The sequence below is a fragment of the Cricetulus griseus genome, chromosome 2 (assembly GCF_003668045.3).
Source record: "Cricetulus griseus strain 17A/GY chromosome 2, alternate assembly CriGri-PICRH-1.0, whole genome shotgun sequence".
In the NCBI taxonomy this organism is placed as follows: Eukaryota; Metazoa; Chordata; class Mammalia; order Rodentia; family Cricetidae; genus Cricetulus; species Cricetulus griseus.
In genome coordinates, this window is record NC_048595.1 from 194345148 (window position 1) to 194489326 (window position 144179).

Genomic DNA, 144179 nt, shown 5'->3' on the forward strand with positions numbered 1-144179 from the left:
TGAATCGATTTCGTGTAGCTCAGGGTGGTCTTGAACTCACAGAGATCTGTCTGCCTGTCTCCCAAGTGCTGACATTAAAGGTGTGTATCACCACTGCCTGACCTCTATGGCTAACAAGTGTGGCTAGCTCTGCACTCTGATCTTCAGTCAAGCTTTGTTAGATCATAAAATATCATCACACTGGAAATACCAACAGAGACCACAATCACATCAAGGTTGTGCAACTTCTAGAGAATCACCTTATTGTAACCATTCTCAACCATGCTCCTTCATATGAGATATTTACATCATGTTTTATAACAATAACAAAATTACAGTTATGAAGCAGCAATGAAATAGTTTTATGATTGGGGTGGGGGCTGGTCACCACAACATGAGGAACTCTATTTGAGGATGGCACCATTAGGAAGGTTGAGAACCTCTGCCTTATTGTGACTAAATGAAGCGCGATTTGTCCGCTATTTCATCTCTACCCAACTGGTAACGAATCAGGATTTTGTGTAAAGCATTCTTCCCACATTTTCATATTAAGTTTCCAATTATAAACTTTTCAGCACCAATTACCATTTGCATCTTATAGCAATACTGTGAAATAAACAAGGGTGAGTCTACTGACCCCCTGTAGGTGAGATAAGAGAACTGAAGCAACCTGCCTGAGCACACCACTAGCAACTGATCTGGGCCCACCAATACTCTTTTCTACTAGATCATAAGTCTCAGTGTTCTCTAGTTTTATGTCAGCTTGGCACAAGCTAGAGTTATCTGAGAAGAGGGAACCTCAGTTGAGAAAATGCCCCCACCAAATTGGCCTGTGGTGCATTTTCTTACTAAACTGTTTATATGGAAGGGCCCAGTTCAATGTGGTTGTTTCCATCCCTGTGCTGGTGGTCTTGGGTGCCATAAGAAAACAGACTCTGTAAACCATGGGGAACAAGCTAGTAAGTTCCACTCCTCCATGCTCCTTTGAGTTCTGCCTGGACTTCCTTTGATGGTGTGAAAGTATAAGCAAAATAAACCCTTTCCTCCCCAAGTTTCTTTTGGTCATTGTGTTTATTACACCAACTGAAACCCAAACTAAGAAGTATCCACCCACCAATTCAACTTAAAGGAAAAATAGGGTACCATACTAGATTCAATGCATAATTTATTACATGTTACTATGGAGGTGTTCCTATACATTGTTTTGTGCATTTGTGATTATACCCTAAGCATACTATGCAGCAAAATTTATCCACAAAATGTTATTTTGGAATCAGGAAGATGAATCAGTGAATAAAGCTATTTGCTGCCAAACCTCATGTTCAACCCTGGACCCACATGGTAGAAGGAGAGAGCTGCCTCTCCTGGGTTGTCCTGTGACCTCCACATATACATTGTGGCAAATGTGCATACATACACACACACACACACACACACACACACACACACACTAAATTCATTTAAAACACAAAAATTAAATATTAAAATCCTAAAGTGCTATTTTGGATCATACAGTCAAATCTATACCCGTGTGGTCATCCTCCAACCTCATAAGCAATAGATGATTGAAAACTTTCTGAATTATTTAGCACTAAGTGCAATGATTTTAGCAGGTTGTATAGACACATAAGACACAATCCACATACCTCAGCTTTCATCAACTTTCTCCATATAGTAGAGCATTACAAGGCTTCCTCGCCTATCAAAGTTGCTGGCATGTGTATAGGTAGCAAGGAGTTCAAGATAGCTTCTAAGAGTCCTGCTCATCTGGACACATACCTATCTAAATTATTCACTCAAATACTAATGCAGGTTTTACCCTGAGAGGATTTAGCAGTGTTAATTAAAGTTAGCTAACTGATACTAAGTTACAGAATTTTTCCAGGGTAGCAATTCAAAGCAATAGCAATTCTCCTTGAAACAAGAAAACAAACCATGGTGAACTGCCTACAAAGGGGCTCCCATGGCAAGAGTAGGGGTGGACCCTAGCAGCTAAATGTGTTCTGTGTTCAGAGCCAAGAAAAAAATGGCAGAACAGATTTGCAACAGGAATCTGTAAAGAGCTTGATTCTATCAACAACCAATGAGCCTAGAAGATGACCCCGAGGGAACAAAAAGAGTCAGTCTTTGAATTTAAATAGAAGAGGAAAAAGAGGAGGAGGAAAAATAATAAAATTTTTTACAAAACATGCATAACCAATGGTTTTCTTGATTCGATATTATCAGAGGTTTGTAAAATGAAAAGAAAAAAACAAATCAAGGAGACTTGATTTTTATAATATCAAGTATATCACAACCTGGGAATATCATTTTATCACAAAATTATACCTGCCTTCCCCACATGGAATTTTCATTTATGCCTTTTCCCAAGTTAAAGACATTTTAAGGCCCAGTTATAGATATTACTAGCAGGCCTGTGACATGGCTCAGTAATTAAGAGTACATAACTACACTTTGAGAGGACCTGAGTTCAGTTTCCATTTGGCATCTCACAAGAGCTTGTAACTCTGCCTCTAAGAGATCCAACACTCCTGGCATGCACATACACATACTCACACACAGACACACTTATTCACATAGTGAAATGACTCATTATTATGTTTTATGATGGGTTAATTGTCTATTATTGGAATAATGAGTAAATATGTACTTTCTACACAATGTCAAAAATTATAGTCATAAAAATGAATAACCAGCTATTAATATTACATTCATATTTTTATTTTATATGAGTACAATTGTTAAGGTCTGTATACAGCAATGTTACTGCACTATTTTATACATTCTGTGATACATATCTATGTCTTAATTCATTTAACATCTTAGTGTGAGATTTTATTTTGAATTAAAGCAAAAATTAAAATAAAGGACAATTATTACATTAAAATAAAACATTTTATCAGATAAATAATCTGTAATCAGTTTTTCATGGTACTTAAACTCATATTTTCTTTTAAAAGTCCTCTTATATGGAATGAGTGTATGGTTTTAAAAATTCTTAAATTTTCCCGTCTTTTGGATATGTCACAATTATTTCTATAACTTATCAAAGAGACTTGCAGTAGATAGCTAAAATATATACTTTTGTAGATTATTTATGCCTTTATACATTTTAATTTTGTAATCTATTATCTGGGTGGAAGATCATATTAAATATTTAGAAATAGTCTTAAAGTTTGATAATATCCTTTAAATGTGAAAACAATTCATAGAGACAAGCAATCATTAGGAAATATTAAGTAAATTGATAGACATTGCATAGTCAAAGCTGAGTAAATTTTCATATGAGACATTCTAAAAAGTCAATATTTAAAAACATTTGCCCGTACTCTAATATTGGCATAGTTTTACATACAAGATCTCACATTTGTATTTGAGTATATCTTTAAACTTAGATATCTCTAGGCAACAATTGTCTAAGAATATCATGGTGGAATGAAAGACAATCTGCTATGACTTTCAAAGCTATATTCTTCACTTTGGTCATGCCTAAGACCAATTAGTAACCAGTAGTAACATAAATTATATTACTATATTATTATAACTCTGTAAAGTGAAAATTTCTAATGACATTAACTCAATGTGTTTATTGTTCACCTATTAGAACACAGAAACTGGGGGTAGGAGCTGATGAGAATCAAAGCAATATTTGCAGAATACAATTACAACTTGGCACAGCATGCCTATTGTTTTCCCTCCATCATATTATAACTGTTCATTTCCATGTCACTGACAAGTAATAGAAATGGACTTTCTGTAATTCCCCCAAATTTATTCAGCCTCTTGTGGATCCAGAGTTGCAGTTCAGACTTTTCGACTTCATGACCTTGTTTTTCTAATAGCCCTGTTATGCATCACACAAATACTCTATTTCTTCAAAAGACATAAAAATTATGGGTACATTATTTAGCTAATTGTGTGCTTGTACTTTCCTTTGTATTTCCAATATAAATTATTTAGAAAGACTAGAAATATTTAAAGGTACCCATTTCTTACCCATTTATCTTAATAATAGTAGAACTCAGGGAATGAGGCATTCCAGGGTGCAGTCTAGACAAGGAGTTATTTATTAAAAGAAAAATGAAATCAGAAAAAATAGCACCTGGGCAAGAAGCCATAGCCAATACACTTATATTTTCTAAATTTTTATATAACTAAACAGTTTTCAGTGGAAAAATTATTTACCATTTCCCTGCTTGCCTCCCCCCCATTTTAATATCACTTATACCTTTGCCCAGTTTCCACATAAGAAGGACCCTGAATATGCACTAATTCATAGGTCCAGAAAGCATCTTTTGGGTTTTGGGTACCCTTTTCATGCTCATCTTATTTGTATACTTTTTCCTTGTATATTACTTAGTTTAAACTCAAGGGAATACTGAATGAAAATTGCTTCAGAAAATGTTTTGTGGAAGTTTCCTTTCCACTTCCAAAAGTATTTCCAGGAGAAGAAAAATAGTTTGCTCTTGAGGGTTCCTATAGCACACTGTCAGCTTAATGAAATTCCCAGTGTTCTGGAGACACAAATATTAGAACTGGAGTGGACAACTATTCGCCTGGATGCATGAATTATGATCTCCTTCACTTTAGGATGAGGATGTCTGGAGTTACTACTGCAAGTTTCAGCTTTCCAAAAGTTAGGGACTGTTCATATATCACCCCTGGCCAAAGACTGTGCTTGAAAGCAAATAATTACAAAATTCATTTATTTGGGTGCTGAGAAGATTGCTCAGTTGACACGGTGCTTGCTGCACGCTTACAAGATGTGAGTTCACACCCCCAGCACATACAATAAAAGCTGGGTGAAGAAATGAGCCTGTGATTCCAGTATTAGGGAAGCAGAGACTAGAGAATGCTATAGGTTTGCTGCTCAGCTAGTCCAGAAAAATGCAGGGTCTCCAGGTTCAATGAGAGAACTTGTAGTTAATCAAGACACTCCATGTTGACCTCTGGCCTTCACACACATGCACACAGAAAAGCATGTATGCAACAAATGCAACACACACATCAATAAATAAACAATCATTTGCTTAACAGGGAAAACAGGCTTCAAATCACAGTGAAATGATAATCTCTTCAACAGATGAATGGCTTTAGAACATAATAAGTAGCAAAGGAGGTAAATGATGCCTAGTGCATTTCAATGTGATGCTTTATTGCTCAAAAACAAATACAAATAGGTGAAAATTGGTAAACTCTACCTATTGAGTATGGATGTTTACTAAGTTACTGTCTGTCTTCCTATATTTTTAAAACTTTAGTTGAAATGGAAGAAAAGGAGAGATACATAATGGGTTCCTTATTGTTTTATCTTTGAAAAATAAAAAGTAGAGGGCTTGTTCTATCAAACGAATAAAATTAGGTTGTCATAGTAATAATATAAAGTTTATGTGATTAAGTGGACTGAAACCATGAATAGTAATCGGAAAAAATAATACAATGAGTTCACTTTGCAAAAACTTGGAAACATAGGAAACTGCTCCAATTGGCAGGTTGGATGGTAAGTTTTGTGTTTTGCTTTGTTTCTTTCCTGTTACATCCTGTAATTCAATTTATTGTCTGGCTCTCCTGTGGAGATCTTTATTTCAGAGTTTAAATTGTACCTGTGAGTCTGCACCATGGAGACAAGAACACAAGAGCCAGGGAGTGAATATCCTTTTTCTCATCATGGTCTGCAGCAGCCTGAATCATTTGTTTCCCTCCCACCGAAGGCAAAAGGCGATTCTGCATTTGCACTGTTTATATCATTTGAGGATGATTAAGTCAAGAAGACACTGGAAAGGAAATTCCAACTGTGCCCCACCTGGAGGGTGATGTGTCATGCCTTATTACCTAGTTGTCTGGTGGACAGGACTTACTTTAAGCCTTCCTTTCACATCCTCGTCACAGAAACCCTTCCCCCCACTCAGCTGTCCAGCTGCAGTGGTGTTGTAAATGAGGTTAGGTGCTGACAAGGAAACCGACTTTATCCTATTTTTACTTCATATTTTCAGTACTATGTCTTCCCAGTAGAGTAGGATATTCTAATTTAGATCAATAATTCTCTGTAAGCAATTTCCTACATGTTCAATACATGTATTTTTGGCTAAAATACCACCTTGGACACACAGTTGAGAATAATATTCTTTATGATTATAAAGGTAACTCACACTTGCTAATATATTTAACAATACAGAAATGCATTTAAAATGAAACAAAACCCACCTACAGTCTTATTGACTTTCTAATAATTAATAGTATTACTATATGTGTTCTCAGTCTTTTTGCCTATATGAATATGTTTAAAAACAGAAATGCATAAAAAACTTAAAAGTTACCTGTAATACTATTGATTTACTCTATAGTAACATGGTAGTTTATATGTAAGCTTAAAGTCTTCGCCTACATGAATATTATAAATATTTAACAGGAAAATTCATAAGGTGGATAAAGGTATATGGAAGAGAATGATGATTTTTATTATCTATCCCAAACATTAGTATAGTGTGTAATCATTTTCCTCCATAAAATTCTGCAAAGTTAAAGGTATACAGCATGGTTAATACAAACTTTGTGCACAGAGTTTACTATGTATGTGACATTGGGAAATCAGGAATTGGTCTTTAGTACTCACTGTACATCAGGAAGAGTGCCAAACATCTTATAAATACTGCCTCATTTATATCTGGTGTTTCTCGTTGAAAATAAAGTTTTCTCACTTTCTGTCCATGAAACATGAAAAAGATGATGTAGTTTCAAGTTTTTGTAACAGAAAATGATGGGTTATGTTTAGAAAGAATTAAATTCCTTGTCAAAATCTTGCAGCTGCTACTGTCACATGGAGCTGCCCACTGCCAGTCACAGTTCACTGGACCAATACTCTTCATCTCCACTGCCAGCCATGAACCCTGAGGCAGAATCTCTTTTGAGCTGTTTGTACACACAGCCTCAAAAACAGCAGAGGAAATTTATACTCTGAGGCCCAAAGAGAGAGGAATTGGTTTTAAGATGCCTTGTTTGCTTAGAAATATTGCAGAATACAAGTCTAGGCCTTCAGAAGGCTGAGGCACAGCTGCCACCAGTTCAAGGCCAGCCTGAGATAACATGATCTTGTGTCTCTGAAAACAAAATAAAAACAAGAATCCCCAAAGAAATATTCCAGGACCCTTATGTACCAAGATGGTGACTCTGATGCCAAACCAGGGGGAGGATGAGGAACTTGATGAGAGTTTCGACCCAAAGTCTACATGCTCTAGTACCTTGTCCAGAGGAAATGCTAAATGACCACAAGTGATACTCAGTTTCTCATCTGTGATGTCAAGACTGAATGTCTGCATGGCAGACACTCGGCATATTAGATGAAAAAGCTAAGAGTATGATGGAAACCATGGAGCATTTTGGGCTCAGGAATGGACAAGCCAGTGAGGATGTCACCCTTGTGACCATGGCCAACTTTAATACATCTGATTTATCTATCTCAGTTGCAAGACCAGCCCTTCTATAGCTCAGAGATATGCTCTTTCATCCCAGCTACTTTCCATAGCCTGTAACCCTTGTACTTTAGTTGTTCAAGTCCCTTAATCTTCTTAAGTTTAGTTGTATTATAGAGTTAAGTTTATGATTATTCAATAAAAACTCCAAAACATTATCGAATCAATAAGTTTACAAACTGTGTAACAGTCTGTTTTTCCCTTGATTTTTGAACATGCACCTACAGCCTTAGTGAGTGATGAATTTTATGTTCTTTTTTTTGTCTTATAAGAATGTGCTACAATTTGTGTTTAAGTAGAATGTATTCTGTGTTGCCTCATAGAGATTGCATGGCGCATGCCGTTGCTGACTGCTGAAGCTTCTTGCCTTCTGCTGATCTATGGGTAATAGAAGATGCCTCCTCCGGAAGACATTTCTCTAAAGTTATAATCGGATATGCTATGGACTTTTATCACAAGCCATCCTGATGCAAAGTGGCATGGGATTTACTGCAGTTACAGGGAATGCAAATTTGATCTGGTGTGACAAGTTGAAAGCCCTGTTCAGCTGCCCGGATTAGAGAAGTAGTTCACTATTTTGAACATTGTTTAGAGTCACTGCTTTCTTGGGCAGGGAAGGTTAAGTGCCTGCAGCCATACTGCTGTTCCTGTGTGTGATTGTCATGTTTATCTTCTTACTGAAAAGAGATATGACACAAATGCCATGTGTTCCTGAGGCTAGCACATCTAAGTGGCAGGATACTATTTCTTTGTGTGAGTCCTTGTCTTAAAGTTAACTTGCACTCAAGAACAAGGTAGGCACTTAGGGTTGAGTTGTTGTCTAACACTGGACCTTTTTCGTCGATTATGATGTCTCTGATCCTTTTGAGGGAGTTCTACCACAGAGTGATGTTTAAGAACAATCAGCAAGTAGAATATTTGTGCACCAGTTGGAAGTGCTGGAGTTGATATTTTGGATAAGAAACATAATATATCTAAGCCTCACTTTTCCTGCTGATTATGAAAAGGGAAATTATAATAACCTCATTAGATTAAGATTATTATGGCTGAAGTCAATGCATATGAAATTTTTAGCATGACATATTACTAAAAGGCTGGACCTTTGATAAACCTGTGGGGTGAGTTAGCCAGACATGTAGGAGAAATACACAAACCAGTGAAACATGACACATGCCTAAGACCACATACTTGCAGAATTGAAGTTAGAGCAATCATTTAGTTTTAGATAATAGACTGCTTTGCTTGCTTAATTAGGCACATGTGTGTACACACAGCAGTTGACTTTGAAATGTGATGTTTGGACAATAGATATAATTATTGGGCATGCACATTGCATCATGCATAGCAGCAAGAAAGTAGAACTATTGAAATAGGGTACACCTACATAACTACACAGACTGTTGTGCATGCCTAGCAGCAACACACGTGAGCTCTTGCAAGTGTGCACCTACATTAGAATACACACCCTCTTAAAAGAAACTTTATACTCTTCATACATAACTTGCTACAGTTAGGGCTTTGTCAAAACCAGAGTGTTTGCTCAGAAACTATTGTGTTCAAAAATACATAAATAAATGAAGATACCTGACCTGCAACATCTATTAAGGTTAGTGAACATGTTGCAAGAAATGCCCTTAGCACAGAGCCTGACTCTATGAATGTCTGACAGATTCTTTAGACCCTTAAGGTCATCTGCCCTGTCTCCATCTATTTCCCTTCACTAAGACTGAGTTCCACAGAAGAGCGGCCCTGCTTCAGTGCACAAAGCACAGTTCTAGAACCTTAAGGCACTAAGACTAATGGGAAAGTTACAAGGAAGCAAGCGCCTGAACAGTGATGGGAATGAGACATAGCACCAATTTCTCACATGAAACTCTAGGTCCTTCAGTAGCCAGCAGTTGTTTAAAAGGATCCAGTGTTCAGAGGATGTTTAAGAGATAATGCATCACTTTTATAGTGCACAGGGCATTTAGCAAGTGTCTTTTCTAGTCGCTGTGTATAGGAGTGCCTTACATTAACTAACTTTCATTCCCTCAATCCTTTGTGATTGGCATAGCCCTGCCATTGAGGTTCTTTAGTATCACAGTTCCTAGGGTTATGTTCCTAGGCTTAGTGTTTTGGTTCATCAAATCCAGTGCAGATAGATATCTTTGAAAATCACCTGTGTCCATAAAGAAGACTGCTACATAGTCACAGACACTGAGTCTATGGGAAACAGTTATAGGAACTCTATAAATGTCCCTTGATACTGTCATTATTAAAGATGACATGGAGCATCTTTTATGTGCCTGTAAGTGTATAATGCAGAAAATACACAAAGGTGAACTCAACAAAGCAAACTTATGCGTTTATGGAGCTTGGGAGGTGGGAAGGAAATAAATTCTGAGAATTAATTTGAGTCTGTAAAGTAAAGCAGCCAATGTTGGGCCTAGATGATGGCTTTCAGGCATGGTGAGGACAGGCCCTATCTGTGTAACTGTTGTTCTAGGGCTCTGTGAAGAGCACAGATTCATGTCAATTGAGTAAACAATGCACTTATGACAGGGGCCCAATTAAATCGGGGAACTGTTTACTCTAGGTTTAGGCAGTGTGTACAGGTGAGATGTGAATTGTATGGTTGGTAGATTCTATTTCGTGTGGCAACACCTGGGTCAGAGTCTATGTGGGAGGGTGTTCAGAAAGCATGTGTGAATGTTTAGGTGAAGTCTCTGGATGTAAGTAAATGGAAGGCAAAATCTTTGTCTGTCCAGGTTTTGTGGTATATCTAGGCTTGTGTGTGAACCTAAGTAGGAGATTCTGAGATGTTAATATTGGCTTAAGTCTTTATGTAAGGTATAAGCCTGGAGTTTGTTTGATGGACAAAATATTAATTACAAACATTTTGCAAGATAAAATGTGGAAATGCATGTTTGCCTTTGATTCAGTGTAATTGTGTATGAGACAAATTAAAGTTGGGTAAAAAGCGAGGACTGAGATGGCATACATGAGTTCAGGGTGGGTTTAGGTGAGATAATTACAGACATTTTGTGATTACTGGTGAAGTTAGAGGATTTTCCTCTTGCCCTAGCACGTGTTTGAATATGTATGCATATTTGTGCATGTGTGTGTGCTGAAGGTTTACGTGTAATCCAGTTCTGGAACTTGTTGCGTGAAGGTGAGTGAAGGCTTGCGAGGCAATTCTGGAACTGTGTGTAATTTTGAGATTGGATGAGGTACCCAGAGCCTACTTGGGCTCTGGGTAAGATCAGGAGTCAGTGGTAAGTTTGTGTAGTTAACTTCTAGATACAAACATCTTGGGCAATTTGCTTTGTGTCCACAAAAGGATCAAAAAGGTGTGTGTGTGTGTGTGTGTGTGTGTGTGTGTGTGTGTGTGTGTGTGTGTGTATGAAGGAGACACACAGGGTTTGTGTGCCCATGTAGCGGAGTTTTTCAGCCTGAATTATTTTTATGTGTGTCTAAGTGTGAATCAAGTCCCGAGAGCCAGCGTGACCCCGGAACGTGTGTCCGCGTCCATGTGTACGCGCGAGACAAGTTTGGATTTCGACCTGGGACCTGAGCTGAGGCCGTATTAGGGCGGCGGAGTCGGGGGGAGGGTGGCCGAGGAGGTGCGGCTGGAGCGGGCGGTTCCCGGGGCTATAGGAGCTGGGGTTTGGGCTAGCTAGCTTGGCTGGTTGGGGACAGGCAGGAACCGGAGCTGCACTGCCGCCTCTGGCGCGAAGGCTCTGGCGCCTCCTCCCGCCCCACCACTGTAGCTCTGTGCACGCTGCCGGCCGGTGCTCTCTCCAGCCTCTGAAGAAGAAAGCCGGTGAGCCGCTGTCGCTTGAACCATGGCTTCGGGCCGAAGGGGCTGGGACAGCTCCCACGAGGACGACCTGCCTGTGTACTTGGCCCGGCCGGGCACCACAGATCAGGTCCCACGGCAGAAGTACGGAGGCATGTTCTGCAACGTGGAGGGCGCCTTCGAGAGCAAGACATTGGATTTCGATGCCTTGAGCGTGGGACAGCGCGGCGCCAAGACTCCCCGGAGCAGTCAGGGCAGTGGCCGCGGCGCGGGGAGCCGGCCAGGGGTGGAAGGGGACGCCCACAGAGGCCAGGGTCGGGAGGAAACCAGGGAGCCCGCGCCTGAGTCGCCCAAGTCGGCTGGGGTGGAGATCCGGAGCGCCACCGGCAAGGAGGTCCTGCAAAATCTGGGTCCCAAAGACAAGGTAAGGGAGCATGGGCTCTTCTCCTCTAGCTCTCGTGCCCTTCCCCAGCCTCAGCTGGAACGGCCCCGGGCACAACTTTCTTGCTCACACTTTACAAGGAGATGGGCAACTAAGCAGAGAAAAAGGGCATGGGGGGGGGCGGTCAGGTTTCTCACGTGTCTCCAATTGTCTCATCTTCCTGTGTACACTGCAAGGGTCTCAGGAGGCCTGGGTCGTGGCCCCAGCCACCCAGCTGCATCCCTGACCGGTTAATATTGGGTGGGTGTGTCAACCTTGCCAGTTTGGGAAGACTTAGCGATTCCCAGACTCTCTCTCCCTCTGAGGAACCAACAGCACAATTGTCTTGGTCCCCCTTGGCCCCAAATTAAAACTCAACCCAGGTCACCAGGGCAGAGGCCAGACTGATGCTAAGAAAATGGGGTCATCTCTATAGAGTTTGAATTAAAGCACAGAATGAATGGTCTCCTCTCTGACTTCTAAAACTTTTGGGTGTGGAGCCACTAAACACCCGAATCTTCGTGCCTCATTTCTGTGGTAGCATGACGTTTCACATCTGTGTTTATGAAGAGTATATTTGTGTACATAACTTGGCACAAGCCTGGGTCTCAAGGGATGCAGCTGTCTCTGTAAAAAAAATTACATATTTGAAAATAGACGGGGGTATTACGAGTGCATATTAAACTAGCACGAGCTGCGGGCCCCCTGCCGCTCTTACATATGTCAAAGCTAATTTCTTCTCTGTGTGTTTTAGAGAAACTCATGCCGTCCTGAACTGTCTGAGATACTGTGATGACTTATGTGTTTATTTCATAGAAAGTTAGAGGTATGATTCAGAAAATCCAAAGCCGGCCCGGAGGTCTGGAGGAGTCGAAGTTCAAATCGTAGGGTTTGAAGTAGGGAACAGCAGTGAACAGATGCCCTCACCCCAGTCTAGGTAATAGCTGCCCGCCCCTGCCCCCATGTATTATTCCTCACTAATGCCATCATGAATAATATCCTGCAATGGAAATGTCTGCTTCACAGCGATTACCGTTAATACTCACCCTGCTTTGAGCTGTTTTTCCATTAAAATGCAATGAGGTAGAGAAAGGACAGCTTATCTTCTCTCACTGCTTCGATTTTTGGAAGGTTTTTTTGTTTGTTTGGTTGGTTTGGTTTGTTTTGAACAAACTTTTAAGTACTGTTACCAACCAGGGAAAGCAAGACTGGAAGCCAGTGCTGTGTAGAGGGGCCCTTTGTAAGGCAATGCCAGTATCCCTTATAATTACTCATCTACTCAATAATTTTCCCATCCTCCTTTGAATATGAGACTCTCGTAGGCCCAGCCCACTAGCCCATTTAGGGAAAGCTCCTGGTATTTTAGAAAGGTTTTGGCAGATTGCTCAACTGAAGAATAGCTCTTTATAGAAAGGTAATTGCTTCTCTACATGTCTAACTTCATCACTCTTAAAATGTCCTTTTCCTGGCATGAGAAGAGGGGGGCAGGAGGGTATGGAAAAGGTCAGAAACAATTGATGTGAGTCAGTATATTCCCCTTGCTGGAACACCCCTGATGTAAGCCAGATAATATGCTTGGTTTGCAAGACTGAAGCAGGGTGACTAGAGAAAGGGAAAATGTTCTTCCTTTAAACCCAGCAATTCTCTTGTTTTGTTCCCTTTCACAAACTCTATACTTTTGGCTTCTAATTGAAAAATAATAATACGACTTAGACATCTAGAGCTACATGGGTTTTTAAGTTCAGGCTTGCTGTCTGCTTCATACAGGCCATGTTATTATCTCTAATTTTCTTTAATCACACTGTTAAAAAAAAAACACAGAGGTTATCTAGCTCTGTACTTGAGGCTTATTCCCTTGAGGCTAGGGACTGTGTGTTTGAATTTATCTCTGTGCTTGTGATGCCTGGCATATTGGAGGTGTTTGAGATGTGTTTGATATTAAAACTCCTTATTTAAAACATCTGTTTTGCTAGCCTGATGCAAAGTGACATCTGCACTGGCCTAAACATTTCTGTCATCTCCGGGGAGCCCCCTACCTCATGAAGCAACTTCGGAACATCTCAGATTAGAAAGTTAACCAATTTGTCTATCTATATGGCTTCTGCAGGTTGTTCTTAGTTCTCATCTTAGAAGAGTAAGCATCTCCTTATTTAGCAACATTTAAAAGGTTTTAAGTATGTGTTTTTGGTTCTCCTGTCTGTCTGGAAAAAACAAACAAACAAACAAACAAAAAACCAAACAACAAAAAGGTAATGGCATAGTAACAAGCCCTAAACCTCAATGGCTCAACAAAAAAGAGCAACCAGCTTTCCTTCCTTCTTTCCTTCCTTCTTTCTTTCTTTTTTCTTTCTTTCTTTCTTTTTTTCTTTCTTTCATACCTGCCTGTTGTCTACAAGGGTCGCAAGGGGAGTTCTGTTCATGATTGTCCTTCAGAGATCATCTACACACATCAGCAGTGGGAAGACTTTGTGATTAGTTGCACACAGACATGGAAACTTTCTTGCAGAAGTAATGAATGTCATGGAAGCTCAGCTTTCATTGGGAAAGCAAATACATGGCTTTAGAGGAACTAGGGGAATACATACTTACCACAATCCTCTAAGACTAGAAATAATTTATAAATAGCTCTATCTGCCCAAGAACTAGGGATGGAGTATGGGGGTGGGTGAGATTGGGGGAGTTGGCTTCATCTTCTTGCCAATAATCTAGCTTAAGCCTATAACTAAGTTTCCTTGTGCTCTTGGATTCTCATCTGCAAAATGTTAACAGTGACTGCTTTGTTTATAATAAGAACTTAGCATATATTCAGCTTCATTTTGCTTTATATGCTTGAGAGAAATCTCCTGTCTTTCTGTGTCTCTGTGTGCGCACTCGCGCGTGCACGAGCGCACACACACACACATGCACACGCACAAACACAAATGCATGAATGTCTATCTAGCTGTCTGTCTGCCTCTGCCTCTGCCTCTGACTTTCCCTAAAGTCTTACTCTGTAGCCCAGGGTAGCTAGGAACTCATTTTGTAGTCAAGGTCCTTAAGCTTGTGATGCCCTTCCTGCCTCTGCCTACTGAGTGCTTGGACTTGAGCAGCTTGACTTTATTGTTTTTGTTATCCATAGCTTCCTTACCTTCCTCCTGTAAGGCCATTCCACTGTTGTGTTCTTTCTCAGGCTATGCTTTGCTGCATAAACTTTCTTCTGAAAAGACAGTGCCTTAGCTTATGAGCTGAACCTGGAGCTCCAGATGGGATGCAGCCATGGCAAAGTACATTAGGCTGCTTAACTTTCTGGATTTACATGCAGCATATGCTTGTGTTGTTGAGATTACAGCTAATGACTAAGTATTTGTGTCTTACTGTCTTTATAGTCAGCGCCTTGTTACTCCAGCTGCCGGAAACTCTTAGCTTCTGTCACAGGGTGATGACCTATTCCATGCTGGTTCCGATGAATTAAAAAAGTAAAACTTATAGAATTTTATTTTCTTCCTTGTAGATTCACCACTATCATAGCTCCCTACCATAATTGGTCAGTACTTTTGGAGCTGTAGTATATGAAACAGCCCTACCAGCTTTATACCGTCTACATCCTAAACTCAGACTTTTGTGGCCAGCACCTTTTGTAGACCATGAGTGGCATTATTATTCTAATTTCAGTAGTCTGAGCATTGTGCCAGATCCTGACATGTTAAGATAACAGCAAGCAAAAACAGATCTTCCACCAACACCACTGTTGCCCTGCTGCTTGCTCAGAGAAGCCGGAGTGTGAGTCGACCTACCCGTGAGAGCAGTTGATGCAAGATCCTTTTTGTCCAAGTCTATCTAAATCTACTAAGAAATTATTGAGAAGTGTGCTGATTAAAAAAAATCAAGACACATTTGTTTCTCTGACAAACTAATCACCACACCCTTCTTAAAGGAATGAGTGTATTTAGGAAATTATGAATAGGTTAATTAGCAGACGTGTGTGGCAGAATAAAAATGTAAAAAGCTTTCTGCATTATACAGGGAATACCCAGTTCTTGGTTTCAAACATCACATGAACTAATTTTGTGATTCTAGGCCTATATGTAAGTGGCTATCTTAACAATGTGCTTAAACTTTTCTCATGATACTCATACTGCCAAAGTCTTCCAAGGTTGGCTCACACTTATAATATGACACTAAGTGAACAGGAAGGCAATTATAAGTAAAACTTTGTGCATTTTAATAATTTGGTAAGAAGCTTTTCTGCCCAAGTGTAATTTTCAAAGCAACAAGAAAATTACCAAGAGGAGAAGAAATATGACACAGTGTCTACAAGAACAAATAATACCTCAAAGGCTTTGTCATCCAGGCAAACAAAGCCACGGCACTTTGATTACATGGGTTTGCTGCTGACTCCATTCCAGGGACCTTGGCTCCTTGCTAGTTCCCTGCTTCCCATATGAGGTTCTTCAGTACAAGATGTTTCCCCTATGAAGTCAGCCAAGGATCTGGGGGTAGAAGAGAGAATTTGAACAAAGTAAGATATGTGGACTCTTAACTTTTTTCGTCCTGAGTTTTAAGTGTTTAAATTTGGTTCGTATTTCTTCCCTTGCTCTGCCATTAGAAATAGAAGTTCAGATATATAAAGGCCCCTGGCTGCCAGAGCCCAAGCCCAGGAGTGTAAATGAATTACAGGAGAATACTCTAATGCAAGAGAGGATGTATGTCGCCTAGGGAAAACAGATCTTGCTTTCCCAACTCAGGATAGCCTTGAGTCCAGTGTTCCTGCACCCGAACTTGAAGTGTTTGAAAACTCTCAGCCCTCTTGGGAAGTTTGGCAGTGGGTTTTAAGGAACATACAAAACATGTCTTCTAAGTAATGCTGCGGTTGGCAGGGTTCCCTCAAACTAATGGTCCCTGGAAACTGGGTTTTGCTGACTCTTCTTATGTGTAAGATGGCTGGAGTGATGTCTGTTAGGGTTTCTGTCAGCAATTCCTGTAGCTCATACTGGTCATGATTTAATTTCTGCTGGGCATCACTCTGTAGAAATGCCCCATGAGATACATATAAAGCTTTTCAGAAGTAGAAAACTGACTGAAAGGAGTACAGGCTGAACCCCCACTCCTGCTTGTATGGATTAGAACTTTCCAAATTAAACTTTAGGAAAATAATGTTAAAATGTATCTCTGTTCTTTGTGTGACCTCATGGCATTTTGGAAGATAATTCAACTTCATCAGAAGAACAATAAAAAGAGAAAGGGAAAGCAAACCAAACCAGAAAAATTATTAGCAGTCTCAGCCTTTAGCCCCAAACAATTTACTGGCTGGATTTTTAGTTCCCTCCTTCATAAAATGAGCAGGCTGGTCCAGATAGTTACTATGGTAACGGTGCTTATAAACTTTTCTGATTCCAAAGGTCTTATCTAATTTTTTTTAGCATGTTTGATATTCTATCTACCTGCAGGCACATATATTTATATATACAAATACATGTATATGTATATGTGTGTATAAACACATTATATATAAAATATTGTGTTTATAGAGTACGAGAACTCTAAAATTTAAGCAACAATGGAAACTATAATGAGAGTGTCCTGGGCAGGACAGATGACAGACACAGTGGGTTAAGTGCTTGATGTGCACGTAAGAGAACCTGGGTTTCGAATGCAGTACTTACTTATGGAGGCATGTGTCTATAACCCCAGCACTGGGACGCAGAAACAGACACACTCTAGGGGGTCCCTCACTAGCCATCTATCCAAAACAGAAATCAACTCCCAGCCTCCACCCTTGCACATGTGGGCACATGCACACACACCAGGGGTAAAAGAGAGGAAGAGATGAAATATAAAAGATACAAATATAATTCTTGTTCTTTTTCTCTTTAACCTTGTGATTTTTTTTTCTCCAATCAAATGGGATAGTGTTTGGAAGCATGTGTTCTCTAAACTGAAGGCATAGACAGGATAGTAAAGTTTTAGCATTGTCAATAATGAGCTCATTGTTAGCCAGTTCTTTAGTGATGTATGCCACTCACTGAACAGTTTCTAGGAGAAAATTTCAAATTGATGGAGCTGAAACTTGTGAAAATTCCAAGTGTAAATGGATTTTGATTTGTGTCCATCACTCCCAATGTGTGGGATTGAACTACAGAGGTCTGCTCTAGCAGGGCAGTGGTGGTACACACACCTTTAATCCCAGCACTCAGGAGGCAGAGGCAGGCAGATCTCTGTGAGTTCAAGCCCAGCCTGGTCTACAGAGGGAGTGTCAGGGTTTTCTAGGCTACACAGAGAAACTGTCTCAAAAAAACAAAACAAAAAACAAACAAAAGAGGTCCAGCTTAAAGAGCACTGTAAGTAAAATGAGAGTTTCCAAATCACTTTTTTCCATTTGTCTGTTACTAATTTAGTCACAGAAAATTTACTGAATCCCAGCTATACAGGTACACATGGAAAAAATAAACAAAGATTAATTATGCCATATATTGGTGATTGTCTACAGTTCCTGTTATGCAGGAGGCCTAGGTAGTGGGATTGCTTGAGGCGTGTAGGACCCACTTAAGCATCACACTGAGAGCTATCTCAAAAGAAGAAAGGAAGAGAAAAAAAGATAAATCAGATAAACAATTAGAAAACATTAAAAAACAAAATCATAGCCTACATTTCTTCATAATCTTCCGGAGAAAAATCCATGAACACAATAGTGGATTTTTTTCTCTCTTCTTTGCAACACCCACCCACCCCCACACACTTCCAAACTAAATGGGAAGATGTAGTAATTCTGGGTTCAAGTTCCCTTTTCCTATATACCAGAGTTTGAATACAATTGTCCCCACCCCAACATGTATGTTAAAATCCACACCTTTAGTGTCATGGTTGTTAGGGAGTAGAGAGCAGAGCTCTTGTGAATGCACAGGATTCAGAGACTGTATGAAAAAGATTCCTAAAGATGCTTTTCATCATGTGACATACCCAGGATGTTCCTTCTGTAATTCAAAAGGCATGCCTTTGCCAGACAGGGAATCTGCTTTGATGCTCCACTTAAGTATAAGAAATAAAGTTCTGTTGTTCACATGCCACACAGTTTGTAGTGTTTTATTAGAGTAGGCTGAAATGACTAAGCTACTCAAAAACAGAGAAAATCAAAATCAAAACAAGTGGCAGCAACAACAAAACCCTAGCAAATGCTTACAACCACATTAGGTGGAAACACAGAATTTCAATACACTTCTGTCCCTATGTACACACTTCAGTCTTTACTATCACTGCTCTGCAAGAGAGTGTTTTATTTCCCACAATGGGTGAGGTTATCCTGACACATCATTAGTCCATAAAGTTCTATAGTTCACAGTATGATTTATTCTTGGTGTTGCACATTCTATGTTTCACACAAATGCACAAACATTTCTCTCTTTCTAACATGTTACAGAATAGTTTCACTGTGCCTAAAATTCTTTGTGCTGTACCTACCATGGAACCTTGTAACCACTAATGACTGTACTGTTTAGTCTTAACCTTTCTAGTATATCAGATACAAGTTAGCCTTGGAAAATTGGTTCTAGCACCACCCAGATACGGTCATCCTTGGATATTTGAGTTCCTTAAGTCTGCTGTCTCTGTCTATTGATGGGGGGCTAGTGGATTATAGGAAGTTGACTATAATTAGGATAATGCACTATTTTTCCTGTCTATATGGGCTTTTTTCCACTGAATTTTACAAATGTTAGTTTCCTCTGTGTCTCTCCATGCTTGATAACTCATTTCTTTTTAGTATTGAATAATATTGTATTGTTTTGCCATATCATAGATTATTTATTTTACCAATAAAAGAAATAGGGGTAACTCCAAATTTTGGAAATTATAAATAAAGATACTTTACATATGTTACCAGATTTTGTGAGAACAAATATTTTCATTTGGATAAATACCAAGGGGAATAACTGATTAATCATTTGGCAATTATATATTTGGGACTTTGTCAATTTGTATGCTATCTGGCAAGAGTCTTGTTACTCAGAAAGTTCAATAGCTTTTGCTGTTGTCAGCCTTTTATATCTAGTAAGTGTAATGGCATCTTGTTGTCTTAACTTGCAATTCTCCAATGGCATCAGGGTGATCTGAAGCATCCTTTTATCTGCAGCCTTGCATCTGTAGATCTTTTGTGTGAATCTGTTAAGATCTTTGGACCAAGTTTTAATCGCATTGTTTGTGTTCTTATTGTTGGGTTTTAAGAATGTTTTATATCTTGAATAACAATCTATCAGATGTGTCTTTTGTAATTATTTTCTCCCATTGGCTTTTCTTCTTGCTTTGATATTATCATTCAGAGAGCAAATTTCTGAATGCTTACCAAGTTAGTTAATTTGGGGATTGCAAAGTTGGTATTGTTTCTAAAGCGCCGTCTCATTCCCAAGGTTGTCTCTGATTTCTCTTGTGTTATCTTAGAGTTTTGTAGTATTCCATGTCTCTATGTCTGTTCTGTTTCAAATAAAGTAAAGTAAAGGTTGTACTTTTTTTCACATGGGTGTTCAGTTGTTTTAGCATCATTTATTGCAAAGACACTTACTTTCCTCCACTGTATTGTTTTTGCCTCTTGGAACAATCAATTGACTATGTGCCAATCTATTTCTAGGCTATTGTTTGAGATCCATTGATTGATATATTTGCTCTTTTGCCAATACCACACTGACTTGATAATTGTGGCTTTGTACTAAGTTTTAAAGCTAAGTAGTGTCGGTTTCTTTATCTTTATTCTTATCCTTCAACATTTGTCGGTTATCATGGGTCTTTTTCATTTTCATATCTACTTTACAGTAATTTGGGCAATAATTGCAAAATGATATCCTGAAATTTAGGCATGTATTGAATCTGCAGATCAAGTTGTAATATAGTGACTCTTTGACAATATTGAGTATTTATATCTATGAAGATGAATGATTCATTCATTCATTCATTCATTCATTCAGGTTTTACTTCAGATCTTTCATCAGCTTTCCTCATATACATCTTATACATATTTTGTTAGACTTACAGCATTTATTTGGTCAGTGAGTGCTATTGTACATAATAATATTTTATTTAAGTCTAGCTGTTTGATGCTGTTATATAAGAAAACAATTGACTTTTGCACATATATCTTGACTCCTGTATTCTTTCTATCTTCATTAGTCTCAGGAAGAATTTTTGAGCATCAATTATTTTTTTTCATTTTCTACATAGATGATTTTATGTCATTAATGGGAAATGATGGATTATTTCTGTGGGAATGACGTTTCTGAATAGTGCTGCCTATAGCTTGTCTTTCACAAGTCAAACTTTCACTCAACCTGTAACCAAATCAATTTTTTTAGGATCATTTATAACTGTACTTATTCTGCTTTTATACTGTATACTCAGCTATTTAAGATTAATTAACCTTTGAGGAAAACATTGTCATCAGTCTTACTTTGATGTAATGTAATTAACTTCTACAAACTCAGCTAAGTGCATACCTGTGTTTTTTTCCATGTTCCCCATTTCTCCCCCATGGCCTACTCATGCCTCTGACTCAGAATGGTGTAGGTGTGTGTATAATGTGGTGACTAGACCTAAGTAGCAAGACACTGAAAGTAATGTCCCTCAAATGTTGAAAGCCACATGTGTGGTGGGTATGGGTTGATAATATATGGTTATGTTTGCACTGTACCGAATCTATAGGTTTATAAAATTTCTCCCTTAATGAGACTCCTGTAAAATATTAATTAAGAAATAAGTTCCTTACCCTTGGGTAAATGACACCACGGGTTAGTTTCTTTTATTTATTGTGGCACCACTTCAATTTCTTTCCTCCCAATCAGTGTACCTTTATTTCCTTTTCTTGTGTAATTGCTCTGGCTAGTGCTTCCACTATACTATTTAATAGCACTGATAAGAGGGTATATTCTACTTTATTCCTGATCTTTGTAGAAAGGTTTTGTATTTCTTCTCATTAAGTATGATGTCAGCTGTAGGTTTTTGTACACAAGTCTTTATCAAGTTGAGGGTGTTCTTCCTCTTTTGTAATTTTCTCAGTTTTAATCATGAATGGTCTAGATTTTGTAAATTGCTTTTCTTGCATTTATTCATATAATTATGTAATTTCTTTTCTTGTTTACCCTGTTGAAATTATGTATTATATTAACTGACTTTCAAATGTCGAACAATCTTTGTACATTTGATACAAATAACACTTGGTTGTGGTATATAATTATTATTTATATTTACTATTGTATTTGATTTTCTAATTTTCATTGAGTATTTTTTAATTGTATCTAAAAGAAATATTAGTGTATAGTTTTCTTTTTGTAGTTTATACCTCTGGCTTTAGTATTATAATAATGTTGGTCTTAAGGAATGGTTAGGATATGTATATTTCTGTCTTTGACTGCAGAGAATTGGTATAATTTCTTTTCTAAATGTTTGGGAAATCCATCATTGCACCCATCTAGTCTTCATGCCTTGGGTTTGAAGTTATTAATTATTAACACAACTAATTTAGTAAATGTACATCTACCCTCCATAATTTTCTGTTTCTTCTGGTATGAATTTAATAAAGGGAATGGCTCCCTTTTGTCTAAACAATCAAAGTTATTGTTCATAATACTTGTTGATTAATGTTTCCGTAGCCATGAGATGTCTAACCATGTCTGTTGCTTTCTTTTTCACACTACACTCCTAAGTGTCACATTCCAATGGAAGCCAACCTGTGACACTGGCTTAACTAAGGTGAACATTGAAAGTGACACACTTTCAATGACATGAGTGAGAACTGAGATGAAAATGTGGAAACAGAGTTTGGTCAAATCTGCAAGGATGTCACAGTATCAGAGCAGAAAAAGAAAATATCAGCATATATGAGATCCAGAGAAAAGGCTAAGAGCTAGAGCAAAGGAAAAGAGGCATGGGAAAAGAGCACACAGTTGTCACTCTGCACCCCAACTGCCTAGTGGTCATTTTCATTGGCCTCTGTGTCTTTCTGGTACATTGATTGTAAAGCACTTACTAAGGGTAGATATTGTTCAAAGGATGGTGCCAGGGACAAGCCTTAATCCAACTGCACAGGACCCAGGGTCCCACACATTGTTATTGTTAAATGATATCTGTTGAAAGCCGATCCATTTGGTTTATTTCCAGCTAAAGTATTCTAATGAAAAAATATGCCTTGCTTGTGCTGGGTTATAAGTGGGCTAGGGAGGAGTTCTTTTCCTCTGGGTAATATTCCCACTTCCTGGCACTTAGATCATAATAAATAAAACCAGTGCAATGGAAAGTTGTATAACAAATGGATATTGCTTGAGAAGAAAAATATAGTTGATGAATGACAATATATCATAAGTTTGTTAGGGATATAGTTTTCTTCTACACACTACCCAAGAGGGAATTATGAAGTCAATCTGTGGTACACTATGAAGTATTTTCAGTGAGATTTCAGGGTGAGAAGAGGGAGTGGGGAGTTTGAATTGTGTTTAAAGGGTTTAAAATGAAGATAGTACATCCAATATACATGCTATCAACTAAGACTTTGTAAATGAGTGATGCCTTTCATTTGTGTAGAAAAAAAGTTTGTGAACTTTTCTCATAAACACCAGATAACAAGTATTTAAGTCTTTATAAAGAATAATATATGTGCTCAATTACTCAGTTGTGCTTTGCAAAAAAAATTCATAGAAAAGAAGTACACACACACATACACAAACTGTATGCCAATGATAGTTTATTTGCAAAGAGTGACCTATAGGTAATTTGTCTATCTCCTGTGTTTCTCTTGACTATAAGAAAAAAGTCACAGGGTTGTGTGTGCATGTGTGTTTGTATGTGTGTGTGTGTGTGTGTGAGAGAGAGAGAGAGAGAGAGAGAGAGAGAGAGAGAGAGAGAGAAAGAGAGAGAGAGAGAGAAGTGTGTATTCTACATCTGTTTTTATGTCTTTCTGAGTGTGTGTGTGTGTGTGTGTGTGTGCATGCGTGTGGGAGCACACACACACACACACACACACACACACACACACACACACACACACACTCATGCTGTAGTCAAGAGAAAAGCAAACCCTACCAAATTTTCAAAGAAAAGATTTAGAACTCTGAGGTAAACATCGGAACTGAGCAAGGAAATCTGAAAGGCATTTCAGATTGTTCCTCTTTCAGATGCCTAAGATTGCAAGAGGAAATTAAAAAATAAATACATACCTGGCATTGAGGAGGAGAAAAATGCAAGCTATTCAGAGAATGCAGATTTATGAAGTGAAACAAGGTTTGTTGAAAAACAAACACAGGAGAATAGGGGAGTTTGAGGAGGACTATCTATAAATTACAGAGGGAAAGAAACAAATAAAGGAAGTCAGAGTGATTAGGAAGGAGGGGCTGAAAACAAAGCTTTGCTGGGATGCTAGAAAGGGGGAGTTAGGAAGGCTATAAATATCTGCAGCTGCATGGAGAAGAGGTACACGGAAAGAAACACTCTTGGAGTTATGAACAGCACATGATATCACTAAGTGGATGGAGACAAGGTTAGACTCACTCACACCTAAGACATGTCAACTGAGTAAAGAAATAGAGTTTGGAAAGCTGAAATAAAAGCTTACTCAATACATGTGCTTCAAACATTGTAGGGGAAGGCTCTCCTTTAGGAAAGTGAGATGTTGACTCATTAGAAGATGTGTGTTCACTATTCAGTAAACTTGTCCTAGATCAGAATTCAGCCAGAGGTAGGACTGACTGGGGGCAACATTCAGTGAGAATCACTGGCTCTCTATTGGCTCTTCCACTTTCCCTTTGGCTCACCCTAGGCCCATCAGATTTTACTGAGCATCTGCCCTTTGCCCCTGAGTGGGTCACTCACCAATCTATGAGGTTCCTGAAGAAACTGAATACAAAAGCAAAGGCACCTTCAAATATGAAGGCTTAGAGGAGCACAGTGTGCTCTTGAAGTACAAGATGAGGAAGGCAGAAGACTGGTGACTTCAGAAAGTTAGGTAGCGTGAAGCAAATTCACCCAAGCAGACTGTGGGTTCCTGACTAAAAGCACTTTTAAATTTCAGTTTGATAGTATGGTCTTACTATCTCACTTTAAGTGTAAAAAATAAATAAAATCTTGAGAGGGGAATAAGGATGAAAATGAAACTAAGTGCATATTATATGAAAACACTGTATTTTAATTGTGGTAAAATATACATAGCATTCAATGACCCTTGAGTGATACAAAGTATGTTTTTAAGACTTTATAATCATGACAAATAACTAATTCTAGAAATTTCCAATTACCCCCCAAAGAAGATTGTATGCCTTTCAACATTTGCTCTCCATTTCTTTCTTCCTTCTAGCCTGCAACAACTACTAGTATGGTCTTTCTTGCTATGAATTTATTTATCCTGGATACTCCACATGAATAGGTTGTATGATATGTATGCTTTGTGTTTTCTTTCCTTCATTTAATGTAATATTTTCAGTTTGTGTTTTCTATTTTTCTGAACTCTATTTTTCTGGCAGGGTAATGTCCTACCACATGGGTATGGCAGAGTTTATTTTTCCACCATGAACACTGGATTCTTTCCACATTTTACTCACTGTAAATAGTGGTGTGTCATTTCTAATTTCTAATTGTAAAGTTCTATGTATTTATTAATTTAATTTTGTTGTACCCACACACAATCTCAGAGGGAACCATGATAGTTATACCCAGTTTATGTGTGAAGGAAGAGATCAGGTCCATGTCTCATTCATGAGGGAAAGTTTTAGGTGTGTATTAATTTACCCAATTAGTAGAAAATACCTATAATGGGTAGAACTTTCACCTAAATTTCCTTCTTCTAATGTGAGCACTCTTTCCAGTCTCTCCCAACTTTATGAGAGAACATGTCACGTGCTACAGCCTGCCTTCTTCAGGGTCCACTCCAGTCATATATATTTAGTCTCTCTGGAATATGTCAGTTTAGTCAAATCCTTCTGTTGAATAACACAAGGAAACAAAGAACTAGAGATTATGTTTGAAGAAGTCACCTTATGTATTTTAATAATAAATATGCAACATAACTGAAAATATTAAGTAAAAGAATTATAAATGAATTATGACACAGATGACCCAAAGTACACAGCCATACAGATGATGGCGCAGAATGGTGATGATGTGAGAAAGCACTCCACCTCATCCCCTCTCCCAGTCCTCAGAAAGAAGTTATCATCAGCTTGCTGGGTAGGAAAACTGAAACTTAGAGAGGAATCACAATTCTCATGGGGCCCAAAGCTGAAATTCAGTCTATACTTCCAAACCCAAACATAGCCACAGTTTCAAAGAGCTGAGTAGAGCTTAAAAAATTTTATCAGTGATACATTTCTGAGTAGAAAAATAGTGGGGGGCATATTTCATTCTGTTTCTTCCTTGTCCGTATTCTCTATAATGCCTTGAGTTATGTTTCTAATTGAATAACAGCAGTGCAAGACAGAGTAGCTGCCTTAGAGGGCAAAGCATTTGCATAAGGACCCGAGTTCAAATGCCCATCCCCAGATACCCACATACAAACTGCAAAGGACCACACATACCTATGACCCCAGGCCTGAGGTGGAAGGTGGAGGAAAGAGAGTCACAAAACTCCTGGTGCAGGGAGATACCCTGTCTCAAAGGAACAATATGGCACATGGCCCACACTCAAGTGCATTCAACACACACACACACACACACACACACACACACACACACACACACACACCTAAATAATATAAATAGTTTAGATAAAAAAGTAGTAAACTTCTTTTAGAAAGAAAAAGAACCACAGTGCCTGGAGAGACAGCTCTGTGATTAAGAGCACAGCCTGCTCTTCTGGAGGACCAGATTCAATTCCGAGCATGCACCCATGGGGGCTCTCAATTATCTGTGACCCCAGTCCCATGGGAATATAGCATCCTCTTCTGGCCTCTTAAGGCATTGAGAACATGTGCTGCCCAGACTCACATTTGGGCAAGCACTAATACACATATAATAGAAATAAACAAAATCTATATGGATACAAGAAGAACAATAAACCTCTCATAAGCCACAACAAGAAATAGTGATCTAAAAATCACAGGCCAGGTGCAGAAAAATAAGGAAGCATGAAGGTGAGAATCTGTCCATGGAAGGTGTGGTCTGTCGTTTGTCTCTTTGTTGTCTCCACATTCGAGAGCTATTAGCAGATGCTGACCATTCTTCGTCCCTACCTACACATTTCCACTTTGCAGTTCTTCTGGTTATTTGAGAAGATAGTTAGCGACTCAGGCCCAGTCATGAGCAACTATAGCCGGATCTTGTGTGACACTGTGGAAAAGTGGGACATTCATTTATTCCAATGACATACCTCAATCCTCCTGACACATATCCAGAAGCTGCCAGCTGTTACTTGAGGTTACTGCAATGTGCACTGGCCCCAGGCCTGCTTCAGCCTGTACTGTGGAGCCTGTACAAAGGGCTTGAGAAACAGCCCTCCTCTGTATTGTTTATACAAAAACAACATTAGCTTGTTATTGTTGCTGTTGATAGGAACAATTTCGTGAAAACTATTCATTGTCTCCAAGGACTTGCTTGATGTTTGGTTCCAAATTTATTTCTCCTTTCAAGTTTCATCTCCTTGTTTAATCAGCAGTGATGTGGCTCCACAATAGCTATAATATTGTCATAATTTCCATAGAAACCATCTGCAAAACTGCAAACATAGGATTACACCCTCCCTGCAGGCTGAGGTAGGAAGGCCAGATGTGTTATAAGGGAAAAGGCTCTCAGTGAGCCATAAATCACTTGGTGGGGGAAGAGACAGTGGGAGAGGAAATCACTTTAGAGAAAAATTGTGTTTGGTGTAGTCTTAGCCACAGGGTGAAATGCCCTAATGAAGTGGCTAGTGGCGTGGGCTGATTTCCAAGGCCAATGTCTAAAGTAGATTACTCGCTGGGACCTGGTGCTAAGGAAGCTGCAGACAAAGGATTCTTTCTTCTGGGGGCTGCTGCCCTCACAGTCCATCTGCTACAGGAGATATAGCTATAATGCCCTGGTCATCTCTTGTATTTGAGAAGATAGAGAACTGGGTCTAACTGCATTCACCTGCAGGGATAGACCTTTCACGTGATAATCTCATCACACCTGCATAGTATCCCTGAGGGTAAGGTGTGCTTATTCCTGTGTTACAGGTGAGGAGATTGGGCGGTTCTCCCTCCCTCTTCTCCAGATCTCACTGTCCTCTTGAGTGTTTTTAGGTCCACTTTTCCCCACACCCAAAGCTGGGTGAGCATGACTGTGTGTGTGTGTGTGTGTGTGTGTGTGTGTGTGTGTGTGTGTGTGTGTGTGTGTGTTACTGGGTACATCTCTGTTTAATGATAATTACATTGTAAAACAAACAAATATTAGCTAACTCTCCACCACTACTCTGGGAGCAGAAACTTTGAGTGTAATGTCTTTAGCACCCAACTAATACCTACCCATGGTTTGCTCAATAATCCTCAATGTACCCTTCTGATAAAGAAATAATAAGAAATTCCCAGTTAACTCATTAAATTGATCATTTTTGTACCTTTATCCCTGAGAGTTAACATGGAGTCTAGTATGTACTGGCCTTCAGAAAATATTTAAATGGGATAGTGAATGAATCACCCAGTTCATTACTTGGTGTTATCACATTATTGATGACACCAAGCTTTTCTAGTTACAGACATCATGTCACCGTGGCTGGTAAGGAGTTCATTGTCATGTCTAGTCAGGGAATTCTAAGCACATGACTTCCTTTCAGTAGCTTGATATTGTTTGCTTTTAAAGGGACAACCCATTATATAACAGTCATTATTCTTAACTGATGGTCACCCCAGCCAGGTGCAAAGAATACTTAAGGGTCTGCCATCCAGGAGAACAGGGTGAGAAGTGGTTGCATCACATGCTGTGTAAGCTTGGCCAAATCCTGTCATGTTTCTGAGTCTTCATTTCTCCCTTTAAAAACGTAGTTGAGTTCAGCATGAGATTTTTGTATATGAATCCCTCTCAGCTTTTAGATGGGGTTTTAGTATGCTATCCAGGCTGGTTTCAAATTCACAGGCTGAACTGATCCTCCTGCCTCGGTCTTCTGACTACCAGGGACTCATGGCTCATATCCCCTCCCTCCTTCTAGAAGAGTTATTACAAGTAGTCCATAATCCCATTGAAAGTGAAGCTGCTTTGATGGAGGCCCTCCCTGCCTCCCCTTTCACCTCTCCTACGTCTATCCCTCCCCCTGCTAATTGTCCTCTGAGGAAGTTCATTGGGAAGCAAGGACCTCAGTGCACATAGCTCAATGTACTCTCATGTTGTCTAGCAGAACAAATTATTTTAAAGTCCCTGGCTTTAAGGTTCAGAATTCTGTAGACACTGGAGCCGAGCCCTAAATCTCATTCAGCAGCCTGACAGATGACCTGCACAGCCTTCCCAGCAAACAGGCATCCTGGAAAGGAATGGCTTAGAATCCTGGGTCAGGATGTCTCATTATTGAACCCACAATCATAAGGTCCCCAAACCATATTATCTTTGAATAAGTTGTTCACTTCTCTAGCCAGCATGTGCATCTATACATTACGGAAGTTGTTATTTTGTGATTGGATTCTGTGAGATTTGTGATAGCAGCTACAATTTCCTATAATTAGTAAGCTGTTAGTTATTTATGTGGGAGAGGCAGGCTAGGTGGGCTTCAAGTGTCTTTGCCTGGTCTTGCTGGTTACATTGAAAATGAAAAACCTCAACTGCTCTTATTTCTCATGATTTTAGTTTACATGGAAAAAGGTCTTACGACCTGGGGTAATGTTTCCCCAGATAAGTTCATTCAGTCTTGCTCTCTATTACAGTAAAAGTGGTGAACACCCAAGCTTGGCAATCATCTTCTGTAGCAGACCTACTATGTGTGCAGTCTTCTATGATGGAGCCCCCATGAGACCTAGGAGTCCCTATGAGACCTAGGAGTCATGTGCAACCAGTACCAACCATGGGAAGTGTTGGCTAATGCTTTTGTCTTGAGTGAGAAAGTTCTTTGTCCCTAACCATGAGTCTCCTGCCTTCTGCCAGTATCTGTGAAATAAGGGCAGACTAACTTTGAGACTGTAAGTAGTAAAACAATTTGAAACTCTACAAAGTTCTTGACGTGTATATTATGCTAACTGAGTCATTTCAAAAATACTCTGAGATACCATATGTCATAGATAGAAAAATAAGTCGCAGCAGGGCTCAGTATCTTGCTAAACTCTATGTGGCTGTTATGTGGCAGAACTGAGATTAAGCCTGTTCTGTCTGAAAAGTTCCATCCACACCTATTGTATATTTTCCTCTCCAAATATTGAGATGACTACAAAAGCAAGATACTAGTGTTACTATTTTAGTAAAAACATAGACACTGATTCATTTCAACAGTTGTATATTGACTGTGGTCTTTGCTCCCCATAGCATAGCTATCTGTCTCAATTTATGTGGAAAACCTAGATTTAATGATGGCCACAATGGCCACTGGCTACACAACATTGGACAGGATGTTTCATATATCTGTGTCAGTCTACATTCAGTCATAAAACAGACAGCCTATGAAGAGCTTCAGCCAGAGGGGCTCCAATACAGAGGACTGATTAAAATGCATCAGTCTTGGTACAACCAGAGGAAGCAGTGGCCACCCACTCATACAACTGTATTAGTTATACAACAAGCAAAGAGGTGAGGCTGACCCTGAAGGGAGAGTGCTCAGGTTTCTGAGGAGGCAGTGTCACCCAGATGCCTTGGTCCACCTGAGTGGGTCTGACAAAACTAGGAGTGACTGGAAAAGCCACTGTGGGTGAGACCACAGCTATTACACCAGGCTGGTGATATCAGGACAGAGAAACCAAAAAGTCAGTTTCCCTTTCTTTGGCCTTCAATTCTCCATTTTTGGCCTTCTCATGGAAGCTAATAGGAAACTAGCAGGTTAATGACTGCAAGTCGTACAGTGGCAAAGTTTGAACCACATACAAATTATGAATGGAATATGGGCTTCGAGCTGAGTGACAGGCACAGAGAATCCACAGTCTCTGTCACTGGTTGCTTATATGTAAGAGGGGGAAAATGTTTATTCCATCAAAGTCTCTTAGAAGAGCCTATAAAACAACCACTCAGTTTCTTGAAATTGATATCAAGTGATCACTAAACACAGGCCTTTGCATTTCTTGTTCTGCTGTTTACTTTCTGTACGATCCACTGCCTCTGTTCATTTCCCAGTGGAGCTTGGGTGTCAGGATTATGGAGGGATTATCAGGCCATCTGGGAAGCTGTCCTGTCTAAACTCTATGTGTTAAGCAGGCTTAGGCCTTAGCACTTACCCCGAGTTGAGATGGGAACCTTCTCCCCAGAGAGATTTAATTAGTTGCTTGTCAGAACAGTGTTGATGGATGCAATGCCTGTCTTAGATCGGATCTCTGGTTGCTCTGATGTGGGATTCTTGGTTTATTTCATTTGTCATTCTGCTTCCTCTTCGTCTCAAAAATAAAGCCCCTAGCCTTTCCCTTCTTTCATCTTTCTGTCTGTGGACATGATGAATACCCCTCACCGATTCAGCAAGACTCATCCTTCCAGGCAGCTAGCTAGCTGTCTTGAGCTCTGGAGACCCATGGAACACCTCCTTGGGACAGACAACAACGTGGGCCAAGACTGTCTGTCAGCCCCAGCATGAAGTTTATGCATGTAAATTGTAAAGTAGATATAGCCATACTAGGGTTCTAGGCCCTGCTCAATATTTAGTTGCTTTTTCACCTTTTTTTCACCTTCAGGGTCCTCACTATTCTCCTCTAAAAAATGACTGTGTTAGTTATACAACATAGAAAAAGAAAAGAAAGTCTTTGTAACCCTCTACACCCAGAATGCCTTTTTAAGACCCTCCAGGAAATGACTGGTATCAATATTGCGCTCTCTCTCTCTCTCTCTCTCTCTCTCTCCATATATATTTTTTCTTTATGAATTACTATTATACTCAGAAAAAATTGTTAATTTCTTTGTACCATAAATGTTTTCTGGTCTTCTGCATATCCTAGGTTCTGTGTAAACAACTGATGAATAAAAAATATCACACTTCAAATCCAACCTCCTAAAAATAGTTTTTCTGCCTTTAGTTTGTGAACAGTTTTAGGATTTAGGAGCAGGTGAAAGGAAGGCTGGCCATAAACCCAAACTTAAAGCATAATCTGGTAGACATTGTCATGGCAGTGTGCCCAGTGGACTCAAGAGATTCACTGGCAGATGGATGGAGAACCAAACCATAACTTGGAGGACAGAGCGGTCCCCCTCATAACATCATTGCACTTTTGAGATAGCCTTGCAAAATATGGATTGAGGTATGGTGGTATGAATGTATGCTGTGGGTAGGGTAGTGTATGGGGCCCCAAGAAGAAGAGATCAGTAAAGGATGAGGTATGGCCTGTTCAAGAACCTGAAGGCATATGCTGAGCAAAGCCAGAGGTCAGTCAGGACCATATTTTCAGAACCTTATGGAGAATTGGCAGGGCATTTTAGATGTTCTTCATGGCCTTCCTTCCAAAGGTGCCAGCTGGGTCTTTCATCACACCTCTTTTATTCTATGGCACTTGTCTAACCAATAATCAACTGTTGCCCCAATTACTCAGGCACATCTGATTTTTCTGAGAAATAAAATGTGTCCAGACTGAAAACTACATTTTCTGGTCTCCCTTACAGACACAGCAATGCACAGTTCAATAGAAATCCCAGGCAGCATTAACGTATAAACTGGCTCAGGAGTATGTGAAACACCTCCAATAAGCCAGTGTATACAAAGGGATTATTTGAACCTTTGAGAATTTGGGGACATGTTATCTTCTGCAGGGCACAGCCTAGAGTAAGTTCTTTATCGAAAAATATTTTGTATAGGAGCAGTAATTGAAAAGAAAACTCAGAACCCTGGGTCCAAGAGACACAAATTTCGGTCCTAGACCTAATTGTAATTCTGGATAGGGTGTTAACTACCAAATAAGACAAGTCCAAAGGAAAATAGAAATAAACCCTCTTCCACAGAGACATTGTGATAGTGCAATAAACTATGATAGTATTAGTAGATGGCATTTATTGCTTCCTGTATCTCAAGCAGTTAGATATTTCATATGTATCATTTCACTTAAGACATAAAATTTCATAGTAACGCATTAGGACTCCTATTTATAGATGAAGAAAATGAAATGGAAGGATTAACTAACCTTTTCTGGGTCATAAAACTTCTAGACAGTGCATTCTCAGGACAAAACTCATCACATGTAAAGAATTTTGATGCACTGTAAAGTACCTGAAAATAGAAGATTTGGGAAAGCATTCTCATTTACATGTTCATGATAAAGTAAATGACATAGGCTAACCATCTACCTCTTGCTCCATGATGTCGGTATTTCTTTAGTTGTTGTTGGTGGCCTCTCAAAGCCTAATATGGTTTCATGGTTATTATTCCCTGAAGATAATCCTCCTCCTCCTCCTCTCTCTGAGTGGCTTTAACAGGATGTTTTTCTTTAAAGTTCTGCAATATTAGCAAAGGGTTAGGTGTTTCGTTCTTCCTTCTCTGAATCCAACCCACTCTTCAGTGTAAAGGTTCTGGAAATGGTAGAGGCTTATGTAATCTCTGACCCTTTCTCCATTCCTCTTGACAGTTCTTTGACTCTATGGTAAACAGCCTTTCTAACATCCGGATGTTTTCACCACTCCTGATTTTGCCATGGAGAGCATTAATTAGTCATATTTCCTTTTCAGCTCACAGATCCTCTCTTCATATGCATATAAAAAATCTTCGGTTTAACCCTTTTTATTTTTTAAATTCTTCCATTTATTTTACATCCCAGCCACAGCCTCCCCTGCATTCTCCCCTCCCAGTCCCCCTCTCCCTTCTCCCCTCTCCCCTCTCCCATCTCCAATCCCCCAATCCCCTCCTCTTCCATCTCCATCCAGGAAAGGGTAGGTCTCCTATGAGTATAAATAAAACATGGCAAATCAACTTGTAGTAAGACTAAGCATTGTTTAACCCTTTTTAAATGAAAGCCTCCTGCTTAACCATTTTTGAGCATTTGATTTTTTATTCATTATTTTATCCCATTTTCAGATAATACACATTTTCTTTTACTCTACTTTATTTCATTAAATTTTTATGCTTTTATTTATAGTTTTCTTACATTTAAGTATTAGGAAGGGGAATTTATTAATTTAGAATTTTATTTTTTTATAATTTTAAATCATTTCCACCCTTCCCTGCCTCTGAAGATCTTCATGTGTTCTCCCCACTCCTTAAATTCCTGACCTCTTCTTTATTATTTTACATATATGTACACACATACACACACACACACACACACACACACACACACACACACACACACACACAAACTGCTGAGCCCATTGGTGCTGCTCAAGTATTGTTCATGTGTATATGCATTTAGTGCTGACAATCTGGGATTAGAGAATCTATCCTGGGGCTCATCCCTGGAGAAAGCTAATTCTCCCCCTCTGAACAGCCATTGACTATCTATAGTTCTTCATCTAGGGTTGGAAACTGGTGAGATTTCTCTTATCTGTACTTGAATGTCAAACAGTGTTATCATTATTTAGGTCTTGTTTAGTAATCATATTGTTTGTAATTCATGGGCAAAGCTCCTCTGTCATATATAGAAAGCACTGTCTCACAGCAGGTGTCCTAGTCTTTTGGCTCTTACAAGTTTCCTGCCCTCTCTTCCATGATATTCCCTTCTCCATGGCCAGTTTTACATAAACCCAATACAAAGTAGAGTCAGTTTCAAATGAGGGAACCTCATTTGAGAAAACTTACCAGCTCCCACCAAATCGATCAGTAGGCAAGTCTGTGATGCATTTGATGATAATTGTTGGAGGGGGCATCTCTCTGTGGTCATTGTTCTTCCTGGGTTGGTGGTCTTAGGAGCTGTAAGAAAGCAGGCTAAGCAAGGCATGAGAAGAAATCAAGGATGCAGCACTCCTCCAAGGTCTCTGCAGTAGCTCCTGCCTCCAGGTTCCTATGCTGCTTGAGTTCCTGCTCTGATTTCCCTTAGTGACAAACTATAATGTGGAAGTGTGGGCAAAATAAACATGTTCCTCCCCAAGTTGCTTATGGTCATGGCATTTATCACAGCCAAAGAAACCTTAGCTAAGACATCCTCTGAGACTGAATTATAGGGGTTGTATTGTAGATGTATCAACTAGGGTTGAGCATCTCACAATCAGCTGTTCTCTGCATGTTGACCACTTGTGGTCTGTAATGGTCTCAATCTCCTGAAAAAATAAAATAGAAAGCTTCTGTGATGATGGGTGAGAGCTACACTTGTTTGTGAGCATGAGGATAAATGTTTAGTATATACTTTTAAATTATACTGGTTTAGGAAAGTGATAGTAGTAGGTGGTTCTCTAGCATCCATGATCTATCTATGGGTAGTTGTCTAGGTTTATAGTACCAGGAATAATTCTTTCCTATTGAATGAGCCTTAGTCCAATTATATAGCTGTTATTTACCACTAAGATTAAGTCTCTGTTGCATCATTGGGATTAGCTTGTGGAGCTAATCATTGTCTACAGGCTTTACAGCTAGGTACGACTCTTGATTGCTTTTCTCTCTTGCCAGTTTTCATAAAAATTGATACATGATAATAAAGATGAGAAATATACTTATGGAGAGGCAAAGGATTAGTTCACCATCACATGGAGTGGTAATGCTCCCCTCAAGAGCCATAGACTAGTTTAGCAAAAATCCCAGTGCCAAGAAGGAGAAACATCCCTTGAAGTAGTTGGTCAATATAAGCTATTGCCATTGCTCTTGATTGCCTCCCAGATCTTGGAAGTAATATCCTATTACTGAAGACAGAATACACCACACACCACATATACTTTAGGCATAAGGCTTGGAGAACTCAAGCCAAAATTGACCTGGACATCTCCTTGCTGGGAACTAGCTCTCATAGTATCTGAAAATATATGGAGATTTCAACACCTTGACCATGTTGACTTTATCTGCACATTTATTTTGTTTTATGAAGTTTTAAGGGATTTGGAATGTTTAATATACCTGTCAAATTCTGTGAACTCACATTACATGGAATTCCTCCTCAAAGATTCTAATGATTCCTGGTCCATCGTTTTGCACTGTGATAGATAACCCAGTGGTACACTTAACCCTGTCCATTGCTAATGTTAGAAATTCCTAGAGGTTGAAAAAAACACCTGACCTTGTGTGGGGGTCTTCTCTGTGTTACTCACTATGAAGGGACTTCCCACAGAACAATCCATCAAGAATGTGGACCAAGGCCATAAAACTTCATATCATCACCTTGTGTTTATGACATCTATGTTTTTTCTGTTCCAATCCCTCCTGTTTTGGTGTGGACCAAAGGCCCTCATCTTTTTGCTCAACATATCATTACGAAAATCAATTATTTTATACTCATAGTAATTTGTCCTCCAATTGAACCCTGGATAACTGAAATTTTATGTTAATTCTAACAAAACCAGTTTGTTTCTTCTTTTATAACTAGATGATTGAGGAAATAATTGGGGCTTACATTTCCATTTTTAAATTACAGAGTAATTTGCATACTTTACTTAATTTTGAGTTTAAAATGCAATTTATGACCACCTATTTCTTCATCAATTCTAATTGTGACTCCACTACTAACTTGTTGTATACTAAATAAAGCAAAATAAAATCAATGTATCTCAATTTTCTCATTTGAGAAAGGACCCTAATAATACTATTAACTATAGCCTTTGGAAAATTCAATAAGTTGACATGTAAAACATTGAGACAAGCTTCTGGGTTTATGTATTGAATAATTTATTTTTCATTATAATTACCGTTCCTATCCACAGAGTAAAATTATTCCTTAATTTCTGAGGAAGTGTGCATTGCTGTGATTTTGTGATCATTTTTATAACTGAAATAAATTAACTTCTTCAGATTTTTTACAGTAATTCTTTCTCTAAAACATTTAAAAATGTTTTCAAGAGTTTGTCACCTTTATCAGTATGTTAAGAAGTGGGATTATTTTTTCTTTTTATTATTATATTTTCATTTTTTGGGCTATCGTAGACGTATAAATTTTGATCATATGCACCCATTACTGCCTTAATCCAAGTCCTCCAGGTCCTTTTCCAACAAACTCCCCACCTGATTTCATGTCCTGTTTTATTTTTATTTTTTCTTGTTTTGTTTTGCAGATTTTTAAAATTTGAATTAGAAACAATATTGTTTTACATGCCAATCTCAGTTCCCTCTCTCTCCCCTCCCCCCCCACCATCTCCCCACAACTAAAACCCTACCTATCACATATCCTTTTTGCTCCCCAGGGAGGGCCTTCCATAGGGGGTCATCAGAGTCTATCATATCCTTTGGGATAGGGCCTAGGCCCACCCCCTTGTGTCTAGGCTCAGGGAGTATCCCTCTATGTGGAATGTGTTCCCAAAGTCCACACCCATGCTAGGGATAAGTACTGATCTCCTACAGGAGGTCCCATAGATTTCCGAGGTCTCCTCACTAACACCCAAGTTCATGGGATCTGGATCAGTCCCATGCTGATTTCCCAGCTATCACTTTGGGGAACGACAGCTCCCCCTTTTTCAGGTCAGCTGTTTCTGTGGGTTTCACCAGCCTGGGCTATTCCCATTTGCTCGTCCTTCTCTGCAACTGGATTCCATTTCAGTTCAGTGACTAGATGTGGGTGTCTGCTTCTACTTCTTCCAGCTGCTGGATGAAGGCTATAGGAGAGCATATAAGTCACCAAGTCTGATTAGAGTTGCTCATATCGTATGACCACTCACTGGAAAATGGGCATTCTACTTGGGGGCCACACTCCTGAAAAAAAAAAAGACTCTTCCTCTCCTAGAAGCCACCAATTGCCAATAGCTCCCAATCTAGGGGTATGGTATGTGCATCCCTTCTCTATCTAGACTGGGCTATAGGCTAGCTTGATCTTGTGCAGATAACCACAAGTGCTGGGGGATTCTGAATGCTATAGCTTTGTCATGTCAAGAAGATGCTATTTTACACTGGCCCTCTCTGAATTCTGGGTTTTAAAGAATTTCTACCACCTTTTTTTTGATAGCACCTAAGTCTTGGGATGGGAAGAGATATATAGGTATTCTTTTAGGACTGAACAGTCCACAGACAATTTTTCTCTGCACTTTGAGTATTTTGACCAGTTTTGCATCTCTGTACTAATAACATCACTTACTGCAAAAGAGGTTTCTCTGATAAGGGCTGGCAGCTGTACTAATCTATGGATATAAAGAAAAGTATTTAGAAGGCAGTTTGATATTACATTAATTTTGTAAAATAATAATGCTAATTTCTCCCTTAGGGCCTATGACCTCCCTAAGCATGGGTTCCTGGCCAGGTTTACAATAGCAGTAGAGTAGGCCTTAAATCCAATCAAATGATGGTTAGTTAACCCTGTAACTTTCATGACACTATGGAATAGTATTGGTTTTATAATTTTTTAGTTGTATTGTTTTTTTCTGCCTTTCATAGGATATCTTTTATGGTGTGTGTGTGTGTGTGTGTGTGTGTTGAGCATGGATTAATGTGTCTGTACTGTAGTTTGAAATTTTATTTTTTATTTATATGGTACTAACTTATGTAACACAATTTCCATTCAGTTATATAATGTGTTTTGAACCAATTTCCTCATATCACTCTATTATCACCTTCCTCTCATCTCCCGTTCTATTAATTTTCTTTATTCCCCTTCTCTTTGCTATTTTCAAGTTCTTTTTAACACATGATTTCATGAATCTAGAGAATCCAGAATCATCAAATGAGAGAAAACCCACAATTTCTCTAAGATTGACTTCATTCATTTATATGATCTCCAGTTGCACTTATTTTGCTGCAAGTGACACATTCCATTCATATTTATGGCTGAAAAACTCCATTGTGTATAGAAATCATTCTTTATCCATTGCTCAGCTGATGGACATGTGAGTTGTTTCTATAACTTAGCTGATGCAAATAGTGCTACAATAAGGTTTGATGTGCCAGTGTCTCTATGTATGTTCACTTGGAGTATTTTGTCTGAAACAAAATACCCAAGAATGCTAATATAATTACTCTCTAATAATTGAAAAAGCATTTTCTAGAGAAACTGTATCATGTTGTATTTCAACTACCATTGTAAAAGAGATTGTAATTTTAAAATATTATATCCTTTTAATAGCCTAATCTATGAAAATACAGGATCTCTGGGGTAATGAGCTATTCTACACTTGGATCACAATAGTCCTTGCACAATTCTGTGAGGATACTTTAAAACCAAGTAAACTAGGTAATTTAAACTAGGTGGATTTTATGATTATGCAATTTTAGTTCCATAAAGACTTTATAAAATTTATTACAAGAGAAGACCTAATTGTATTACTAAATACATCCCATTCCTTTAGAAAATGTGCAATGTAGTAAGAATTTACCATGTGGCATGCATTCTTTACATGGCTTTCTATGCATCAGTGTATGAAATCCATTATATGTAATTTAGTCATAACTACTGTCATATTAGGTCACAGAGTATATTATTAACCATGGTGAGGTTTCAGCACCAAACTGCTTGAATTCAGGTCTCGACTCATCACTAACTAGCTTGTCACTTAATCAGTGTAGACCTCCAGATCTTTCTCCTGTAAATAAGAATATAAGATTACCTTTCTATGTGAGGTCAGTGAAATAATGCACAAGGAGCACTTAGAATGCTGTGCAGTGTCACTACTATTATTAAATTTATTAAGAAATTTTCCTTTTAGCATTCCATAATTGCATGATAATAGTGTTATTAGAGAGCGAGCCTTATATATTAATAAAAGATGACAAATTTGCACTGTGTGCATGGAGAACAAGAGAAACAGCTGACCCTTATGGATCCCTTGCCACAGAGAGAGACTACACTTACTGCACATACATTTGCACATGACAAGCCTGTTATTTATCTTCATTTTATAGAAGATGAGTTAGGAAAACTCCCCTGTTTCAAAGAGCAAGTATTTGATATAACAAAGAGGGAAATCTAGATCATTCTGTTCCTCAGAGTTAATGGTCTTCCTCTTTCACATACAAAAGAACTAATATGAGACCCTTTTAAAGAATTACAATTGACAGCATGTTAAGATTTTTTTAAACTTTTCTTCCCTCCTTATTTAGGAAACACCATTAACATTTCAACTATCTTGTTTAGAATATAATATGTATTAAAAAGAAACTTGAACCAGGCATCCTGGTACACACATTTAGTGCCAGTATGTGGGAAGTAGAGGCAAAAGCGATTGTGAATCTGTTATTTTTCTTAGTTACAAAGCAAGACTATATATGGGGAACATATACACACACCCCACACACATGGGGGGCAGGGCATCCCCAGTGTAGTTATAGAGAAAGAAGCCCAAGGATTTACAACAGTTTAGGAATTGAATCACAATTTGCAAATAGACAAATCCAAAGTTGGAGAAGTTGATTTTCAGAGTATCCAGAAAGAAATAAAGATATATTTTAGATGTTTGACAAAAACAGGGTACTCCATAGCCAAGCTCAATTTACACATAAACAGAATAGAGACTTCCAAATTAAGAAGCAGAAAAGAAAATTGATTGCAATAATATGCCATGCAACCTGTTCTGAAGCTCCAGCACCCTTGGATTCATCTTTGTGTTCTTTGTTTTGTCTCTTCAAAGTCTTTCTTTTCACAAACTGCTGAGTGTTGTAATGGAAGCCAAAGGAGGACTCTAAGATCAACCAGTTTATTATGAAAGATAACAAAATAAAGTTGCTTCCTGTGTTGTCAGCCTCAATGTTATGTATCCCATTCCTCAGATTTATGGAAAAACCTGGCTACAGGTTTCTTCTGGAAGGAAAACTCATGGATTTGGAAGCTTATTTGGAAAACTAGATCTTTCAGATCCTTGAATCATGTGGGAGGCAGAAATACCCTGCTCAGTCGCACTGGTGATTGGCATTATAAACGGAGATATCTGGATAAAAGCCCACTAGAAGATTCTCAGAGCTCTAAGTGCCCTACTTTATGTGTTGGCATACTGAAGCTTATTTTATTATGAGCAATAAAAACACGGTCTGTTTCCCATTTGGTTAAAAGGAAAATGTCTTGAGTGGTACCAGGGTCTTCTCTCAACCATGAGAACTAACCTTAAAATTGCCTGAGACGCCATGTGAGAAGGAAAAACAGCAATCTGCAAGTTCCGGGAGGATGCTACAGAGACCAGCTTCAAGTTCATTTCATTTTGCATTGCTAGTAATGGCTTGGAAAGGGGCCATAAACCTATAAGGATAATTATATCCTCAGATGGAGGTAAATAAGATGGTGCTATAGACACCAATGGGGAAGAGACATAGCACAGAACAAACTACACAGATTAGAAATATGGTCAGGAAATGAGCAAATGAGCCCAGCCTGGAAGCTGGAAACATGCATCTGGAGAAATACATGATTTGAAAACCAGAGCGCTCTCTCTCTCTCTCTCTCTCTCTCTCTCTCTCTCTCTCTCTCTCTCTCTCTCTCCTTCCTTCTTTCTTTTGTGCTATTTTTCTTCTATTGAAAATAGTCTTGTTTGCATATAATATATTCTGATCATGGTTTCTCCTCCCTCAACTCCTCCAAGTTCTTCCTCACCTCCCCTCCCATCTGGCTCCATACCCTTTCTGTCTCTAGCTAGAAAACAAACAGGCATCTACAGAATAATAAAAATGAAATGCCATCAAACAAAAACAAATCAGAATAGGACAAAACAAACAAACAGAAAACAAAAAGCCAAAGAAGAAAATCAGTGGGATTCTTAACAGTAGGCTCATAGTTGGCAAGTGACAGTGGTAAATAAGCATTTGAGCAAGGATTAGTCCTGGACATGCTTGTAACATAATGGTGGGGGAGGGGAAGAATACTATGAGCTGGTATTCATGTGGTTCTTTTAAGATGCTTTCTTTTTTGGGGGGGGTGAGGGTTGAGACAAGGTTTCTCTGTAGCTTTGGAGTATGTCCTGTAACTCCCTCTGTAAACCAGGCTGACCTTAAACTCACAGATACCAGTCTACCTCTGCCTCCTGAGTTCTGGGATTAAAGATGTGGGCCACCACTGCCCAGCCAGGGATGCATTTTTCCAGTCATTTTTAATTTCCATTATCTCATTTGGTCATAAGCCCAAAGAGCCTAAAGAAAAATAATGGATTCTTCATTGAAGAAATAAGAAAAGGCTAAGTGAGTTGCTTAAAATTAAAGGTTTTGTTAATAAAATACACACAACTAAAATCTGAGTCTCTTAATTGCCTGTTCTTTTCACTATATCTTGTCACTATGGCCTGGATCTCATCATGGTAATTTGTGGTTCATCATTGGCCTCGTTCTGGTGTTGTGCATAATTTTATTTCCTTTGAAGCCTAGTTAAGTATTACTGAACATTTGAACATGGCAGGAAAGTGTCTCACCTCTATCTCATTGGGATGAAGCAGGGTAACATGTCAAGGTTGATAGCACTCTAAATTTGAAGCTTAAAACTTACAAAGATACCACTAGCTGGAGGAGTTAGGGGTGGGAAACCATGTGCCTTTTCCAGCCTCATGTTGTCAGGCTCAGTGAGTGGGTCACGGTCATCATGTAGGATCTGTCTTTTTCAAGATCTAAAAGAAGAACAATCCTATAGAAAACAGCCAGTCAGGGATGGAGGCCATGAAGCCTGTGAGGGCTCAGGCAGAGAGACAAAGTCTATATATTATAAATCAGAAGAGAAAATACTTCTTATGGTAAACAGGCACATTTAAGCATTCATATCCCCTTTGAGAAATTAATTTATGTTCCTGTTACACCATCCCTCTAGTAAAGGTGGCCCTGTTATTTTTTCCTATAGCTAATGATGTCTGGGTGTCTAGGTACCCTTACTTCTTATCTGTGAATAGCAGGTTAAAAATGGAGTATAAAGTGTTTTAGAATTCTGGTAATAGCACAGGATTTTTGTTCTTCCTCCCTCTCTCTGCCCCCCCTCTGTGTGTGTGGTACTGGCAAAATAATAATGCATCCATTTTCTCTGATAAATGTCTGTTACTCTGTACAGGAGATACATCAAAACCATGCCTATGCAATGACTCCCTATTCCTATTACCCAGTGACAAAATTTCAGATTAACTGACCAGAATACATCCAATCACATTTTTCCATTTGGAAATTGGAGCCAAGAGACACTCATTTTATTCTCTGGGAATGTGATTAGAATTAATAAATGCAGAGTTGCCAAATGTAGAAAGAGGAGAGAAGAATTGTAGATAGTGTAAACTTAGGAGCAGGAAGAATGATGGAGTAGCCTCAGAAAGGGAAAGACAGACTAAAGGTGACAGACACTGAGTTCAGACACCTGTGCTTGTATCTTACCCAATGCCCTGCTTTATTTTTTCCTTTGTCTGAGATTGTTGCTTTTAGTTTTTTATAGCAAGGTGTTATCATGAAAACAGTAGGTGAACTAAACCACACCCTGTCAATACATAAGAAACTCCATCTAAAACATTTTCCAGGGTTATAGAGATGGCTCAGTGGTTAAGACTACTTACTGCCCAAGAATGAGGGCCTGATGTTAGATTCCCCAGAACCTGCATTAAAAAGTTGCGTGTGAGTTAGGTGGCCTAGGCGGTCTATGGGCCTATGACAGTGAAACCAGTATTTATCCCTAGTGTATGAATGGACTTTGAGAGCACATTCCCCATGGAGTGCTACAATAACTCTTCCCATCAGTCTGGTCCCAGTGTCACATCAACCACAAATAACACAAGAGATACTGTATTAATTATAAAGCTGTTAACCCTTGGCTATGGTTTCTTAATGGCTAGCTCTGACCTAAATATTAACCCATAACTGATAATCTATATATTTTTACAAGGATTTGTCTTACCGAAAGCACCAGTCTCATGTGTCCTCTCTTTCCAGGATCACATGATGACTCTCTACTCTTTTCTACATTTCCCAGAATCCCCCTCAACTCCGAGTCCTACCTATCTTGCTTCCTTATTGCCCAACAGTGCTTTATTTATCAACCAATAAGACAAATATATACACAGAAGGACTTCCCCCATCAATGGAGGGATACTCTCTCAGCCTAGATACACAGGGGATGGCCTAGGGCCTGCCCCAAATGGCATGACAGATTTTGATGATTCACCCATGGAAGGCCTCATCCTGAGGAGTGGTTGGGTGATGGGATGGGGGTTTCGTGAGGGGTATAGGAGGATGGGAGGGATTGGGAACTGGGATTGATATGTAAAATAACATTATTTCTAATTTAAATAAAAATCTATATTTTAAAAAAAAGTTGTGTGTGTTCACCCACACACTCAGAACCACAATGTTGTGGGCTTGGGGAAAGGAGACAGGAAGATCTTTGGGGCTTGCTGTTTCCAGACAGCTCCAGGTTCAATGAGAGATCTTGTCTCAAAGGAATGAAACAGAGTGATTAAAGCAGGACACTTGATATGCTCTTCTAGCATTCATCCATCTGTACCTCACATATACACACAGATACACTCAAAACCTGTGTCATCCATTACTATTCCAGGATTTTGCAATCAACTAGGACTCACATCTAATTTAAGTTTCTTTATGTATGTATGCATGCTTGCACACAAGCAGCATGCTTTTGTGTTATGGTTATTCAAAGCTGCTATTCACCAAATAACACATTCAAGAAACTTCAATGCATTAGATGCTACAGTGAAGAGAGTGGCTAGACTGATACATAAACAGACCAATCACTCCCAAGGAGTCCAAAGGAGATGCTTCTAAAAACAGACACCAACAACATACTTTATCATTGCGGTACTGGAGGTCAACAGCAGCTCTTGGAATCATCGGGGACACAATAGAATGTATGAGAGACAAGATAATGCTGCATCTTAGTCTTAAGGATTGTTTGGCATTTCCAAAGTCGAAAGTGGTGATAACCATTCCAGGGAGAGGCCATGATTTGGGCAAGTACCTGAATAAGAACAGCAGCATGTGAAAGAGGAGCTCAAGGTTCCTCTGGTTACTGAAAAACAACACACACTTCAAGAGTGAAGAGATGAAGCTGCAGGAATGAATGAATGTTAGACATAGAGACTCATATATCATATTAAGAATCTTGGGAGGGAGCTGACATAGAAGTCAATTAAGAAGAGGCATTTATGATTAGAAACTTGTATAGTGATTTCTTCTGAGTGGATTCAGCCAGGTGAGTGAGGGGAGATGTCCCCAGCTAAACTTTACTGCAGGAGGTACAAGAGAAGGTTCTGGAATCTATCATAGACTTGTTGGGTGCTCCAAGTACCTTAAGAAGCAAAAGGTACTACTTAAAGAATGCTTTAAATTTGAAATCACTGGAAGGAAAAGGGAAGGAAAATATGGAGCAAAATTATATAAGGATAGAATGAAGCCTCAGCTGGTCTTGCAGGGGTTATGAAGGAGGGATGAGCCTTGTATTCTGTCTTCTTTTCTGATAAAGGGGCCAGCTCTTTACAGCTTATCATTTAGTATTATCAGTTGTGAGTTACCACCAAGGCAGTGCTATCTTGGGCAAAGTAGGTATCATTAGTTGAAACGTTGTCAGAAGGTGATCAGTACCTGAGTCCCTTGACAGCAGTACTTGCAAATGCTAGCCCTTCAGTCTCAAGGAGGATCTGAGCAGTGCACCAGGAAGCTCACCAGGTTGGAAGTGAGGGCCACATGTTCAGTCACGTGGACAGACTTCATAGGTAGCTACATGAATCAGCCTGAAGCTCAGGGAAGAGGTCTGTCCAGAGGAAAGTACCAAGAGAGCAATATTATATCAGTGATGAGAGACTATGTGGCCTCTTGGGGTTCATGCTCTTTTTGAGGATCTGAAGAAAAAGCAGAGGCCTTTCTGGCCCCCCAAATGGGCTGAGACATATATTCATGGAATTTCTGTGTGTTTAATATCTTCTGATTAAGCTCACTTACTAACAGTATACCTTGAATAACAACATGCAATGGTTTAATTAATTGCAGTACATAGATATTTTCTGGAAGCATCCTCAAGAAATCAGGCCCTATTCTTTATTTTTCTTACCTTTTACAGCATTTGTACATTTAACAACATTATCCTCATTTTACAGAGGTGAATATCTCCAGGGCTATCACAGTCACTACAGGGAAGGGTAGAAGTTAAATACTATCTGTGTGACTAGCGGAGTTGGAGTCCATGTCTGGGCTCCACAGTGGCACTGGTTAAAACCCTCTGTGTGGTAGAAACATCATCTTACAAACTATCATTTTTTATGCATCACTTTCCTTTGTGCTGGGAGTGCCCCAGCTGTCATGTGAATATTAGCATCCCTCCAAAATTCACTTGCGCAATTCCAGCACTCAGTGTGATAGTAATAAGAGCTGGGACCCTTGAGGAAACGATGAAGAAATGACACATCTACTATAAGGCAAGGGAGTAGTGCCCTGTTAAATGAGGTTGAAAAGAGCTAGTGGCCCTGCCTATTCCACCCTCGAAAGTTACAGAGAGCGCTATCTACCAGAGAAGACTCTTAGCGACAAAGAATTGGAGAGTATATTTATTTTGGACTCCTGACCATAAGAAACATGAGAAATTTCTATTGTTTATAAATTACCCAATATACTGTATTTTGTAACAGCAGCTGGAATAGACCAAGATAATCCCCATGACAGGCAGAAGCAAACCAAGTATCAATAACACAAAACAATTGTTTCTATTGTCAAAGAGCCCTGGAGGGTTTCAGAGGTTATTGTAAAGTTTTTGCAGCCATCAGATAACAGATCCAGCCTGGTTACTTTTTATAATATGTAGTAATGAAAAAGGTCCATGCCATAATGTTCTGTATTCCGTGGTACTTAAAGGCCTTATCTAACTGTGCATGTTGCTGTGAGGGAAGATTGAGATTTGCCAGGCCCTAGGAAGGTCAGGGGTCTACTTTCTAGTCACTCACTATTGCTGGGGCTCTAAAGCCTACTATTTTATCTATAACTTCTGTATTCGTTATCCTTCTGTTAGCAGAAAAACAATGACCAAGGCAACTTATAGAAAGAAATAAATGTTTATTTGGCTTACTCTTCTAGAGGGACAAGAGTCCATCTTAGTGGGAAGGCATAGCAACAAGCAGGTACAGAAGCTGAGAGATCACATTTCAACACTGAATACAAAGCAGAGATAGTGAACTGAAAGCAGGGCAAGGCTATGAATTCTCAAAGCCACCCTTACCCTCCCCAGTGATATACTTCCTCAAGCAAGGACGTACCCCCCCCAAGCCTCCCAAACAGCGCTACCAACTGGGGACCAAGTATTCAAACATCTGAGCCTATGGGGGACACCTCTCATTTAAACCACCACACTTCCTGATAGAACATTAAACACTCTTTTAAAATGAGGCAACAGCACATCTTTCTGTTTCCTGACACCTAGTGCCTCGTGTTCACATCAGCATTCCACTAAGCTATTCTACCCACTTTACAGATAAGACAAGTAGGTTCATAAGACTCTTCAGGTTGTTAATTCTAATGTCAAAATGTTGAGAACAATGTGGAAAATCTAACCATGCCCTGGGTTTTGCCTTTTGTGTTCATGTTGTTAACGGAAAAGTAGTGAGTAGATCTTTAAAATGGCCTATGTGTTCTGCTTGGGAGCCTGTGATCATTTGATATTGGGCACCCTGAATACAGAAAAGTAAAGTCTCTATTGGGATCAGAATACAGAGGTAGCCCACTCAGTAATGAAGTCTTCATTTAATAATAAATTTAATAATAAAAGATGCATATTCTCCAGAGATTTTCTCAGTGTCACCTGGCTCTCGGGCATCTGTCTCATCACTTCTGCTTCTCTGAAGTCAGAGAGCCCAAGGCTGACAGAGCTTTTGTCCCCAGAGCATATTACTGTAGCTGAGTACAGGAAATGAGAGAGAAAAAACACACAGCCTGAGTTCCTTCCTGGAGACAAGACCTGGGGCTGCAGCCTTGTGCTTTGGCTGGCCTGCTAGTCTGAGTCTCCATTCAGGAGGGAGACTCAGGCCCTTCATCCGGGAGTGCATTGGTGTGTTACAGACAGTGTGTGCTGAGGGTGCCGGGATCTGCATCCATTCACTGTATTTCTATTCACTCTCTTGAATTCATTCAATGGTGCACACAGCAGCTCCTGCACATGTTCTGATATGGGCTATTAAAAGACAGCACCATCATTCAGAGATTCTGTCTTGTGGTTCAGGTTCCCATGTGTGGAGTGTGGTGTCCTGGAGAGAAGGCAATGCCATGTAGAGAGCTCACTGCTCCCCCGACTCTAAACAAGCATTTGGAATAGAATAATTAGAGTCTCCAAATGATCTGATGCCAGAAATTCAAATGGCCACAAACCAGGCAAGTGGTATAAAGGAATGGAAATCAGAGATTTGTAAATGAACCCGGACATTCCGATTAATTGAAGATATGTTACATTGGATGGCGGGGAGAGTTTGTCAGTAGTGTATGTATGCTAATTTATCAGTGAGCTCAAAGTTGCCAAGTTCCTACATTTTTTAGATCTTTAAATATGCCATTAGCAATACAACACACATATTGAACCAGCACTTGGGTGGCTGAAGCAGGATTGTGAGTTTGAGACTAGCCTGGGCTGCATAGAGAGATCATGTGCCAAATAAAACAAAATTTCAAAACAAATAAAAAAATAAATCTGAATATGAATTGTATGCATTTTGAAATACTGCTAAATAGAAAAGCCTCTCTCCCTTTAAACATCCTTTGTCACTCCTTTGTGCTGTTGGGTAGATTTTCTAGGAAGCAGGTTCCAAGGACAGTGTTCAGGAAGTCTATTAGGGAGTGTTCCTGGAGTCATCTCTGTTGAAGGGCAGGGGAAGGAAGGGGAACAAGTTGAGCTTCCACGAAGGAAACAAGCATCCCTAAATCTGGAACCCATTAGGGGAGCCACTCCTGCCATGCTCACATTAGTCAGTTATGGGAGTAGACTATCCTTGATGGGCAATTTTTACGTGACTGTGCACCTACTGTGCACTGCTTTCCAGAGGTTGACAGCTGAGGGTTGAAAGCCTTGAGGAGGACAAATTCAGTCAGTGGAACGAGCTTGGAAGCAGGTGCTTTCCTGCCTGAGCCATTTCCCCAGGCTGCTATACTTACTTCTTTGTGTAAGTTCTGAAATTACTCCAGCTTTTAGAAGTCTCCTCTCTTGAGGGTCTCATGGCCTCTCTTCCACAGCTGGTCTTAGACCACAATGATGTTATTATTGTCCTCCACCAGCCATTCCAGATTTCCTTCCCTCTTGGCTGGATCAAGTGGTTCACCTGCTGTCAGGACTCTGAGAAATCACAGCCCCTGAGTATCATGTCCTTCTCAGGCTCAAGTTCACTGTGGTTCACGTGTTTCCCCATGTACCACCAAGGTTGAGCAACTTGTTACCCTGCTGCCATGGTGTGGCAGCAGGCCCACCTCTTCTTAATAGGGTCCTAATATCTTGTTGGCTTTTTTTTGGTTATTAATTATTTTGTCACAAAGCACAGCTAGTAAGTAGTTCCAACTTGTAGTTCAGGAGTACCCTTGTTCTGCCACCTGGTGGAAATATAGTTTCTTTGGTGAAAAGACATGAATAGCACATAACTACAAAAATGGGACGTATGCATCTCCCTGTTGGGTTTCTGGAGTGAAGATAAAGAGGGGCAGCCTTCTTTGGTTCTTCTATTTTTGGGACATCTTTGTGGATCCAGTATCACTTAAGGACATTAATATAAAATGTACATTGTTTCCAGAAAATTATTACCCCATCTTTCCTATATATTATCTCAGAATGATGTGGTCATGTGGTATTTGACATAACACATGGGACCTCCGGCCATGTGGTCTTTATTGGAACTTCTTTGCTATTACCCAGACTTTTTGTTATGATTTGATATTACGTCAGATTTCATACTAATACATCCCTAATTCCTGAGGCCCTCATGTAGTGGTATCTTTGACACCCCAGGAATATGAAGGCCAACTCCATACTAAAATGTCTTTTCCTATAAAGATGAATCACTGTATCTTCATATGTATTCAACTTGTAATCAAGTGGCTGTTTGTGTCTTTGCCAGATGCTACCATATTTGGGAACCAACCAGTATTGTTCTCTGTTGTTGGCAAGGTAAACATTGATTACAATAGTAACCAAGTTAGTGGTGATGAGTGGGTGTTGGTTTCTTGCAGATTCTCTAGACCTGTCACTATGTCTACTTCATTGATGCTCCCTTTGTAACATTGATGTGGCTGATGACAAAGTCTGTCTTATGTCAACAGACAATCACTTAATCTATCTTACTGTTTAGTGCTTCTTTCTGAATGGATGTTCTCTGGAAGATTTTAACATCCAATATATAATAGATCTTCACTTATGGTACCCATCCAACTAGGCATAGCCATATGCTTCTATCAAAGGATTTTCCTTACCATTTTGATTTTTCTCTTTCCAGGTCCCAGATATATATATATATATATATATATATATATATATATATATATATATATATATCCATGATATCCGCCATGGTATCCATTTGTTTTCTTCCTCCACCTTCTGTGCTAGAGCATACAGACAGATTGGTACTTAGAAACAGTAGTGGATGACATGAGAAAGGATGATGGGTTCCTCAGGCTGAATTGCAACTTTCAGCTCTCCTCATGCCCTGTCTTGGATATTACCAATGGGTCTACTTACATTGGTTATAAATTGATGATGGAATCAAATTACTGTAGATGTCTTTGGTCTAATAGAATCTAGTTCATGATGGGCTTTTGGGTGCATGATATGTTGTCTCTTCTCAGGCTTCCATCTCTACCAGTGTACAGTACCATTCAAGGATCTATTTTTCAACTAAGGTATATTTGCTCTTGTACCAGAGTCAGGAGAATCTAAATTATCATTCCCCTACTATTATATAGCCTCCAAGTGGCATCTTTATTGGGTCTTATTTCCAAAGTGGCAGACCCTGTTCACAATGGAGGTAGATCGTGTTGTTGAGCCCTTTCTTATTCTTAACAACATTCAGAAGAGAAAGGGTTTCTCATGAGTGTCTTTTAATACATTTTTGGGTATGAAATATTGTCTCTAAAACTTGAGGAGGTTTTCCAGGCTTGTATTGCTTTCTGTGTAAAACTGTTGCTCAGTGCAATGACCTGCCCTCTATTCTGGATGGGTTGGGTGGAGAAACATTGGAAACCATCTCCCGGTCTCTTGAGTTCATGTGCCTTACCTAAGCCACCAAATGGACTTGTAATTTCTTATTCACTTATTTGGATTTGTATCATGCCACCAATGGATTGCAACACTTAGATGCTCAAATTGTATAGAAGTTTGGATCTTTCATACTGTGTTGTGATAGAGAGAAGCATAGTTAGTATAATCTGGGTATAGGACTCTTAAAACATCTGTTGTCTGTTCCAAGACTACATCGAGTGATTTTGATCCCTCTTTCTAATACAATGTTACCCATTTTCTCAATTAATGGCTCTACGCAGTGGACTTGAATCCACACAATCTGCTCTAGAAAAACACACAGTTTCTTAGGTTTGGGCTATTACTTAATTCAGACTTTGTCTGAAAGTTGTCTAGCTTATATGATTTCCAGACTAGTGAGTTAAACAAAGGTCTTTAAATGTGCATCTTTCATTTCCTTAAAACTAGAATAAAAATAAAACTTATGTAAGAAAGGAGGTTAGTTTCAGAGTCCCCTACAGGTCTCCCCTACCTGAGGCTAAGAAACCAATGTGGAAATTATTGTGTCGATTTTTTCATTGTAATAGTTCTGTGAGGACCACTATATGAATCTGTTCATCTAAGGACTAAACGTGAGCCATGGGTCCACTTATTATCTATTATACGTGGTGGCTCCACTCTTTTAGAAGACAGTTGTTTGTCCTCATATCTTTGGATATCAGTTTCACCTGAGAACCTATTGTACATCAGGCACCAAGACATTTATGTGTACTCCTCAATGTCATCCACCAGCCTTCTGAATGCCAGAGGCTACCTCCTGCTTCTATTGTGGCAGAAATGATTCCTCCTACCAAAATTGACTCAAAATGAGAATAAGCAATACTTTTAGGTTTTTAAATATGTAAGTGAAAGAAATAAAACTACAAATGTATATTGAGTCCCAAGTACAAGCCCCACCATGCTTCAGAAAACATCCAATTTCTCCTTGTGGTTTTCTCACATGGGAATTTCAAATGAATGCTATGGTACATAAGGGATTTCTGTAGGATAGGAAATTACTGGTATGGGACAGTGAGTACACTGTATGTACCATAGGCTCACCAAAACTAAACAGCACCCTGAACCTTCATCCCCAGCCTTACATACATATGTAGCTGAAGATATGGATTTATATTTTCTTCGGAAGAATGGCTCAACATAACATCTTTGAAAAAAAAACCCAAGGCATAACATTATTGAAATTCAAACAAATTGATCAGGCTATGACATAAAGGAACTTTAGATGATAGAGATAAGTAAGACATAAATGAGTTTAGAAAGTAAACATCAAAACACTAGAGATGGAATCAATGTTGCATAATTAACTTTGGTCCTCCCTTCTCTCTTAACCTCGTAGGACTCCATGCTTGACCTTCAGTTTCCTTTAGTTTCTTTTCTTTTTCTTTCTTTCTTTCTTTTTTTTTTTTCTTTTTTTGGTTTTTTGAGACAGGGTTTCTCTGTGACTTTGGAGGCTGTCCTGGAACTAGCTCTTGTAGACCAGACTGGTCTGGAACTGCCTCTACCTTCTGAGTTCTGGGATTAAAGGCATGCACCGTGGGCCCAGCTCCTCGAATTTCTTTGACACTTCTCAGCACTCAACTGGAAAAGTCCTGGTCAAACTCTACACCCATCCTACCCATGCCTACAGGTAGAAAGATAGGGTGGTTGGTAAAACATCTATAACCATGCTGCTACTCTCTTTAAATGCAGAGCACTGCCCAATAACTGCACCACTCCTCCTCTCAACCCTTTTCAGCAAGGGCCTTTTTACTGCCTTCGACTCAGTGGATGGTCGAGAAAATACATGTAAGCAGATTGTGGTCTCCTCGTCTAGGAGACCACAACAGCTGGGTCCTGCCTGGCTTATATGTCCAGTCCTTATTGGAGGTCCATTATAGGTTTAAAGAGAAACCTGGAAGTAGGGAAATGTCCAGGGATTCACAAGGATGACCCCAACTAAGAATCAAATTAATAGTGGAGAGGCTACCTTAAATGCCCTTCCCCTATAATGAGAATGATGACTACCTTAAATGCCAGCCTAGAGCCTTAACCGAGTAGCTGATGGAAGCAGAAGCAGAGATCCACAGCCAAGCACTGAGCCTAACTGGAATCCAGTTGTAGTGAGGGAGGAGTGATGAGAAGAGGGATCAAAACCATGCTGGGGAAACCCACAGAAACAGTTGACCTGAGCAAGTGGGAGCTCACAGACCCCAGGCTGACAATAAGGAAACCAGTGTAGGACCGAACTAGGCCCGTTGAAAATGGGTGTCATTTGAAGGGCCTAGGCAGTCTATGGGGCCTCTAGCAGTGGAACCAGTATTTATCCCTACTGCACAGACTTTGGGAGCTCATTCCCTATGGAGGGTTACTCTCTCAGCCTAGATAAATGGGAATGCCTAGGCCTTGCCCCAAATGATGTGACAGACTTTGATGATCCCCCATGGGAGGCCTCACCCTCCCTGAGGAGTGGATGGGGCTTGGGATGGAGGAGGGTTGGTGGGAGGGTTATAGAAGGACAGAAGGAAGGGAGGGGGAACTGGGATTGCTATGTAAAATAGGATTGTTTTTAATTTTAAAAAAGTTAAAAAAGAAAAAAAAGGTAGAAAAAATATAGATGCAAAAAAACCCAAAACAACAACAACAAAAAAAACAGACAGAGACGTAGGATAGAATCAAGAGGGTACGCCAGTGAATACTGGGGGAAAAGCTCCAACTTTATTACACACAATCTTTATATAGCCCAATCAAAGGTGGGGGAAAGCAAAAAGACTTCCTTGCCAAGATACAAAGAACAAGCAAATGTAATTGCCTTCTTAGTACCCCAAACATCAAGTAACCACACCCTAAACCAATTAGCAGTTGTCAAGGCAAGATAGACAATAGCCACACTTTAGGCTAAATATCCTGTTGTTAAAATAAGACATCCATTAGTTATTTCTTAGACCAAATACCTGTTGTCATGGTAAGATATCCACTGGGTTAGCCACACCCCAGGCCAAACATTGCATTGTTTAACCTTGAAAGAGCAATAGTGGGTTTGGACTCTCTGACCTTAAATCAGAATGAAGTGAAGCCATCTCCGTGGACCCCTACAGAAGACAATTTTCATACACTACCTCTTCAAGTGTACCTAGCTGCCTGTCTATAACTGTGCACTCCAGAGACTGTGGATGACCCATCTTCTTGCTAGCTTAGGACAAGCCTTCCACTTGAATACTAGGTGTCACCTGTTAAAAAATTCCATGAAGAAATTGTTTCATTTCTTCAGTGCCACCTTATTACTTTTTGCCATGCAAATATGCTGTTAATTTTTTGCTGAATTACCATCTTTTTTATGTGTTAGCTACAACTCTAGTCCCCTCTCCCTGATTACAACAAAATCCTTTAAAATGGTTGTCTGTGTTAGATGTCTGCAAATTCTACCCCTCTTTTCTTCCAAAAAGACTCCAGTAAGGTTTTACCCAGAAAACAAGAAACCCACTCTCTAACAAACAGGTATTATAGTCTGTAAATAATGCTTTAATAACCTTTTAAAAGGTACTGAGAATTAAACCTAGAGCCATGCACATGATAGGCAGGTTCTTCACCACTAAACTAACGCCAGCAATCCTTCAATAATGAATACATCACCTATAACGTGGGTGTGCACGCACACACACACATCTCATGCGTGTATGCACACACACACACACACACACACACACGCGCGCGCGCGCGCGCTATCACACATAACTGTGATGGCTAATAAAGTGCTCATTTTGGAAGTGCTCTGGTCAAAGCCACTATAGTCTTGAGAGTGTCTTTACCCAGTGAGAAGTTAATTCTCTATTCTCGTCATCTCAGCTTCCCTTTAAGAGTGAATGCATTCTATTTTCCGTGACATTCAGAACATCACACCCTGATGGTGGTGTCACTCTGTCACCCTCACTTATTGGTTCATCTTTTCCAGTGCTGTTGCTTTAAAAGACACCTAAATATTCTAATCTCAACTGTTCATCTGTTTTCTCTGCTTTTCACATGGATATTCACAGATGCATCTCTGGCTTTTCCACTTACTCTCATTCTTTCCACACATTTCCTATGTCCGTTTAATCTGCTTGACTGGACTAGACATGAAGGAAAATTTCCCCTTGGCCAACTGACGTTCACAGGACTAAACTGACTGCTTAATTGGGAAAAACACACGAATATTTATGGTATGCACAGAGGCAATCATTATGTAATTATGCACCAGCTCTATGTGATTTGGATACTTGTATATCCTGGTTCTACACGAGAGGGAGAGAATAGGGATTGTAGAAAATTTTTAAGGGATTAACAAATAACTTTAGTGGAACTATATGGGTTTGGAGAGCACACAATGGCCAAGGACAAAGTCTGTATGCCTCACTGAGTAGATGGTAGAGTTACATTGAGACTGAAATAGGCTCGTGTGTGACAAGAACATCCAGTTGTAATAACAGACCTCAGTGTTTCTTCATATCATAAGCTTCATCTTTGGTTGATGAAGTTTCAGGCAGGAGACTGAAGCAATTCACTTTCCCTTGGTAGAGCTGTCCAGGGAGACAGGGAACTTTGCAGAAAGCTTTCCAAACCTTGCCAACAGGCCAGAAGCAAATGGAGGTCAGAGGTACCTCTGTTAGGAGTTAGGGCCTGAAATAATTTGACCTGTCAATGCACTCATCTTTGGTACCTAGTTTTCTGAAACACAGCATCCTCACCTTCACTGAGTTACTCAAATGGGGAGAAAAATGTAAGAGTGATCTGTTCTCATAATCCAGTCACATCCAGCAGCAGTATCGATGCTTTTACTTTAAAAGACACCCAATGAGACTGCTATTTTGGTACAAGCTAGCTTCATGGAAGGGAGCCTCTGGTGATACCTGTGTGCAAACTCCTCTTCAAACTCACAATAAATTTAAGTGACTTCCTCTTCCACTTCCTAACCTCTCTCATCTCCAATGTACTGGCAACTCTTTTAAATATGCATAAATGTTTTATTCTTGACTCACCTCTTTCTTAGAATGCAAGCTTCATGAGAGAAGGGATTTTGTCTGGGTTGTTTAAATATTTGTATTCCCCTTACCTTGGCATCATGACAGAAATGCATTGGATGTTAGTTGAATTATATGATAAATTATCACAAAACCACTCCACTGTGAGATTGGTAATACAATCTTCAATTTACAGAAAAGGAAACTGTCTTAGTTACTATTCTATTACTGTGAAGAGACAGCACAACCAAGGCAATTCTTATAAAAGAAAGCATTTAATTGGAGACTTACAGTTTCAGAAAGTTAGTCATTATCATTATGGTCTGGAGCATGGGGGCCTATGGGCAGGCATAGTGCTGGAGAAGTAGCTGAGAGCTTTATATCCCGATTCACAGGCAGCAAGCAAAGAGCAACACTGCACCTGGCATGGGCATTTGAACTCTCAGAGCCCATTCTCAGTGACACACCTCCTCCAACAAGGTCACACCTCTTAACCCTTCCCAAATTCAAATGCATGACCTGATGGGGTGGGGGGCATTCTCATTCAAACCACCCTGAAAACCAAGTTTCAAAAAGAACATATGAAATGGAGAAGATGATAGAAAAGGAAGTCAGCGCAATGGACTATGAGCCAATGCTTCTTTTGCTTCCAAGTCCGGGTCCTTAAGCATCACACCAGTCTGGACTTCAGTCCATACTTTTTCCTTGGAAGCAATGTCAAAAATTTGCAAAATTCCTGATTAAAAATGTCCATTTTATTATTTCTGTAATAAAATACCATGGCCAAAGCAACTTTTATAGAAAAGGGGGTTTATTTGGGCCCACCTCCAGTGACATACTTTTTTCAACAAGACCATTCCTCTCAAGTCTCCCCAAACATCACCACTAACTGGTGACCAAGCATTTAAATGAAGGGGCCTGGGGGAAGGGGCATCTCATTCAAAACACACAACCAAACCCTTGGTCTTCTGCTTAAACTTTGGTGTAAGCTTCTTTAAAGCCATGGCCTCCCAACCAATGTTCAGGGACAAGATTCTTTTCAATTACTCATGTTGCCTAGGAATTTTGGTTTTTCATCATGTTAACAAAATGATTCTCCAACCATCTTAAACTGAATCCAGAATCGGGAAACCCTAATATAAGCTACAGAGAATCAAAACTAATATTTTAAAGTCTAGATTCCAACTATATGGAATAGTTTCAGGAGAACTTTTCCACCTGTATAGTTATCCTTCCTTGAGATACATTTATTTTATTTTATTTATTTTGGTTTTTTCGAGACAAGGTTTCTCTGTATTGCTTTGGAGCCTGGCCTGGAAATTGCTCTGTAGACCAGGCTGGCCTAGAACTCACAGAGATCCACCTGCCTCTGCCTCTCAAGTGCTGGGACTAAAGGCATGGGCCACCACCACCCAGCAAGGTACATTTATTTTAAAATTCTATGATCAGAGACCTATTTGAGCCATTCAATGAATAACATTGGCACATCTTTTGAGGGTAAGAAATCTATTTCCCAGCAATAATACCAATTATTAATCCCAGCAATATTGCAATAATAAGCAACAAGATAATAATTACTGTGTGGTTGAATAAGTTAGAGACCGGGGCTAGCAAGTAACAAGTGGCATTCTTCTGAATGAAAGTGAGAAGTAAACTCTACAATTGAGAGTGTTATCATTTACCTTTCTAACTCTACCATCTAGAAAAATGACAGTCTTTAATAAGTACAATGCAAAGACTACATGTATATTATGGGGTTGTGTTAATAATGAGAGATGCTGAAGTATAGAACTCAGCCAAGAGTGATTCCTGTAAGCTTATAGAGTTCACCATGGCTTGACACAGAGAGGAGAATCGTGGCCTGGATGTATTTAAAGTCAAGAACTGAATCTGCTGAAAGATTTATGCTGGGCGGTGGTGGCACACACCTTTAATCTCAGCACTTGGGAGCCAGAGGCAGATGGATCTCTGTGAGTTCAAGACCAGCCTGGCCTACAAGAGCCAGTTCTAGGACAGACTCCAAAGTTACAGAGAGAAACCCTTTCTTGAAAAACCAAAAAAAAAAAAAAAAATTATAACTAATAGAGTGGCGTCAAGGATGAAGACAAGCCTTCAGTCTGAGAAACTAGAATAGAGTAACCATTGACTGAAGTTTCTGGGGTGTGGCAGATTTGGTGGCCAAAGTTAAATTTCTTTGGGTCTTACACCAAGTCTCTATTTCTATGTGTCCGAGTCACTCTCTCTCATAGTTTCCTGACATAATCAAAGCCATGTCCTGTTGTGTATCCAAGGAAAAGCATTCTGAATCCTTCTGCTAATTCCACTGCTCTCTTGGCCAGACACAGAGGCAGCCTGAATTGATGGTTGTCTTGCCTTTTATGTTGCTGGAATCTCCAAGAAGGTTTTTTTTCTTCAATCATCCCAAAGGCTTGTTTTGTTTTTGTTTTTGTTTTTAAGAAGGAGAAAGATGACTGAATGGGGACAGCTTAAGGGAAGAATTGTTTGTTGAATGGTTCTGATGATGGCAGCAGCTTGAACCAATTAGCTGGTTATTACGCATTCCTGTGCAGGGACTATTACAGCAGTCTGATCCCAGGAATACATCACAATTCCTACAGAGCATGGCCTCTTGCATTCAATCTCGACCTCAACAGGTTATTCAAGTCTGGTGATTTAAAACAGCACATATACGCATATATGATCATCAAGTAGTCAAAAATGTGGCAGGAATCTAATGAAGTTCTGGAATTTAATGAAGTTCTGGAATTTAATGTAATGTTCTGGATTACAGTGACATCATCCAAGGTGATAAAAGCAAAGAAAGCCATAAAGTGAACAAAAATGAGAGAATGAAGTAAGGAAGAGAAGAGAGAAGAGGAAGAGCAAAATGAGGAGGAAGAGGAGGAAAGAATAAGAATAACATAGTAATGATTTAAGATTGCATGCCTTCAGTATTCATCTTTGTTTTTCCTAAGCAAATTTATCAAGCTCTCTTCCAGTAAGAGTTAAGTTTGGGACAACAAAATCAAGGAGATACAGAGAAAGAGAAAGAGGCAGGGATACAGAGATAGACACACAGAGACAGACAGACAGACAGACAGACAGACAGACAGACAGACACACACACACACACACACACACACACACACACACACACACACACACGGTTCTGCATAGTTTCATAGTCCATAGCTAATTCTCTCTTTGCTCTAAATATAACCCTCATTTGCATGTCAGTCCCAGAATCCTTTGTGATCACACAACTCCCGCCCGGCTAGTTTTTTTAGCATCTATGTAAGAACAAACCAAATGTATAGGGTGTTTCTTTGACCCTGTCTCTCCTCCCCCCCTTTTTTTCCCATTCTTTTCCATGTAGTACAAAAGAGTTCAAGGTGGTGACCTTTATTTAACATCCCTTCTCCTGTCCAGAAATAAATTCATAATTGTTGCAACTTTTCCTTTGAAAATTGCATTGTGTCCAATTGCTGAGACTAAAAGAAGCCTTGGATTAACATACTAGAGAGGGAGTGTTTCCGGCAATCAGTGTGTTCTTTGATTATGTGATCAGGCTAGCTCAGTTCCTGTTTGTGAGAAGCAGAGCCTATGACATTTGGAACCCTCTTTCTGTAGGTGACTTACATAGCTGTTCTGTTGCAAGAAAACCCTCCGTTTAATTGCAAGATGTCAAGAGGTATGGCCAGAGGGGCCTGTCTTACACCAATGTCATTGTCAGATCCCTAACAGATTGGCTCATGCTTAATGTCATGTACGGAATTCTTGTTTAGTGGAACATTTGGACTGAGAATTGGAGGGTGGGGGTAGTAATAGGAGACTTAAGAAGATTTTCTAAATTTTTCATAGCAAGCCAATTTTTGATGTTATTTAAATTGTATGTTTGGGATTATTTTTTAGGAGAGCACCCCCCCCCACACACACACACACCCCTGCTGCCATCTCTGTTCCACCCGTAGTGACCTCTCCAGTTTCTATTGGCCTTTTCAACTAAAGGACATTATGTCCCAGTGCTTCAAAAGCCACCTCTTTTACTCTTGCAAATTGTATCTTTCAACAATAAACTGAGGGTTTTGTGCTGCTCACCTGGCTGGTTGCTCAAAGGCAGCAACATGGGCAAAAGAGGTCCCAATCACACGGGAACATGCAGGGCCTCTACCTTCCCACTATAGGGGCTCTTTCTGCCTCATGCCCACAGAGCAGTGCAATGCTCTTTCTTGAGCTGAAAGAGACAGGCAAGGAGTATTTTTAAAATACAGACGACGAGCAAGAAGCCGTTGCTCTTACACACATCCATGCCCCGAGTTAATTTGCTTGGCATTAGTAAATGCATATGTTCTTGGACTAGGAACACCAGAAACGGACTCAAGCTGCATAAAGTCTGACCAGGTCTCTTCTCTTTAACAGGCTGTGCTTGCTATTTACAAATATCTTGCGAGCAAGCAGAGGCACCGCCCAGCCTTTGGTTCTAACAAAGGCTGCGGCGCCACACTCAGTGGCGGAGGACAGCCGACTCCCGGAGATGAGTTCCTTTTTAACAGCTTAGTGGGGAAGATGAGAGATAGGTGTAGGGGATGATGAGAGGCGTGGGTGTTCCAGGGGCTTGGCCCTGGAGGCGCGTGGGCCACTAGCGCGGCTTCGCCTGCCAGAGCCGCAGCATCCTTGCCCTGAAAAAGTCCCTCGCGCCCCCTGGTGGCTGAGGAGCTGGCTGGCTCCGCGGAGCTAGCAAGTAAGGGGAGTTGGGGGAGGAGTGGGTGAGGCAGATGCAAAGAAGAAAATCAATAGGGATAAGAGAGAAGAGGGAGGAGTCTCAGATCAACCATTCCTGCCTTACGGGGTCCCAGCTGGCACCACAAAAGAAAAAACAAAAAAGAAAACCCAACCCGGGCGTGAACGCCAGTGGAGGAGGGTGCGAGTGGCCGGGGGCGGGTCGGGACGAAGGGGGACGGGGAGATTTACTATTGTCTCTGGCAGCCGCCGCGGGAGCCCGGGAGGGGGGCGGAGGCGAGAGGAGGCGGCGGCACCGGCCAGCGCACCATTCGCTCCACCTGATCTGGGGCGCTGTGCGCTGAGCCAAGCGCACGAGAAGCAGCAGTAGCAGAGAGGCAGGCATACCCTGAAGCCAGCGCCGCCACCATGTCCTACCAGGGCAAGAAAAACATCCCGCGGATCACGGTGAGTTGGCTCCTGGCTGGCCGCGGGCGGGGCGGCGCGGATGCCACTGGCGTCCCCGCCGGGTCCCTCGGGAAATAGGGACCCAGCGCGGTCCGGGTGCTGGAGTGCGGCGGTCAGTCCAGACAGCGCGGACGGCGCCAAGCAGAAGCAGAGACCCTGGGTCTGGAGGAAATGAAAACAAAGAGGAAAACCTTAAACACTGACGCGGAGAACTTCGGGTTGTTTGTCCTTCTCCACCGCCCAGAGCGCCTGGCTCACAGGGCTCCGCGGACCCCAGCCTCGCTTGGGGATGGGGTGTGGGGGTCGGTGTGTGCTCCTGCAGCTTAAGGTGTGTTTTTTGTTGATGGATCCTTTGGGTCTGGCAGGGTATGAATAGATGACACCTTTCTTCTCCGGTACTTGGCAGCCGGACCGCGCCCCTCTGCTAGCTCGGGCAGTAAGGCTTTGATAGTGGCGCCTCTGAGAGGGCGCTGTGGGTGCCTGAACTACCAGTCCTCGGGGATACCCTCCTTTCTAACATTTAAACCGATCTAGATTTGGGTGTGTCAGATTCCAGACTCAATACCTAGCGTGGCTGCAATGAAAAGATCAACTTTATTTCACCTTAATCGTTTACCTTTTTTATGTCATACCTATTCCTCGTCCCAAAGAAAGCTGAGTTTTTGGAAAACATTTTAGTTTACAGTTGCATACAGATGCTGAGTCCATGCCGTGTCCAACTGCCATTGTGTGTTTGTGAGCCGCCAGCAGCTGTCTGGTGTACCTAGGGTGGGGTAGAGAAGGGGACGTGCTTTTATCAGCTACTGAACGGCCCCCCTTTCACCAGTTTCCACCCAGGTGGTATCCTGGACAAAATACCTCACCCAGCCTGAGATTTCTCCCTGGTGAATTGACATATGGCAAGTCTAGGATAGCATTAAAACAAAAAAGCAAGACCCAATGACATTTGGTAGTTTAGCAAGAAGCAGAAGCAGTATGGTTGGTGTGTGTGTGTGTGTGTGTGTGTGTGTGTGTGTGTGTGTGTGTGTGTGTGTGTTAGAGGGATGGGTAGCTACTCCATCTTTGCAAGGGGAACAAAGGAAGTGATAGTTGGCCTCTGGGAGGCTCTGCAGCTGCCCCAAGACCCACTTCTACCTGCCACCTGCTCAATTTGTAGGAACCTGCCAAGATTTTGCCATGATCCTGAGTCTGTTTGCACTTGTTCTTCTTGTGCTTGGAATAGCTGGTGCAACTGAGTGAAAGACCTTCCTCATGGCCCCTACTGCACCACATTGTTAAGTGGTTTATTTGTATTGTAGCATCTCACCTTCAGCGTGCACCTGAGCCTTTCTTCACTTTGACAATTGCACCCCACCCCTACCAGCTGTCCACTTGATCCCAGGGAAGAAACACTCCCCAGGGAGAATAGTTGAGCTGGGTAGGGATCCTTTTGCTTGGCAAAGTCTTTGGCCTTAACAGGTATACTCCTGGATCATAACCTGACAGCATTCACTCTCCACTTCTGAGAAAAACATTACCAGTATTTGCTTGGTGCCAGTTGCCTTTGCAAAGAGATATATAGAAGGTATCCCAAAGAGGATCTAATTGGCAATTCAGCTTTGTTTTTATGTTGGTTACTTTAATGAAGTGATGAAGACCTCATCTCTCCTGCTATTGCAGCTGTAGGTCCACTGCATGCCATTTATTTACACCTACTGTGCAATTGCTTGCCAAATATCCTTTTGGGGACAGACAGAGAACTGTCCCATGTTCTGTCTAATTTTTAAAGACCTTAGTCATTCTTCTTAGAGACCCAGCTTGTCGCATGGCATTGAGTGAGGACCACACCCATTCTTCTAGATATCATTTCAGTCACCTTTAAGAAAAGATAAAGACAATTAGCCAGGATAGGTCACCTTAGGAACCATAGTAACTGTGGCTGTGCCCTGCCCTGTTCTCAGTAGTGGGCTAGTAAGGCGTTCCCTTTTGTCTCTGTTTGGATGCTCTCCCCTGGGGTACTTCCTTCATTTTCAGTGTGGCTCTCATTCTTTCTCTGTGCATGGGTGTGGTACTACATACAGCCGGTGCTGGAAGCTGGAGCTGCATCTCCAGCAGCTGGAAACAGGACTGGACAGTGGGTGTGAATTTCTTCAAGCCAGGCTGCTTGACAGTCATTGTTAAAACCAGGCAGATGACAAGGAGGGCATGGCAGGGGGCGGGGTTGGTCTTTGGGGATAAGGAATCCATTTGTAGATTTTTTTGCTCATGCTTTGTGCTTGCATTTTTTTTTTTTTTTTTGCGAACAAGGATTCTTCCTTGGAATAAAGCATCTCTGTATGTTTGTATGACTATAAAAGATTATCTTCATGTGAGTTCCTAGACATAGGTAAAAATATACAAAAATGTGGACACAGCTCTACATAGGTTGAAATGTGATTAAAGATCAAAATACAACATGTGTTCCTTACTGTGAATGTTGGTTTGCTTTTAAAGGTTTTGCTTTTAGGCTAACCTTCTAAAATATGAATTAAATGTCCTATTCCCTGTCTTCTTTTCTGTTAAGGCAGCCCCACCCAGTAACTAAAGTGTCACTATAGGCTGAAGACTGAAGGAGGCAGTCTTTGCTGAGCCTGACCCACTTGCCTCTCTAGACAACACCTTCGGCCACCATGTTTGGTAGAAGTAGGGTGTTTGTTTGTTTTATTGCTTTCCTTCTTCCACTGTCCTCATGAGATGAAAGCATTTCTGCTCTCAAGTATGTATTGGTTTCCTGAGGGCAGGAAGATTTGCTCTTGCCGATGGAACTGGGATGGGGCTTTTCTTGTGAGTAGCTCAGGTGTGGATCTTAATTTTGCCTTTTCAGGGCATCCAGGTGAATCATCTGACACTCTCAGTGTCAGACACTAATCATTCTGGGTTGCTCAACAGACTAGGCAAAGGAACTTCTAGGCCAACTATCTGATACAGTGCCAGCCACATAGTACCGAAGAAGTATCAGTTGAATGAATGGATGATTAAAAATGTCTTTGTCACCTGTTACTTTGTCTGGTATTGTGTTGTGTGCACTGCATGTTTTTCTCATTCAAGTCTAGAAACAGTACAGTCTAACTGTATAGTTATCCATATTGTATGGATTTAAAAAAAACTTCAAAAATCTTTTATCTGTTATGGTCCATAAAAGATATAGCATTTGGAATGATATCTCTATCAAGTCAATGCTTATAGCAGACATTTTTTATGGTAACTGTCAGTCTTTTTTTTTCCCCTCTGACACAAACTCCCACTTGAACCTGACAACCACAGCAATTGGAAGACCACTGAAGTATGGGTACCAATACTTTCTGTGCCTTTTCTTATTTGAGCATCCACGGAAAACCACTCCATAGTTTAGCACATGGAAGCCTAGGTAGATCAAGTCAGTTATTCAGAGTCACTCAGTGAGCATTTGGAGGAAAGGCTGAAAATCAAGCTCATGCTTATCCAACTTCAAAGTCGGCTTTATGCAGCTGCTCCCTCCCAAGGTCACATAAAGAGCCTCAGAATCCTCTTATCCCCCAGTCCTGCCTCTCTCTCTCTGAGACAAACCACAGAGAGGTGGCTTTCTCCAACTACTAATGGATTTCTGTAAATAGTATCTTGTAGATGACTACATTTCTGTTCTCTGGAGGTTGTTACCTGTGTGATCTTCAGACATTGTTGGGTGACATATCTAAGAATACCAGCTGGCAGTTCCAATCTAAAGCTGGAGCCTGAACTCTGAGATCTTGCTGGAAAGGGCACTATCATCAGCCTGTAGGTTCAGTGGCAAGTGCTTTTTTTTCTTTTCCTTTTTAAGAAATAAAAGGGTCTAGTGAACTGGAGGAGTGCCTGTGACCTTCGGCAGTGGAGTACCAGACTTGACTTTGAGGAAGGAGGTAGTAAAATCTGTACCCCACATCTTTGTATCCCTTGTGTTCCAGAAAGTATCACTTAATGGGAAGATAATATTAGGAAGTGGAGAACTTGAGTCTGGAAGCCAAAAGAAGGAGCCAGCCGCTCCAAGTAAGGAATCTTGGAGGGGGAATTCCAGAGTGAAAGGCAGATGAAAAATCTCAAACACTTAGGAATGGGAAGCATTTGACTAGCTGATTGTGGAAATGTCAACTCAGGTTATGCCTGGAATATCTGTTTTGTTCCTTTATATTCTGAGCAGGTATGTAGTGATTCCCAGCCAGGCTATTCTTTCTGAAGTATAAGCAAAATGCCCCAGGTGTAGTAGGAGCTTTGAGTACCAGTTGTTCTGACCAAACCAGCAAAATACTTGGGGGAATTCCAAAAAGATTTTTAAAAAGAATTTGAAACTTACCTGGTTTAACCACCACCTTGTGAATAAGAATCCTTCCTTTTCATCCCACTGGGCTGAGGGGAGATTCAATGAGGGGTGACCCCCAAACATGGCCTGTGAACCCAGATGTGTTGAAGATAGTAAACACCAGCTTGTTTATACAACCTCAATTACTTCAGAGTGTGAACATTAATAAAAGAACATTTGGCAAATGTCTGGTTTGTAAAGGGAGTCCCCTGGGAAACATTTTAAACGTATTTTCAAACACACAAAAAATGAAAATGATGTCACATGAAATATTAATAATTTTTCTTGCCTTGGTTATATTACAAGCCTGTAGAATTGTGCCTGTCATTCATTTCTAAAACAATCAGACAAGAGGCCACCAGTTCACCTTTGGACAGATCCAGAAACAGCCGATATACATTTGCACTGTACTGTTTCAGTCCTAACCAGCTTCAGTGTAGAGTGACACAGGATGGATTGCCCTTTCCAGTGGCTTTTTCTCTATCATTTTCTTCCTAAATTAGAAAAATTAAATTTGAGAAAGAACAAAAACCCTTTTGTATCCTATATGGCTCTTTGTACTTCAACTGTTGGCATGTTTTATAGAACCATTTGTATCTGCTTATTATGCTTAAAAGCTGCAAAACCTTAACAACAGTAGGCCTGTGTCCTTAGGGTACAAATGTGCCTGTTTGATCCAGCCCCTGCTCTTAATCAGAAGGGAACAAAAAATGGAAGGTGTCTTCCACTCCTATGTGATGTTAATAGGTGAGCAGAAACCACCACCCCTATACCCGGTGAAGCCCTCATCAGGACCAGGCACAGCCTCACCTGTTCTCCATCTTCCCTCCAGCCAGTGGGAAACAAGTGTAAAAGACGTTGGAAAACAGGGTCTTTTTAAGTCCCTCTTTCATCAAATCCAACTCAATACATGTCTGTGTCAACATATGAAATGGAATTCTTTCCAAAAATAAAAGCTCCTCTGATGAAATAGGATGAGTCTTTCCACCTGGCTCTTATTTTGAACTGAGTTCCTTTGTGGAGTGGATATATGACTTCCCCTGAGGAATGTATCCTCTGAACTAGATCTTTGGCTAGCAAAGTGGAGACTAAGCACAATGGAACTGTTATAGTTCATTAGGTGACTGAGCACAAACTAATGGAATTATCCCATGTACCCCACCACAAGCTCTGCGAATTAGTTCATTTAGTTCACTGCAACTTGTCCATACAGTTACATATCATTATCGTGCATTCCAAAGAAAGGATCAAAGAGATTGCCTATTTTGACTAAAGTCACATGGAAAAAAAAAAAAAATCCTCGGATTGTTCTATCCAGAGACCAGAGTTGTTACCTAAGCAAGAAAGCAGTAGTTCCATGGACACACATGACTGCTCCCTTCCCCTTCACCTCTAATTGTCTACACCTGGTAGCTCATGCAGCAAATGTTGGGGGGGGCAGGGAGAGGTTCTGGCTATAAGTGTGTATGTAGCATCACCTCTGGAAGAACGGGGGAGCATATGTCCTTCTAATGTGAGTTTTCTTCTGGCTTTTGCCCAGGAGCATGTGGCAGTACAGGATGGGAAAACAGATGCTGTTGTTTTCTGCTTGCTTAACTGCAGATCTGGACCCGAGGCCCCTTCTCATTCTCTGTCCCTGTCCTTCTCCCAGACAGAAAAAGCCAGGCACTTATTCCCATTCAGCCAACTAGAGACACACCCAGCACTCTAAGCCAGATGGAAGCTCCATAACAGGATGGCCTAGGAACTAATTTGGGACATCTGGAATTCAAAGACACATTTCTCATGGCTTACTTTTTTTTGTTTTGTTTTGTTTTGTCATAGAAATACTACACAATGTGATGTGAAGGATAAGTGAGAATTCTTTTCCCCCGATGATAATATCTAGGATCTTGTACATCGTATACACACAACTTTAACTCCACACTGAACTGCTATAGCCACAGCTCAGCTTTTATCTGAAGAGAGACATCCCTTTGTGAAATCAGGAATCTCTTTTGTGACTACAGTGCAAGAGGGCCCCGAAGGGAGTGTTGTCAGGTCTGCCCTTGCCTCTCATTTACCTGAGACTCTAGACAACCTCAGAATCTACATTAATAAACAGACCCTTGCACTCTCTGGTCCCCATGGTCCCTGCTAATGCATATGACACCAGGGGTCAGCCCCTCCTCCTCTGTTTCACTTTCACATAGAAGTTTCACTCCTTCTGTGAGGGAAGCATGAGCAGGGAAATGCATGAGAGTTGTTGGCTTTGGCTTAGCAGAACCAGCCAACATCTGTGTTGTATATAAGGGACTCTGGTTACTTTTCACTCTCGCTTTTCTTATTTAGGGAGTGGACTTAGCTAATAGACTACACGAAAGAACAGTGTGGTAATAATGAGTGATAGCCCCCCCTTTTTATTTAGCAGAGCTTTAGGTTAATGAAAACGAACATTATTAAAGTGATGCTATGATTCACTTGCTGTCACTGTGCCTCCTTCAGTGAAGGCTGCCATTGATAAAGGCACAAAGGCGACAACTGCCCCAAATCTAGACTAGTCAAACAAACAAGCAAACAGAAAACAGTTCTGAGTCTGTGCCTGCCCAAGCCTTTTTGGCTACCCCTGCTGATATTTTAAATATGATGGCTGCTATCCAATGGAAACAGCAGCCTCTCAAAAAGCCCAGTAATGCCGTGGGTTCTGTGTGCGGTTATGAGTGAACCTCCTGCACTCAAATCTGTGATTTGCACATATTAGGTCCTCTGTTTCAGGAAAAGAAAAACCTACAAACAATGCTGAGTGGATAGATACATTTGACATTGACTTGTAGCATTAGTTTAAATAGAGGAAGATGACTGGAAAGAACACCAGCTTCTCTTTCAATGATAACTTTTGAGAATTTTCATTCTTAAGATTTAAAGATAAGGTCCAAGTGTAAGAAACTGGCTCACTGAGCCAAGAGACACAGGATGCCTCTTTAGCTGAACAAGAAAGTTACTGTGGTTCAGGGTTTGCCTCCGACAAATGCACCTGGAAGCCCTCCATCAATTACACCTTATTCTTCTCTGGCCATGCCCAAGTCCAAAATCTGGACACCCCTTCTGATCTACTAGTTGTAAATGGACTCATCATTTCTCTTACTATAAACAACTTAATTCATCCAGGCTATTTACTCTTCTTTCAAATAAGGAAATTACCACCATGATTCTTTGAACCTGATTGCAATATGAATCTTAATGGATGCCTCTGCCTGCCTGTGTACATAAACCACTAAGTCCTTAGAGTTATTAGCAACTAAGTCCTTAGAGTTATTAGCAGCTATTAGGCCCAGTGGCACGTGCACAATGAATTTGATATTTTAGAAATACTGAGTAGCAAGCAGATTATTGCTCTTCTTTATTTTCTTTTTATATTAGAGTTGAACATTCAAATAGAAGGTTTTTATGTTTGCCTATGTGTTCTCAGATTTTCAGAATCTCACCCCATGGCAATTGTCCTGTTTCTTAGGGCTTGTCTTTGAGTTATTCTTGGCATTAAATTATTTGGCAAAACTCACTTATTAGTTGGGTTGGATCACCACTGTGACCAAATGCCTGACAAGAAGCAACTTGACAGAGGAAAAAGGACTTATTTTGGTTCAGTGTTGGGTTCACTGTCCACGTTTACAGGGGAGGTATGGCAGCTCCATGGAAGTGAGAGCCTGAAGCTGGACCTTTCTTCTTCCTTACATCCTGGCAGAACAGAAAGTCAATGAGGAGAAATGACAGCATGGATCAGGACTTTTCATTTCCCCCTTTTAATTCATTCTGGCCCCACCACATAGAATGGTGCTGGACACATTCAGGCTGGGCCTTTCCATTCCATTTAGACCTCTCTGGAAACACAAGCTGAGAAGTGTCTATAGATGATTTTAAAGACAGCAAAGTTAGTAGTTTAGATTAGCCAGCACACTTCCTTGTTTGGTTTTCAGAGTGTGGTCAGTTAAAGCACATTTTATGGAGCTCCTGTCAAACTGAACCATGGAGTGGCATGAAGTCTCATTTTTTGCTGTTGTTTTCATTGTTGTGACAAAATATCTGAAAAAGGCAACCTAAGGAAGCAAAGTGTTGATTTGGGTTTGAAGTTCGAGGGGATCCAATCTGTCACAAAGGGCAGCATTGCAGCAGGTGACTCCACGTGACAGGAGAAATTCCTCACCTTCTCACATCCTACTGAGAGACGAAGCAGAGAAAGGTAGAAAATAGGACCTCCTTATAAACTCCAAGGCCTAACCCCAGTGATTCCACACATGAGGTGATGAGGGACATTTCATACTGATCATTCTTGTTGTAATAACAGTCACTGGGTCCCTTTGCTCTGCAGGAGAAGGTAAAGCCTGGGTGGTCACTGTATTCCTTGGTCTAGGACACAGAAATCATTTGCATTAAGTGCTACATGTATGGTGACTTCATAATATAACCAGATGCAATAGAAACATTTTGATGTTTTTCTGTTGCTGACTTGTGAGTGCTTTTTGACCACTAACTATGTAAAGAATGTCACAGGAAATCAAATGCAGATTCACACCCCTGGAAAACTCAGGTATCGGGGGTCCCAGGTCACTACCTCGGTCACCCCAATCACCAGGCAGATTTGAGAGCTTGATGCAAACTGCACGAGGCTTTATTGTAATTTAACGAGCTAACCCCATGTTAGCTCGGGTCTTTCACCCACCCGCCTTGGCGGATGGCTGGCAAAGACAACTCCTAGGGCCTCCCAAAAGATCTTGTAGGGCAGTGTAAGGGGAGTGTCTAGGGGTAAGCACAGGCTCACTATTGGTGTGCCTCCAGCCTTGGAGGGCTTGCCCTGTGTTGATTGGTCAACTGCTTGTTATGGCCCATAGGCCCTCCCAGGGTGGTTGCTATGCTCTTCGTCATTGCTGTGTGCTTGTTGGTAAAGTACACCCAGGGTCGTAAAGCATAGTGCCACCAGCTAACTTCTGATTGGTTCCTTGTCACGAGGCAGGCACCTAACCTCTAGTGACTAAGACAAGGTCATAGAGCACTTGTTACTGTCATGGCTGCTGAAATGGGGAGCTGGTCCCTTCACAGATGATATATGGAGCATTAGTTTTACAAGATTTACTACTTATTGTGCCTTATATTAATTGATTGCATAGTATCTCACTTAATCCCGGAAATGGTTTGGTTAGGTAGAGTCCCAATAGAAGATAAAGACTAAGCCTTAAATTCACATAAACCTCAAGTGACCAAAATTCAAATTCAAGATTAATTGACTCAGAACTCACATTCTTAGCCCTATTATATGGAGTCACTCTACCTTCTACAGTTAAGAAAATCTCACATTTCTGGAGACTAAAAATTTTGTCTCTCTTCAAGTCCACACTATACCCTGTTTTGTTTCCCATGAGGCATAAATGGTACAAGAAATATGAGAAACAGCTAATTGGTGACCTTCCTCTGCGTGGTTGGACCAGCAATCACTGCTTCACACCCAGAAACTTTTCAGCCTTCCCACTAGAGCACAGCCTCAACCCATCTTCTAACATGAACAATTTGGCAGGGAGATAGGCCTCACTTTCATCCCTAAGGCTGCTTTTCACTGAACTAGAAGAAATACCACTGAGAAGTTTTTTTTTGACAGTGAGAATTTCACTTTCTTATTGAGGATCCCACCCTGCACATAATGGTAGCCATGGTTCTGAAGAGGTTTGGTCTGCTGTGGCTCTGAAAACTTCATGGAGTCAAAGTGTCCTTAGAACTATTTCAGAAAATCTGGTTTCTCTTCACAGGTGAGGAAACAAAGACCCAGTTTTGTTTTGTTTTGTTTTGTTTCCCCATTGTAGATTATTGAACATTTAAACTTAAGTAAGATATTTTTACCATATCACAAAAAGTAGTTATAGAAGAATTTATCAGCAATATAAATAAAATAAAGGCAACAAGCATTAAGTGACAATGAAATTAGCAAGAAATCATCATTGGGAACCTTATTAGCATGCCCATCCATTGGGAATTTTTTCTTTATATGTGTCATTTATTAAAATAGCACTGAATGTTGTTCGTGTTCTTTAATGTTCCTTAGTCTTTCAACAAGGTACTATTATCATTTTTCTTATTTTAAATACTTTTCAATAAAATTGTTCTAGCCTGATCAATATGTTAGCCCATTAATTTCCAGTTAAATTAATCCTCTTTCTTTTTAAGTAGGAATTGTTTCTAAGATCTTTGTATTAACAAAACTGGATTGGCATTAACTTTCAGCTCTAGATTTACATATATTTGAGGTCAAAGGAAAAGCTACCATGTGAGGAGAAGGGGAATTTGCTCAGAGTCCCTCAGCTCATAGGTCTCAGGAACAAGATTTGAATCATAGCCTTGCCTGGAATCTCTCTGCTTCAGTCTCCACATCACTGCACCAGTTTTCATGGAAAATGCCTTTTTTCTCTCTTCCTTTCTCTCCTTCTGTGAGCACATTTGTTTCCTTATCAATACCCTTTGCTTGCCTTTCTGTTTTCTTTAAGCGCTGATATTTGTGGAAATTTGTAGTGTCCTGGAAGCTCAGGTTACACAGCTGGAAAGGAACATGACTGACTCTTCCTTGCCCCTCTACTCACTGGCTTAACCCCTAAGCTGGGAAGCTGGTTTTCATTTTCCCTTTTCTCCGTGTTTGTGTTTCTTCCCTTTATTCTCCCCAGGAAAGCTGTATTTGAAAGGATTCCCTCTTCTCCCTCAAAGCTGACCTGTGCCCCAGATTGTCATGAGATTACTTGTGTGGGGATATTGATAATTCAGAAACGGTTTTCTGCTTTATCCAACAAAGTAGGTTTAAACTATGGCCTGATAGAGCTGGGAAGCTTCAAGCAATCTTACAGGTTTTAAAGCAATTGAATATAATCCTCTGCTTCTACAGACTTTATTCAGGATTATTCCCAAAGAAGATACATTTGGTTTATGTTTCAGTACTTCTCTGGTGGGCTATCACAGAGTCTCTTTGCTACAAGAATTCACAGAAGTTATTTTGCTTGGTTAAGGGTGGGAAATAAATGTCCTGTTATCCTAGCCCCTTTGCATATATATTTAAGACAGTTCAAGTAAGAGGTAAAGTTATGTGCCAAAGGCAATATAAGATTTTTTTTCTCTCTTCTTTTTGTTTGTTTTTGAGGAAGTGTTTCTCTTTGTAACAGCACTACCTGTCCTGGGACTTGCTTTGTAAATCAGGCTGGCCTCCAACTCATAAAGATCCTCCTGCCTCTGCCTCTGCTGGGATTAAAGGTATGAGCCACCACACATGGCCTCACTTTTTGCTTTTTCTTTTTTATCAAGTGGGGAGAAGAGAATGCTAGTAGGGATGTAAACTGTCCTGAAGGAGATCCAGGCATTGGCTTCCTAACCATCAGCCATCAGTGTGACTGTGTTTGGAGAGAGGATCTTTAAAGACAGAATGAGCCAAGTCAAAAGAAGCCTTTAGGAGCCTGTCTTAATCCTATATGAATAATAATAGAAAATCACACCCCCACTCCCATGTAAACAAAGACAGGATCCTGGGAAGAAGAGAAAGTAGTTCACAATCTCAGCAGCCACACTTGCTGGCCCATCCCATCAGACCTACAGCTCTCACAGGGTTACACAGGGTGAAGTTAAAAGGCAGAGAACTTACACATTTGAAAACTTATACTGTGATAAGAATCCCTATTTGTAAGAAATGATATGCCCCAGAGTATGAATTTAGAGATGGAATCATATTCCAACCTTGAAGGATGCCTGAGATATAGTTACTCTTGGCCTTGCTTCAGAGATGCGGGAGCTGAGGCTCAGAAAATCAAAAGCCTATGGTTACTGATGGGACAAGGCCCAATGTTGTGGAATATTTGTATACACTGTGTGAAGATATATTGCTGTGATTGTTGCACTAAAAAGCCGAATGGCCATTAGCTAAGTAGGAGGTATAGGTGGGACTTCAGAGCAGAGAGAGGACTCTGGGAAGAAAAAAGATGGAGTCTCCAGCCAAACAGGAGAAAGAAGGATGGGCAGTACGGAATGAGGTAACAAACCTTGTGGGAAGAACATAGAATAAAAAATTAGGAACAAACCTCAGCTAAGGCCAAGCTTTTATAATTAATAATATGTCTCCATGTCAATCCCACTACAACCCAAACTTAACATGTTGTCTGATTTTAAGTCTTCATTGATACACTCTTCTCCTTCTCAGTGAGAGAGTTAACCAGGCTGTGAGGAGTCCTTACTTACCAGGAGCTTTAATGTTGGGAGAAAGAAGCAAATGGCCCCAGTGCCTCAGTGAACTTGAACCCAGATCAAAGATTAAGCAAATTTCACTTCTGATTTCAGGGTAAAAATTGTGATGGGGAACATAAGAAGATGATGTAGTTAATTTTCTCTAGAGTTTATGCTTCCAAAAAATGAGGGGATAAATATCTACATGTAATAAAGAATTAGCGTTCCTGGTGACAGATTCCCCACTGTGAAGAAATCTGACCCTCTAAAAGAGAATGAATTACCCACTCTGCTTACCTTTTCGAAAGCAAAAGACCAAATCCATATAGAGGTTTCTTAAGTAGCTTTATGCCAGGTTTTCCCATAGCATAATTTAGAAATATTTCAACTAAATTTAGGGTGTATTTTACTTTCATTGAAGTAATGAGATGATCAATATGCAACTAATGAAAAGCAAGAAGAAAGTAGCAGCCAGATGTGCTGAACTCCCTCCTGTGTGGTCTGCAGATGCTTGCCTGCTATGCTAGGTTTGCCTGCTCTATCTGTTTGGATTGGCCTTTGCAATGAAATCTTGAATTCTGACACTTCACACTGTTGTTCATCATTGGCTCCACCCCAGCTTAAGCCCATCACCTCACTGTAAGAACTCCCACAGTCTCCATTGTGTGCAGTCCTAAATTTATTCTTTATAGTTAGCCACAACACCCCTTTAAAATATACACCAGGCCAAGTGACTACCTTGTTGAAATGTCCTCTGTAGTACCACAAATGAAACCACCTGAGGCCCTGGCTCCTGAGACTGCATGTGCCTCTTACCACTGCCTTCTGGTGACTTGGCCTCCCATCCTGCTTGTCCTTGATCACATGCTTGCCTCTAGCTTACAGAGCCTGTATTTGTTGTTGTCTCAAAGTGAACATGGGATTTTCCCCTAAGACTCCACCATTCAGAATTTTCTTTACTAACAACTTCTCATACATACCTTCTTGGAAAACTTAATTAAAAGTGTAGGTATTGTGTTTATCCACATTGCTCTATTATCAATAAAGACTCAGGAGTCAGATATTGTAACAAAAATCTGATAGATCAAAGAAGGGGTAGAGGGGCGACCAGTTGACCTTCTCTCCACACTTGATTGAAGAGACTTTACAAGTCCTTTCCTACTCCTTCCTGTGTGTCTTCTCTATCTATATTCCTGGCTTCTCTATGGCTAATTCTGGTCAGCTAGTAGCTGGCTCCACCCCCTGATTCAAGGTTAACTTTATTAACACAGTCTCCGGGTGTCACAGTGGGATCAAACATCCTGCAACACCCGCACCCTTATCTCTGCTGTCTCCTCTCTTCTTTTTAAATGTCCCTACTCTCTGCTGAGATTACACCTTCCATCTAGTCCCTTGTTTGTTCTTTCCCCTTTCAATCATCATAGTGGCTGATGTTTTGTTGTTGCTACTGTTTACTATCATACCACTAGACTATAAACAGAACACACAAACACCAAAGGAATAGATGCATGAATGAATAAAGCAGCACACAGTTCCTTGGCTTTAAACTAATGTACTTTCCACATTGGTTTGAGGGCAGCAAGGAAACAGGATTAAACATGAAGACAGAATGGGGGACCATTTGGAGAAGGGAAACACCCAGAGGGAGCCAAGGAGCACATGGAGAACAGTGGGGGAAAGGGGACAAATTATATCTGTATGAAAATGCCATAAGGAAACCCATTAGTAATGAAAAATTAATAGTGATAAGGAAAGGCACTCAACTATCTTCTCAGCGATAAGGGGGCCACAACTGTTTGGTTCCCTGCTGTCTAAACAAGGCCTTGATTGGGCTACCCTTAGGAGTGAGATAAGGAAGGGAAGAGGAAGACTTGGGAGGACTGGGAGGGGGGCAGGGAGAGCATAGGGCAGTACTAACAGGCATATGTCTCAGGTACTTGGCTATCTTTTTAGATACAATTTAATGCAGCTCACAGTGTCTATCTTTTGTCCTTTGGTGGGCATAGAAGGTTGGCAACTGTTAACTTGAATCTGAAACATTGATTTTATATTATTATTATTATTATTATTATTATTATTATTATTATTATTATTATGGTTTTTTGACACAGGGTTTCTCTGTGGCTTTGAAGGCTGTCCTGGAACTCACTCTGTAGACCAGGCTGGCCTGGAACTCACAGAGCTCCACCTGCCTCTGCCTCCTGAGTGCTGGGATTAAAGGCATGCACCACCAATGCCTGGTAACATTTCTGGACAGATAGATGCACATCACAAGGGCTTACAGCAGAATAATTCCAAAAGGTTGTTCTCCCGGGTGGTAGAAACATAGAATGCTATCACCAGGAAGAAGGGAGCACAGCTCATGGCTTTGTGGGTAAGGATGAAGTTTGTTTTTAAACATGGGGAGCATATTCCTGTAGTGTTAGCATGTCTTTGGACAATAGGAAGCAATTTTGAATGCACAGCAGAAACGGCCACTTGTTCCTAAAGCCTGAGAAGCTAGTTGAAGAAAAAAGAAAGCTTTGATACAAGTTCTGATTGGTTTTTAAGTGGGGCCCTGTTTGTATCTCTTTCAAGAGTTCGTTTTTGGGCCAGGCCTTCCTTGTACTCAAGGCGTTTGTAATTTTCCCTGTCAATATAACTTGGAGAAGTTTGGGGTCGGTGAGTCAAAATAGCTGCTGCTTTAATAGGGCCCTTGCTAGTGAAAACAGAGCTGTGGGTATGTAGGTTTTTCAGCCATATGGAAGGCTGTAACCAAGAGAATTACTCATGACCATAATCTGTTTTGTGTGTCAAGAAAGGACCAGAGAAAACATGTGCTGCCTTCCCACCCTCAGTGTCTTTAGAAGAAGTGTGTTGTGGTCTTTACTATAAAATAGTTTAAGACTTATTTATTTACTGAGCTGAACCAAACTTCAATATAAAAGAAGTGGGGGTAGGAGACAAAAAGCCAACCTTCTTTGAGAACAGAGCGAAGGGGAGGCAGGTAGGCAATAAGACTGACGATTTTCGTCCTCAGATGTGGGTTATTGCTTTTAAGGGACACCATGTTTGTTGATTGTCTTCTGTATCCAGAATTTTTAGGTTGACAGAAGACTTTTGGGGACACCAATCATTTTCTGTAAGGCCCTTCCTCCTTCCTCTGTCAGGCCGCCCTGGCTCAGACTCATTGCTTGAGTTCTTGGACTGTGAAGAAAACAGGGGGCCCTTCTTTATCCTCCTGTTCAGAACAGTCAAGTCTGGACAAGTTACAGCTTGAGTCCATCTCTGGTCTTTCAAACAGTGCTTTTCTTCAACACTCTCTCTTCCAGGACCCACTCCCTGGTGAGAGCTGGGACAATGCAAGCTGTGCTTCTATAACACGTGTCCACCATGGGACAGTTTTAGGGGGTTGCATAAGCCAGTGGTTGCATGCTTTTAACCACAATTCCAAGGAAGCCCTGACCAACTTTTAAAATATAACCTCATACTTGGAAAAGGATCCCTGTGGCCTCTGCTAATTGCTGGTCACAATCGCCTGTCATTTGAAGGTGCCGCTCACATATTCCAAGGCCCAAGCCTGCATTTTGCTTCTGGGAATTACATGTTGGCTCGCTTTCAGATCTTAGTGAAAAGGTTTCTTGTTTCTGAAAAGCAATTGGGTGAAAATTCATTAGGCTTCCCTGCCACTGTAAAGATCCAGTCAAAGTTAGCTGTCAGAAATGATTAAAGAGGAGAACGGCCTCAAAGGGTGTTGAGCACTCATCCACACACCAGCAGAGACAAGACATCACTTGCTGGAGCCACAAATCTATGGTTCTTGATTCCTGGTGATGTGTAGTCTTTTATTGTCTTTGTATGGACTTAGGAATTTCTAGTATGATTTTTACTCAAGTCCATCCATTAATAGCTGGAGTTTTCCTAAATCCCAGGCCCCTATTTCTGATACATGACTATTTGGTTGGCCAGTGTCTCAAAATTATTTTTCAGTCTTGCATCTTATCATTTTGTTACTCTCCACCGCCCCACCACTTTTATTAATGGGTCTTCCCTGGGAAATGTTCTTTGAAGCGTGATGAACTTTTGTACATCACTCCCGGTTTCTTCCCCTCTTTAGGGGTTAGACTTTCCTCAATAAGATGCTATGCCTTTTTGTATTCCATCTCCATGATCCATAACAATCACTTCAGTCTTTATCCATTTTTTTTGTGATTTCCCCTATGAAATCTCTTCCAAAAGTTATAAAATGCCTTGTACATTTTGTAAGGATATAGTGTAAGTCGTTAAGTAGACAGTTTTTAGAATTTCCCATGCTGCCTTCGGCAACCCATCCTCCTTTTATCATTGTGTTAACAATCTGTTTACTCCTCAAGGACTTTCTCCTGTCTACACACACACACACAAAAAAAAAAAAAAAAAAAAAAAAAAAAAAAACCAAAACCAAAACAGAAGCATATTGTGATGGCTAACCCTGGTTGTAATTTGATTGCCTCTGGGACTAACTAAAACCCTAACAGCTGTAAGGGGTTTTTCTTGATTGAATTATTTGAGGTCAGACAACTCACTCTAAATCTAGATCATTTCAGGTGGGAAAACCCAACCTAAATGTGACTTATTTGAGGTTGGAAGACCCACCCTAAATCTGGACTAATCCACATATGTACATTTCATGTTTTTGTGCATTTTGACAAGAATTACATCCTCTTTTGCCCATACATCTCTAGTGTAGTTTTTTTGGGGGGTATTTCTTTAGCTCAAACTACAAATTTAACCTGCTTTTAAAAAATAGCTTTGGCACCAAAATAATTAAGTCTAAAAGATAATTTTCAGTCAAAGAAATTGCTCAGATGGTAAAGGTGTTTTCTGGCACACAGGATACCTGGAGTTCAATCTCCTGGACACAGGATAGAAAGGAGAGGACCAACTCCCAGAAGTTTTTCTCTGACTTCTACATCCATGCTGTGGAATGTATCACTCACACAGAAACACACACACACACACACACACACACACACACACACACACACACACACACAAAAAAAAAAAAAAACAAAAACCAACACTAAATAAAAAACTATATAAATAAATGTAAGAAAGCTTTAGAGATAGGGTGCAGCTCAGGGGTAAACCATTTACATAGCATGCCGAAGGTGCTTGGCATCTTCCCAGTATTGAAAAAACAAAACAAACAAAATCCCCCAAATTAATAAAATTGTCACTATAGTAAGTCACGCATGGTTTATTAAATCATGGCTCACTGTTGGATGTTACTTGTTCTCTTGCTTCCCTGTCCTCCTTTGTGACCTTGCTCCAAGCCCTTTATGATTTACATTGATAGTCTCTGCTGTCTTTGGCCTCTAATTATATTTTATTCACATGGTACCAGTAGGAAATTGGCAAGAAACTAGCAGGGAAGTCAGGATTTTCTTCCCCTTGATTTCTTCCTACCTGAGATGTTGAATGTATCCAGGAAGGAGTACAGCACCTTACCGTGCAGTCCTTGACATACATCAACCCACTCTAGTTCTAGGGACCACTTCCTCATCTGCCCCATTCAAGCCTGGCTGGTGATAGTTTCCAGGCTCATGTTGCTGGCAGGCCCTGGATGTATACATCCACTGAATTTTCTTAACCCAGGTCCACACAGTGTCAGACAGTCCCATTGTTAAGCTCTCCTAAATAATTCTGATTGAGTGGTGCTTCTACTTCCTGATCTTTCCATGAATGCTAAAGTTACTTCTGTCTTTTTATCCTACTGTTTGCTGCTGTTTTTCAGGTAGGTACTTCGTTTATCTCCGGCCATTCTGTCAACTTAATTCTTTGTACATTTTTAAGCCTAGGGTTAAATTTCACACATTTTTCTCAAAATGTTTTTCTATTATTCACAGAATAAACATTGAACTCCCTAAGTGATTGTCTCCCATCCGAGGCCCATTTGAGTACCCTTTGTATTATGGGTCCACCACAAGTCCTCAGTTTCTTAATGCAATGCAATACTTACATTTTAACCATTGATTCTCCATTGACTGGTTATATGATGTCAGACTGTGAATTAACTACATTAGTTCATTGGAACGGTGAAGTTTTGTTGAACTAAAGTACATAAACTTATGACCAGTTTGACATATAAGAAGTTTCTAGTAAATGTTGTCACAGTAATATAATAAATACTATTAAAATTAATGCTTCCCAATTCTAATTAGAGTTTGTACTAACTACATCTGTGTGTTCAAATCAGTTACTTTCCTCCAGATTCATGTCAGACAAGGCCGCTGGGGGTTTTCTGATCGCTGCATCTCTCTCTCTCTCTCTCTCTCTCTCTCTCTCTCTCTCTCTCTCTCTGTCTGTCTGTAGAGTTTGCTGTTTAGATTAGCTTTAAGATTGTAGGAAAAACTTCACTTGAAGTACAGAGTGTTCCCAGTTGGTTGGGCACAGTTGGATGAGCCAACACTGTTGATAGTCGGAGTCTCTGTGTGCTGAATTCCTGATGTGCTTTGCCACCATTATAGCATCATTTCAGAGAGTTTCACCATCCTAGAAAGCTCTGGTGTACCACTCTTTACCAACTCATCCCTCCCCACACTGGAAACCACAGACCCTTTCTTTTTGTTTTGACTCCACATTATTGCTTAAGCTCCTGGGTAACTTTTCCTACTGTTTTATCATTATTTCTTCCTACACCTGACATCAAACATCCTGGCTACTTGTCATGTAATCCTGTGTTTCAGGACTGATTTCAGGACTGATTTATTAAACTTATATATCCTTAGAATCAAGGCCAAAGATGAATTTTTCATATCTGTTTCCTGATGACATAGGCAGAGTGCTGATAGGACACTAGATTCTGCTCAGCCCTTCTTTCTAGAACACATACACATGAGAGAGAGAGAGAGAGAGAGAGAGAGGAGAGAGAAGAGAGAGAGAGAGAGAGAGAGAGAGAGAGAGAGAGAGAGAGGGGGTGGAGGGAGGGAAGGAGGAGGGAGGGAGGGAGGGTATGCTCGAGAAATATTTTACCTATAGTGTACAGGTTTGAGATTCTCTAGAAAAACAGAACCAGAGGCATGTGATTATGTTATAAAAGGGGGTGGTTCTAGAATGTCTTACACAATAAGGGCCGGGTAGTCTGCCCATGGGAATGGCTGAAAACCCCAGAGTTTCTCAGCAGTCTGATGTCCAACTGAAGACCTAGAAGAGTCCACGACAGTCTCTGCTCTTAAGTTCACATTGGAAGGATGAAGACTGTGAGTCTAATGGGAGCATAGGATGACAGAGGTTGAGGTGGCAGCAGCTGCAGCAAGGGAAGATGCATTTGACAGCAAGAAACAAAGTCAGGAAGGCAAGAAAGACTCACTCATTTCTTGGGCATCTTTGTATCTGGGTGGCTCGTGAGAATGTGTTTCCCTTTCCTTTTAGTTAATCATTCAGTTAATCTTTCCTGGTAATTCTCAAAGATCCATCCAGATGTGTCTGTCAGTTGACTCTAGATCTTATGAGCTTGACAATCAAATCAATCATCACAAAGTCTAAGGGGAAACAATGTAAAATCCAGAGCAGAGATGGTATGGAGCAGGTCTTCAAAGTTCTAACTATTATTCTTTGGTCCTTCCTGGATTTTACAGTATACTCCAAGAGCATCGTGCTTCTTAGAGGGTTTGGTTTACTAAAAATAGTTAATTTATCTTTGGGCAAACTTTGAGTGGGTTTGGCTTTTGTCCTAGTTTGTTTACTATTTCTGTAATAAACACCGTGACAAAAAGCATCTTGTCATGGAAAGGGTTAATTTACACTTCCACATTCTAGTCTATCATTGAGGGAAGTCAGGGCAGTAATTGAAGCACCAACCTGGAGGCAACAACTGAAGCAGAAGCCATGGAGGAAAGCTGCTTTCTGAGTTGCTGTTCCTTGAGGCTCAAGTTTAGCAGTATTTGTTATACCTCCCAGGATCACCATTTCAGGGGTGGCAGCTCCCACTGTGAAATGTACCCTTCTACACCAATCATTAATTTTTAAAAAAATGTTCCATGGGCCAATCTGATGGAGGCATTTTCTCAACTAAAGATCCCTCCTCCCAGATGACACCAGATTGTGTCAAGTGGACAGTAAAGTAGCCAGCACAGCTTTGATTGGTGTCTATATCATAAAAGTAGGAGTGTGGAAGTCATAACATAGAAACTGTATTCTTATTTGTAAAGCTTCCACCTGCAGCCCAGCCATGCCCAACCCTCCATTATGCCTTTAGTCCTAATGGTTGCCCATGAGATAAGCATTCTAATCTGTGCTCTGTAGACATGAATGTGCCTTCACCTAGCAAACGGGCTGAGGCTCAGGGACAGATTAAATCCCTTGGCTGAAGTCACACACTGACACAGAGGCCAGGATGCAAAGTCAGCCCTTGCTTCCCAGCTCCCTGACTTCTGTGCAGCTCTGTAAAGTGCAGTTTGTTCTTATGTGTGTCCAGAGAGCAACTATTCCAATTTCCCCCACCAAATACCCTATGAAGGCTATGCCATGTTACCCCTTTCTCTCTGACTTGAAATACCTATTTACTGAAAAATTATACTTATTCTCTACTCTGCCCCCTACCCTGTCCCCTCAAGTTTCTGACTCTTAAGATTAGCTCCAGTAATCTCTCTCTAAAGAGCTGCCTAACATCTGAGAAGTCCCTGCCATTCTACTTTTGGCCCTGCTCTTGCTTGCCTATGTTAATGCATATTCTTATCAGTACATTTTGGTTTGTGTAGACCTGTGTTAGGCTGGTCTGTGTTTCAGTGCAGATATATATTCATTAATTACCAGGCAGTGCCAGCTTTTAATCTTAGCACTTAGGTGTCAGAGACAGGCAGGTCTCTGAGTTTGAGGCAAGCCTGGTCTGGGTAGTGAGTTCTAGGATGGCCAGGGTTATGTAGAGAGACCTTGTTTCGAAAAAACAAAACAAAATAGAGAATAACTAAATAAGTAAAAATTTAAGAATACATTTATTTCTTCATGCATTTGTATATGTTTGGGGGTATGTTGTGGGGAAAGGTCATATGCATATAGAGGTCAGAGTATAATTTTGGGGAGTCAGTCCTCCATCCACTATGTGGATTAAATTCAGGATTCCAGGCTTGGTGGCAATTGCTTTTTACCGTCAGAACCTTCTTGCCAACTCCAAGGTTGGAATTCTTGTTGTTACAGCAGGTCCTTTTTAGACCAAGGGATATAAGTCTCAATCTGGCACTAGTCTCTTTTTAACAGTTTCCTTACTCTTAACAATCTTTGACGTGACACAGTCAACTGAGGTCATCTTTTTTTTTTTTTTTTACTTTCTTCAAGGCAGCAGATTATAGATGGTACTGTAGTGTTTTAATTGCATATATCCCTAGGCTCACTCCTTGGGGCTTTGAATGTATTGTAATAGGACAGTGTCTACCCTTTAAAGGCACTATTTAAGGATAATGTTAAGTAGATAAAAGCATAGTTTGAACGGGATTTGTCAAGTGTCATGAAGGAGGTGTGTACATGACTAGTCTGACCTTTATAGATCCGGCTGACCTACAAGAATGGGAATTTCTCCTGGCTCCTCCTGTCCTTCCCCTCTGTGTTCCTTTACCCTGCCTGACCATCCACTTGAGCTTATCCATGTCTGGACTCCTGTAAAAGATTGACTGTTATCAGGGAGCTAGGATTAAAGAGCCATCTATAGTTCATTCCCCTGTCCATTGTGACCCAGGACAGACTCCATCACTCATCAAGGCCTGTGATAATGACATCTTTAAAATGGTTAAGGTGTAATTCTGGTAAGAGAAGAATGCACTTGCCTGCCTTTGATGTTCTAGTCCACATGGCTGAGCAGCCACCATGCCTGCTTCACACCGATGCTAGCTACTGCCTACTGCACCCTTTTTCTTCTCCCATTTTCATCCATCCATGGACAAATCCAAGTTGATAAAAATGAAAACTGTGCTTGCCATGCATTGTGTATTCTACATAGGGGGCTGAAACTTGAAAGGAGTCTCGAATTTGCATCCAGCAAGCCTCCGTGGTCCTCTGTGTTCTTAGATGACAAGAGGACGAAAGTGGATTTGAGAAGTGTATTGGTACCAGTTCAGGAGTTTGGGATGGGTTGCCTTGTCAAACTGTGCCCTAACTCATGGAGGACTCAGACCTAAGAACCTGCATTGCTCATGAGAGTCTGTCTTAATTTGGAGATTTCTCTCTCTGTCTCTAAGTCATGATTGTCATCCAGGGTCCTGGAAACAGATCCATTTGCTGGGTGAAGAGCTTGGGCGTGGGGCAGTTATGAAGCCTCACTCTCAGTTCCTGCTGGAAGAAAGTAGATTGCTACCTTCTCATGAGGAACTATTTGCAGAGGAAGAATAACCTGGAAGGCCCTTGGGAACTTGCCCTGTTTGGGGTGGGTTTAGGAGGAGAAGCCTTGGCTGACCTTGGTAGGAACTCAGAATAGATGCTGAGGGCAGGCTGGGGTCTAGGGATTCTGAAATTCTCTTTATGGAAAGGTCTGTTATATTTTGACTAACAAAGTGTTTGTTCAATTCTTTTTTATGACAGGAACTTTGCAGTGTGAATGAAAATACTAATAATTGCTCACATTCACTGAGAACTTGGTGTTCACACAGAGTTCAGTGCTTTACATGTATACCCCCAAATCCTCATCAGAACCCTAAGAAATGACATTATTTTGCTTATTGTACAAAGTGCCTGGGATCCAGAAAGGTAAAGTCACTTGTCCGAATCCAGGGAGTGTTAAGCCTCTCACAAAGAACTGTGTTCACTCAGAAGCAGGCTGAGGACTCTGAATGCCTAGAACCTCACTGGTACCTTTTCCTGAATCCCACACTCTGCCCCACCCAACCCCACTGTGCTCCACCCATCCCCAAATCTGCCCCACCTATCCCCCAGGAGTCAACAGGACTATCTTAGAGACCCAGGCTTTCTCTCTCTGTTCTGAATGATGCTACTTTGGCAAAGAACATCAACAAGATTTCATCTGTCTTGTTTACCCATCCTGATCTACTCTTAAGGGTCAGAATGTTTATCTAATTGGCCAGATGGGAATTTATTTAAAATAAACACCTGTGCCTTCATCCACACCATAAAAAGGATAGTGAATCTTCACAAAAGATTGGAGTCTGTTCTTTGTGATTTGAGTCCAGATCACAAGAGACTTGATTTTGGAAAAGGTGTCATCCTTCTTATGTGGTCCTTTCCTCTTCTTGGGACTGCAGTGTTGATCCTGAACAGCCAGGGTACCTGCAGAGTACAGAATGCACAGGAGTTAAGTACTACTCTCTGGCTTCCAATGACTGGAAAGAGGTCTGTGGAAGACTCTGGCTTCACCTGGATATATCTTTGTTGCCTCAGATGGAGGTGTAAATTAACATCTTTATATTAAAGACTAGAGGAGAAAGCTAAAATGCCAAACAAGTCCATTAGGCTTGTGGGCCAGATTTTACCATTTCTTTCTCTATCCTGATTTGAATTAGCAATCAATCCACTCATTCCTGTTCTTGGCATCTTAAAAGGTTTGTTTTATATTTTTTTCTCCTTCCCCTCCCTTGCTATCTTCTCCCATTGTCAATTTCACAAACTTACAATTTTTAGTTTCTCTCATCATTATTATACCCCAATGAAGGGAAAGGCTAGACTTTTACCACACTTTGCAAGCCTTTGCTACCCTACATCATAAATCAATTCCCTTGATAAACTACACTAACACTTTTGGGCCATAAGGGGCAGGTCTAATGCACTGATTTATAAGCAAAGGCTGGAAGTTAATGGATTCCTAAAGTTACCTACCACAGAGAACTGGCCTACACTTTAAACATCACAACAGTTAGTTTCAGTATCAGAGAAGAGCGTCCTGCCCCTGGTAACAAGATGTGACTATTTTTGGTACAGTACCTTGTGGTGAAGGATCAATGTGGTGCCAAGAGCCCTCAATTTGCTTGCACCTATAACTGCCTTACTCTTATTGCTTAGAGGAAAACACTACTTTCTGTAGCTCCCTATTTAGAAAACAGGAACTTGAATGTGTCTTGAACATATGGTACTCCAAAAGGCTTTTAGAGGAAGTAACACAAACACAATAGTAAAAGAATAAATAGGACTGAGAATAGATATACTATGATATGTGCTATGTTCCCCTCTCCTCTGTCATTCCCCTTTCTGACAATAGACAGAGGAGGCAAAATAGGTATTATTTATATCCACTCTGTGCTAATGGAGAAACAAAAACAAACCATGGAGTCTCTGAAAGGGTTAATCCTAACCTAAGATAGCACACCTATGGAAGTGATCCGTGGAACTCTCATAGTAGTAGTAGGAACACAACCAGCAGGCCACTCAAACCACCTTGGCCTGCAAGACACTGAGGTACTTAGCCTTTGGTGGCTGAGTAGTCCACCATAATCAATCCAGCTGATGACAGACTCCATTTGATTATAGACACTGAAGTAGTTATTTTTCTGTTGCTGTAATAAAATGCCCCTATCAAAGGCAACTTATGGAAGAAAGAGTATATTTAGGCTTACCATTGCACCATAATGGTGGAAGAGGCATGACAGCAGGCAGCAGAACAAGAAGCTGAGAGATCACATCTTCAATAGCAAAAACAAAGCAGAAAGAACAAAGTGGAAGTAAGGCAAGGCTATAAACTCTGAAATCCCACCCCCAGTGACATACTTCCTCTAGCAAGGCTATACCATATTTCCAGATAGCACCACCAACTGGGAACCAAGTGTTCAAATATCTGAACCTATAATTTTTCAAACCACAAATACCTTCCAGGTTATCCCAGAAAGCTCTGGAAATATCCTAATTCTTCATGTTTATCATTATATGACAAAGATTGGACATTAATAACTAGCCTATGGATACTTAGATACCTAAGTGCCAGGAATAGAAAATAAGAACCTACAACTCATATATGCTTTGTTGAAGATAGCTATCACAGATGTATGGTTTGTTCATTGTGTTGGGTTTTGGTCCTATCACAAGTGTATCTGTGAGGCAGACCTATGAGTTCATAACATGTATTGTTTTGTGTGTACAAAGATAATTGGTTTAACCTGGTTTGGGGATGACCAGTAGTTCGTTCTTTATAGCTTTTTCATCCCTTGGTATCAATCTCAATAGTTGCTTTCAAATTGTTAGTGTCAAATAGTTTGCCTAGGCTTCCCTTTATAATGTAACCCTTGTACATGGTAATAAAATGAGTCAAGAGGTTGTTGTGGGGAAAAGCAGAGCAAGCAGAAGAACCCCCAAGGAAAGTATATTTTTGTGATGTTAGTTCAACTTTTCATATTTCTGCTCTGCATAATAAAAACTAATGATAAAAATTAGCAATAAACAGCACCTCTTATAACCCATAGATCAGGGGCCCTGCTCCTTCCCTCCTGAAACCTACAACAGATCTAGCATTTGTTTTGGGACTCTGTTTGGATTACTCATCATTAAGTCAGAAAGGGTTTATCTAATACCATTTGAAGAATGTCCAGTGATGTGCTCTCAGTGGTGTTGATTCTACATGGGTCCACTCCTGCTGTTCTTGTGTGGAACATCAAGGAAGGCGGCTCAGAGAGCAGGTGCACCTTTGCTGATATTTGGTGCTTGTCCATGGCTCAACAAAGGCACAGCTCACAAACTTGTGCTCCATTCATAACTTTGTACTCCATCTCCATTCATAACCTTGTAGTCCGTATCCATTCATTCACTCTATTATCTGCAGTACTGACATTGGCTTGATGTTCCTCTGATGTACAGAACATATATATGTATTTTGTGGCCAACCATAGAGCATATTTTCATTGTTCCATGCTGGATCACTCTTAAATTTCATCTAAGTTGTAGCTTTTAAAAGACTTTATTTTTCTCATGATTAAAGCAAGAAGGGAGTGCATTCATTCACAGTCAAAGTGCATCATGCAGTTGTATGAAAAATGTCCTTTTGAAACTCAATACTATGTATCACGGATATTAAAATGGAAAACAAATGAAATGGGTTAAAAGAATGTAAGAAATACTGAATATAATGAAGCAAATCTAAATTATACATAATTTCTCCCCCCTCCCAAGTTAAATAAGTAAATACAATTTTTGTCTTCTTCCTGGCAATGGTTCTCTTAAATTTTACAACTTTGTGATCTAACATAATTGTCAAGTCACATTAACTGTGAGTGCTTCATTACGACAATACAGGTAATATGTATGTATACTTCTAAAAGTTATGACAATGGCAGCTTTCAGATGCAGGAAGTGACACACTGGAATAATTGGATTTAGAACTGGATCCCTAACAAATGCATCACTTTCAAATGTGTAGTGCACTAATCACTCAGAAGTCATTTACCAAGGATGTTCTTGCTAGCTGTCTATAAGAAAAAGTTGGGAATACCTTGGCAACACACTCTTCCCCTAGGTACTGTGACAGTAACTCATGTCTTCCTTCTTTTCCAGAGTGACCGTCTTCTAATCAAGGGTGGGAGAATCGTCAACGATGACCAGTCCTTCTATGCTGATATTTACATGGAGGATGGCTTAATAAAGTATGTCATGAAACATTCTACTTCTCTACTTCCTCTCTGCTTAAGGAGCTTTAATTTCATAAAGTGAAAACACTGAATTTTCTCAAAAGAATCATTCTCCAGGCCCCTTTGTACAAATTGTATTAGATTGGATGATGTGACCACTGTCCTTATGGAAACTGATAAGTATTCGTGAGTGACAGCATCCTAAAAATGTCATTATGTTATAGATCCCAATGTGAAATCAGAATATACACAGATTTATTTTAACAGGTAAGGATTTAGATTAAATACTTAAAAACAAACTTGAAAAATGGTGGTAAGGCTTAGAAGGGCATGGTAAAAATAGAACATACATTTCAGGCATGTTTTCCAAATACATTCATCAGGAATCTACAATTTCTTTATAGGATGATTTGCTACTGAAGAAGCATAAGCAGATAATATTCATGTATCAGTTTTTTAAATGGTGAATTTCAAAACAGGGTTTGACTAATATGATATTATATCACAAACAGCAAGGTACACCACCATATTAATACGATGTTATATATGTCTAGAATATCCAGTTCATTCTGTTAACAGGAGTATTTGCTATCAGCAAAGTATTTGTGTAAGGTACTGGACACTGCTTTGTCACATTCTAAGGTAGGCATTTTGCATGCTCCAATCAGCATCCCCAGTCCTTGGGGACCTTAGAATCTTTGAGGAAAATTGAGGTATCTTAATATATAGTAAGGATCCAACATTATCAGGTAATAGCAATATCAAGTACTGAATAACAGGCTAGATGAAATTCAGAGTGAGCAATTTTTAATCACAATGGCTTATGTTTATTAATCCCTAATGTGTTTAATAGTATTTTTGTGGACTTAGCGAAGATTAACTTTTAATCTATACAACTCCAATGAGGAGCTATTACATTTTTAAAAAAAGATTTTATTTATTTTTGTGTATATAGTCTTGTGCCTGCATGCCAGCAGAGGGCACCAGATCTCATTCAAGGTGGTTGTGAGCCACCATGTGGTTGCTGGGAATTGATCTCAGGACCTCTGGAAGAATAGCCAGTGCTCTTAACTGCTGAGCCATCTCTCCAGCCCAGAGATATTACAGTTTTACAGTCAAAAAAATTAGGTCATGGTGAGATTAAATAATAACTTGGCTGTGTCTAGTAACTGGGGCAGCCAAGACTGTGGATCCAGGTAGTCTACATCTGAAGCACACCTACACAGGGTAGGCTTGGTTACCATAAGAAGAATGCTTAAATGAGGAGATGAAAGCTGAGATTTTAGAGATCGCTGTGGTCTTAATTAGTGTATTGGAGGAAAGTAGGTATTATGTTAGTTGTATAAAACAAGTGAAACAAGTGTATATAAACATATAAATACACACCACACGAGTCCATCCATTCTCTTGGTTCTCAGTTTCTCCTGGAGTGAGAATTAAGATGAAGAATAGCAGAACTGGGTAATATCTGGACTAACATAGAATTACAATCAGAGGCTGCATTTTTTTCCACAGTGTGTTTTGAATTGTGGTGGCCCTGGAATGGCCCCATTGTGATGCAGTGGAGTTGAACTCTTAGACATGTCAGGAATACATTAGCTGTGAACCTAGTTTGTTGGTCAGTGATGGATTATTTTACTACCTTTTTGTCTATGTACAGAAGGGAAAATACTCATACCACAAATAGTGGGTTACACATGTACCCAAAGTAGGTATACCATGGTGACAAACTTAACCAGATGCCTAGATCAAAGATATAAAATCAAGCAATGTTGCAAGCATTGATCTGCAAGCAGCATTGTGAAGGATAAATATACATCCCTTGTGAGATGCACCTTTGGCACATTCATTGAGCTACTCCCCCTGCCTTGCTCCCCACCCCCATTCCTTCATGGAATGCTCTAAAGCTTCCTGGGTCACACTGTGTCTTAGGGAGAGTGTCATAAGCATCTTCCATAGTTTGAAGTCTCTGCTGAGACATCACAGAGCCATTGGAAAGACACTATTGGTATAATCACAGAGCCACAGGCAAGATATTTCTGGTGACATCACAGAGCCACAGGAAAGACCTTTCAGTTGACATCACAGAGCCACAAAGAGAACCTACATGTGACATCATAGAGATACTGACAGTGCAAAGGCAGTTGGTGTAGGTGAGATCGTCATGTTTGACTCTTACCTTGTGAATCTGCCATGAGGCACCATTGGCTCACCCGGGGAGGGTCGAATAAGGAAAAGAAGGGGAATGATTGGGGCAGAGATGTTTCACTAGGGCACAGAAAAAACCTGCTTAGGAATGACTAAGCTCCCATACCTGTTGCTGTACTGAGGTTTTCTTCTTCTGTTGCTCCTAACAGTCATGTGTTTTTCATTCTTCATAGTTTTCCCAGTGTCACCCCACACCCTTAAAAAAAAAAAAAAAGAGCAAAGTGAAATAATGAAAAAAGTTACATAAAAGTATTAGTCATGTGCTGTACTCTAGAAAATGGAAGTCCATGGATTTCAGTACAAAAGGCCCATGCAGATAATTTTGTGTCAACAAAAGTAGTTTTATATACACAGCTATCTAGCTTTATTTAACGACTACTGGACTTGTGACTTTGAAGACCCCAATGTCTAAAATCCTTTCATCTTACGCTTGTTTTGAGAGTCACTCCTTTTAATTGCCAGTTGTTCCACTGTCTCATCAGGCAAATTGGAGACAATCTGATTGTCCCCGGAGGTGTGAAGACCATCGAAGCCAATGGGAAGATGGTGATTCCTGGAGGCATTGACGTACACACACACTTCCAGATGCCTTACAAGGGAATGACCACAGTGGATGATTTCTTCCAAGGGACTAAGGCTGCCTTAGCGGGTGGCACCACCATGATCAGTAAGTCCCCAGACTAGACGTATTCTGGATTCCCAGAGCTGTGTGTTTGCCAAATGCCTGGTCTCTGACAATACTGACACAGACACACATCTCTCAGTTTGGTTTGTGAATTTATGTTCCTGGGGGTGGTTACTCTTAGGAAAACTGTCAGCTCCCTGTAATTACACAAAGACCATCCATGAACCTCATGACCATTAAAGCAACTGAGAAAAAGACAAGTTACCAAGAACGATCATTAAGACTGACAGCTCTTTGGGGATTAGTTGTCCTCGGTGGACTTAGTACTATTGGGTCATTGTTGTATTTTGGCCAATTTGTATCTTTAAGATTAGGAAAGCTGTGAGTGGTTTCCTTTATTTTTGCTTTGCTTCTGGTAACTACTAATTCTAGGGAGACTTGGGAAATGCCATGCCATTGGATTAGTGAACTGATAGCATTCCAGGCAGCCTTTCCTGTCCCATGGAATCTCAATGAATTGGGTACTGGCCCAGAGCTAGCCTCAAATGTGGGAGACAGAGCACTGTTTACTTAACATCATTTTCCTCTACCCACAGGCATAGAGCACCCTGAGCCAGAATTACAGTTTGTCTTGACCTTCCTTTCGATTCAACTATTAGCAGCAGTCAACTTTAGCTAGGTTTAGAAGCCCAGAAAAATTGCAGCAAGGCCATAAAAGGTGCAGTCCAGGGAGTCCTGAGCCCTCCTCCCAGCTGATGGAAGGGAGTAAGCTGACTTCTCAGCAGCTGTCTATCCAGGAAAGCTCTAGTGTTCTTGAAGACATTAGTAATGTAGCTGAATACATTTGCTTTCCATCAGTGCACTTAGACTCCATTGACAGAGGAAATGTGTGACCTTGGCTTTGGCTCGGCTGCCTGCCATCTGGGCCAGGAAAGGGCCTGTTCTACATGCCTGTCATGTTCCTTATGCTTGGTCTTCTACATTAGTGAAGTGGCAGAGGGAAAATCTGAGATCTAGGTGAGGAATAAAGCATACAAGGAGCCATAGATGCCTTCTTGCCTTTCATGTACAACTTAGAAACACTAACGTACACAAATCAAAGCATGTATGTAACCCTACTTCACTGTAAAGAGTTGCTATTGTGCAGTTTCCAATTTAACAAGAGGATTGTAATATATATACCATATTTTAAGCTACCATTTTTTATGAAGTCATAGATCGTGAATGTCTTTCTTCTCTTTCTTCATATTCTACCACAGGTTTTAAAATAGATGTGATGTCTTTTGTCATCCTGAGAAAGTTTCTCTATGTTTTTAACTAAACTTCTCCATTTTTTTCAACTTCAGTTGCTTACAGTTTTCCATTTCCATAACTGAATTATCAAACACCCTAGAAACAACATGTTGCTAACAGCTACAATTGTATGAGGTCTGAGTTTTAGGCATGAGGATAATTCCTGCATCAGGTCTGATAAAATGTCCAGACTTTTGTTACATATTTCAATGTCATAGTTGAACCAATTTCATATTTTACCTCAGCTGCCTGTGGGGCATTGATGAGAGTGGAGCTTTTTCCTAACCCTTGCTATGCTAGCAGCAATTATTTGAAAATCTGTACCATCCATGGTTCAAATGAATTTGAACTCAGAGAAACTAATTCTTGTTAAATTTGGCCACTAGTGCCTGTCATACACCTAGAACTTCTTCTATCCGGGGAAGAGAACACAACTTTGTCAATAATAGTGACTCGACCTCAGGATTCATAAATAGCAGCTACTCATCAAGACCTAACATACATAGCACCTTATATGTATTTTATCACTTAATCATGTAACAAACTCAGAAGGAAACTACTGTCATAACCTATTCCCCTGTCTACTTAAAACACATTTTAAGAAGAGAAAACTGAAGTTTCAGAAAGGTAATAATTAATCCCAAGTCCTGGAGTTAGATATTTAAAGCACTAGTATCTTTAAAAGCACCAACACCCAGAGGTTGTATAGCCATAGCTAAACAGAAAGACTTGCAGGACTCGGGGAAGAATGAAACTGTTCTGAGTCACTCATCTGGCCCTCATCTTTCAGTTGACCACGTGGTACCTGAACCTGAGTCTAGCCTGACCGAGGCCTATGAAAAGTGGCGTGAGTGGGCTGATGGGAAGAGCTGCTGTGACTATGCTTTGCATGTGGACATCACCCACTGGAATGACAGTGTAAAGCAGGAAGTGCAAAACCTCAGCAAAGACAAAGGTGAGCAAAGCATTGAGCTTCCTGTCTCTTGGTTGCCATGTCTGCCTTTCTCAGTGTCCCACTCAAGTGAGTCACTCCCCTATTTTAGAGACTGGAACCATAAGCACAAGTGCTTAATGTGGGGATTCTACTTTGTTCCAGGCACTTTACATTTATGCAAGTTTTTTTTTTTTTTTTTTTTTTTTTACAGGAACCTCATGGGATAAATAGTGTTAGGCATTGTGCAGCTGGAAAAGCAGAGGGTCTGAGTAACTGCCCAGGATGACATTTAGTACAAAGAGGATCTATCCTTGATGCATTTCACCTCCATAAATGGCTTAGTTAGGTTTCCATTGCTTTGATTAAGCATCATGGCAAAGTACAACTAGGGAAGGAAAGGGTTTATTTCATTTTACAGCTGGTAGTTCTTTATTGAAGGAAGTCATGACAGGAACTAAAACAGGGTAGAAACCTGGAGATAGGAACTGAAGTACACTGCTGAAAGAAGAGCCTCTAACTGGCTTGATCCTCCTGGCTTGCTCAGCCTGCCTACTTACAGCAACTTGGACCACCAGCCTAGGGATGACACTGTCCACAGTTAGCTGGGTCCTCCCACATCAATCATAGTAAATCAAGAAAATGCAGCATAGGCTTGCCCAACAGTAGGGGCATTTTCTCAGCTGAGGTTCCCTGTTCCAAAATGCCTGTAGCTTCAATCAAGTTGACTTAAAACAAACCAGCACAACACATTATTGCCAGTTTTGCACAGGTAGAAACTGAGGTAAAGTGACAATCCTCCCAGAAGTCACATTGATAATAAACCTGAGATAAAGGATTTCTAGCCTCTATAAGTTTTACTCAAGACCAAACTGTTAATAATATATAATAATGGCATCCTCAAGAATGGCTAAGACATGCCAGGAAAAGGATACATTGAATCTCTAGCTAGGAGTGAAAATACCTTTCTGTACTCTGCCTGCTTCTCTGTCTCTGCCTCTGTCTGTCTCTCCGCCCTCCCCTCTCTCTGTGAATATTGTTGGAGGGGTCCTCTCCTGAAAAGATGAGTTGGATTCCATTATCATCCTAGACTCTTTTGCTTTCAGTTTCTTCCTATGTTCTGATCATCAGACATTCATCGCCCACAGGATCACATATACATATGCAAATATATACCCTGTGCTTAGCTTTGTAAGGGGATCTGGGAACTCAGAAATGGATAAGCTAAGGCCTAGTGCAAAAGGAAGCCATCTAACCAAAGGCAGCAGAGTGGATGCTTAAAGCCCATGACCTGTCTGGTCAAAGGGAAGGGACTTCAGGAGAACATCATGTGTCTATGTGGAGGGGTGATGCCTTTTTCTATCTCTTGCTGCACCCCATAAATCCTGCCCAACCCTAGGTAATACAAAACATGCACCCAGCCCCTCCCTCTTTGTGTTGCCTGTCAGTAGAAAATTTAGTGCTTTAACCAGCACACAGGGCCTGGGTCATTCCAAGGATGACTTAGAGGCTTTTGGAAAGCTGAATTTTGTGGAGAGCTGTCCTGAGCTGACCCACACTGAGTAGGGACATTCTTGAGCTATAATCCACTTTAGGCTGGGGAGACTGTGGGCTAAGCTGACCCTAATGGTTAAACCAAAATTATTTTCCTTTCCTCAAAATGACTTTCTGGTCTACCATCCCACCTACCTATTTATTTTGGGTGAACATCAATAGATCTTTTCCTATAATGCTGATGACTTAGGTATTTAAGTACAAGGCACAAATTGCTATCTCATCCCCATTCTCTTTGTTAGTTCACTGAGGCCAGGTTTTGTGTTTATTTTTATTTCTGCATTTGAAATTTAGATAATGTTATGGGGAAGAGTAAACTGTGTGTCAGTGCTCTATTGCTATAAAGACACCATGACCAAGACAATGCTTGGAAAACATTTAATTGAGACTGGCTCAAGTTTCTCTGAGGTTCACACTGCTGTGATCATGTTTAAGTTTAAAAATATAAGGAGGCACAAGATGAGACTTGAAAAAGAGATACATTAACCATAGAGTTTTATTCCAGCAGTGGAAGGGGAAAGCAGGGTAGAGAGGAAGAGAAGAGAGAGAAGTGCATAAGAGAAGAAAAAGAACACAGAGAAGAGAGTGTGAGAGTAGATGAAGAGAGCAAAAAGTGTGTAAGAGAAGAGAGAGAGCATAAGTGGGCAGGGGCTGTCTTTTAAGGGAGTCCTTTACACCTGCTTGCAGACTTAGTTCCCATGGAACCCTGGGCTGACCAGAGTACTGCCTGAGTGGATACTACCAGGTAACAGTGCCAGGCCAGTGTAGTGCCTGAACCTTTCATTCCCACCTTTACTTATTATTAAAAAGGTAGGGTGTTAATCGTGGCAGGCAGAGGGTAAGAGAGAAGAATTAGTGGTCGACCACCGGAAACAGAGAGAGAGAGACAAAAGTGAATTGGTGCTCAACCACCAAAACAGAGAGAGGGACAGGGCTTTGAAAGGAAAGTTGAGCATGTGCACTGAGGCTTTCACACTTGTGCAGAGCCCTTACGCAGGTCCCTAATGTGTAATGAGTGACCCATTGTCAGGGGGGGGTTCTCTCTTAAATAAGTACAGCAGGCAAGCATTAATGCCTGAACCTTTCACATACCATCTTCACCATGGTGTGAGTCATGGCAACATACAGACAGACCTGGTGCCCAAGAAGTAGCTGAGAATTCTACATCCAGATCAGCTGGCATCAGTGAGAGAGAGACATTGGGCCTGGCTTGAGTATTGAAACTCCAAACCACACCCCCAGTGATACATATCCTCCAAGGCTACACCTACTCCCACAAGACCACCTTAATCTCTGTCAAGTATCCCTATTCCCTAATGGCCAAGCATTCAAATAATTTAACCTATTTATTATTCTCTCTCTCTCTCTCTCTCTCTCTCTCTCTCTCTCTGTGTGTGTGTGTGTGTGTGTGTGTGTGTGTGTGTGTGTGTGTGTGTGTGTGTCTCGATCCCTAGACAGGTTTCTCTGTGTAGTTTTGGCTGCCCTGGAACTCACTCTGTAGAACAGCTGTCCTTGTACTCAGAGACCAACCTACCTTTGTCTCCCAAATACTGATATTAAAGGCTTGTATCACTACCACATCGTTTTTTCTTTAAATGAGTTACAAAGAATGGAGAGTAAATAGTATACTTACAAAAAATATGCATATTTTCTCTGTACTATGCATGTGTATTTAAAAGTATAATTTCAGGAACAGAAAATACATCATGTAAGTATATACCTTACATGCTATATACATGATATATGTATACGTGTTATATCTTACAAGCAAATTAGTATAGGTGGGGGATATAGGATTTGGGTTTTCTTTTCTTTTGAAACAGGGCCCTATTGGTTGCCCTGATATTTTTAATATAGTCCAGCCCACTCCAAAATTTATAAGGTGCAACTAAGGATAGACAGAAAAATTCATAGCAATCCTGCCTCTGCTTCCCCAGTTCCAGGATTAAATGCTTGTCCCCTCACCAGACCTGACTCAGAAGAAGTTTTTAAAGTTAGTTTTCTTTTCATCTTTCTCTTAGGCACATCCCCCTCCCACCTAGTATATACTAGACATTCAGCAAATACTGAAATCAATCCATCCCCATGGAGACCAAATACTTGCTCCCCAGGGACTAAAAGCCTTTAAAGTGTTGCTACCTTCAGTGGTGAACAGCTACCTTCTGAGGTGGAAGTTATTATTCTAGTTTCAGGGAAGGAAACTAAAGCCCAGAAGTGAAGCATTCCCAGCTCATTGCAGTACATGGTGCATCCAAGTGTTGCAACCCCTTGCATCCAAGTGTTGCAACACCTAGCATGTGGGAACAACTGGTGTGCTATCATGATTTCTCTGGTGTCTGCTTCCTTGAAGAGTGTAAATGTTATCAATCTTCTGAACTGTACTGCAGAGAATTGGGGTTAGCAAAGGATACAGAAGAAGACAACGTGTGTGTGTGTGTGTGTGTGTGTGTGTGTGTGTGTGTGTGTGTGTGTGTAAAACACTTAACCAACTATGGATTTACAGGCAACAGAAAACATGATAAGATGGGGCATTAAGAATGTCTACATTCTATTGGGCAGGCTCTTGAGTCAGGGACCCTGGGGTGATAGAGATGAGAAGGTGGTGGTGATAATTAATGTTGCCTTTTTCCTGATTTCCTTCCTTTCTTTGTCTTGCAGGTGTTAACTCATTCATGGTTTATATGGCTTACAAGGATTTATATCAAGTGTCCAACACAGAGGTAACAACCCATCTGGCTGTGTTGTTTGGATTGTCTGCACACATGGGTTTCCTATTGTTGCTGTTAACCTTGGCCCTTGGAACATGAGTCACTGTGGTTACAGTGGAAGGCTACTATGTCAGGCTGCCTATTGAATCCCTTGCAATCCCCACTGCATTTTAAAGGAGTTAAGGGGCTAGCTACCCCTGGAGAAGCAGAGTAGAGCTTGACTTTCTCCTAGCAACAGTTGTCTTAAAGAATAAGAGAAAAGCTCTTGTCTCCAAACCTCTCATAAACCTGGTAAAAATGTGAAGCTCTCTGCTTCATGAGATCAGGCCCATTTCCTGTTATCGCTGACTGCTTGACTGTCATAATTGTAGCAGTTGGCCTTCCCCTAGGAAATCATGGGTGTGGTTCACTTTGATAGTTCTGAAACAATTCAGGGGAAATGTGAGAAATTAGCACTCTTACCTTGATGGAGAGTAAGGGCAAAATTCTCTGTCTTAAGAGGTTCAGATTAAGAGTGAGTGTTGTATCAGCCCAGTACTCATGGAGTACTTGTAAAGAATTGTGACACCATGTCTATCTCAGTGGGAAATTGCTCTGTGAGAGATGGACCCCAGAGACAAGGCTTGTTAGATATTGGTCCTTTCTGTGTAAATTCAGATAAGGCCACAGACAGAACCTCCTAAATTGTCTTTGGTTTTTTGTTTGTTTGTTTTGTTTTGGTTTGATTTAATTTTGAGACAGGGCTTCTCTGTGTAATCCCTGGAACTCATTCTGAAGTCTAGGCTGGCCTCAAACTCACAGAGAATCACCTGCCTCTGCCTATCCAGGGCTGGGATTAAAGGCGTTTGCCTCCATGTCTGACTAAAATGTCTTCAGACTATATTTCTCTCTGGCTTAAGATATTGTTTTAGCTCTGGTATTAGCAATGGGTCTTTATGTTAAATGTGACTATGAGGTTGTTCATTTCTGTTTCAGCTCTATGAAATCTTCACCTGCCTGGGAGAACTGGGGGCCATTGCTCAAGTTCATGCTGAAAATGGAGATATCATTGCCCAGGTAACATCACAGTGCAAGCCCTGTGTGTGTGTGTAGGAGAAACAGAGAAAGAGAGAGAGAGAGAGAGAGAGACAGAGAGAGAGAGACAGAGAGAGAGAGAGACAGAGAGAGAGACAGAGAGAGAGACAGAGAGAGAAAGACAGAGAGAGACAGAGAGAGACAGAGAGAGAGAGACAGAGACAGAGAGAGAGAGAGAGAGAGAGAGAGAGAGAGAGAGAGGAGAGAGAGAGAGAGAGAGAGAGTGCTTGGGTCTGCATCCCATCAACATATTTTGATGTCCCAAGTGTTCAGGTCTGCCATAAACACTTTGCTGAAGCCAAAATTCATGCTAAATGACCCATGCTTGTAATCCCAACATCCATCAGACTTGCAGAGGATGGAGGATCATCAAATGTTCACAGTCATTAGAGGTTATAGTGAGCTTGTTGTTTCCTGCTGTAAACAGTATATGTTAAAGAATTAATCTTCAGGAACACAGTGGTGGCACATGCCTTTAATCCCAGCATTCAGGAAACAGACAGACAACTGATTTCTCTGAGTTGGAGGTCATAGCTACACAGAGAAATTCTTTCTGGAAACTGCACCCCCCCCCAAAAAAAAAAAAAACCAAACAATTAATCTTCAAGGGATCAGGTAGTGGTGCACACCTTTAATCTCCCAACACAGCTGCTGAGGCAAAATAGTTCACTGTGAGTTCCAGGCCAAACAAGGCTACATAGTGAGACCCTGCTTCAGAAAACCAAACGCCAAACAAGAAAAAATTGTTTTCAGATTTATGTCATCATAAATTATAAGTTCCTAAATTTACAGGTTTTTTAAAGTAGTTTACCTGATGTCTTCTTCTCCATTTATTTTTAATTTTGAGAAAGCACCTCCAATTTACCTAGTTGTAAAGACAGGTATGTCTGAAAGTGGCCTACTGGGGTCTTATTTCCCTAAATGAGTTTAGTTACTTCTGACTAGACTAGAAAGAAAACTGTGAGAGTAATGTTTTTGTTCCACTTAACTGCATGTGGAATCAAGATGTAGGTGGCATCTTTTGATGGCAGCCCAGTTAAAAAGGACGCTCGGTAGAAGGAAACTTTGCATTTCGGCCACTTGCCTTCACTCTTGCTGGCAAGTTACTTCTTCATGTGGCTCAGCATTCCTTCACTGATATTAGGACAAAGCTCCTTGGAATTTCAACAGACTGAAGACTGAAGAACATAGTACTAGAGGACCGCTTGCAGCCAGAGTGGTAACTTAATCTACCTGATTCATAGCAAAGCAAGGCCCGTTTCCTTATTGGAGAAATCCACAGCTGTGCTGTGGCCAGAATAGTGAAGTCATTGCTGTCTTGTACACTTTGAAGCAGTGTGTTTCAAGAGAGCTTGATGAACTGGCTGCACCTTGTGTTAATGCATATGACCATGATAGAGGTCATATAAGGCAGAGGGTATTCAGTTGTAAACCTTAGCCCTTATGTGCCTCATCAGGGAGGACTCTTACTGGAGTTTGAAAGAAAATATGTCAAGAATTCAATGAGAATGGCCAGAAGAAAAATGGGTGTGGTTCAATAGAAAACTCAGCCCATGAAAGATTTAGAGAATTTACTATGTATGTGATATAATGCTGAATTTTTCCTGTCCCTCCCTCCCTCATTTGTATTTATTTATTTATTTATTTATTTATTGAGTCAGGGTTTCTCTGTATACCCTTGGTTGTCCTGGAACTCACTTTGTAGACCAGGCTGGTTTCCAATTCAGAGATTCCCCTGCCTCTGTATCCCTAGTGCTGGGATTAAAGGCATGTGTCATCAAGCCCAGCTTCTTGTTCCCTTTTTAGTCTGTCTGGGTTCCAAGCCCACCCATGGAATGATTCAGTCCACCCTCAGATAATCCTGAGACACACCCAGTGGTATGCCTCACCAATCTAGTCTCCTAGGTGATTGCAAATATAATCAAGCTCACCTGGGAAAAGAGACCATGAAACTTAACCACCACCTGCAAGCAATTTCTTTATCTCTCCTTTTAATCTGAATTACTAGCAGCAAAATTGTTTCTTTCTAGCTGATAGGAATCCTTTTGTGCTAACTCTGCCTCATAGTTACCAGGTGAGATAGCCTTGGCCCAACTGACATCTCCGCTGAATTACCAGGATTTCCCAGGTTATTAGGCTGGGGTCACTGGAGCAGAGGTTCTTATGAACTAACCTTAATAATTTCAGGGTGCAACTGCAGAAAATGGCAGCCTAAGGTTTCTGCTACCCCTGATTGTGTTCACCAGCCACCGGCTTCTTCAGAAAAGCTGTTCATAGGTGTGAGGATAGTTAGAGTCTTCTACAAGAAGCATGCCTTTCTGTCATGCTATAATATATGTGGAATTTTACTAAACAGTAACTCAAGGAATGCTGTGGTTTTGTTTGGTTGAATTCTGCATCCATTCATCTAACCCATGGATTTAAAGTAACAAACCCAGAGGCAGTTATTGAAACATGAGAGATCTGAACTTGACATTGTAGGTTCTCATTAGGCCACAGTTGGATTGGAAATCTGCACCTGGAATAAAGCAGCCCAGATGAACCTGATAGAGACAGCAGGTGACCACATGCTGGGGGATCTGGCCCTAAACTGTAAACTGCACTGCTTTAATTCAGATACTTAGCCCACAGCATAGCCTGGAGCAAATGTCAACACCTTTTATTGAATACAAACAGCTAAATTCAAGATTGAATCAGCCTACTGGTAAGGCAAGGGAAACTGCCTCTGAAAGAGACAAAGAGTGAGTGACATTTTATTGGTAATGTAGACAAAACATGCACACTCTTAACTATCTTCCTTTTAATAAAATTAAGCCAGTTAACTTTTTAAAGATTCAACTTTAAAAATGAAATGTGGAATCACATATTTGTCCAACACGTAAATTTTATTCTTTCCCCCCTGAGTGCCCCAGAGCCCAGAGCATACAGATGTAATTTTCTCACGTCTTGGCTGAAATCATCTAAGAACTTTCTCCTCTTTCTTGTTTTCTTATTTTAGGAGCAGGCCCGGATGTTGGAAATGGGGATAACTGGCCCAGAAGGCCATGTTCTGAGTAGACCAGAAGAGGTGGGTTTCGATTAGTAAAGTAGAAGGACCACACAGGGAAATGCAAAGATGGAAGTGAGAGCTGAAACTGTCACAGTCCTAGCCTGACATCCACTTTACATCTGGAGGGTTTCTGTTTGGCTCTGATCTCCTGAGCCACATGCACATACAGGGGAGGCATGAACTTGGCTGGAAGGTGATAGAATCGATGAGCATCAGCTGGCATTGTTGGAAGACCTCTCTCAAAGACCTCTTCTGACTAGAAAGGAATGTATGGGAGATGCTCACCTCTGTCCTTCAGGAGCAGGACACTCCATGGGCCTTCAGGAAGAGAGCTGAATGTCTAAGTCTTTGCTAATCATCATAAACACTGGGGGCATTCTTATGCCCTCTCTCATATTGCTTTGAGTCTTGGAAAACACAGACAATGTAGATAGAAGTTTGAATAGACTTTTCATAGGCTTTATGTCTATTGATTTGAATAAAGTGATGATTGTGGTCAGAAATGGAAGGTTTCTTTCATCAAATGATGCACAGAGGCTGTGCATCTGCAGAGCCAGTAAAAGGTGACTAGTGGCTATTTCTTATCTCTTATGTCAGCCATTTCTCATGTCAGCACAGGGCTCAGAGCTTGGAATTAATCTCCACCAATCTGAAAGCTAGCTGGTTTTGACCCTCCACCTTGAGTGATCCAAGAATTCCTCATGTCAGTGAAGCTAATCCTATTATGCCAAACTCCACAGAACAGCCAGAACTTAAAGATTTTGTTCTTTCCTCATCCATTCTAGAGCATTAAAAAAAAAAACTAAATGTAAAACAAATATAGAAAAAATTCCTACTACAAAGAGGCTATATGTTTTCATAAGCTGAATATACTTGTATCTTGTATTAGAGCATCAAGATGGAGACAGAACATGGCCAGCTCCCTAGAGGTTTCCAGTTGATACAATGTGTTATGATTAATGATTAATTAAATTATAATTAACATTCTAGTCACACTTGAAGTTTCTGGAAAAAATCTGTGCCCTAATAACTCCAAGCCCTTTTTAAGGGACACTTATTTCTGGCAGTGCTAACTCTATACATCGTCTCAGTTATTCTTGCTGCCAAGCCAGGTGACATTGTGTGGTAAAGAACTTGAAGTTTGTAGAAAGACAGTTCCGGGGCTGACCATGTTTAAAAAGCTGGAAAATCATTTATACGGTGTCAGCTGGCCACAGTGGTCAACACTGTGTGTGAAACTGTAACTGCTGGTCACTGGAGGGATGTGCTGGCAAGACAGACTTCTTTAGATGCAGCCAGGGGATTTCACAGCAAAGTCTATTTTTGTTCCTTGGTTTGTTTTTTCAAGCTCACTCCACCCCCACCACCTCAACCTTTCCTGGTCCCATCTCCTTTTTAGTAAGAAGGCCACTTAGCTGTAAATCTCTACAACTCTAGAAGCTCTTCTGAGTAAAGGAGAAATGTGATGTAACCTTCCAAAGATAGTCCTGTCACCAAAGTGTAGCAAACTCTGCAGTGCTGGGAGGGAATGATATCCTAACAAGGGGCCAGGACTGAGGTCATGGGGCTGCTGAAGTGGTCAGCAAAGGTGTGAAGGGGGAGTGAGTACAGGAAAAGCCAACTGCTCTCCACCTCAAAGCTCATCCAGGTGTGGTCTCAAGTGATTCTGTTAAGAAAGGACAGCCAGAGTGACAGAGCATCATCTCTAAGGGCAGTGTATGGGGAATTCAGGGGGCTTCACCTTTACCCAGGAACCTTCTGGAGGATGCCAGCTCAGCCAACCCAGTCCCTCAAGCCAACGGAACCACATTCATCATGAAGGGACTGGTTTGTATCATGCAGCCACTAGACATCTGTAAATTCTTTAGAGCCTATTTTTTTTTAAGTGTCGGTCTGAGCAAGCTAACTCAGAAAGTCATATGTATATGAGAAGGAATGGCTGATGATTCAATAAGGAGTCACCACTGCCTCCACTTCAGGCCAAACAGGACTTGCTTCAGGTTTGGGCAATAGTAGACTTCACATTGGTCAGAAACTGTGGTCGGCAATCACACCAATAGCCACTGTTCAGACACTCATTTCTCGAAAGGATTAATCATTCAATCCTTCCAACAGCCCTAGATGCCAGGACTCCCTGTTACTCCCACTTAGACAGCAAAGCAGCGTCACTGGGTGATTGTGTCATATACTTGAGGTTTCCTGGCTTGTACATAGCAAAACCAGGGTTCACTCTCAGTCTACCCAAGGTAGCCCGAGCTCTCAGATCCCACTTGGTTAAACAAATGTGGGGGAAACCATTGCTTCAAGTGTGGTAAGTGCACCTGGGTTAGTTGGTGTATTTGAAAACATGAATTGTATGTTGGAGTAGGTTGGAAAAGGTCAGAAATAAGAACTGTGTTTTTGCTGTGGACTTTGGCTTGGGAATTATTCCCATAAGAAATCCTTCATCACACTAAGCCATTTGCTGAACCCATTGCTGCAGGAAAGGACCAGATGTTCTTGGGTGCCTATTTGTCTTCACTAGAGATTCTAGACATGCTGAGGTAATTGTGTTTCCCCAGAAACTCTGGAGAGTAGAGCCTTCCATTTAGGGAGAGGAGAGAGGCCATGCTCTAGACACAGCCCTGTGCTATTCTCGGTGTTTCTCTGTTGAGGGATGGGGGAGGCACCGAGTTGCCCAGAAAAGAAACACAAGGGGTGGGGTCATGCATCCTAGAATCAGATTCAGGTCATGTATTTTAACATCCTCCTGGTGTCTCTTTGTCTCTACACAGCACTGTATCTATTACTACCTTTAAAGAGGCAGGGTGAGAGGCTCATGATTATACTGACTCCTGGGTACTTTTTTTTTTCTTTGTAGCTGGAAGCTGAGGCTGTGTTCCGTGCCATCACCATCGCCAGTCAAACCAACTGCCCCCTCTATGTCACCAAGGTCATGAGCAAAAGCGCAGCTGATCTCATCTCACAAGCCAGGAAGAAAGGTGATTGGTGCTCCAGGATCTTGAGCCTCCTACTGCACCATGTGGCTCCTCCCCTTCCATCCTGGCTGTCCACTATAATAGAAAAGGCACCTTGTCTGTTCCTTGCCTTGCCTCTCTAGGAAGCCTTTGTCTACAACTGGGGTTCTGAGGTTTCTCCCATCTTGTATATAAGTAAACTGAGGCTCAGGAAGGTTAAGTAATTTGCCCGAAATAACAACATGAATTAATTTCTCTGAGACTTGGCACATCTCCGACTCACTTTTCATTTGTCCAGTCTAAGTTTGCATTATCTGATCTTTATAAACAGATATACCATTCAATATTATGCTAAGTGTAGAAGTCAAAGATCCAGGCAAAGTTGGCTTCAACTAGCAATGGGAAAAGAAAAGTATTGGTTGTAAATGAGTGTGATGAGCTTGGAGGTTTCAACTATGATATTAGTAGTGTAAAGATCTCATGTTTTCTTGGTTCTCCTTTCTCCCTGGAGGTTTTATGATCAGTATTAACAGTGACAGGAATAGATGATATGGAGGATGGGGTTGGGGAAGAATCATTTGTTCTCAACTCCTGGTGAAGGATGCAATGAAGAAATGACTGAAACTAGTGTCTAAGAATATTGGATTATCTTGTCTGGGGTCTGTGTGCACCCCTGAATGAAAGCATGCCCTAAAGACTGCATTGTCTAGCCTGTTCTGAGAGGTCTCATCCCTGGGCTCAGGTCATGTCACCTGATCCTACAGGTTAACGCAAGTTAACTTAGAAAGAACTGCAATTGTCTTTACACTGCCGTCTTCACGGCCCAGGGCTCTGCCCTCATTTCTCTCCTCTGCTTTGCTGTCCACTGCTGTTACCTGGGGCTTGCAGTGTCTTGAGTCCCATTGCAAAGCTTTGTGTTTGAGTTTTGTATATTGTCCTTAGTGATAGGCTCATGGACTCAGTGGTGAAGCTGTGCACGTAAATAGCATGATTGAGAAACCAGAGATGTGGGCCGTGTTGATTGTGAAATAAGGTTCCCTAGGCAGTCATGTATTTGCTATTGCTATGTGCTGATGCTCAAATGGGAGCAGAGAAATCAAAAATGTGTGATTCATCAGCTAAGTGGTACTGTGGAACTTCCATGTGAGGGTGACATGGGTGCTTAAGAAGAGGCTGGCTTACTTCTGGCCGTGTTTTTCAGCTCTATAGCTTTCTGGGGAACAGTGGCTCCCTTTCTATGGGAGAGAATACTTTATATGTGTCCAAATGTCTTCCTAGATGTCAGGTTCTGGATTATTTCCCATTTCTCCATGATCATGGTAACTTGGCTTTTTTTTTTTTTTTTTTTTTTTTTTTTTGTCTCTCAGCAGTTAATGATGGCACTCTGCTGGCTGAAAGGCATCCAGGAGAACCAGGAGAGCTGTCAGACTCTCCTTACTAGAAGTAGGGTGGGGAGGACAGGGGAAAAGGAAGAGGAGAGGCCACCACACTTACCACCCAGCCCTAACCAACCAGTACAGTAACCTCTCAAGCCCTCTGCTGGTGTTCATGCCCTAAATGAGCTCTATGCTTAGAATAACCAGGGAACCCGGAGGGAGGATGGATTGTTTTCAAGGGTACGCTGCCCCTGTTCATTTTCTTGGTAGATATGTCTTTCCACTAGCCTTCTGGCTTGTGGTTTTCTGGTAAGGAGAACTCACAAAGCTGTGTCTACAAGGTGAAGAGGATGTGTAATTTGGTGACAAAACAGGCTGGGGATATTGAATCTGGGAACATGTATTGGTTATTCCGTTCTCAGGGAGAATCGGGAGTACCTCCAGCAGGAAGATGGAGCATTAGCTCATTCCTTTTTCCCGAATCTGTTCCTGTTCAAGTCTCAAGGAGTCTCTTGACCCATCACCAATGCTCTTTAAGAACTCTGATGCTCTAATCAATATTAAAAGGTTGCAGCTTAAAGCCAGGGTAGGGGTTGTATCTCTGTTCACAAAGCAATTGTTTAGAAACTTAGAGTTGAGGTGTGAACGTAAACACACACAGACAGACATGGGCATACACACACACACACACACACACACACACACACACACACACAGAGAGAGAGAGAGAGAGAGAGAGAGAGAGAGAGAGAGAGAGAGAGAGAAAGCAATACAGTGAAGTGCTGAAATTAATATTCTAAATTCAGAATTCCCAGCTCTGTTCTAGGGGCATTTTTTATTATCTATTTTTTTAATAGGGGCATTCCTATCATCAAGCTTTAAATGAAGAAATTGATGAAATTGGGTGGGCAGTTCAGTATTGAAACTCAAATACAATGGAGAACTTTAGTTTTATCAACGTCTCCTAAAAGGAGTCCCAAGTAACAGTTGATCCTCTCTTAAGGATGAGTTACTGGTAATAGCTGAGTGTTTTCCTTGAATCTCTCTTCTTCATTTTTTCCTGGTCCTATATTTTTGTCAGTCCTTGTTAACACCTTCCCCTAAGGCTGGGATGCACAGGTGAACCACTGGTATTTTCTTCTTTTTTTCTGTGGCAAAAGTCACTAATCAATCATGGATATTTTCTAGTGAAACCAAAATATTGATAGAATTCTGTCCTACTTAGTATTCCATGAAATCCCTAACAATTGATTGAAGTTGAAATGAGTCAAAACCTCTCTATAACCCCACCTATGAAATCCCTTGGAATATGACTGTGCAAACTCTGATGGCAGAAGCCAGAAAAAGATGAAGATTAAAGATGCCAAAGGCTTATTCGCATATTCTTGTCCCAAGACACTGATGCAGAGAAATGAGGGGCCTACCAGCTTTGGGGAGAAGCATTTCCTTTTGAATCATTATCTCTTTTTTAAAAACATTCAATAAGAGCTTAATATAGCATCCAAGGGCCAGCCCCATCTTAATGCTGGGCCTCTAGTATCAAGTCACCGTTTGTCATAATGATAAATGCATAGCTGAGGGAAACAACAATTAAAAAAACAAAACATCAACAAAGTAAAAACATGTAAGAGCCTCTTAGCCTCCAGAATGGGTTTACACTGTAGGCCCAAATCTTGCCCCTGTAGCAGAGTTCCCAGCAATGATGAGCACAACCAGGATTTTGGGGCTCTATAGTGTCAAAGTGTAGACAGTAAAGAAGTCAGATCTGTGGAGAGAGCTCAATTGTTAAGTGTCCGCCTTGCAAGCATGAGCAACAAGCTGGCATGGTGGTCTATTCTCATATTCATAAGCTGTAGGTATGATGAAGACGTCCCCAGTTGTCTTGCTGGCCACTTAATCTTGTCCAGTTGCTGAGCTGCCAGTTCAGTGAGAGATCCTACTTCATAAAGTAAGATGAAGGACAATGGAGAAAAGCATCCAGCAATGACCTCTGACCTCTACACCCTTGTGTACACATGCATAAATATCATCAAAATTGACTTGTATTCACATAACACACACACACACACACACACACACATACACACACACACACACACTCATACACACAAGAAATTAGTATTTATCGAGCATCTACAATGTGCCTAGCACTTCATGGATGCTAAGTCCTCTCACAAGTATGAGAAGTAAATAGCTTATCATATTATCAGATCTAGGACACATTGCTTTGCCATTTTAACATTTCAAAATGAGCATGGTTCTTTTTTATATAGTTTTTTTTAGTATATAGTTTTATTTTCTTCATGTCAAATTTAAAATTGCTTTCAAACTGTGAGTTTTACTGCCACACCTTAGAACTAGTGGCTTCTTCTTACTTACAGAATACAAATTGGTTCACATTTAATAAAAATACAGACTAGAAAAGCTGTTGATAAAGACTTGAATCCCAGGATTGCCTCACTCCATAGATAAAGCCTTGAGAGTTAGAATTCTGATTAGGTATGCTGGACTGGAGTAGTATATATTTCTTGCAAACCTAACATCTATTCTTTCCAGGAAATGTGGTCTTTGGCGAACCCATCACGGCCAGCCTCGGAATAGATGGAACTCATTACTGGAGTAAGAACTGGGCCAAGGCAGCTGCATTTGTGACATCCCCACCTCTGAGCCCTGACCCAACCACACCTGACTATATCAACTCGTTGCTGGCCAGGTTGGTGCAGGAATATCATGTGTCCTGTGGAGTCAACTGGGATAGGGGCTGCTGTAGTGTGGTCTAGGTGGTAGCTGAGAGTCTGCAACGTCAAATTCTCCAGCAGTCGTGCAAACAGAAAGCTAGTTCTTCTACAGTACAATTCAGTTGATGACACAATTCCAGTGTGAATAATGGTCCTAGTACATGATTCCTGTTATGCACTAAGCTTATGCTGACCCTTGTCCCTCATAACAACTTTATTAGTGAGGCACTATTATCACCATTTTACAGATTAAGCAACTGATGGTCAAGACTCTTAAAGTTATTTGTCAGAACTCAAAGCATTTGTCATGATGACACTTAGCCAGTAACTATAGGGAGAGTCAAAATCAGGCTACCGGTCATTTGAGTCCTTATATGTTTATGACTCTGTGTGTGTGTGTGTGTGTGTGTGTGTGTGTGTGTGTGTGTGTGTATGTGTGTACAAACATGCATACCTATATGCCAGTTCTTACCTACTTGTCTTTATATGCACCTCATGTGCAGTTTCCCGAAGAGGCCAGAAGGAGGCATGAGATACCATGGTACTGGGGTTAGAGCCAGTTGCAAGCCACCTAATGTGGCCCCTGAGAATCAAAAGATCCTTTGCAGCAGCAGCAAGTGCTAGTAACCACTGACTCTTTTCTCTAGCCCTCATTGGATTCTTTGTTTTTGGCCACAGAAGACATGGCCTAACTCTACTTCCTTGCTTTCTAGATGGGTAACTGAGCCCAGAGAGAGAAGGAAACTACCCAAAGTCACTCAGACAGCTTAGTAAGGGACAGAGTGACTTCAAACTGAAGACATGATTCTGCCCCCACACACCCAGTGTTCTCCAGAGATCTCTCCTGGTCATGTAATCTTTCTCCTTTTCCAGTGGTGATCTGCAGCTCTCTGGAAGTGCCCACTGTACCTTCAGCACTGCTCAGAAAGCCATTGGGAAGGACAACTTCACAGCCATCCCTGAGGGCACCAATGGTGTGGAGGAGCGCATGTCTGTCATCTGGGACAAAGCTGTGGTAAGGGACTGAGGTAGTCAAGGGAGGGTGGCCCAGGCTGAAATACCAATGGAACAAATCAAAGAACCAGGCACCAATCAAGTTAAGACACTGTCTCTCAGGGATGCCCTAGAGGGGACTCAATCACATGGTGAAGGTGAGGTCTCGACAAGCTGAAATGTTCATGGAGCCAGGTAGCTCATCCTTCTAGAAATGACTCTTGAGGTCTAGAACTCTTAAGGAGCTTCCATACATAGAATTCCTTCATCTGCTTTCATGAATGATCTGTGATTAAGATGATAGTGCATCCATTTTTTTCTGTATTTGAAAAGCTTTGTAAATAATTTTGAAAGGATTAAATATGATGCTTTGAAAAGACATCTGTGCCTAAAGCCACCAAGTCACACCAAAGGCATCCCACACTGAGGGTGTTTGAACTCTTAGTGTCTCTAGGCCAAGTAGCATCTTTTTATTTTCTCTGTTTGTATCATAAAGACTAATGAAAGAAATAAACATATCAATGAAACACTCCCAATGATTTCAGTAAAATTCATAAGAAACCCATTGTACAGTCACCCCCCTATGTGTAATACCAGTACAGTGTCTCTGAACTAATGTCTCATTCATCTACATGGTCAACCTAAAAAGACCCATATTCTTGAGTTCTGGGAAGCCATCTTAGTCAGAGTTTCTATTGCTGTGAAAAAAAACACCATGACCAAAAAGCAAGCTGGGAAGGAAAGGGTTTATTTTATTTGGCTTACACTTCATGCAGCACTGCTCTTCACCACTGAAGAAAGTGAGGACAGGAACTCAAACAGGGCAGGATCAAATAGGCAGGAGCTGCCTTGGAAGGGACCTGCTTACTGGAATGCTTCCCATGGCTTGTTCAACCACCTTCTTATAGAACCCAGGCCCAGCATCCCAGGGATGGCACCACCCACCAGGGGCTGGGCCCTCCCACCTTGATCACTAAATGAGAAAATGTTTTACAGCTGGATCTCAAGGAGGCATTTCCTCAGCCCAGGCTCATTGCTCTGAAGACTCTAGCTTGTGTCAAGCTGACATACAAAACCAACCAGTACATAATCTTCAGACTGAGTTTGAAAACTAATCCTTTCTACACTTAAGCTTTGTTTCATGAAAAGAGAAAGTACAACCTTTTTGTCTCTTCTCTCATATGGTTGACTTTTGCCTATTTTTTAAAATATTTATTTATTTTATATCCTGACCACAGTTTCCCTTCTCTCTTCTCCTAGTCCTTCACCTTCTTTCTTCCCCCCTCTAATCCACTCCTCTTACATTTTTATTCAGAAAATGGTAGGCTCCCATGGATATCAACAGAACAGGCTATATCAAGTTGCAGGAAGCCTAAGCACCTCCCATCATATTAAGGCTGGATGAGGCAACCCATTATAAGGAATAGGGTTGCAGAAGCCAGCAAAAGAATCAAAGCCATCCCCTGCTCCCACTGTTAGGAGTCCCATAAGAAGAACAAACGGTATAGCTGCAATATATATGCAGAGAGCATAGGTCAGTTCCATGCAAGCTATCTGGTTGTTGGTTCAGTCTCTATGAGCTCCTACAGGACCAGGTTAGATGATTCTTTGAGTTTTCTTGTGATGTCATTGACCCTGCTGACTCCTACAATCTTTCTTCCCTCTCTTCAGCAGTATTCCCAGAGTTCAATCTACTATTTGATTGTGGGTCTCTGCATCTGTTTTCATCAGTTGCTGAATGAAGCCTCTGTGATGACACTTGGGCTAGGCACCAATCTATGAGTATAGCAGATTATTGTTAGGCATAATTACATTGATTTTTTTCTCCAGTTGTGTTTTGTTCTATTCTAGGTTTCTGGGCCAGATAGCTTCTGGGTCCTGATGCTCCAGGCAGCATCAGTGTTGGGCTCACTCTCATGTCGTGGGTCTCAGCCTGGGCCAGTCATTGGTTGGTCACTCCCACAATGTTTTATCTTTACAGATTCTATCTGAATTTGGTTAAAATTAATATAAGGCTTATATATGTTGCATACAGATATTCCTGTGCATATGAAACCTATAATTGGTCCTCTGTGTACGATTAAGACCCTAGTGATATCATAGATGACTTACTGTGTAAGAGAACTCTGTGATGGTCACAGAACAACAAAATCACTTCTTAAAACATATCCTTGTTCTTTAGCAACTCTTAACTTTAGTTTTTTAAATTTGCAACATGATACATGCTCATGAAAGGACACCCTGAAACCTTAGACAAACATGTAGCTGAAAAAAGACATAATTCTTTAACACAGGCCTATCTACTGTCACCATCTGTAAGGCTCTGAATATTTATCTTTTGATCATAGAAATTAATACATGTACCTGAAGAAGGGGCTTAAACTCACTTTTCTTACTGTAAATTCCCTCTGGTCTTCTTGGGAAATAGTAGAAGTAAATACAAGTAATCTACATGTACATAGCTAGGAAAAATGCATTCTTCAGGAGAAGTAAACTTCTATGTTAAGCAACATGTTGCTAGAGTTTTTCTTGTGCCACCACATCCCTCTGCCCTTCAGGTCCAAATAATCACACAAAGACTTATATTATTAAACTGTTGGTAGATGGCTAGGGTTTCTTACTGGCTAGTTCTGTCTTAGTTATTAACCCATTTCTATTAATCTATGTATTTTTACATTACCCTATCTTACCAGAGAATGCCAGATGTATCTTATCTTCCTGATATCCTACATGGCCTCTCTTTGCAGTCTCTTTGCCTACCTTTCCTAGAATTCTCCTCATCTCCTAGTCCTGCCTATCTTCCTGCCTCTATTGGCCAAACAGTGTTTTATTCATCAACCAATAAGAAAAAACATATATCCAGAAGGACATCCCCCATAAGTAGTGTGCTTCTATATTTTTCCCTGTGGAGTTCAGACTGGCCAGCTGATCCCCCAGATTGCTGAATAGATGGAATCTGTGCTCAGTACCTTTGTAGTCCTGGGCCTTTGTGGTCCCATTGCTCTGAACTCAGAAGCTGGGCACTTGTAGAGCTGCCATCCACCTGGAGACAGGCACAGACACGCAATCTCTGTATTTCAATAGGCCACAGGAAAGATGGATGAAAATCAGTTTGTGGCTGTGACTAGCACCAATGCTGCCAAGATATTCAACCTGTACCCCCGCAAGGGGAGAATAGCTGTGGGCTCTGACAGCGACCTGGTCATCTGGGATCCAGATGCTGTGAAGATTGTCTCTGCCAAGAACCACCAATCGGTGAGGCATGGGCTGGTGGGATGGAGAAAGTGTGTAGAGCTGACTCAGAGGAATAAGCTTATAGGGTGTTCCAGTCTCAGACACCAGGATGGACTGCAATAGTAATCTAGCCACAAAGAGCTTTTTGTTTTGTCTGTGTATTCTTTGTGGTTTTGAGAGCAAGGTCTCCTTGCTGATAACCCTATGTTTTCCTCCTTAGTGATGGTATAAGAGGCATGTGCTCCCAAGTCCAGTTTGCCTTGAGTTTTCTTTTCTTTTTCTTTTTTTTTTCTTTTTTGGTGTTTTGAGACAGGGTTTCTCTGTGTAGCTTTGGAGCCTATCCTGGCAATCGCTCTGGAGATCAGGCTGGCCTCGAACTCACAGAGATCCGCCTGTCTCTGGCTCCCAAGTGCTGGGATTAAAGGCGTGTGCCACCAATGCCCGGCTTGCCTTGAGTTTTATAGGCATAAGAAAACCTTCAACCATTTCTTTCTTTCTCTTGCTTTCATGAGTGAAGCAGTCAACAGAGGAGCTCTGCCTTTCCTGGCCACTCAGGGTTGGAGGCATAGAGAGGAAGCTCTTCTCCACATGCTTCCGAGATGGCAGAACCTCAGACAGACTTTATGTTTTGAATGAAGAGAATGTCAAATATCTCCATTATTCCCTTCAATTCTCCTAAGAAACTGAAACCCAAATCTAATACCTTAAAGAAATACTAAATAATTGGTAGTAAAAATAATTCCCTAAGAGGCCTGGCTTTCTACTACATGAATCTCATGAACGGTGGGTACCTTTGGGTGGGTACTACTATCTTCTTTTTGTAGTTTTGCTTAATTTCTAGAAATGCATAGAAAGTAAATAATTTATGTAGTTGGTGGTGGAGCTGACATTCCAATCCTAGAATCAAGCTAGTACCCTGACCCCCTGCAGTGCTGTCTTTCTACTGAACAAGTGAGTAAGATAGACAGAAATCCAATTTTGGATGATGATGACCTATGCTTAAACACTAACTCACATCATGTCATGGAATTTTCCCTGGGCAAGGCCACAGGGCCTTGGGTCACTCCACACATCTCTCAGCATAGGCTCCATGTGCAGCAGCATCCCTAGGGGTCTTGTAGCTGAGTTTGGAATACAGCTGGCAGTGGAAATAGAATTTCAATTAAAGATCTTAATACAAGTGAGGCATTTTGCTTTACTTGAGGCTTCTTTATCCAGTCTGTGTCAGTCCCCTGTTTCTTATCAAACCAGGCAGTTGTGTCCCAAGCCTTGCCTGGCTTTCCCTGATAACTCCATTCCTAGAGACACTGAAGGCAGGGTCTAAAACACAGATTACCCCATTCCTCTTTCTTTTCGTCTTATACTCATGGTCTGACTGTGTCTTTGTACCTGAATCCAGGTTGCAGAATACAACATCTTTGAAGGGATGGAGCTACGTGGGGCACCTCTGGTGGTTATTTGCCAGGGCAAGATCATGCTGGAAGACGGCAATCTGCATGTGACCCAGGGGGCTGGTCGCTTCATTCCCTGCAGCCCATTCTCTGACTATGTCTATAAGCGCATTAAAGCCAGGAGGAAGGTGAGTGTCAATGAGGCCTATAGGTTAGAAAGGGCATGGGGCATGGGGTCCCATTTGGTCCCTGGGATGAGAGGACCAGGCTTCTTAACCCTCACAGCAAAAACCACAGTTTGGTGCTAAGGAAATGGTGCATAGAACTTGCAGGCTATTTCTGAAAATGTTTTGGGCAAGAACACTTTTATTTCCCTGAATAATTTCCCCATATTGCTAAAGTACTTTAGTTTAAAATTGGAAGGATTTGATGTAATGATATGATATTTTCATGGAAAAATTATTCCCAAAGGCTTAACACAAGGACAAGTTGTTGCCAGCCATCTCTCTTCCAGGCCGCCCAAGGTTGCTCCACTAGGAAAAAAATGTCCACAATCCTCTCATCCTCTCTCCCTTTCTCTCCCATCACACTCTCTCTTGATCTCTCACACACATACATACATACATACATACATACATGCAAACACACACATACACACTCGAGTGCACGCACGCGCATGCACACGCACACACACACAGTAGTTTGTATTGATGTAGACATAGGGCCTGAGCATTGTTTTCAGAGTCCCTCTACTCCCTCTCCAGCTTCCAGCCATTCCTAGAACTTGCCTCCACAAAGCAAAGTTAGACAAGGCCCTGAGACTGAGATTGAAGTGTGAGGTGTAAGCTCTCTATGCAAGTTTTATCTTACTAGAAAAGGGAATAAAAGTCAAATTCCACAGTATAGACTTTTTATTATGACTTAGATTTTGGAACCACAGAATTCCACAGCTATAGTATTACAGGGTGGGGAGTACTGAGGCATTCCTCCTCCCATGAGGGACAGCTGCACTGTGCCCAGGTTACTGCACAGAAGGCAGGGCAGGGCTAGGGCTCCATAGAGGCCTCATCCTGGCCCATCTTCACTGTCCGACTCATGGGGATGCATGTCCCCACTGCCACACTACAGCCAGTGATGTGATGGAGCTCACATGCAGGCTTTGCTCCCTCCTTGGGTGGTCTGACCATCCTAATCTCATAGAACATAAATGCCTCTGGGAACACAGCATGATTCATAAAGCTATAAGCCAGCTCTTGGCACAATTGCAGCACAGAACACATAGTTGATTGATATTGCTGACTGGCTCCACAGTCCCCAGGCAGTTTCACAGGCAAAGGGCAGTGGGTCAGACCACAGACACCGAGTTTAGGGCTTCACATCCCTGGAATATGAGAAACTCTGAAAAGTCTTGGGTGGGTCTCCCATGGGATCTCATGTCCACAGTGACCTCATCTAAGATGTCGGTCCTTCTTGATGGCACTTCTCCAGCTGTCCTGATAGTACAGTTCTATTCCATCATGTTCCTACTTCCAGGAGGCTGTCCTTGTTCATTCCTCTGCTGCCACCATTGCCACCTGTATCAGAGCTAAGCCTTCACTCAGCTGTTTGCCTCCTGAAAGCCCAAGAACATCACAGGGTCATTTGATTCTAGAAGAGCAGTGGTTCTCAACCTGGGGGTTGAATGACCCTTTCCTGGGGTTGGCTAAGACCATTGGAAAATACATATTTACATTATGATTCATAACAGTAGCAAATTAACAGTTATGAAGTGGCAGCGAAAATAATTTTATGGCTGCAGATCACCACAATATGAGAATCTGTGTTAAAGGGTCACAGCACCAGAAAGGTTGAGTAGCACTGGTCCAGATGGCATCTCACATCTACAGAGCCCTTCCTGGATGATACCCACCTTGTTTCTTGTGTCATGTCTCTTATTTCACATCCCTTTCTGCTGTTTGTCCTGGATTCCCCTCCACATACTCTTTTTACCAATACAATTACACCTCTCAGAGCACATTCTACACTGCTGGATCATTGAATGTAAGAATGCCTGGTGACATGTTTCTCTGGCTGCAGATGGCAGACCTGCATGCAGTCCCAAGGGGCATGTATGATGGACCCGTTTTTGACTTGACCACCACCCCCAAGGGGGGCACCCCAGCTGGCTCTACTCGTGGCTCTCCCACTCGGCCAAACCCTCCAGTGAGGAACCTCCATCAGTCGGGATTTAGCCTGTCAGGTGAGTGGAATGAGCTGCTGAAGAGAGGAAAGGAGGAGAGTGGGGGAAAAGACCAGCATCCCTTGACTACAAACATCCTGCAAATTCAAGTAAAATACATTTGCTGGCCCAGCTCTGGTGTCCTCTGTAGGGAGATGATCACTATGGAGATAGAAAAGTTTTCCTAATCAGCAAGTTGTCCTGGTAAGGAAGTCAAACAAGGCATTGTCATGTTTGATGTCAAGTTCAAATGACAGCAGATTCTACTTAGAGATTCTACCAGCTGATGTCAGGTTAATGGAGCTGATTCCCACTATGAAGTGCTAACAGTCTTCTATATAAGTGTTTAAGAATTATGGTGTGTGTGTGTGTGCGTGTGTGTGTGTGTGTGTGTGTGTGTGTGTGTGTGTGTGTGTGTATGTTTTCAAATCTCAGTGCACATAAAACTTAGACTTGTTTTTATGTTCCTCAGCAACAGCTTCTCAGAGACTAATTCCTCTCCCTAGTAAAAATGATGCCAGCAATAGCATCCACTGACTTGCACTCAGTGAATATTTACCTTGTGTTTCCCACATTACTGATCCCACCTAATCTCCAAAAACACTTTACCATGGATGATTGTTTTAATTACTCCATAGCTGTGCTTGAGTGGGGGCGGTAAATATAGGTGTGCTTCCGTAGGATGGAAAATGTGCAAGTGACAGGACATATTTAAGCCATATTTAAAGGTGAGGCCACAGCATCCACAGAAAGGAAGGGAAAGAGCAGAGGGAGTAGAGACCATGGAGGAAAGGAAGTAGATTTAGGGGGGAAAAAAGGCTTCAACATTTTGAAACTTTCCTAAGCCATTGAGTGTGTTCCCAAGGAGTTTGGAGTGTGTTCACCTTTTTCTGTGGCTTTATGGCCACATCAGTCCTTAAACATTCAGAGGCTTCTTTCTGAATGGGATGAAGTACACATTAGCACTTCTAGTTGCATAAACAGGAGACCTTGGCCCTCCAACTTGGAGGCCTTGGACAGGTGACCTCCCCTCTCCAGCACCCGTCTGTCATGGACCAATAAAATATTTTTCTCCCAAACCACAGTAGTGTGGATGAGTGGAATAATCCATGGGATTTGGCACATGGACAGCCACGGTCAGTATAAGCAGTCATCCTCATGTTCTTGCTAATATGATTGATGTGTGCAGCACCAGATGAACTCTAGGGAGGAATGTGGATTTCCCTACAGAGTATGAATATTCAAATTTTAAGATTTGGTGTAAAGTTTCTTGTGCACCACGAAAGTTCTTAATATCATTGACTCTTAAAGTTACTCTCCATCTTCTTTCCCCCACACCCTTGTATCCCCTTGTTTCTCCCTGGAAATTTGTCTCCATCTGCAGGCACCCAAGTGGATGAGGGTGTCCGTTCAGCCAGCAAACGCATCGTGGCGCCCCCTGGAGGCCGTTCTAATATCACATCTCTGAGTTAAGCAAGTCCTCCCAATCAGGGAGGCAGAAGCAAGAAGAGATTTTTCGAAGCCAAAATTGGTACAGTGATATTTAAGAAGGAAAGTGAATCCAAACAGTTGCGATCTAAAGAGTCAATAAGCCTCAAGCCTTATGTTTCCCAATGTTATGCTCGCTTGCCTAGCTTTATGAATTGCTTTGATTTCTGTTTAGGCATAACCTTGATTCTTTAACCCCCCCCCCCACTTACATGCATGCGATCAGACAGGCCACTAAGGTAGAGTCTGCATATTATAGTGTTGAGAGCATATGTAGCACTGCATCTTACGGCGAGGGGACAGATGAAGCTGGGATGTCAAGAAAATTAATAAAAGACTGGAGGTTTCTTTGGGAGATTGGGTGGTGGGAGCCCAGGGCAAGGTTTTGGGCACAAAGGGGCTGGAGTGGGGTGGGTAGGAATGAGGTGGGTGGGCTGGGTGAGCAGAAGGGCACAGTGTGTTGTGTTGATTTTTGTTAATTTCCATGGACAATGGCTGCTGGATGCTCCATCACTGTCTCCTGGGATCTGCTAAGGCAGGAGGAGGACTTTGGGTTTGGAGTTTGTCACATCTTTCCTAGTAGATTGTTTCTTTCATTGTTTGTTAAATGTTGGAATCCAGCCAGTTCTTCTATCTGTTTCATGATGCCATTGTTTGCTTGGGCCTCTTTCTCATGTTGCTTTCTAATCCTCTTCTCTGGCTTGTGAGGGCCACACAGCAGAACACATGGAGAGGTCTCTTCTGCTTCCTTGGTGTCCATCAAAGGCTGCCATAAAGGTGCAGCAAGGCTCTGGTTTGGAGAGCAGTGACATTTCCGTGACCTTCCTCTCATGCCTGGGGAGGCAACTCTTACTCTCCTGCCCTCAAGCTGAGGGGATACCCATGTTCTTGGCTGCTGAGTTAAGGCCATGGCAGAGGTAAAATCAAGGGTGGTGTGACTGCCTATCTCTTGATCTTCTCAGATCCAAACACATTTGGGATTTTACTTTTTCTTTTTAACTTTTTGGAAAACTAACTTTCTCAGTTCTTTTTTGTATTTTGAGACAGGGTTTCTCTGTGTAGCTTTGTATACCAGGCTGGACTCAAACTCACAGAGATCTGCCTGCATCTGCTTCCCTAGTGCTGGAAAGAAAGGCATGTGCCACCACCCAGCCTCTCAGTTGTTCTTAATTTTGACCCTAATAGTAACCTTAGCGCCTATGGGAGTAAAGCAGAGATTTGGGGAAGGCAGCGTTGAGTAGCAGGAATACACTATGTAGAACCATGTTTTCAATTCTAAATTGAATTGTTTCCTCTTCTGCTAGCAGGTCCCACCCGGTGGGGATGTCACTTTTTAATAGGTACTAAAATCTCCAGGGTGAGATGTATGAAATGATACAATACACCCTTCTTGGCTTGACACATAAGTGGAGTAGGCAGCGATGTTGACACCACCTTTTGTCTCTTGGAGTGGGAAGTCCGAGTCCTGTCACACAATTTCCAAAACCCATTGTTAAACAGATTCTATGAGCAATACAGGGGTCTGGAGAGACCTGTAGACTCTCCTGCAATCAACATGCTATCTCCCTTGGCTCAGACTTCGGTGCTCTGGAGGCCCTCTTGGTAAGAAATTCCACACTGTGTACTAAGTACTCTGATGACCAGAGCAGGGCTCACAAACCTTCTAAGTACTTAGGAGAAACTTGCTGGTGTTTTTGTTTGTTTTGTATTTTTGGAGTTGGAGGATTTTTGTTCATTTGTTTTATGGAGCTAGACAATGGAGTCCTGGAATCTCACCTGCTGGGCAAGCACCCTGCCACTGTGCTACCCACACATGGAGCCTCCATACCTGACCGCAAGTTGTAATGAAAATGAGAAGTAGAGAGACATGAACAGTTTGACTATGAAGGGTTTTGGAAATAGCAGAGAAAGAGGGTTTTCCTGAGCAAGTTGGTTTCTGCTGCAATTGTGGAAAAGGGCTTTGGAACTTCACAATAGGGAATCTTGCTGCTTAGAGCTCTTATGGTGCTTTCATTCTAATGAGCTCTTCATCAGAAGACAATTGAGGAAAGTGTAATTTTGAATTATAATTCAAAGATTTGCAGATTTCTCCAGGAAATTCAGAATGAATTTTAATACGAGTTTTCCAGATCTGAAGCATGAATAACATATACCTCAATAGCCAATCTAGGCTGCATTATAGGTTGTAGTACCATCAGTTGCCAACAGATAAAGGAAGAGACGTGTAAATTAACTAATTCTGGGCCACCACAACCAAGTGGTTTCCCATGGCTGAGACCAACTCATCCCTCCAGGGCTTCCCTGGTCATGAAAAACACGCTTCTCTGGGGCATCTGTACTACCCTTGGAATTTCCAAAATGTGCTACTGTGTCGAAACTTTGATCCACTCAAGTGTTCCCAGTCTGAGGTGTGGCTTCTTGAAGTTATCAAGGTGGGCTGCCAGGGTCTTAGGACACCTTTTATTCATTCATTACTAGTAACACCCAAACACAGAAATTCCTGTGAATTCTTTGACGACTCCCCCACTATTTTCTTAACATGAGAATTTTCTAAGCAACATGCTATTTGAGTAAAATTTTATATCGTAATTGGTTCTGCTCCATAGATACATTGGACAGCTCCTGTCACTGAGTTTTAGGAAGGAAAGTGACAAGGAGTGAGGACATCCTCCAAATTCCCTGGCATCCCATCCAAGGGTGGGAGGGCATGATGGGTACTATCTTCTCTCAAGAAGCTTTGTAATCTGAATTTTACCCCCAGCCCCTCTAAAAATCCAAGTGATCTCCAAACCTCAAGTTATTTCTAAGCCCAAATAGCAATCTGTTGACATTCCTTCTGGTTCTGAAAGGGCCACAGGCTTGAGTGGTTGAGAAGATTGTTGTGGAGCATTGAAATCATTTTCCCCAGTGGAAATATTTCTCTTACTCCTAAGATTTTTTTTGAAACTAAAAGAATTGTAGTCATCCTTCAAAATAGCCTTTCCCCTCCTTCAAATTCCAGTGGTTCTTTGGTGATTTCTTCATGACAATACCCAGAGGGCTCATGTCATCTCCTAACTCTGCCTCCTAACTCTGGCCTCCATTCTGCTCATCCTGCCAAGTCCCTTGGGAGAAGCTGGGGCTTCCCAATTTTGATTCCTGCCCTGAGCCCCCAGGTCTTCTCTCTTAGACAGCCCAGCTTGTATCCTGATGCAGTCATGGGTTGGCCCAGGCAGCCAGCCCTCCTTGTAATTCCCCTTTGAGACATGGTGTGTGGGTGTTCAGTTCTGTGTCTGGTGGCTATGGACAGACAGTGAGTCTCCCTGTGACCTGTGATACCTGTGAGGCAGCTCAGAAATTGAAGAGCTGTTTGGTTTGAACCGTGAAGAAAACTGTGTATCAAGTTAGCTGAAATTAAAGAGAAGAAAAGCTCATCAAGTGACTGTTAATGTAAACCTGGTTATTAAAATAATTATAAAATTACCAACATCGTTCTCTAGTTTTTTTGTGCATGTATTACTATTTCACCTACTATATTGAAACTCTGGGAGACTGTGACAATTATTCAGTGTGTAAGAGTGCTTGACGTGTTAGGAATAAGGACCTGAGCTCCAATCCCAACATCCACATAGAAATCCAAGATGACCAGTTTTTGCTGGGGTAGGATAGAGACAAGAGGATAGTTAAGGTTACTGACTTCAGGTTCAGTGAGAGACCTTGTTTCCATGGAAGAAAATGATAAAGCAGGACAGCTGGTGTCCTCCGCTGGCCTCCAGGATCATGCACATAGATGCACAGCCGTGCATAAATGTACACATTTAACACAGGAACACACAAGCATACACACGCGCGCGCGCGCGCACACACACACACACACACACACACACACACACTGCATAAAACACACACAACGTGAAGAGAAAGATCCCCCATTGTAAGACTTAGTTGGTAGATGAATAACAGACCTGATGAAAACAGAGGTAACTGCAGACAGTTTTCATTGATTTTGAACCATTGGCCATTGATCTGACAATGCTGCTTGAAACTTTGGAGAATAATAAAGTTTTTCTTATAAACAATCACCTTCACTAATAGTATAAAAAACATTTATTGGGGCATAAATCTAGCTGATTCTGAGACGGAACTCTCAAAGGTTGCAATGTACTTTCATGTGTTTCTGTCTTTAGCCAACCCTTGTTATTCTACTGTTCTGTAAACACAATCTACTTATTTCCCAAAGCCTAGACTTGGAGGGAAAACTCCCATGTAAATCCACACGCTTTGTTTCTTCAGAAAGCTGATTTCAGAGAGCTTCCATATGTATTAGAAAGTTGGAGGCTCTGATTAATATAATGAGTCTTTAAATGTTCAGGCTTAGGGATGCAGCTTAGAGTGGAGCATTTGTTTGGCTAGTAGGCAGATGGCCCTCAGTTAGATCCCCAAGACTGCATAGACAAAGACAAACAACAAAAAAACACAAATGAAAGTCCAATTCAGGGCTCTGAGATCTCTTTGGCTAGTGGACCTTCATAACATCTTTCTCTGTGTTGGGAAACATCCCTGGATAAAGTCCTCATTTAAATAAGGTCATTCAATGGTGAGGTTTCCACTGGTACATGGGTGGGCCTCGAAGTGGGCTTTTAGGATACCCAAAGAGCTAAGGTAGAATCAGTCAGACTCCACGGGAATTGCTAAATATAAGTGATGAACTACAGCATTCCATCTCAGTCAAGACCTCCTACAAAGGTGCTTCTGCCTTGATAAAGCTCATTCTTTGTGGAGGCAAAACCAGTCATTGGCATCTCAAAGTTTACATTTTCCCTTCTTGGTTGACCCAGAAGGGAGATCCCCTCCATACTCTCAGTCAGAGAGGATACCTTTGGTCATCCTCAAGACGTGTGAAACATGTCTCATTTCTCATGACCAAGGAACAGCTAAGCCTGTAAAAAGAGTTGAATGGCTTTAAAAGAAGCCATCAGCACTTACACCAATCTTAGTTGGGATGCAGTGTTCTGGGAAGGATGAAACTGTTTTTTAAAACAATGATGACAGACACATTAGCTAACTTTCATACCTATTGGGTCTGGAAGTGCCCTGGAGTTGTCATACTTGAACAGGTCAGGAATGAGAACACTGAATGCGGGTGAGAATAAGGACATTTTGGTTCCAAAGAACTTTTGAGAATCAGCTCTCCTAACACCAAGCCATCCCAGAGAGAACAAAAACCGGAGAAGAGGATGGAATATAACGGGACTAGAACAACCTACAAAATGAGATCACTGGTATACCTAAGGCTGGCCTTCTTCAGAATCCAGAGTGTTGGGTTCTGATTTTTTGCGTAATTGATTGGCTATGGAGAATAGCATAAAGAATACTCTCATGGCCTGAGCAACAAGGTAGCCCGAATGCAGGTCTTCAGAGCCCAGGAACTCTAGGGCAAGCCCAGGAGCTTGGGGCTTGCTGACTATGGAGCCACTGTGAGCCTGTGAGTTAGCCCATACTTCCCATCTCAGATTATAGGCCTTGGAATAACTGCCCGTGGTTAAGGCATAAGGAAAGAAACAGAGCCTTGAGGGGCAGAGAAGATCTCAAAAGAGACTTGAGTTTTTCTGTAAACCTGAGGTCACAGTACAAGGCAGAAGGCAGAATTCTGGTGTCACTCCCCCAGTGAGTCCACTAAAATGTCCAGGCACACATCTCCAGCACTATCCCTGCTAAAGGCACTTTCTTCTCAAAGGAAGTGGAAGTAAGAGCAGGTAACCTGGGATGGCCAAACACACACAAGCTGACAAAGGAAGGCCTAGGGCGTATGGCTACAGATGACATTCTAATCCATGCAGGCACATTTACATCACATATGCTATGAATCAACAGAGGCACACTTTTTTTTTTTTTAATTTGGGGGATTCTAAATCAGCCACCAGTTCAGCACAGTACAAAAAACTAAAATTTGGAGTCTCAGTATCTAACATTGGGCAGACACACTGAAGTCACAGTGAATAGCAATCACAGATAGAAGTAAGAGACAGATTTTGTGTGGACAGAACACAGGAACAAGGAGGATCTGAGCAAAGTGCTTGCCATGCCCATTCACTGAGCATCTGAGGCAATGAAGCTTAGCATCCCTGCCAACCTCAAGCAGCAACAGGGTCTCAATAGCTGCATCAGCACTCTCTTTCCTGGTTACTCATTCGCGTGCCCACTAGGAATGCCATATCGATAGGAAATCCAGTCATTTCTGGATTTCCACTAATTAGATTACTGTGATTGATGTTTGAGATTCATTATTTTCCTAAAGATGATCTCACCTAACACCAGGGCTGTGAAGTTGGGATCATGGCCAGGGTTGCTCTGTGGGTAAGGCTGTCCCACCTCTCCACTCTGGGTCACTGGGAATGCCCTGGAGATGGCAGCTCACTGCAGTGCAGGAACTGGTGTCACATTCAAGACACGCAGGGTTTCAAACCCTGCTCAGTCCTTTCAAATGCTATGTATGGTACAGGAGGAAACTGCTAGGAGAGATTCTGTGATGGAGTGGCCACACTGTTTTCTGAAGTTCTGGGACCTAATTCTTCTCAGAAGTACAATTGAGTTTCATAAGGGGGTGCTAGCACTTAGCTCAAACTACACAATACAACCAAGAAGCAATCACCAGGAGCATTTGGGAAGGTTTTGATTTTGTTTTTAAATCTCTTTATAATATTCAGCAGTGAGCAGTGCCAAGAATCCGTTATTCTGCACAGCCAGATGCAGTGATTCTGTCTCCTGGTGTTGGGATCTAACCCAGGCTTTGGTGCATCCTAAGCTCATACTACATGGCTGAGGTACAAATTAGCAATGAAATAGATTGCCTGCCAATCATCTGACTGGCACTACAAATCTACCCAACTCCCATAGTGCACTATAACCAGCACATTGCAGGTTCTGAAATCCAGCAGTACTCAGGAAAATACTCAGTGGGAATAAAAACTGTGGATTTGAACTTCAGAGATCTCATGTGTTCATATCCCCACCCTAATGTCTAAGATGGAAAGCAGATCACATCATATCAGTAGAGACTTCCTGTCCCTGCTATCCTTTGGGGATCATTTCTGAAAGCTGCTGTTCTGGAAGATGCCAACAAGATCCAGGAGAAGGAAAAGCCAGGTGAAAGAAGGTGAACACATAACACATCAGGCCCTCAACACAGACAGAAAAATGGCAGAGCCTGGAGCATGTGTGTGGTCCCGGACACTTACGAGGTCACAGCCTGGAGCACAATTCAGTCACCTCAATGTTTCTCTGTTTGACCCATTCACATCCCTGAATGTTGTTGCAAGGGCTTTGAATTAAAAAGTGACTAAACATAACGAAAACATCAAAAAAAATGTGATAACCTTGCAGAAGTTGGATAGAGGATGTAGTTTTTGATTCTTTAAAAAAATATAATATAGTTGCTGTTAGTAGAGAGGCACTGTAACATACCCATGTCAAAAATTTTGGAGAGCCATACATGCTGTCTTATGTTCACCTCCTGCTTTTTGCTACAAACTTAGTTGCTAACATCAGTTTCCTTCTGTCTGCCTTCCCCAAATGACACCAAGCAGGTCACTTGGGCCAGCCTGCTGTCATCATGGTGACCACTAGATGGCCTCAGTTTCAAGGTGTTGAGAACAATTCCCTGTAAAGCTTGGGTACTTCTTGATTCTAACTGGTGTCACCAGGGGGCACCCAGAAAGGTTCTTCTAAGATCTCATTTGCATCAGCACAGTGGGGTTACATCACATGCACATTTACATGGATTATATTTTTCACACAAGTGAAATATAAAGACAGGAAAGAGTGAGACAGCAGTAGTATTTTAAGTAGCCAGGCAATTTTTTGCCAGCCATCTCACAGTGAGTATAATGTTGAGGGCATCTATCTCTCTGAATTTGCCATCTTGGATCTGTAAGCTTGCTGCTCCTTTAAGGGTAATTCTAGTCTGTGGCCATCTGTAAATTGCTCCATATTTTAGTTGACCAATATGATAAATAAAGGAGAAAACAAAAGGTGAAGTATTTCATGACAGAAAAGCAATGGCTAAGATTTCCTTCCCTGTGCTATGTGGAGTTAGGAGATGCTCAAGGAAAAAATTCTCCAACTTCCTTATTTAAAAACCAAGATAACTCTCTTGTAAGGTATAACTTCCCTAAAGTGTTGAAAGCAACCCTACCTTTATTGGAGCAGCATTCTCTGAACCTCTCTTGAAGAAAATTAAGGGGCAAAAATACCAGAAAACAGCGAGTGGAGTCCAGTATTTTACAACTGCCATGTTGAAAGTCTCACAGATTGCAGCATTTACCAAACTTCTGCACATGAGACTCCTTCTATCAGTACCAAGTTCAATTTACCAAGGGCCGATCACTGAAGGGAAGTTGAGAGGCACCCCATTGGGAAGTGCTGAGTCTTTATTACTCCTAATCTGACCTATATGTTTATTCTGGATGGAATTGCCTATTCCTGTTTAACCAAGCCTTGGAATTCTGGCCCCTGTATGATATTCTCTAGCCCTGAAGAAGCTAACTGTAAACAGTGTCCATATTCACAATGTCATCAAAAAGAAAGAAAAAATAAATCTACATTCAAATACTCATTCAACAATGAAAATAAAGACTGTTTAGAACAACAACTGCAGCATTAACAGATTAAAGGCTAGCTCATCTGGAAGAGCCCTCCACATTCAGAGCAGTAAACTGAGACAGAGTAAGGAATTCAATGATTTGCTTAAGGTTGCTGAGTTAATGAGTGCTGGAATCAGATAGGAAGAACCCAGAACCAGTAGAGTGTTGCCACCTTAGAAGGGGATTCATTCACATTCTCTATGTCATGAGGTGCAGTGTGGTAAGGACTGCCTTTGCACTTCTGGAGGCTATAATCCAAAGTTTCTGGCCAGGTGCCAGGAAGTGTCCCCCAAAGATGATGAAGCTTCATAGGTTGTTATTCTGGCCATCCTACTCTTCGGTATAGTTTTTCCCATTGTTCCAAGGGCACATATGCTTATCTTTGATTAAAGTCTCTTTTTACTCTTGAGGAAGAGAGAGAGGGAAAGAGACAGGGGGAAAGGGAGAGAAGGTTGTTCATTCAAAGGAAAATGAATTTAACTTTTGAAATGATAGATATAATTCAATATTTTGGATTCTTTTAAACCATAATTAAAATATAATTATATAATTTCTCACCACCTTTCCTCCCTCCCACCCCTCTTATGCCTAACTCAACCCCCTCCCAAATTCACCACCACCTCCTCTTTAACCATTGTTGCAAAACAAATGGATAAATATATAAATACAACCTGCTGAGTCTATTCAGGGTTGCCTCAATTTATAAAGAGGTATGAACTAAGAAATGCTTTAAAAAAATCACTGTTGGGCTGGCAAGATGGCTCAGTGGGTAGAGGCACTTACCAATGGGCATGACATCCTGAGTTAATCCCTAGTACCCACAGGTTGAAGGAGAGAGATACTCCTGAAATTTGTCCAATGAGTACCACATTCTCCGAAATGTTACAATAAAAACTTTTTAAACAGCCACTCTATTTACATTCCAGTTCCCATAGGCAAAACTACAACACTAGGGATATTTATCAGTTAAAAACACTGACAGAGGAGCCAGGCAGCCACTATGCCTCATGCTCAGCCTATGCCTGCCCAGGGAACCGGAGCCTCCAACTAACTCCACTTGCCACCAGCAAACTCAGGCTTCTGTCCTAGAGATAGCCTGTGGCCCTGCAGTACATTAAGGTGAGGGGAGATTAAATCCATTTCATTTGGAAAAAACAACAACAAAAAAAAAACATACCAAAACCCCCCCAAATTAGAGCAACTTTCAGGAACAGCTGTTTTCTCTGTGATAGAATCGACTGTTTCTGTGGACCAAGCAACTGTGAGTCTGCTGAGATCGCTGGACTACTCCCACTCCCACTCAGGCCAGAGGTGAGCTTTGGCCCCTGCCTTTGGGCCCAACTTGAGCCTGCCCACTCTGGGAATTCCTGTACTGGGGACTGCAAGGCAGATCAACTCACCCGCTGAGAACCAAATAACCTTGAGTCTGCTGTGCTAGTCCTGCTCCCACCCACTTGGAAACAGGGTGCCTTAGACCCTCCTGTACCCACCATGAGACCCATCAGAGTACTGGACCCTCTTGAACTCCCTCAAAGAGAACCTTGGACCCTTACAAACCAGGAGAGGAAGAGACACCACCTGCACCCACTGGAAGAAGAAATGGGGAGAGGACAATATAAGAACACATTCAACAACAGAAAAACCAAGAGGACACCACCAGAGTCTAGGGACTCTATGCCAGTAAGACCTGAACATCCCAACACAGAAGAATTAGAACAGAAGACCTTAATAAAAACTTCATGAAGATAATAGAGACCCTAAGAGAGGAAATGAGAAAATCTTTCAAAGAAATGGAAGATAAGACACACCAAAAATTGCAAGAAACAATTCAAACAGTGCACAGTTTAAAAACCAAGATAGAGGCTGGGTGTTGGTGTTACATGCCTTTAATCCCAGCACTCAGGAGGCAGAGGCAGGCAGATCTCTGTGAGTTCGAGGCCAGCTTGGTCTCCAGAGCGAGTACCAGGGTAGGCTCCAAAGCTAAACAGAGAAACTCTGTCTCAAAAAACCAAAAAAAGAAAAAAAAAAAAAACCCGAGATAGAGACAATAAAAAAAACCCTCGGGCATTGAAGATACACTAGGAGAAATAGATTCATCAACCAAAGAAAATCTTAAGTCCAACAAATACCAAATAGGAAATATAGGACACCATGAAAAGGCCAAACTTAATAATAACAGGTATAGAAGAATGTGTGGAAACCCAACTGAAAGATTCAGAAAACAAAATCGTAGAAGAAAACTTTCCCAACCTAAAGAAAGATATGCCAATGAAAGTACAAGAAGTCTACAGAACACCAAATAGAGTGGACCACAAAAAAATGTCCCCTCTTCACATAATAACTAAAACACCAAACATACAGAATAAAGAAAGAATATTAAGAGCAGCAAAGGAAAATGCCAAGTAACATATAAAGGCAAACTTATCAGAATTACACCAGACTTCTCCATGGAAACTGTGAAAGCCAGAAGGTCCTGGATAGATATTCTACAAACACTAAGAGTCCACAGATGCCAGCCCAGACTACTATACCCAGCAAAGCTTTCAATTACTATAGATGGAGAAAAGAATATATTCCATGACAAAACCAGATATGAACAATATGTAGCCACTAATCTAGCCCTACAGAAAGTACTGGAAAGAAAGCTGCGACCTAATGAATTTAACTACACTCACAAAAGCACAGGTAATAGATAATCTCACTTTACCAAAAGCCAAAAGAAAACAGCAGGGTAAATCCACACACTATACCACCACCAACAGCAAATCAAAAACAAACAAGAATTAACACTCAATGATCCTTAATTTCCCTCAATATTAATGTTCTTAACTCACCTATAAAAAGACACAGGATAACAGAATGGGTACTAAGACAGAATCCATCCTTCTGCTGCATACAAGAACCACACCTCAACTTCAAAGACACACATTACCTCAGAGTGTTAGGATGAGATTTTCCAATCAAATGGACCCAAGAAACAAGCTGGTATAGCTATCCTAGTATATAACAAATTAGACTTCAAACTAAAATCAATCAAAAGACATGAAGAAGGTCATTTCATATTAATCACAGGAAAAACCCATCAGGAAGAAGTCTCAATTCTGAACTTCTATGCCCCAAATACAAAGGCACCCACTTTCATAAAATAAGCATTATTAAAACTCAAATCACACTTAAGACCTCACACAGTTATTTTGGGAGACTTCAACACCCCACTTTCACCACCAGACAGGACCACCAGACAGAAACTTAACAAATAGACCAAGGAACAAACAGAAATTATGACCCAATTGGGATTAACAGACATCTATAGAACATTCCATCCAAACACAGAAGAATGTTATTCCTTTTCAGCGCCACATGGAACCTTCTCTAAAATCAACCATATACTTGGCAACATGGCAAACATCAACAGGTACAAAAAAATTGGAATAACCACCTGTATCTCATCAGACCATGCTTTAAAGATAGAATTCAACAACAACACAAATTGAAGAAAACCTACAAACTCATGGAAATTGAACATTGAGAAATTGCACCATTCCAGGGTCAAGGAAGAAATAAAGAAAGAAATTAAAGACTTCCTAGAATTCAATGAAAATGAAGACACAACATATGGGACACTTTGTAAACAGTACTAATAGGAAAGTTCATAGTTCTAAGTGCTCACATGAAGAAACTAGAGAATCATCACACCAGAGAATTAACAGTGCAACTGAAAACTCTAGAATAAATAGAAGCAAATTCACCTTGGAGGAGTAGATGCCAGTGCAGAAATCTGATAAGGAACACAAACCGTACACCACATATGGGTATTGATGGTATATTTTAATTGATAGCAGTGAAAACAACTTACACAGGCACTCTGAGCTGCCAAGATCTCAGATGCTTCCAAGAGCTGGCTGAACCCCGAGAGAGAGCGAGTCCAGCTCTTCCTTGCAATTTATCCTACCCTTCTAGTTACTTGTGACCACCCCTCCTGGGCATGTTCATTGGTACAAGTATCAAGGTCTCTCCCTACATTTCCCCTTTTAGTCTAAAAAGGATTTAAACTTGTAAAAATCTAAATTGTGTACAAAATGTCTTAACATATATAAAAGCATACATCATCTTAATTAGAGAGAAGACTTTACACATTAAGACGACTTGTGATATACAAGTTATACATAAGTTACATCATATGAGGATCTATAAGAGTGTAACTTGTCTATAGTTAATAATCACTAAGGTGAATCAGAAGAAGATATAATAATCTATCTATATCTTACCCTAACCATATCTATTCCATCTAAAATCTAAAGTCATCTGAAAGAGATGTCAAAGCCTGAGCACCACCTTCCAAACCCAACCCTAAACAATATAAAAATAGCCCTAACTAGGAATACATTATCCTTAGTGTCAACAGTGGAGAAAGAGGGCATAGTATTCTCAGAGTTACTTCCTGCTGAAATGGGACTATGATAGCTTGTAGGAAGAAAAGGTTAGAGTAGTGAAAGTCTTGAGTGGTCTAGCTACAACACTTGTATCCAGTCTGTGTTTGGTGGGAGATGCTTGATTGAAGTTGTTGATTGAAGTCCTTATCTTGATTGAAGTCCTTATCTGAAGCTCTGGCCAGAGTGGAATTAGAACATGAACCATCTCAGCTAGCTGCTCTGGAGTTGTCTAGAGCCATGTAGTCCAAACCCATTTTAGAGTGGTGATTATCATTTCAAATGCATCAAGTTGGATCCAGTGGAATGGATGAGGTGGGGCCCTGTTTTCTTTCCAGAGAGTTAAAAAATTGCTTGGTGGATGACCTGTCATTTCTCCTCATCAAGAGGTTTTTCCTTTTCCACCCCAATTTTGATCAGCTTTGATTGTATCCAAAGCTTTTTTTGTCCTGTGGCAACAAAGGCAAAGCCCCTTCCCCAACGTAACACATGTCCTGGTTCCATACTGAAGTCAATACATCTTTGTAGGAAACTGGAATTTTTTTCTATAGTCCAGTGTTTTTCTGCAGCTATTTGTCCTTTCTCATTAGCATTAAGAAAATTTAGTGTTAATAGAGCATCACGTAATTTGTGTATGGGGGGCCTTTGTTTCCCCTGCCTGTTGATGGAGCATTTCTTTTAGAGTTTGGTTAGATCTCTATACTATTGCTTGTCCTGTGGAACTGTGTGATATATCAATTCCATGCTTTCTGTTATAATATTGGAAAAACTGTTCCAATTTGCTGGAGACATATGGTGGAGCATTGTCAGTTTTTATTTGTGCAGGTATACCCATAATGGCCATTACCTCTAATAGGTGTCTTATAACATAATCAGCCTTTTCAGAGCTAAGAGCAGTAGCCCATTGAAACCCTGAAAATGTGTCTATAGTATAGTGTACATATTTTAAATTTCCAAATTCTGGAAAGTGAAACACATCCATTTGCCAAATCTCATATTTATGAATGCCCTTGGGATTACTGCCTGCTGGTAATGGAGCTTAATTATAGAATGAACAGGTAGGGCAGTTTCTTACTATCTGCTTGTTGCCAAGTGATAGAACAATCCTTTTTAAGCTTTTGCTATTTACATGGTGTTTCTTATGAAATTCTGAGGCTTCTAGCATGCTTCCTATTACTAAATGATCAATCTCAACATTGCTTAGTGCCAGCAGGAGTGGCAGACCCATATGGGATCTGATGTGTGTTATACATATTGGATGGTTCCTATTCCTGACTGTTTCTTGTAATTATATAAACAGTGAAGTTAATTTCCTATAGTCAGGAATGAATTCAGCAGCCTCTGTGTGTAAAACAACTCTCTTTGCTTATTGACAGTCAGTAACTATATTGAGAGGTTCTGTGAAACCTTCCATTGAAATCTCTTAACTGGTTGAGAATTACTATAAGTAGGAACTGTAAAGGCAAAATTTTCCCTATCTTTTTCTTGTAACAGTATAGAGAAGAGGCAATCTTTTAGATCAATGAATATGATAGGCCATCCTTTAGGAATCAATGATGGCAAAGGCTTCCAAAGCTGTAGAGAGCCCATAGGCTGAATTACTATATTGATGGCTCTCAGGTTCATCAGCATTCTCCAATTTCTAGACTTGTTTTTGGTAACAAATACAGGAGAATTCCAAGGGCTAGTACATTCTTCTATATACTCAGTACTTATCTGTTCCTGAACCACCTTTGCTAAAACCTCTAGCTTCTCAGGGGTCATAGGACATAATCCTACCAAGACAGGTTCATTTGTAAGCCATTTAAAGGGTAGATCTTTTGGTTCCACTGTAAGTTTAACATTTGTATTCTGCTTATATACAGCCCGAATGGTTGGTATCTATTTTCCATAGGGCCATAGAATGTTTTTTTCTACCATTTAGATCCAGCTTATGCTTTGTAGCTGATACTAGAGGAATGTTAATCTGGGTATTCCATTGATGTAAAAGGTCATGACCCCAGAGATTTATTGCAATATCTGCTACATATGGCTTTAACCTTCCTCTTTGTACCTCTGGTCCTATGTAGTCAACCCATCTTGCACTGTGACATACTTGAGATAGGGTTGCAAGCCCTAAAAATTGAACATTTACCTCTTGTTGGGGTCACCTCGGGGGCCAAGACTTTTGGGTTATAATAGTTACCTCAGCCCCAGTGTCTACCAAACTGATAATCACTTTATTATTCATCCTTGCTTTTAACTGAGGTCTGTGATCCTTGATAGGAGTTTGCTAAAATATGCGTTTTTTGTTTCCTCCACTCACATTAGAGTCTTCCTCACTAGCCAAACTACCATCTAGAGTGGTATCATTCTTTACAATAGGCAGTGGATTTTCTATTCATCCTGGGAGAGATTGTCCTCCACAGTGACTGGGAATGACTGGACCTTTTTCAACGTGGGGTCCTTCGAGAGGTCCCCAAGGAATTTCTGGATTGTAAAGGGTTTCCTTGTGTGTGTGTGGTCGATCTACATTCATTGGCCCAATGTCTGCCCTTACCACATCTTCTACATAATACAAGAGACAGAGGTGTCCCGCGCGATAGTCTCGCCAGCAAGAACCACACAGGACATTCGGATCCTTCTGCAGTAAAGCTTTAATGCGTCTTGAGAGGAGAGCATAAGCTTACCAGAGCAGAGACCCCGAGCCAAGAATCCCGTCCCCTTATAAAGGCTCACAAACTCTGAGCGATGCGTGTACAGCTGGGATAGGTGCATGACTCGTCACCCTATATGACGCCATGGAATAGGCGGGGCTAGGCAGTGGAAAAACACTGGGCACATGTTACCAAAGTTGTTTACTTGATCCGGCAGCGGATGTCAGCGCCATCTTGTAATGGCGAATGTGAGTGCGGCTCCTCACACAGAGGCCTTCTATTTGAGACATTGTTGGAATTGCCTTGCCTACAATTTCTTCTAAGATGTCTTATTCTGCCACAGTTAAAACATCTGGTATTCTGATGTCTTTTTAAGCCTTTGGAGATTGTTCTTCCTACCCAAGTTTCTGTTTCAGTACAGTTAGAGCATCTGGCCTCTTGGTTTCTTTTTAGACCTTTGGAAATTGCTTCTGTTACCCAAGCTTCTATATCATCACATTTAAGACATCTGACCTCTTGGTGTCTTTTTAAACCTTTAGAGATTTCTTCTCCTACCCAAGCTTCTGTACCTTTGTCATTATACTCTAGACTAGCTGTATGCATAACCCACTCTTCCAGTGTTGCTGATCAGATCTTTAAAGGCAAAAGTATCCTTTGTTTTGTGGAGTTGAATTTTCATAATCTAGAAATTGTATGAGTATTTTTCTAGAGTCTGAATCTGTTACCTGCAAGTCTACTGCCCCGGATAGTCCTTGTAAAAATTCAGTGAACTGTTCTCTGGGTCCCTTTACTACTTTGGAGAGGGTTCTACTCTCTCTTCTGGTTCATGAACCTTATCCCAGGCATTCAAGGCTGCTGTCTGGCATAAGGACAATGTGTGCTCATCATATGTAGCCTGAATCTGTGTGTCAGCATAGACCCTCACCAACAATCTTGTCTCAGGTAGCTTCATAACTTTCTTAAAGCCTTAAAGCTCAAGGACTTTTTCTCCCCCCCCCCCCCCGCTGCCAATACCCTCCATTGTATTTGAGAGGAATATATAATATCCTCTCATAATATCAGTACAGCTGATATTAGATGTGCCCAATCTCTAGGGGTCACCCCTATTTAAGGTTGTCCATGATGTCAACAATTCTTTGACATAGGACTATGGAGGCCATAAGCAACAATACTTTCCTTAATTCCTTCGGATCTTTTAGATGTATTGGTTCCCATTGATATGCAACACAGCCATTTGAATCTTTCTTTGATGGCGGTTTTTCTGACATAGTTGCTGGGAAGACCAGTGGACTGTGCATAACAACCTTAGGAAGGTCTTCCTAATGTCTAATGGTGTAGGTGATTTTAACCCTCTTTGAAAAGTATGATTCAGAGGTTTCAGATTGAAGGCAGTCTCAGGCCTGTAATCTGCTCACCATTGTCTCCCTGGGCGTTTGGACTTCCTGAGTCATATAAGTTTCTAAGGAGTTCATAGAATTGGTAATTTTTTTTGTTTCTTCATTCGTATATGCCTCTAAGCTTTTAATATTCTCATCCTTAGTGACATGTAAATTGCCTTCTAGATATCCAATTGTAGACTACAGCTTTTGATATTTAGTAATATAGTCATCAGACATAGAATGAGTGTCTCTGTTAACATAGTAATATTATCTTGATTTTTCCTTATTTTGGACATTAACGCAGCAGACATCGAGCAAATGCTGTTTCCTATTTGGCCATGATTCTGTTCCATTTGTGTTGCTAATGTAGCACGGCCAGATTCAATATTCTCAACCTTTTTTAGTAAGCGTTCTACATCTTCCATTTTAGAAATCACTATCTCCTAGTTGTCCATCATATTATGCATTAATCTTTCTAGTTTATCAATAGTTGTTACAACTTCCTTTTTCTCTGCTCGACTTTTAACTCTTCTCCTTAGGATTATCCCATTGGCCATGAGATACAGGCAAGTCATAATGCCCCTCTAACATCCCATTCACGTAGGAAGCAAAAAGATTTCCAATGTTCTGCATTGTAAGATTATCTGCCATTGCACAAGCCTTACCTGTATCAGTTTCCCAGGACTCAGCTGGGGTGTTTGATTTTCAATTGCAGTAATTATGTTTGGCCAGCAGGGGAAGGTTACTGCAGAACACGTTACAGCTGAGTAGTTGTTATATCACAACGTAATCTGAAATTCTCAAAGCGGCTACTATACGAGGTTAAATGGGCAGATTTTGTTAAAAGAAAGGGTTTTGAAAACCGGCAGGGTAGTAGCCAACTCTGTGCACCTTAGCCTCTGGCGACTGGGTCCTGTGTGAAGCCACTGACTGCTGGGATTGGACTTGGGTGGCAGCAGCAGGGGCAGAAAGAGTCATTCTTTAATATGTGTGTCAGTGCTCTATTGCTGTAAAGACATCATGTCCAAGACAACTCTTGGAAACCATTTAATTGAGACTGGCTCAAAGATTTTCTGAGTTTCACATCATCTTCATCATGATGGGAGTCATGGTAGCATGCAGACATACTTGGCGCCTAAGAAGTAGCAGAGAGTTCTACATCCAAATCAGCTGGCATCAATGAGAGAGACATTGAGCCTGGCTTGAGAATTTGAAACCCCAAATCCCACCCCCAGTGATACATATCCTCCAAGGTCACACCTTTTTCCAAAAGACTACATCTTAATTCCTGTCTCGTATCCCCATTCCCTAATTGCCAAGCAATCAAATAATTGAATCTATTTATTATTCTCTCTCTCTCTCTCTCTCTCTCTCTCTCTCTCTCTCTCTCTCTCTCTGTCTCTCTCTCTCCCTCTTGTTCCCTAGACAGGTTTCTCTATGTAGTTTTGACTGTCCTGGAACTCACTCTGTAGACCAGGTTGGCCTTGAACTCACAGAGATCCACCTGCCTTTGCCTCCCAAGTACAGAGTTTAAGGGCATATACCACTACCACCCGGTTTATTTTTTTAAATGAGTTTCAGAGAATGAGGGGTAAATAGTATATTTAGAACAAATATGCCCACATTCTCTGTGTGTGCATGCGTTTGTACATGTGCTGTGTATGTGTATTTAAAACACAGTTTCAGTAACAGAAAATACATCATGTAAGTATATACCTTAGATGCTATATACATGATGTATCTTACTAGCAAATTGGTATAGGAGGGAGATATGGGATTTGGGTTCTCTTTTCTTTGATACAGGGCCTTATTGGTTGCTCTGGTACTTTATATATAGTCCAGCTCACTCCAAAACTTATAAGATGCAACAAGGTCTAGAAAGAAAAATTCATAGCAATCCTGCCCCTGCCTCTCCAGTGACAGGATGAAATGCTTGCCCCTCACCAGGCATGACTCAGAAGAAATTTTTAAAGTTAGTTTTATTATTTTTCTCTTAGGCACCTCCCCCTCTCACCTAGCATATATCACTCATTCACCAAAGAGTGGAATAAACCCATCCCCAGGAGACCAAATGCTTGCTCCCCAGGGACTAAAAGCCTTTAAAGTGTTGTTACCTCCAGTGGTGAACAGCTATCTTATGAGGCGGGAGTTTTTATTCAAGTTTCAGGGGACGACACCAAAGCCCAGAAGTGAAGCATTCCCAGCTCATTGCAGTACATGGTGCATCCAAGTGTTGCAAACCCTAGCGTCTGGGCACAGCTGGTGTGCTATCATGATATCTCTGGTATCTGATTCCTTGAACAATGTGGAAGTTATCCATCCTCTGAACTGTAATGCAGAGAACTGGGGTTAGCAAAGGATACAGAAGAAGACAGCATTCTTCGAGGAAACCACTTATCGACTATGGATTTTACAGGCAACAGAAGACATGGTAAGATGGGGCATTCAGAATGTCTCCCTTCTATTGGGCAGACACTTGAGCCATGCACTCAGGGACCATGGATGGATAGACATGAGAAGGTGGTGGTGATAATTAATGTTATGTTTTCCTGATTTCCTCCCTTTCCTTGTCTTGCAGGTGTTAATTACTTCACGATATACATGGTTTACAAGGATTTATATCAAGTGCCCAAAATAAAGGTAGCAACATATCTGTATGAAGTTTCGATTGTCTGGGTTTCCACTTGTTGCTGTTGACCTTGGTTCTTGGAACATGAGTCACTGTAGTTACAGTGGAAGACCAGTATGTCAGGCTGCCTTTGAAGCCCTTGCAGTCCCCACTGCATTTTAATGGAGTTAAAGGACTAGCTGCTCCAGGAGAAACATGGAGCTTGACTTTCTCCTGGCAACAATTGTCTTAAAGAGTAAGTGTCAAGCTCTTGTCTCCAAACCTCTCATAAACCTGGTGAAAATGTGAAGCTCTCTGCTTCATGAGATCAGCTAGGCTTCCTGCTATTGCTGACAGCTAGACTGTCATAATTGTAGTATTTGCCCTTCCTCTAGAAAACCATGGGTGTGATCTGAAACAATTCTGGGAAATGTAAGAAATTGCACTCTTACCTTCTAGGTGAAGAGTAAGGGGACAATTCTCTGTCTTAAGAAGTTCAAAGTAAGAATGAGTATTGTATCAACCCAGGACTCATGGAGTACTTGTAAAGAATTCTGATACCATGTCTCATCTCAGTGAGAAATTACTCCATGAGAGATCTCCAAAACAGGCTTGTTAGATATTGTTCCTGTCTGTAAATCGAGACAAGGTTATCAAGCAGACATAACCTCCTAGAATGTCTTTGGTTTTTTGTTTGTTTGTTTGTTTGTTTGTTTGTTTGTTTTAGTTTGGTTTGATTTAATTTTGAGACAGGGCTTCTCTGTGTAACCCTTGAAACTCATTCAGAAGTCTAGGCTGACCTCAAACTCACAGAGATTTACCTGCCTCTGCCATCCCCCAGGGCAGGGATTAAAGGTGTGTACCTCTATGTCTGACTAAAATGTCTTCAGACTATATTCCTCTCTGGCTTAAGATATTGTTTCAACTCTGGTTTTAGCAATGGGTCTTTATGTGAAAGGGGCTGTGAGGTTGTTCATTTCTGTTTCAGCTCTGTGAGATCTTCACTTGCCTGGGAGTGCTGGGCGCCAGTTCATGGTGAAAATGGAGATATCATTGCACAGGTAACATTACATCCATTTCTCCTTCAACATGTTCTGATGCCCCAAGTGTTCAGAACTGCCATAGGCACTGTTGAAGCAAAAATCCATGCTAAAAAACTCAGAGCTCTAGGTTCATACTTGTAATCCCAGCATCCAGAGTAAGAGGATCATCAAATATTCACAGCTATTAGAGATAGTAGTGAGCATTGTTTCCTGCTGTAAACAGTGTTTGTTAAAGAATTAATCCTCAACAACATAGTGGTGGCACACATCTTTAATCCCAGCACTCAGGAGGCAGAGCCAGACAGCTGATTTCTATGAGTTGGAGGTCAAAGATACACAAAGAATCTCTTTCTGGAAACTGTGCCACCTCCCAAAAAATTAATCTTCAAGGGGCCAGGTAATGGTGCACACCTTTATCTCTCAACTCAGGAGGCTGAGGCAGGACAGCTCATTGTGACTTCCAGGACAAAGAGCACTACATAGTGAGTCCCTTTTTCAGAAAAACAAAGGCCAAACAAAAAAGATTTTGTCTTCAGGCTAATATTACCATAAGTTACTAAACATACAGTCATTTTAAAATAGTTTTCCTGATGCCTTCTTCTCCATTTGTTTTTAATTTTGACACAGCACCTCCAATTTACCTAGTTATGAAGACAGGTATGTCTAAAAGTGGTCTTCTCTCCCTAAATGAGTTTAGTGTCTTCTGACTAGAATAGAAAGAAAACTGTGAATTTGGTCTTGGTGATCCACTTAACTGCTTCTGGGATCAACTCTATGCAGGGCTCTCTCTTCTTCTACTCCCCCAAATATTGCACACACACACACACACACACACACACACACACACACACACACACACACACACACACACACACACACACTGTTCTGAGACAGGATCTCACTTAGTAGCACTGCCTGGCCCACTGGAACTCACAGAAATCCAATTGGCTATACTGGGATTAAAGGTGTGTGTTGCCACGCCCAGCAACAGGATCTTATTTTTGGCTGTGGGTGACCCTCCATAAATGTGGGCGGCATCTTTTGATGGCAGCCCGTTTAAAAGTAGAAGGAAACTTTGCATTTAGGGCACTTGCCTTCACCCTTGCTGGCAAGTTACTTTATCCTGCATCACAGCGTTCTTTCACCGATATTAGGATAAAGTTTTTTTGTATTTTCAACAAAGACCCAAGACTGAAGAACAAGGCAGTCTAGAACACCTTCCAGCAAGATTGGATCTTCTGAGAAATCTACCTACGTGAACTGAAGAACTCCGGATTGGCATCTCCAGAGCAAGAGATACTTTGAAGGTTTGGCTTCACTGACTACATCCTTATTTGCAAGGAGAAGGCTACTTCTAAAGAGTTCAGGTCATGCGACACTTAGACCTTCACCAGGACGCCATTTCTACAACCCGGGAGAATGTGAGATAGAGGTGGAAATAGAGGAAGATCAAGAAACGACAGCGGCAGAAGGGATCCACATTTTCAGTGAATGTGCTCTATACTTCAAAGACAAAGTCAGGTACAATGGTATCCCAAACCACGAGGGTCATGTAAACCATGAGCTTAACCTGGATGTAATTGATTGTGACATCACCATCATGAGCCAAAGGGGTCGCCAAAGTCCAGGGCAGCTACACCTGGAGAAGTGGGAACCCTCAGTTTCCACAGTCAAACAGTCCCGGAGGAGCACTCGACCATGGATCCACATGGGTCTCATGCCCTGGCAGCAAAGCAAACTGGAGAGAGTTCTCAAAGAAGTTCAGCACCCTGATGAGATCACCAAGCAGAGCCTTGCTAAGCGCCTGTATGTGAAAGAATCTGAAGTGTAATATTGGTTTAAGAAGCAAAGAGCCAAATATAGGAAATATCAGAGCTTACAATAGTTCAAGGGTAGCCCTGATGGTACCCAAAGTATCTCTAACTAAAGTTTTTAGAAGAACCATGGGGTGCCTTCCATCCTACTCCAGGAGCAATCATCCCTGCAGCAGTAAAGAAAGATAGTTCTAGGTCAACCAAAGCTACATCAGGAAGTCCTTATTTAAACAAACAAACAAACAAACAAACAAAAACAAAGCAAAGGAACAAAAACCTACTGAAGTAAACACAGAAGCTTCATAATCTTTATATAGGAAAACAGGACATGGTAGAGAGAGCAAGGGATGAAAACAAGGAGAAACTTGAAGATTCTGTAGAGGACTGACCTGTCTTGGCAGCCAGGCTAGATTAGAGAGGAGAGTTTCAGATTCAGAGCAGGCCAGGGTCTTTCTATGAAAATGAACCAAAGATCCACGGCATTTTCTGTCATAAGGCAGCATTTCTATGCAGCCACAAATCTGATCCAGGACTGCAAATCTCAAAGAGTAATGAATTTGGGTCTTGTGGAATCTGACATCCACTGGTTTCCAAGAAGTCTCATTGGGTGAATTGAAAGAATGATGAAAGCAAGAGCTCACAGCCCCAAACTGGTGATTTATAGGAAGGGAAGCAATTTCCTATCCATCTCCTGGGCTGCTTAATGAAATGGATGCACAGATGTGTTTTCCTCAGGGATATGCACTCAGCACTGTCCTCTGCCAGGAGGAGCCAGTAAGAAAGAAGGCCATCTCAGCACATTTGATGGCATGACATTAATAATGAGAAGTACAGTTCCTTCATGTCTCCTGTACACCTAGACTTTATGAGATCTTTTCTCATGGAGTGCTCAGGTGCCATGATCTCAGTGGATGGACCCATGGATGGACCCGGTAGATGAACACCATCAAAGAAAAGCACACCTGGTCACACACAGAAGACTGATACCTTGGTTGATGTACCTACCACGGAGCTCCTGGAGTACCCCAAACTCAAGGAACATGAGTCAGAAGGATTGTAAGACCCAGCACAGAAGGAGGTCTGCCATGAGATTAAGTCTTCCAAAAATGACAGAGAAACTTCTCCCATGATGTCACTACATCATGGCTACCAAAGAGGACCTGAACATTAACACTAACAGCATCATAATTCAGAAGGGCAAACTTAAAGGGTAATCAACCCTAGACAAAGAACTACAGGCAACCAGTGATTTTGGAAGAAAAGAATTAGTTTCTCCTAGGATAAGTCCCTAACTGATTTTCCAATGCCAAGTAGTTAGCCCAGAAATTATGTACACACAAATGTTTTTGTTCTTATGTATATGTAACAAATGAAATTAAAGAAAAAGTGCCCATGGAGTCATGGATTTGGAAGAGAGTGAGATGTGGGTATATGGGAGGGGTTGGAAGGAAGAATGTAAAGGGAAGAAACAATGTAAGCATATTGTAATTTAAATAAAGAAAAATTATTTTTTAAAAGATTCATTCATTCATTCATTCATTCATTCATTCATTATGTATACAATGTTGTGTCTGCATGCCAGAACAGGGTACCATTCCATTATAGATGGTTGTGCCGCACCGGGTGGTTGCTGGGAGTTGAATTCAAGACTTCTGGTAGAGCAGCCAGTGCTCTTAATCTCTGAGCCATCTCTCCAACCAGGTCCACAGAATAAGTTCCAGGGCTAAAGAGATAAACAGTGTCCTGAAAACCCTAATACAAACAAAACTCAACACATATAGAATAAGAACCACCTTTAGTATGGATTGCACCATCTGGTATATATGATAGCCTGCATATATAAAGGATATGAAGGAAGAAGCTCTCTCTCTCTCTTTGGCTGCTTACCCTAATTCTGGTTACCAAGTTCAGTCTTTTACTAGCGTTACAGCCTATGTCTTCGAAAATTTGGTGTATGCTGAAGACCAGCTGAGACATCCAGCCTGAAGAACTAAACAACTACTGGACTCTTCAAATTTCCATTGGTAGGCAGCAGTTGTATTAGATGGACCACAGCCTCTCAGACTTTTAATAAATTCACTTTCTACAAACAAGGAAAATAGATAAATAAATAAAAATTTTTTAAAGAAAATTAATCTATCTTATTTATAGCAAAGCAAGGCCCATTTCCTTATTGGAGGAAGCCACAGCTGTGCTGTGTCCAGAAATAGTGAAGTCATTGCTGTGTTGTACACTTTGAAGCAGTGTGTTTCCAGTGACCTTGATCAACTGGCTGCAGCCTGTGTTAATGCATATGACGATGATAAAGGTCCTATAGGCAGAAGATATTCAGTCATAGACCTTAGCCCTGTGCCTCATCAGGGAGGACTCTTACTGGAGTTTGAAAGAAAATATGTACAGAATTCAACCAATGAGAATGGCCAGAAATAAAAGGGGTGTGGTTAAATATAAAAATCAGCCCATGGAAGATTTAGAGAATTTACTATGTATGCAACATAGTGCTTACTCTCTCCTTACCCTCTCTCATATTTATTTATTTATTTACTCATTTTTTGAGGCAGTGTTTCTTTGTGCATCCTTGGTTGTCCAGGAACTCATTTTGTAGACCAGTCTGGCTTCGAAAGTCTGTCTGGGTTCCAAGTCCACCCTTGGAATGATTTAGCCCACCCTCAGAGAATCCTGAGACACACCCAGAGGTATGCCTCACCAATCTAGTGTCCTAGGTGATTGCAAGTACAATCAAGTGGACCTTGGAAGACAGACCAGGAAGTTTAACCACTACCTACAAGCATTTTCCTTATCTCTCCTCTCGCCTCTTTTTTTTTTTTTTTTTTTTTTTTTAGTTCAAACTAGGAACAAGCTTGCTTCACATGTCAATCCCTTCTCCCTTTCCTCCCTTTCCCCCAACCCTTCCCCAAAACCCCCACCTGCCCCCTACTCCATCCATCCTCCACTCCCCAGGCATGGTAGGGCCCTCAACAGGGGCTCCCCAAAGTCCACCACATCATCCTGGACTGGGCCTAGGCCCTGCCCCATGTGTCCAGGCTGAGAATGCATCCCTTCACATGGGATGGGCTCTCAAAGTCCCTTCTTACATGAGGGAAAAATACTAATCCAATACCAGGGGCCCCTAGAGTGAAGAGGCCTCCTCATTGACTTCCATGTTCAGGGGTCTGGATCAGTCCTGTGCTGGCCTCCCAGACAGCAGTCTGGGGTCCATGTGTTCCCCTTTGTTCAGGCCAGCTGCTTCTGTGGGTTTCAACAGGCTGGTAGTAACTATTTTGATATTCATTCCTCCCTCTCTGCAACTAGGTTCCAGAGTTCAGTTCAGTGTGTATCTGTGGGTGTTTGCCTCTGCTTCCATCAGCCGCTGGATGAGGCCTCTAGGATGGCATGAAAAGTAGCCATCAGTCTCATTATAGGGGAAGGCATTTAGGTTATCCTCTCCACCATTGCCTAGATTGTCAGTTCTTATCATCCTTGTAGGTGTCTGTAAATCTCTCTAGTGCCAGATCTCTCCTAGGACCCATAATGGCTCCCTCTGATATGGTATCTCTTATGCTGCTCTCCTCTATTCTTCCCCCAACTCAACATTTCTGCTCCTCCATTTCCTCCTCGCCCCTCCTCTTCCCCTCCTCTCATTCTGCCAGCTCCCTCTCCCCTACCCTCATGCTCCCAATTAGCTCA

The 144179-nt window shown here is 41.1% G+C and overlaps 1 protein-coding gene across 1 annotated transcript; it reads left to right on the forward strand.

Moving 5' to 3' along the window:
• Positions 1–11275: 11275 nt before the first annotated feature.
• On the forward strand, positions 11276–118352 carry Dpysl3 (dihydropyrimidinase like 3). Its single transcript, XM_027400834.2, has 14 exons — positions 11276–11653; positions 88051–88139; positions 90815–90999; positions 93041–93205; positions 97394–97455; positions 98419–98499; positions 101516–101584; positions 104427–104547; positions 108456–108612; positions 109511–109652; positions 112715–112885; positions 114264–114443; positions 116332–116494; positions 117858–118352. Exons 1-14 carry the CDS (start codon positions 11276–11278, stop codon positions 117944–117946), a joined length of 2052 nt encoding a protein of 683 aa, XP_027256635.1. The 3' UTR covers positions 117947–118352.
• Positions 118353–144179: the final 25827 nt, after the last annotated feature.

Excerpts from the sequence above, each read along its gene's own strand:
- Dpysl3 (XM_027400834.2), top strand. The coding sequence starts at position 11,276 with ATGGCTTCGGGCCGAAGGGGCTGGGACAGCTCCCACGAGGACGACCTG. Across the intron at positions 97,456-98,418 it reads ATCAAGTGTCCAACACAGAG|CTCTATGAAATCTTCACCTG; the intron begins GTAACAACCCAT and ends TTTCTGTTTCAG. Across the intron at positions 109,653-112,714 it reads TCATCTGGGACAAAGCTGTG|GCCACAGGAAAGATGGATGA; the intron begins GTAAGGGACTGA and ends GTATTTCAATAG.